At 41.6% G+C, this 120780-nt stretch overlaps 5 protein-coding genes and 1 long non-coding RNA gene across 12 annotated transcripts; 4 read left to right on the plus strand and 2 right to left on the minus strand.

The window, feature by feature from the left end:
* Positions 1-8210: 8210 nt before the first annotated feature.
* TMIGD1 (transmembrane and immunoglobulin domain containing 1) lies at positions 8211-11613 on the plus strand. Its single transcript, XM_009980284.2, has 5 exons — positions 8211-8292; positions 9303-9581; positions 10082-10360; positions 11212-11312; positions 11581-11613. Exons 1-5 carry the CDS (start codon positions 8214-8216, stop codon positions 11611-11613), a joined length of 771 nt encoding a protein of 256 aa, XP_009978586.1. The 5' UTR covers positions 8211-8213.
* Positions 11614-13557: 1944 nt separating this feature from the next.
* BLMH (bleomycin hydrolase) lies at positions 13558-33929 on the plus strand. The gene is made up of 12 exons (XM_086624635.1): positions 13558-13570; positions 13759-13956; positions 14389-14498; positions 15149-15290; positions 16556-16644; positions 17973-18065; positions 21964-22119; positions 22637-22795; positions 22894-22961; positions 23375-23492; positions 25900-25969; positions 32569-33929. The coding sequence occupies exons 1-12, from the start codon at positions 13558-13560 to the stop codon at positions 32718-32720; spliced, it is 1368 nt and encodes a 455-aa protein (XP_086480761.1). The 3' UTR covers positions 32721-33929.
* Positions 33930-38215: 4286 nt separating this feature from the next.
* Positions 38216-39476, plus strand: LOC147527249 (uncharacterized). Its single transcript, XR_015222756.1, has 3 exons — positions 38216-38326; positions 38799-38888; positions 39044-39476. It is a non-coding gene; the product is annotated as an uncharacterized LOC147527249 (long non-coding RNA).
* Positions 39477-39480: 4 nt separating this feature from the next.
* Positions 39481-60449, plus strand: SLC6A4 (solute carrier family 6 member 4). Of its 5 annotated transcripts, none has more exons than XM_086624361.1 (15): positions 39481-40112; positions 47251-47475; positions 47691-48307; positions 48989-49123; positions 49854-50073; positions 50507-50645; positions 51033-51167; positions 53024-53127; positions 53831-53958; positions 54322-54434; positions 55193-55324; positions 56449-56548; positions 56917-57017; positions 59008-59175; positions 59930-60449. In XM_086624361.1, exons 3-15 carry the CDS (start codon positions 47845-47847, stop codon positions 60002-60004), a joined length of 2013 nt encoding a protein of 670 aa, XP_086480487.1. In that variant the 5' UTR covers positions 39481-40112; positions 47251-47475; positions 47691-47844; the 3' UTR covers positions 60005-60449. The 5 variants fall into 5 exon arrangements, with proteins under 5 accessions (XP_086480487.1, XP_086480489.1, XP_086480488.1 ...); XM_086624362.1 differs by lacking the exon at positions 39481-40112 and adding an exon at positions 45505-45662; XM_086624363.1 differs by lacking the exon at positions 47251-47475.
* A 4103-nt stretch (positions 60450-64552) lies between these two features.
* Positions 64553-81865, minus strand: NSRP1 (nuclear speckle splicing regulatory protein 1). Of its 3 annotated transcripts, none has more exons than XM_086624498.1 (7): positions 81820-81865; positions 80553-80640; positions 71432-71488; positions 70020-70151; positions 69238-69445; positions 68562-68670; positions 64553-66213 (listed from the first exon to the last, which is right to left on the minus strand). In XM_086624498.1, the coding sequence occupies exons 1-7, from the start codon at positions 81837-81839 to the stop codon at positions 65172-65174; spliced, it is 1656 nt and encodes a 551-aa protein (XP_086480624.1). In that variant the 5' UTR covers positions 81840-81865; the 3' UTR covers positions 64553-65171. The 3 variants fall into 3 exon arrangements, with proteins under 3 accessions (XP_086480624.1, XP_009978811.2, XP_086480625.1); XM_009980509.2 differs by lacking the exon at positions 81820-81865 and adding an exon at positions 81254-81273; XM_086624499.1 differs by lacking the exons at positions 71432-71488; positions 80553-80640; positions 81820-81865 and having other exon boundaries at positions 70004-70085.
* Positions 81866-82917: 1052 nt separating this feature from the next.
* EFCAB5 (EF-hand calcium binding domain 5) lies at positions 82918-115694 on the minus strand. The gene is made up of 19 exons (XM_086624755.1): positions 115129-115694; positions 110628-110784; positions 109866-109929; positions 107974-108044; positions 104235-104390; positions 99435-99534; positions 98367-98718; positions 97846-98243; positions 95769-95983; positions 94420-94576; positions 90774-91063; positions 89741-89913; positions 88777-89005; positions 87893-88045; positions 86597-86700; positions 85608-85861; positions 84801-85030; positions 84533-84629; positions 82918-83069 (listed from the first exon to the last, which is right to left on the minus strand). Exons 1-19 carry the CDS (start codon positions 115692-115694, stop codon positions 82918-82920), a joined length of 3918 nt encoding a protein of 1305 aa, XP_086480881.1.
* Between the last annotated feature and the right edge of the window lie 5086 nt (positions 115695-120780).

The following is a 120780-nucleotide window of genomic DNA, read 5'->3' on the forward strand; positions in this document are numbered from 1 at the left end:
CGCCCCCTGCTGGCCGCGCCCCTGCAGTGCTCCGCGCTGCCCCCGGCCCGGCGCGGCCCCGCGGCGAGAACCGGCTGCCCCTCCCCGAAGAGGTGATTTTCTTCCTCCCTCGGGAGAAAGCGGCCTCTGGCTTTCTGCGCTGAGCACCTCCCCTTCCGAAAGCCCCCGCAGCAGCAGGGCGGGGGCCCGCGGGGGCCATCCACGGCGCCCACCGTTTCAGCAGACAAGAATCGTAATGCAAGACCGAGTTACTGCCCGCGAAGGGGCAAAGAACAGTGCATGGCTCCCGCTTTAAACTGAAATACGGGAAATTTCGATCAGATCTAAGGAAGAAGGTCTTCACTCTGAGGGTGGTGAGGCACTGGCACAGGTTGCCCAGAGAAGCTGTGGCTGCCCCATCCCTGGAAGTGTTCAAGGCCAGGTTGGATGAGGCTTTGGGCAACCTGGTGTAGTGGAGGGTGTCCCTGCCTGTGGCAGGGGGTTGGAACTAGACGACTTCCAAGGTCCCTTCCAACCCAAACCATTCTATGATTTTATGGCGATGCTCCCCGTTCCTAAGGGGGGTTTCACAACACACTTGCAGCAGAGTCCCCTCCAAAGGATGAAGCCTAAACACAAAACGCAAACGTGGCTGGCAGTGGAAGGAGCAGGGTGGACTCCTGCCTTGGCACGGTGACAAGCTGCAGTTTACAGGGGCCAAAGTGCCACTTGCAGTGCCCGTCCTGGAGAGAAGCACACATGGCCTGTCCTGACTGTGCTACCAGCTCAGACCGGACCTCCAGGGGATTAAAGACATTTTAACACCATTTGATGTCGTGTTGCACATTGCTGTATCGTGAGCTACTGCAGAACCACGTGCCTGAGAAGGTATATAAATAGCACTTCGGTGTTTCCTCCATTCAGGGCTTCGCTAATTCCTTTTTTGAGGCAGGTGAGATGATCAGGAATAACAAACAGAATAGCTTACTCCGCAAAAAACGCATTGCAGTCTATAAAACATTGAAAGTGGCCATCTCCGACAGCAAGTCTTGTCGATTCCTGTTTAGCTTCTCAGTAGTATCTCATGTACACATCTGCTTCCCAGCTCTGGCATTTCCTGTTGGACACAAGCTCCAAGCCTCACACATAAAACTGATTTTCAGGGGAACTGTCAGTGGTATGACTCTTTCACCTCACTGCATTCTGGGATCCTTTGCATCATCTGATCTCTCACGCAAACTTTTGCGTAAGCTAAGTGTGGTACACCATCAAAAGGGCTGCACAGAAAAGGACAGTAAATTGGCTTCTCTTTCTTGGGGCTCATCTGTGCTGCACAGTTATTAGGAGAGGGACAAGCAGGGAACAGGGATTTTCCATCAAAGAGATGCCCCAGATCTGATTAAACTGGAAAAGCCAAAAGACCCTTGTCATCAGGATGTCCTTAAACCAAAAGGGAGAAGGAAAGTCAAGAGGGAATTTGGCTGTCTCAAAAGTGATCACCATCACACAGGTTTAATGTCACTCCCCAGAAGGCAGCTTCAGGCTGCAGCTCTAAAGCAGGTTGTCACTTCTCCCACAGCCAGGAGGAAATGGCCCACCTTTTGTAGGAAGGGCCTTAACTTCAAGGTAATTGATTACAAATTCCACAATTCCTAGCAGCCACAATTCCTAGCAGCTGGATCTACCACTCCTCCTTTTTTGTTTACTAGTTTTTCAAACTTCATGGTGAGCAAAGACCCAGTTAAATAGAATTCTCTTCCCTCTTTCAAGTTAAGTAGAATTCTCACTTCCCTCTTTCAGGGTAGCTTTACCTTCTTTGTTGAAGGAATTTTCTCCCTCTGGCTCCAGCTCAGTCCCTTTCAGGGTCTCTTTACTATTACATCAGGGTCAACAGATGTCACTCACCAGAAGACTTCAGGCTGCAGCTCTAAAGCAGGTTGTTGCTTCTCCCACAGCCAGGAAGAAATGGCCAGCCTTTTGTAGGAAGGGCCTTAACTTCAAGGTAAATGATTACCAATTCCACAATTCCTAGCAGCCACAATTCCTAGCAGCTGGATCAGCTGGATCCACAGTTTAAGTCCTCAGTCTACAAATAAATTGCTCTGGATTTACACAGAGCCACTGAGCTCATTTCCCTTTTTAGCTGATAAAAGCCCAGTTGTCTGGAGTTTCAACAAACCAATTGTAAAAGCAGCATGTGGCAGAAGACTGATGAGTCATCCACTCATTTTCTCAGCAGCCAGTAGCAACAAAACCTTCTCATTTCCTTGGGCCAACCTAAGAGAGCTCGGCCTCCCAGATCCCTGGGTTAGTGAATCCATAGATGAGGGACACACCTGCAAGAAGCCGCCTCCTCCTCCTCCTCCTCCACTCTGCCCTGTGCTCATGCTGGCTGAGAGCTTCAGCCCTGGCACTCTGAGATGGTGGTTACTCAGGGGCTGTGGCTTTTGCCTTACTAAACTCTCTGCAGAGGTTCTAGCCATGGAGGAGGAATGAGGTTTCCTCCTGGAGATTGGCAGCAAATGGTTCCCCATGAATGGAAAGATGGAGCAGCTCAGTCTTTGCAGATTCCTCAGCAAAGGGACAAAGGATGACGCCACAGCAGGGAAATTTAAACTGCTAATGTCATTTGGCAGTGCTTCACAAGATCAAATCAGCACGTGGTTTTCCAGCAGAGCACTTCCAAGAAATGTCACTGGTGATTGCCCAGAGAAGCTGTGGATGTCCCATCCCTGGAAGTGTTCAAGGCCAAGTTGGATGAGGCAATCTGGTCTAGTGGAAGGTGTCCCTGCCCATGGCAGGGGGTTGGAACTAGGTGATCTTTAAGGTCCCTTCCAACCCAAACCATTCTATGATGAAAGTCCCTAGGTAGACAAAAATATCTGAGGTTCAGATGTAGAGCAGCCACAGCAGAATATAGTCTTGAAAGAGAAGCAAATCTGGAAATACTCCTAGGCAATGTCCCATACTGGCCATCAGAGGACATCTAAATCAGGCAAGAAACAAGTACCCAGCTCAGCATCATCCTCTGTCCTTTTTGTTTCCCAGAGGAAACAAAACCCCCTTGAAGTCCAGCCCGTCAGTGGCAGAGGCATGTTTTCTGCCCAGAAAAAGAAGAAAGTCATGGGAACCTGGCAGAAAAATCTCTGCTATGCTACAGTCTTACCCCATGGCTGAGGCAGGAGATCGCCTTGCAAGTTGGTTCAATCAGGTAGAAAATGGAATTTCATGAGTGGATGATGCAAAGCAAAGACAAATAGTATTAATTTCCCTGAGCGCTGTTAAGCGTGAAAGCCAAAAGCTACTAAACAGGATTCCCTAGATGGGAAACTACAAGGGCCAACATTTGAGTGGAATTTAAGACACATAAGTCACTTTTATCTCCTGCAGGGGACCTATATTGCTAACTTAATGCCAAGCTCTTTTCACATTTCCTTTCATTTGGGACCATATTTCTCAGAGTAGAACAGCAATGGCCACGCTAGTGTACTATCTTTAGTCTTCTAACTCAAGGCTGGTGACTGTAGGCACCCACCAGAGCTGGACATAACCCAGAGCAGCCAGGAAAGAGGACAACCAGTGCTGGTAACCACCAGCAGTACCTACTGCACTACAGCAACTTGGTGGGTCTTTCATGCACAGTCCTAAGAGTTTCTTCAGTCCCTGTCTGCTTTCTTCACTGCACAGGAAACATTGGCAAGTGTCTCGATGCTCTTGATTAAAGGTTAGACTTGCCCTCCTGGAACGTGGTTCCATTTCTTGCGCTCACTTCAAAGAGGGAGAGTTTAAAAGACGCAGGAGCAATTGTTTGAAGTGATGACTGAGGCTCACTAAGCCTGATTTACTCACACTTCTGAGAGAGAAATATGCATATAGCAATCAGTAAAGGCCCAGGATATGGTTCCTTGTTGCATCACTAGGAGCACAGACTCCTAGCCTCAGCTTACCACAGCGCAGATGAAAAACACGAGGGGAATTACCATCTCAGAAATGCATCTTCCTCCTCCTCTGAGCCCAAAGGTTTCAGCAGACCTGTCCATGAGCGTGGCATTGCTTTAGCCTTCCGCAGGGTTTACTGCCTCAAAGCTTCTGCAGTGGTGATCACAAGGATCCCAACCTGTTTCCAGGGCTCCCAAAAGGTGACTGTCCTCCCTCCAGGACACTCATTTGCAGAGCTGCCATCTCCTGTGGGTGGGTATCCAGCAGATGGCATCCACGTCCAACACTTGTGCTGGAGCTTCGCCTTCCTGAGGGTTTCTCTTGGGCTTTATTTCTCTCAGGGTCCGTTTCTTCATTAATGCCTACTTTTCATTTGAATGTTTACTGCCAAAATATTCACTGATTTAGTGCTCTTTTCACTGCTCTTGTTCTTTCCCAAGATTAAAAATCTCTTAATATTCCTCTGCTTTCAATGGCATAGTGTGGGACCTTTTATATCAGAAAATAGAATTATTTGAGATCTGTCCATCTCAACAGTGGAAAATATGTGGGGTCTGGGCTGGGAGTCTGAGAAATCAGGGCGCATCACATCTATATGATCTTTACACTTGGGGAAAAATAGGTTTTGTGGGAGGGAACAGGAGTGCTGAGTAAGTTCAATTAGCGTTCCCTGACAGCCTCGCTTTCCAGCCCAGATATCTGGCAAGCAGAGGCAGTGGGTTTGGGTGTTACAGTCATTCTCCAACAATGGAAGTGTTGCAAAATATGTAGCACCACATATTAAAAAGGGATTAGGAGCCGGGAACCACAATGAGTAGGAAGACAGGAGCAGCCTTTGAACAGAGCCTCAGGCACTGTTGCAGAAACATGTTTTCTGGAGCAGGATGACAGCCATGTAACAGGCATTGTTTGCCCGACAAACCAATCCATAGATATGATCCCCAGCTTCCACACGTCTGTGCAGACCCTGCTATGCCTCCGACTGCAAAAGCAACCTTCAGCCCTCGCCACGCTGCTGAATGTAAACCGAGCTCTCGTCTGCCAGTGAAAACACAGGGGACTACAAGTTGTGCCCCGACCCCTGTGGGCACTGAGGATAACCAAGTGGAACTCAAACCGCTGCGGAGTTTGGAGTCGGAGGTTAAGGGACTCAGCGGAAAAGAAACTTCTGCCCAATCTCTATCATGTTCTAAATCTTCTCAGGTTTCTAAGGCTTGGATTACACCCAGGAATAGACTGGTGTTTATTAATTAATTCCCTCTGGGGCTGTTCAGAGTCACATTTAGCAGCTGTCTTATTCTGGGTTTGTTGGTCCAGCATTACCATAAGGATGCCAAGCAGGAACTGGCGTGAAGGATTGCTCTGGCTCTAGCCCATGGTCTGTCCAATCCAGCCTTGACAGTGCTCCATCCAAATACCTCAAATGAGAGGGCTGGATCCTTTGCTGTGGAGAGTTACGGAGTATCTGCCTCACTGGAGAGGTTCCTCCCAGTCTGAGTCATTAGTGGCCACTTTACATTCTGGAACATGAGGTTTACACCCCTCCTAAACGTAATGGAAAGGCAGATAACGCAACCCACAAAGCTCTAGACCTCACTAATTAGACACCCACAAGATAATTACACCCAGTAAAAAAAGAAAAGTATAAAAAGTAATTGTGAAAGTAGTTCTTATCAGTTTAAAAACGCTGCCTTTCAGTGCCTCTAGCCAAGTAACACCTTGCTTTTCTAGTCTCTCTTCCTTCAGCAGATCTCAAAGCCCATTGCAAAACAGGATGCTGCCATTGCCTTCATTTAAAAGACACAAACCAGATGAACCCGAGCTCACCTCGCTGCCCGTCACACAGACCTGCCGCAAACCTGGGACAGGATTTTTCCCAGGTCCCACTTGATGCTATGGCCTTGCATCACAACAAACCCAGCACAGAACAGCTGTTGTCTGACAACCTTTTCCCTTACTCTCATTTCTAGACTAAGAAAAATAACAGAACTCATTCTTTACATCCTCACTTACTCTAAACACCTCCTTATTCTCCTGGATTATCATTGCAACGCAGTGACCAGAGGGAGCGCAGACCTCCCCACGCTCTCCTGCCTTTGGTCCGTGTCTTGGCAGGAGCATGAGCTGCTTCCCAGCATGTTCCTTTGCCTCTCTCTATTTCCACTCAGGTTAATACCAAACCACACAGATCACTTAACTCTTAGTATGAGCATTTTGACTGAAGCTTGTACTGGACCATGAGCCAATGTTCAGTCAAATGCTACAAGGACAGGACATATAACTTCCTAAAAATGGTGGAAGAAGCTAAATTTATTTCTCAAAATTTCTTAAATTGAGCTTGAAGGTAAAAAGTGAGTTAAAGGCTGGACATTAATTTCTAAAACAGCAGTTTTCTAGAAGGCAGGCCGAGTACTTTCTCTTTAAAGGACTTTTGTACACATGTATTTTTTCAACAGCAAATGATTCCCTGTTAGCTTTAAGTTTCAATGAACGCAGAAAAAGCCATATTAAGAAACACTCAAAGGTGACCCATGCTTACAACAGCCTCACAAATAAACCATGCTGTGTGCTCCCTGCCTACAGCCAGCCCCCACTGCCCACCTCTGCACCACTGAGCTGGGTCACCCTATCCACAGGCCACAAAAATCCCAAGGACATGTCCCAGGCTCCTCCTGTCCATGAAATGCACTTCATGGCTCTGCTGAGGCAGTTCCTAACAAGTGACATGCCCTGTGCCCACAGGGACACTGACAGCAGTGAGAAAACAGTCTGGAGGCTGCAAGGACCCCATCATTTGCAACTACAACACCATCACCTGTTGCTCACCAGCCTAGGCTACAGCTCCAAGGATGTGGTTGCATCTCCCACAGCCAGGAGATGGCCCACCTTTTGTAGGCAGGGTCTAAACCTTAATTAGGTGATTACCAATACAAACCAGCTGGGTGATATATCCATAATTCCCCCTTTTTGTTTTACAGTTTTTTGCTTTCAAGATGGCTTTACAGTGAGCAGAGACCCAATTCATCCATTCCAACTCCCATTCACTTCCCTCTTTTGGGGTAGCAGCTTTACCTTTTTTATCAAAGGACTTCTCACTCCAGTTCTGGCTGTTTTGGCTCAGGCATCAGGGTCAAGGTCTTCAGGGTCTCTCATGAGGATCACATCAGGGTCACCAGTTGTTGCTCACCAGCCTAGGCTGCAGCTCCAAAAACATGGTCACATCTCCCACAGCCAGGAGGAAATGGCCCACCTTTTGTAGGCAGGGTCTAAACCTTAATTAGGTGATTACCAATACAAGCCAGCTGGGTGATATGTCCGTAGTCACCCTGCTGAAGCATAGCCAGGCAATTTCAGACACTTTTTTTTTCCCCATAGCCCAGTGCTTCAGTTGTGTCCTCTGCAGACACGCAGCCCGTGCACACAGCTGTCCCAGCAGCGGGGGGACCCTCGCTCTATGTCGGGGGGTGCCCAGGGGCTGAGCTAACCACAGGAGCACCCTGGAGACACACACCGGTGAGCAGGGTAGTGTCTCTGCTCTCTCCTCTGCCAACAAGCAGTTCAAAGTCTGAATCGGTGCGTTTTCTCATTTTCTAGACAAAGGAGGAGCACAAAGCGACAGAGCTTTGGGCAGGAAGGGGCAAATCAGAGTCTACTGCTCTAGGATAATCTAGGATAAACTTCCTACAGCTTGGAACAGTGTCACGAACACCCAGAAAGCTGAGAGGGAAAAGGTATTATTTTTGGCTGAAGGTCTTTATAGCTGATGCAGGAACTCTCTTGTTAGTTACTCATTGCCTTGGCAAGTCTCATAAAACAGACAGCAGAGCCCAGCAAATAATTTTCTTCAGTATTCTGGGAGCTTGGAAATCCAGGAATTGAACGAGGCCTTGAACCCATTTTATGGACTCACTTCTTACTGAGCTACCATAAAACATTAAAATTCAGACCTTATAAATAAGGAGGGGAAAGAGCTGTGCATTTCTTAGCAGAAGCAGCCTCTCTGGAGACTCTTCCCAAGGTAAGTCCAGTGTTATGGATTCAGAGATGGGTTCTCCTGACAGACGGCTGATTGGCAACAACAAACTCACGCAGCAGATTAGAGACGTAAACCCCCTTGATTCTGCTCTGCACTGGAAAAGGTCCTGCAACAAACGGACTTAGTTTATTCCCTGGTGTCCCTGGTGACCTTGTCCCCGTCTTCGAGGGCAGCAAGGAATTAACCGTCTGCGAGCCCCGAGCAGAGGCAGCAACGCTGGGACGCTCTCTCCAACAGACACCAGCCGTGCTCCTCCGAGATGGTGCAGAGGAGCAGCCTCGCAGTCCCATACGGAGTGCCTGTCCTCGCCGTGTGCCTTCTGGCGTGCGCAGCCACAGGTAAGCCACGGAAAAAATCTGTCATGGCTTAGTCCAGGCCCCATCACGCTGACATGCGACACTGTCCGGGGTTGGGCAGCGCCCAGGGCGATGTGCCACGCGAGCATCCCAGCTTTCAGATGTTCTGGAGGTCATCCCCAGAGGATTATCTGAAAACTGGCCTCCGATTTTGAGAGTAGCAGAGAAGGAAATGGGGAAGCTTCAGTGTTTTCCAATGTTATTGCAGCAGCTGCACGGGGATGACAGGCGACCATTTTCAAACCTGCTCCAAGAAGTGAAAATTGTGATAGGTCTGGCCACCTGGGAACACCAGGGGAGAGACAGGGAGCTTCAGACTTTTTTATATTCACAGGGCTATACTGCCTTTATATTTTGAGCTATATTTTCAGTTCATTAATCTATGACATAGGCTACACTAGTGAATTTCAGCCCGTTTAAAAAATGTATTTCCCATACTGGTTCTTCATTTAATATGTCCTGAGGTTTGTACGTTAGACAAACTGCAACTCTCCAACAGCCGGACTCAGACTGACCAGGGTACAGCTGAGGGGCTGATTAAATACTTTATACTCTCAAGTGCATTCAGCTCCAACCAAAAACCAGCACATCAAACTGTGGGCACAAAACCTGAGGGCATGGGAATGCTGCAACGGTGATTTGCAGCAAGAGGATGAGAAAGACTGGAGGGATGCGGATGATCTTTTGCAGCATGTGCTACATGGTCACCGCTGGTCTTCAGACCTTCTCTTATTACGGGTCAGGCTTTGGTGTTCTTGCAGTCAGTGGCAGAAGCCTGACTTTTTAAAGCAACTGTGAAGGGAGCTTTGTGATGAAGACACTTCTTGTCTCGAAAACTAAAGTGCCAACTGAAAACAGCTGTCAGGCTGAAGCCTGAAACTCAGTCCCTCCTCCAAGGTCGAGAGCCTGGAGAAGCTAAAGCTACCAGGACAACTTTTGTGGGAAGGGTACAGGTTAGGATGCTCAGTGCCCTCGTTCTCCTTCTTTTGCAGGTTTGGAACTGTCTGTAAATAACCACACTGCTGACTTCTCCCTGACCACGCAGGCTGGCCCTTCTGTCTCCCTCTCCTGCCTAGTACAGAACAGCAGCCAGGATGAGGAGCTGCTCTGGTACCGAGAAGATGGGGAAGTGGATCTGAAAGATGGGAATAAAGTGAACATCAGTAACATCTGCATATCGCCAGTCGCCGAGTCTGACAATGGAGTCACCTTCACGTGCAAGCTGGTGCGGGACACATCCGTCCAGGTGTCTGTGATCCTGGATGTCCAGTGTGAGTTGCTGTGGTGGATACCTGTGCAGAATGGCTGGGGTGGGACGAGATCATGGGCTGAGCGCGTTGGTGTCTGGGCGCTAGCTGAAGGCAGGGTGTTTTGCACCCTTGTACGCTGTGTTCACCGAGAAAAAATGCGCTTAGGAGGAGATAACTCACGTGATGAGACACTCCCTCGCCACAGTGGTGCTTATGGCCTGATCTAATGCCTGTTTTATAGGGAGTGGGTGGGCCCTTAAGTAAGAAGACGTTCTGGATATGTCCCTGCCTCCACCTAGATTCTTTCTCAAGGATACAAGTCAGGGCAGAGGAGTCATGGGAGTGACGGTCTCTGCCACTGATTGCCCTGCTGATTCCCGGGGACAATGAAAGGCTGCACAACGTGGCGTGTTACACCACTGACCAAGGTGCACAACGGATGTGTAAAGGGAACTTGCTTCTTTGTGTTAAATGGTGAGCAACGTTATTAATGACCTGTTGAACTGCATTACTGTGCACAGTTCCTCCCCAGCTGACTGGAGAAGAGTCCCTGCAAGTTCAAGAAGACAAAGATGTCACTCTATCCTGCAATGCCAAATCCAACCCTCAAGCTGAAACAGCTTGGTATAAGAACAACACCACCTTGACCCTAGAGCAAGATCGTCACAAGGTGTACCTGACCAGTGAGGTCTTCCAGCTCTCTATCAAAAATGTAGAGAGTTCTGACAATGGGACCTACACCTGCGTGGTGAAATCTTCTTTGGGAGAGGGGAGGAAGGATTTCCACCTGATAGTTCAAGGTAACAAGGCTGCTGCTAAACAATAAGCTTTACAACTAACTCCCCATTCTCTTTTATAATGATAGCAATCCACTCACATTAAGAAGTGTAAATGGAATGTGGTTAAATTCCCCACGTTAACTTCTGAAGGCACTGCAACAGCAAGGAGCTCTCCTTGCACCTGTGCCTGGGACCACAGCACCAGAAAGGGCCTTTCCTGCTCCCCGTGTTGTTCAAAAGCATTTGGCAAGCATGACCTGAGGCAGGCTCATCCCTCTGTCTCACTTCCCATGCTGACAGGGCACGTTCAAGTGTGGTTTATAGCACCTTAGGTCTTACTGGAAGATTCTTACTCTGACCGTAGTATTCTGTCACGCCAAAAGAGCTGCTTAAGGCAAGAGAAGTTGTCCTCCAGAAGTGACTAGGGCCCTGTGGGCAACAGGGAGGTGGAGGCCCTGCGGGGGCTGGATGCTCAAGTCTCAGACAGGTGACACTAGGTGAGGTGACCCACCAGGCACCCATTTCTCACCCACTGTCCAGGTCTCTTTCACTTTTTCCCTCTTGGAAAAGGAAGGAAAGCAACGTTATCCGTGTCAGCAATACAGCTGGACACTCTTATTTCCATGCCTAAGAGTGCCTTGAGGATCTTCTTCAGAAATGGACATTTCAATTCTTCCTTCAGCTTGCTAAAACACAGGCTTGGCTCCTTTCTTTTCCACACAGTCAGAGTGCAGACAGCAGAGAGAGCAACAGCTCAAATCAGCAGTGACAGCCATGGGAAAAGAAATCTCTCTTTCCCCAGTTCTGCGAAACGCTGTGTTTTAGATGACGGTACTAATCTATCACATATTCAACCTCCTCTCTCTTGACAGATAGAAATGTTTTTCCCACGGAAGCCATTATTGCTGCTGGTGTGGTGGTTGCACTCACGGTATTTTTTGGAATTGTGGCTCGAAAGGACAAAATTTTTAAGGTACCGAAAGCTCTACTTTTTTAGGAAAAAAATAGTATTGTTTTGCTGCAATGCCCTGGGTTTTTTTAACCTTTTTTATGTTACTTTGTAGTGTTACTTTCCCCTGTTAGAGAACTTCTATGTACTACCTCCTGCTTTAGAATTACCAGTTGATAAACCAAATATTAGGTATTTTAAGGTGGAAGGCATTACGCACTTAAGAGACATTAGGAAAAATATTGCTGTGGCCAGGAAATACAAAAGGTAACAAGACTTTCTTTATTTTCAGTGCTTCAAAAGATCTAGTGAAACAGCTCTGTAAGTATTTGACTGCTTTTCATGCAGCTTCCAAATGAAACCCCTTCCTCAAGCCTTGGTAGAACCTGGGAAAGGAAAGAGCACTCAGCACGCTAAACACGGCCACGCTGAGTTACCGAGCTCTTGCTCTGGCTAACATGAGCCCACCCGTTGTCTCCCAGCGGAGAGGGGTCCCTGGGAACATGACAGGACAGATGCAGATCATGCCCCGGGCACGGCATGGCTCCTGCCCTTGTCCTGGCCATCCCAGGGTCCTGGCTATGCCTGTGTGGAGGCAGTGGGGAAATAACGTAACAGCATATTCCCAGCCTGCTGAAAGCTTTCTGGAGCTGAAGGCAGCCCAGGTGAATTCAACTCACTTATTTTTTTTTTCCATAGGTGACTTTTCATTTCTTCTTTTCATTTTGCTGCAGGTGACAACCACAAGATCCCTGTGCTTACCCAGGAAACGTTTCTAGTGGCGGAACATAAGCCCTTGTGGGAAATGATGAGATAAAGCACTGAAGGAAGTTTTCTGGGTCAAATTTATATGGTCTTTAAAAAATATAAGTAGTTCTTTGCATCTGTTTGTTCTAAACTACAGCTTAGAGCACCGCCATGGGGGGTGGGCTGCCCAAGCTGTTGCCAGATCTCACCCTCTATGCTTATTCCTAAAGGGAATGCACATACAGTCAGGCATGTGGGTTTTCAGCGGGTCCACAGAGGAATCCATACTGGGTTGCCACAGATGGCGACGTTGACGTACAAATAAAGCGAGGTGTTGAGCTGTCAGCTGCTCTCTTGGTTCTACAGTGCCATCCCACAGAGCATTAGGGGTGGTGGCCACCAGCTTGCTGCCCCTTCCCAGTAATCCTACGGGCATCCCAGCAATCCTACAGGCATCCCAGCTCCTGCTGGCTGGGGCGAAAGCTGCCTGGCACTGCGCTGCTGCTGCACTTCCTGCCTCCCTTGGCCGAGAGCAGACCTCAGGGCAGCCCCAAGCGCGTGACAATCCGCAGTGGCAATTTTGGTGCAAATGCTCCAGCACTGTGACGGCAGGAAAACCTCTCTATCCCCCCCCAAAAATACGCCACTCAAGCATTTTTCCTGAGCTTCCGGCAAGCTTTTAAGGTCTCATCGGAGCGGTACGGTACTAACACCATCAACAAACACCGTGTGCTGTCAATCAATTTGAGTCTGTGATGTGCAAACACTCTCCTGGGATGAGAACAGGTTGGATGAGGCTTTGGGCAACCTGGTGTAGTGGAGGGTGTCCCTGCCCATGGCGGGGGGGTTGGAACTGGATGATCTTGAAGGTCCCTTCCAACCCGAACCGTTCCATGATTGTATGGTTCTATGAGCAGGGCTGTTGCTCAACAGCAACCCTCTGCAGAACGACCCGGAGCGCGTCCTCGACTGAGACGTGCCGGTGCCCCGGGAATGCTGCCGCCGCGCCGATGCCAGCTCCCGCTCCCGGGCCACCTGCGGCAGAGCCCCGTTCCGCGCGCTGCCGTTCCACGCCCGCGGCAGCGGGACGGGGCTGCTCCAGCGGGGAGTCCCTCGCCGGGGGCAGCGCCGGCTGAGGGCACGCGGCTGCCCGAGCGGCCGGGCCGGGCCGGGCCACAGGCGGCCGCCGGCACCGGAGCGCCTCCGGGCGGAGAAGCCGCGCGGAACGTTCTGGAACGGGAACGGAGGCCCCGCCGTGAGGGGACGGAGCCCCCGGCGCCCCCGCGCGGCAGGAACGGCGCGCGCCCCCGCCGCGAGCTCGTCCCTCGCGACGCGCCGTCCGCCCCCTCCCGCCGCGCCGACCCACTCCCGCCCCCCCCCGGTCGGTGCGTGCGGCTCCACTTCCTGCTTCCGGTACCGGCGCTATAAGAGCCGCTTCCGCGCCGGCGCGCGACCCGCGGTGGGCCCGGCCGTGGAGCGGCGCGTTCCGTTGCGGGTGCTGGGAGCTCGCGCCGCCGGTGCCATGAACGCCCGCGGTGAGCGGCGGGGCCCGGAGGCGACGGGATGGAGCGGGGAGGGGCGGGAGACACACCGTTAGCTGAGCAGTGGGGCGGGAGCGGCTACCGGAGCGCTCGGGGGAGGGGGTTACCGGGGGGGGGGGGGGGGGGGGGGGTTGCCGGGGGGGCCGCGGGGCCGGCGCTGACGGCTGCCCCGCGGCCCCCAGGGCTGAGCACGGAGAAGGCCGCCGCCTTCACGCGGCGGCTGCGGGCCGAGCCCCGGTTCCTGCTGGCGCAGAACGTGGCGACGTGCAACGACCCGCTGGAGGTGTGCCTGCAGCGGCAGGTGGTGCAGGACACCGTGCAGGTCTTCCAGCACGCCGTGCCCGCCGAGGGCAAGCCGGTCACCAACCAGAAGAACTCCGGTAAGGGGCTCCGCGGGGGTCGGGGCGGGCGGTGGAGTCGGGGCGCGCCCCCTCGGCGGCCCTGCCGTTTGGGGCGGGTGATGTAATGCTGACGGCGCTCCCGGGAGCGATGGTCGCCGCTGGAGTCCTTCCGTCGGGCTCCGGAGAAAATGGGATGCCTGCAGCATCCTCTGGAGTTGGTAACAGTCTGCAGCGTTCGCTTCTCTTCTGTGAAGTGTGAGGTGAAACCAGCAGGAAGACCTGCGTTTGCAGGAAAAGGTTTCTGAACTGCTGATGAGCTTTTTTTTTTTCTCTGTATTTTGCAATCCTAGCCAGAACAGCCGGCCAAAGGCTTGAGGCGGAATGGTGTCATGAATTGTGTGTTTAAAAACCCAGAAGTCTTGCGCAGCTCTGAAACGTTTCGGTTTAATTCTTGTTCCTTTGATCTCTCAGGGCGATGTTGGATCTTTTCCTGCCTCAATGCAATGCGTCTTCCTTTCATGAAGAAGTACAACATTGAAGAGTTTGAATTCAGCCAGTCGTATCTCTTTTTCTGGGATAAGGTACCGTAGCACAGGCCGCAGGTTGTGTTAGGGCATTAGGAGTGGGACAGAATTTCTTTTAGGCTGAACTGTCTTAACAATCCAGGTGGAAAACGTACATGCAAAGAAACTCCAAAAGTTTTTTAAATTTGTATCTTAAATGTGAGTCGAGCAAAGTGGGACTTTTGGCTTGAGAAGTTAGTTGTGAAGATGTTGGTGTTTTGGGATAGTAAAAGTCTTGTTTCGAGTGTTGTGCGTATTTCAGGTTACTTGACGGAGGCCTAGGGGAAACATGACTGTGACTTTCCATTGAGCTTTCAGTCATTCTGGTCACCTGCTGATCTGTGAGCTGTGTGCCTGCTCTTATCCCTCTAAAGGAAACTGAGAAAATCTAGTACTATTTTGGGCCAGGCTTCATTGCACAACTTCTGTTTCACATTTCTTGTTCCCCTACCTTCAAGCTCTGTGCTAACTCACTCCTAAATACTCAGTCTGTGACAAAAATAAGTTTATAGGATAAGCCCTGGCACGCTAGTGGGGAAAATAACTTCTGTAGATGAGCAGAAGGCAACTTCATCTGGTTGGGACTTCTGAAGAACTGAATACTCAGGAGTGAATTAATGTGCAATGTTACACTTAAAATATCTATTTTTCCTGTCTGTCCATTCCAGGTTGAGCGTTGTTACTACTTCTTAAATGCCTTTGTGGAAACAGCTCAGAAAAAGGAGCCTGTGGAAGGAAGACTGGTACAGTACCTGCTCACCAACCCCACAAATGATGGTGGACAGTGGGATATGTTGGTTAACATTATTGGTAAGAGAATTGGTTGTTAGGAGCCCTTCCTGAAATTGCACACTGGTTTGAGAGATAAGGAATGAAATAGAAGAAGAAATTGAGTTTGAGACCTGGGAGTTTGCTAAGGAACGTGGTGCCATTAGCCACTACCTTTTTTGTAAACAAAGACCTCTTTCATGCTAGCTTATAAATATTAGCCTTAAATCTTATTTGGTATCTTCACTCTTGCATTTTGCTGCTGATGATAGAAGCTCAGAAGATCAACAGAAGCCATCAGATATCCTTGATTTTCCATTTAGTAAAAAGGTTCAATCTCTTTTTACTTTAGTCATCAGCTGGACGTGGTTTGTGTATATCCATGTATACAATTTTTAGGGTGCACGGTAAGGAAAAACACTTTGCTAGACCAGGGTATGTCTACAAGGCAGAAGCAAAACTATCTGAGAGTTGCAGCCTGGAGAAGGATGGTATAAAGATCAGCAAGAGGGAAATGATGTGGAATGTGGCCATGCTGGTCTTACAAAGATCCAGCATAAGTGGGATCTTCCTTACACTGCTTAAGGAGGTGCTTCTCTGTGTCTGAATTACACTGTCATTTGCTTTCATTTGTATTGCGAAATAATGAGACGCCTTTGTAAAGCAACAAGCCAATAATATAATTTTAGAATCACAAAAGGAATTTGTTTCTTTGAAGCCTGGAGGTTACTTTTTTCCATATCCTATTGTTATAAATATTTAATCAGGGCAGAGAACACTTTTGGATGCTGCTGTTACATCCAGAGCCTTCCATGATCTTTGATTGGTACAATAAAGTAGGAAGCAAGTTGAGCTGTTGCTGGTGTTTTAGAAATGTTGAGGAGGAAAGGAGACAGGGAAGTTAGTCACTTAACATTAGATAAAATACATGGAATAATTCAGAAGAGGACAAATTTTTCAGAAGCTATTTCAGGAGCTTAATTTTCAAGTAATCTTTTTTTCTGGTGAAAAGAATCTTGAAAAGCACTAATTGGTTTAGAACTTCTAAAAGTGTTGAATTAAACAATACTGAACTGTTCAGGCATTCCACCTTTTGGGATGTCTGGAATGCAGATCAGAGGTCAAGATTCAGTCAGAAATTAAAGTGTAAACTTTGAATACTTGTAATGTTTAAACAAGAGGCTTCCCTTTATAATCTGCACAAAACCCAACTCTATTTAGCTTTTATGTGGGTATAGGCAGAAGCACTAGAATCTGCTGTTGGAAAAGGCAATTGTTAACCCATAGTTTTATTATTTTCCTTTTAGAAAAGTATGGTGTTGTCCCCAAGAAATATTTCCCGGAGTCTCACACCACTGAGGCTACTAGAAGGATGAATGAGATCTTGAATCATAAGGTAAAACTGATTCAGATGATGCAGTTAAGGGGAGGGGATGGGAATGACTCTGCTCCAAGTGTTCCTACACTTCCAATTTTTTTTCGTTGACCCAAGTGCTAAGTGCACCTCAGCAAATTCACTTGCTTTTACTCAAAAAGCAGCCTAAAGTCCTAGCAAAGTCTGATGGTAGCCTTGAAACATGGATCAGGAAAGTGTGTTTATGGAAGATGGCCATTGCCAGGCTTCAATAACTTGAAAGTACCTCACATGTTTTTCGTCGCGATTGTTCCTAATCCTCAGATTTCCGAAAAGTTAATTCCTGATGTGTGGCTGATTAAGTCTGTTTCTGCAAAACTAGCACTTGGCATCTAGGTGACTCTCTTCTCCTCCCTCAGCATTTCATCAACCAGTATGCCAAGGTTTCCAGAGATTACTGCCAAATTTGATGGAAACAATTAAAAAAAAAGTATTTCCAAAGCACTGAATCTTAAAAAAATCAGCTTTCAGTATGGAAGTGTGCAGCTTTGCCTGAAGTAAGGTGTTAAGCGTGCTCCCTGAACTACATAAATGAATTAATCTGGGAAGGTGCTACTGTAGGTAGCTAGATGAGAGAGAATTAATTTTTTTTTTTCAGTGTGCTTCAATTATTTTTTTCCAGTTCATATGCTACCGGCTTAGGGAAAATTTCCAGCTGCAATCCACATAAAAGCTGTAAAATACGTGCTGAGATGAGCTGAGAGATAATGGACAGTGTTAATGTTACTCTAGTCTTGAACATTGCAAAGCAGCTGGTCTTGTGGGAGCCCCGCTCACTGCTCCTGGCCTTATGGATGGTGACAGTAATGGGAAGCACATGCTATTCTTACTGCAATTCCACATGCAGTGGGGAAAGGCTCCCTTCTTTTTATCAACCGAGAGATCAATTATGCATTAGAGTTGCAAAACAAATTTTACAGTATGAATACAGTCTGTTCCCTGTGAGTCACAGAGGTGGCAATGCGTAGGGATGTTGCATCATCAGTTACTGGGCCAAGAGAAGTCAAGCCTTAAGAAAAGCTACTGGCTGTAAGCTTCAAATCAGAGGTTGGAAAACAGTATTTGAGTTGCAATATTTGTTAATTTCTGATTTTTTTTTGTGATCTTTTAAATAATTCAGTTATCTTGGTGGTTTTTTTTTTAAAGAATCAGTATCTAACAAAGCCTTCTGAAAGGAAGTTTCTTTTCATTTTGCAAACATGTTATGAAGAGTAAAATAGGTGCCTGAAACAACCAGATAGGAAGTTGTGGAAACTGATTAGGTGGCACCTTCCATGCTCTTATAATAAAATTGCTTTCTCTTTAAACAGATGAGGGAATACTGTTTGCGGCTGAGAAATATGGTGGAAACTGGAACACTTAAAGGAGAACTTTGTGCTGCAATGGACACTATGATAGAAGAGGTAAATGTACTTGTGTGACATGGAGCTTGGAACGGGAGGCTAGAATGGATGAGATTCCTTGCTTACTCTTTTTCTGTAGGATCTTGTTCTCTCAGGATTGGACAAAACACGCGCCTTTTGCCTAACTACGAATGTTGTGTATGGCAGTGTGCTTGGAGGTATTCGAGTCAATTTTTTGAAGTGGCTTGTCGCTTATCTCATTCTGAGTTTTTATAATACTTCCAGAGAAATATCTTGAATTTATAGGTTCCAGAACGATGGCATTTTAGAGACATCTGCCCTTTTCTGTAGGAAAGCAACATTTTGTATCTTAAGAGATAAAAATAGTGGCCTATCAGGCTTTTATAAATAGTAGGAAAGAGGCAAGTTGAGAATTGCATTCTGATGGTTTTGAATGTAAAATCTTGCAGCACAAGTGTTGTTGCAGAAATTCCCCACAAGAGAGCAGAAAAGAACAACAAAAGGGATTTCTCTGCATTATGGAAAAGATGTGAGCTGAACATGAGGCTGAATCCAGCTGTGGTCTGACACTGGGGGGACAGCAGAGGAAGGAATCACAGCATCCGTTTCTGGCTGTAGGAATTAACTCAAAATCAAACTGATGAGCAAGTCTGTAGTATGGTGTGTGTGTGCAGTGGCTAGCCTTCCATCTGTTTATGCTGAATGTGAAACGGCAACGTGCCATTTTTCTTATTCAGTAGTCCTCATACTTGATTCTTAAATAGCCAAAGCTAATTTAAAAGTTCAGGCTGTTTTAATTTTACCAAGTGCGTCCATTTTAAAAAAGGATGTATTTCATTCATTTCTCAAACGTACAATGCAAAGTGACCCAGTGGTTTCAATGTCTGTCTTTAGATGACTCAAGAAATCAAATGTTTTGGTTATGAGTTTTAGTTTTTCTGCAATTCAATAAACATTAGTATTAGGCAGAACCTACCTTGGGATATTTCTGTAAAGCTTTAGGCAGTTCCACTACTGTGCAAGTATTAATGCATTGGTTTGGTTTTTGGAAATTCATCTTTGGACATCGTGTGAAAACCTGTAGCTTTTTATCTAATTTTAAGGTTAGATTAAAAAAGAAAATTGATTCATGTTCCATGGGTTATATTATTGAAACTAAAACTTCTATGAAATGTATGCCTTAAGATCAACAATAATTCTGTGCTTCAAGCCTACTCCAATATGTTGCCAGTCAGCACTTAGTTCAAAAGTGAATTAATGTAACTTCCAGTGTGCGTGTCCAAAAGCCCTTGAATGATTTTATAGCAGATATCAAAAGCTTCCTAGAGATGTTCACTTTCAGGGCAATGACATACAGTTCACTGCAAAATGTCTCTCTGTTTGTTTAGAGCCTCTTGCCCTCTGACAAGGGATCCTGGAACCAGCAATAAAGGCTCCTTAACTGATGGCAATTTGTACTGTAAAAATGTTGTGCTTAATTCTCTGAAGTTAACGCAGTATTTCATCTTGCAGCAGCAATAGTGGTTTGCAACTTAAGTAGTCACTTTCAGTAAACGTTGTAGTTGCAGTGCACAGTTGCACCTGTTTTGTACACCTTAGAAACACTTAGTTTTAAAGGTTTGAGACCATTGTTTTATTTCACGTGTTTGTATGTATATAAGTGGCATTGCATCTATTTTTGTGTGTAGGAAAGCAGAACTTGGGTTTGATCTGTGAAGTTGTATTTGCATAGCAAATCTTGGTTCACTCATGCTGGGAGGCAGTGCTCCAGATGAAATGGGGCAGTTGTACTGGAACACAAGATTAAATATTCACTCCAGAACTGTGTAAACATTTTTCTTATCAAACCAGTGCACAGCAGGTCAGAAGTTGAAATCGGCGCAGAGCATGTGACTGAATTTTTCTTCCTCTACTGTTCTCCTTTGTAGACTCTTCCTTATCAGTGTCCTTCTTTCCCCTCCTTGTTCATTTTGTTTTTTAGCACAAGCCACTATATCTTTGCCTTATCTTAGTTCTAGTTGTCAGTGATATAAGTCACCTTTTAGTTTAAATATGTCTCCTTATTTTATTTATTGATAGAGGAAGCTTGAGAGATACTAAGAGATGGCCTATGATGGGTGTGGTGGCAAAACAATTGAGGGAGGCCATTCCCAGGCTCCACTGCCTCTGTTAACTTGAGACTTCTGTCTCCATCACTTTCCTTCCTCTGGCTGGAGCCTGCTTGCTCCTTGCTCTCCTTTTAGGTGTTTTTCTTGCTTTTTGTTTTCATAGCCTCATCTTTCACCACTTGGTGTTATCTCAAGTAACGTGGGTGTATCCACAGCAAATGCCACCTTTTGTGCAGTCTGTAAAATTAAATATTTATAGTAGTTTAGGGATTTACATTTACTCTTTAATGTATTTATTGAGAAATAAATGTTTGAGTTCCTCCAGTAAAAACATTGAGCCCACACCCTTGTTTCAACTCATAATTAATCTCTTCTAATTTTATTAAATTCTTTGGAACAAGAACACCTTTATTTGTATCTTACACACAGCCAAATAATGTCACTTAGTGTGAACATGGCATTCCTTTTGCCATCAGCACAAGGTGCACACTAGCACAAAGCTAGTTCTTATGGAGCCTTAGGATCCATGTTAATCAGCTCAACTGGCTCCAGAAAGAGTAAGTCAGCTTTGGGAAAGGTGTTCTGTCTCCTCTCCTGCGAAGACTCAGTGAGAGGAAAGAGTGAAGACTGACAGCCCAGGAAAGCTGAGAGACTCCCTCTTCTCTTATTTTAAATAACCTGTTGGTTCCTTGCAAGAAAAAGACTTATCTCCTGCTCAAGACACGGACAGAGCTGAAGTAGACCCAGTGTCTGCTGAAGTAAAACAGATTCAAACCTGTTAAAATATGATTGAATTGTCTGGCCTCAGAGTACCTGTGGCAGGTCCTGTTAAATATCCCTAAAGACAGTCATCTGCTTACACTGCCTATGAGTTAGCACGTTTTACGATAAGCCCCGTGAGAAAGTGCAGTAGTGATTCTTAAGTGCTGTTTCATGTTCTGATTCACAGGGAGGCTGATAACTTGAAATCTGGTCAACTTTTCATGCTAAAAATCAATAGAAATCTGTCAGCTGCAAAGGATGGCACAGTCAGCAGGCAGGGATCTTGAAATAAATTACATAACCTGCCAGCTCAGCCCTAAACTGAGACACTGTTAAATGTATTAAAACAGATGAGAAGATTATTTGAGGCTTTTGAAAAGAAGTGAAGGCCCATCTTTGAAATCCAAATGGACATTACAGGAAAAAAGGGATTAGTACAGGGGAAACTCTGGGATAAAACGTTTTGCTGCATGCGTGTTAGGAGGGCTGGTTTTTCTCTGCATGGGGCAAACCACCTGGTGGAACAGGTGATGCTGAACGCTTAAGCCTTTCTAGAATCAGTTTGATTTCTTTTCAGAAATCAGTTTTCTGATCAGATTTCAGAAATCAGATTTCTTTTCAGAATCAGTTTCTCTTGCACTGGGAAAGTATTTTGTTGCAGGAGCTTCAGAGTTACTTATGAAATGTTGGAATGAGACTGGGCAGTGTGCTGGCTTTTGCTTGTGGCTGCTGCATTCCGAGGATAACCTGGAATATATGTGTTAAGCCTTAAGCTTCTATTTTGCCTGATGGTGTGCCTGAGAAGGTAAGAGTGTGAGAATGGAGAGAGATTCTGTTGATTTTCTGTGGCCTTTCAGATTGATGTTGAACTGTTGAAACCCCTGGATTTCCAGAGCTGAATGCAAATAATTCATATGTGTACATTTATTCATGTTCTTCAAAGGTGGCCGTTAAGATCTCCAGTTGGCTCTCACATGGAGAAGTCCATTCATCAATGGCATTGCTGTGGGAGGAGAGGCACACCTGCATGTTTCAGCAAGTTCACAGCTGTTTGCTTCTTTGTGCAGGTGTTCAGAATAGTGAGTACTTGCCTGGGCAGCCCTCCGGAGACCTTCTGCTGGGAGTTCCGGGATAAGGAGAAGAACTACCACAAATATGGCCCTATGACACCAGTGGAGTTCTACAATGAGCATGTGAAGCCTTACTTCAACATGGAGGACAAGGTTGGGGATGCTGAAAGGCAGTAGCTTCTCAAGACCTTTTTTTGCTGCTATGTGACTTATTTTCCACTGTTGAAAGGGTACTGTCCCCCCCTGTAACTGCACCATATGGATGGGTACTGCTTCCACAAGTCAAACATGGCCCTGTGTTTTTTTTCTCCCTATTCTCCTGTTTGCACTCTACCCTTCAATTAGCTCTGATCTTGCATTGCTGCAAGTCCATGATGATTTTGTAATGATAAAATATGGAATGATCTAATGAGTCAAAGTGCCATAAGACAGCCATTAGAGAGCAGGAATAACGTGCAAAGCTGCTATGCCACAGTTCTGAGGTGAACTTATAAAACAAAAAAAACCAAAAGCTTAAAAAAAAAAAGTGGTACTTCAGCCAAGTGGCTTGTTTGCTAATGGGATGACAGCGAGCTGGGACAAAAGCAATTCTCTAAAATCCATCTAGATTAATTTCTCAAAGATTTCAGGTAAGTTGCACTTTAATTTATGACATCTTGTTTTTTGGCAGATTTGCCTAGTGAATGATCCCCGACCTCAGAACCCGTACAACAGGCTGTACACAGTGGAGTACCTGGGCAACATGGCAGGAGGGAGGAAAACGCTCTATAACAACCAGCCTGTTGATGTCTTGAAAAAATTAGCTGCAGCGTCTATTAAGGATGGCGAGGTTTGTTTGGTTTCTCTTCATGGATGGCATGGTGCAGCTCTTGTCATGTAAAACTCACTGGGATATGGCCCAGACATGACTCTTCCTTCTATTTCTAGGCTGTGTGGTTTGGCTGCGATGTTGCAAAGCACTTCTATGGCAAGCTGGGAATCAATGACATGAATATGTAAGTAGAAAATCAAAACAGAATACCATTTGGGATACTTGGCTAGGACATAAAGAGTGCTTTGGCTGCTTAAGAAGCTAATTTGTCCATACTTTGGATTATATACCCAGAAAGAGTATATTTAAGTAATTCAGCAGCAGCAATGTTTTTTCACTTGTTAGCTAAGATCTGAATCCTTTAAAGATGCACTACAAGTGATCGTTAAATATTCTTACTCATTTGAATTGTCTAGTGATTGGTGAGAGAAACCCCTAAAGGGATCAGTCTTTTGCATTTATTCTGACACTAAAAATAGTTAAATTTATGTGCCTGTGCACTGGCTCCTGAGATAGCACAAGTCTACTGATACCCTGAGGTACCAGTGAGAATCCTCCCTGCATTCTTTTTGATATTGCTGCATGGCTTTCTGATAGATTTAATCATGAGCTGGTGTTCGGTGTCTCCGTCAAGAACATGAACAAAGCAGAGCGATTAATCTTTGGAGAATCACTGATGACCCATGCCATGGTCCTGACAGCTGTCACCGAGAAGGTAGAGTCTCCTTCCTGAAGTTCTGATGCTTGCACGGATGTATTTGAATATTCTGGGAGTTTATTTGTGTTCTGGGCTCATGCACAGCACGTAAGCTGTTCTGCTCGAGTTCAGCATGTGTGCAAGGCCCAGGTTGTCTGTTCTGCCTGTGTGGTTTGTGTTTGAGTGTTCAGAACTATAAATACTTAACAAGGAGGGAAGAATTTTTGGTAAGTCAAGGACTTCTTTCCTTCTGCCCGCAAAATTTATTGGACAAAGGGAAAAGAAAGTCAACTTATTTTAAGATCCCAGAAAACCTATCTTAACTGAATTTTAAATACAGATTCTGATGTATCTTGCTGAGCAAGAAACCTAGTACGACAGCAAGTATTTCCTAGCGTGTCCCACTGCCTGGGTTAGTCCCATCTACGTTTTACAGCGTGAAGCTCCTTCTGTTACAATGCCAGTAGGAGGCACTTTGCAACAGTCTTAACCTCCTGCAACTCACTGGCATGTGGCCTCTCTGACCTACTCATAATTAGGGAAGGAAAATGGTGTCCAAAATAGCTCTGTGGCAGAGATGAATTCACAACTAAATCTGCTCCTGGCAGCGTAACAAAGCACATATGAAGTAAAAAGACGCATGTGAAAATTTACAACTCAGGGTTATCTGTAGTGTTGATGTTTTCCATTTATTTCCAGTAGCTGTCATTATAAAAGTTTCTTTGAAGTGTTCTCTTCCTGTCCAGCGTGACCTTGGCTGAGAAATAACAGCTTGCATATAACTGCAAAAGTTTGCTTGAGCTCTGGAGTTTGAGGGCTTGAGATAGGACTGCTGAGTCATGCAAATTTTTGAGTTACTTTTTACAACTGAATATTTTTCCCGTTGTGTTCTGAGCTCTTAACGTTTGTTTTATGTATCAGATTGCATGAACACATCTTTTAAAAAAAAATCATTTTTCAGATAGAGATTGAAAATGATACTTTTCTAGTGTTCAAAACATACTTCTCTATACACAGCTGAAGTGTGTGTGTTTGTACTAATTGTCACCAGTTACGGGCTGCACTTTATTGGCAGCTGTAGTCTATGGTCTAGATTTTTAAACTCGTTCTTGTGCATGCCTAAATGCGTAGGTGCGTAAAATGTGATCAAACGTGACCTGATTTCCTTAAGGATGTGTATAAGATCAGTATGTGATGGATGGCATCTCTAAAATCAAAAGACTGTTTAAAAGAAATTATCCTAGAAGTTTGGCATTTATAGAGGCTTTTCCACATTCAAAATGGACGAAGTTATTTCTACTTTTTGTTTGAACATGTTGTCTTGTATTAAACCTTAACTTAATCTAAAGGAGCTTTGATAAACAGTTGTAAAACTGTAATACTTTGGATTTACCTACCTTTATAAAAAGGCTTTGAAGATTTAAAATGTCCTATTATGATTTTACAACGTGAAAAATTGATGTGGATTAAATGCACCTTTGGGTTAAAAACTTAATGCATGTAAACATGTTTATCCCAGTTTCTGTCCCATAGCATCAGGAGTTGACTTATCCTTAGTCTGGTACCTCTCGAGTGTCTTGTTTTAAGGACTGTCCTGTGTTTTGTAAGTGAGAATGGAAGCAATACAACAATATTCCATTGAATGTTAGAAATGGATTTGTGGGGTGTTTTTCAGGTTAGTTTTTTGTATTAAAAAAATAAATAAATTTCGTAGCAAAAGAATAACTATTCTTTGGTTCCTCAAGGGACCTGCTGTTTCCTTATGAGAGGCTGCTTGAAGGAAGCAGCAGTTCCAAGCCCAGGAAGCTGTCTTCAGTGCTTTTATGTACTTGACAGATTTGAACCAGGCTTCAGAGAGACCCAGTGCAGCTGGAATGCTGCATGCTTCTGCACATAAAGTCAGATGCACTTCATGCTCATTAGAAACCTCGTCTGTCATTCCAATCCCTGGCCTTAGAGCTGTATCCTTCAGCTGGATTTTTCCAGTGTTTGCACTTACTAATACTGTTCTAATTACAGTGACTTCATTGCCCTTGTTCCTTTCCTCTGATTCCTCATTCAAGGGAGTTGTGGGTTCTGCATTTCAGAAGACCCCTGTGCCCTATCAGGTGATAGGGAAGGCTGCTCAAATTCTTACAGTTAAAGTCCAAACTTAAATTTAAGTTTTCTGGTTAAAATAAATATTTATTGCAGGCTCTCGACCACATTTCCTCATACTTTATGTAAGCGGGTGGCCAAGTAGTTTAGAAAATTACATTTCTCCAACCAATTAACAAGAAGCCATTGTCTGAAACTTGCGAAAGCCTGTAGACTTTTGGGAGTGGAGCTCTGTGGTTTGATGCTGGATTTAAACTTGAAAGAGTTGGCTGCTATAAACTTGCATGGCCCTTCACTGCTGAACAGCCATTGACTTGTTTTGTCACAGGATGGACAAGAAGATGCATTTGAAAAATGGAGAGTGGAGAACTCCTGGGGTGAAGACCGTGGTAATAAAGGTAAGTAACTTCAAGTCATGGGAACAGAAGGCTGAACTTAGTGTTTGGAAATAAGGAGGTGGAAGGGGGAAAGTGGATGTGCTGTGTGTCCTTCACTGGGACGTGTGTGAAACAAGCCTGCAAACAGCGTGTGTATCACTGAGTTATGGCACTGTATTCCTGGAAGATAAACATTCTTCACTTAATTGTGATTTAAATCTAAGCAAATCAAATGTAAACATTGACTGGAGAAGCAGGAAATGTCACTGGATAAACTTGACAATGTGGTTGCAAGTTCAACTGTAGAGGCAACTGCATTTTTGGGAGATCGCCATAAGTGATTGACAGTTCTTGACAGACGGGGCATCTCGGTCCCAAGAGCAGGAGGACAGAGTTGACAGGAGCCCTTATGGAGGCTGAAACTGGAACTCTGCATATAGCTTAATGATACTGGGCATATATTCTCTCTTTTCACAATCTAAAACTGTCTTAGTGTATGCAGTGTAATGGGAAGATACTGGTAGACTTCTGTCACCAGATCAAATGGATTCAGACCATCTGACTTTTAAGTAATTTGGATAATAGTGGTTTCCTTCTCTCTTCACCTGTGAGAGCTTGAGTGACATCCTGTCAGGTCACATTAATATTAGTATTTGGAGAGTGTACCATGAAGAGTGCAGGTCCTGTTGGGAGTAGTAGGGCTTATCAAAGGAATTCTAGAAAAAATGTATCTGAAGTTCCTATAACGAAGTGTTTAAAGTCATAAACTTTGATAAAATAACTTTTTAAGGTTGATTAGTTTATTGCTGTAAAGCTGCTTATTTTCCTAAGCATTGTATAACAGTTTGCTGTTGATCACAAGTAAATTGCCAGCCATTATCCATGTCAAAAAGCCAGCAGCTGCATGAGTTTGACAAGCAGAACCTTTGCTATTTTGTTGTTCGTAATCCTTTGCTGTGGAACACAAGTCTGAGAAATCTGGTAGTATTAGTCTGAAAAATGTGGTAATACTTCTCTTCTGAAGTACAGAGAATTCTAGTGGGCATGTAAACCGATCCTTTAATAAAAGGACAATAGATAAGAAATGCTTTGCAGTAACAAATAGGATGGGATCACTTCCAAGTGCACTGTATAGAAGTGCTTTCTCCTTCTAGTATGAAAGCAGAAAAAAGGACTTCACTGCAATACTTTTAAGTGTAGCAAAGTTTTTGGTAACAGAGCTAAGTTTAAATCTGTAAACCACAGCTGACTCATCTTTGGGACCTTAGGCTGGCTGTGGCTGATAGTACTTCAGTGATTCATGTGTGAAACCGAAGTGGTTTATATTTTCTTTTAAAGCACTATTTATCAATCACTGCAAGCTTTTACTTACTGATTTTGTAAATGAGGAAAAGAGGGAATGGCTGCTTCCAGCTTGTGCTGTGAACAGCTGCAGTGTAAACTGCTCTAGCTCCAACACCTGTCTGTAAAATAAAATATTTGTTTAAATTGTAATTCTGGTTGCCTCTCTAAAGCAGTGCTGAAAACACGACCTGTGGCATCCTTGCAGTGTTCCCCTCTGGTGTGACAAGCACTAGCAACTACAAAACCCAGTGGCACGCAGCTCAGCTCGTGCCAGGTTTTCTGCATGAACTTGCTTTCCTGTTGATGACTCTCAGCCCGCACTATTGTTCCTTGAAAAAGGATTTGTAAGTGCCATAGTGGGGTGGATGCACCAGCCTGGCATGGCATGTGGGCAGGTGGTGTGGACAAAATGGTGAGTCACAGCCGAGTGGTGGTTTAGGAAATTGCTTCTAGTTGCTTCCCTACTGAGGCTGGGAATGACCAGAGGGTGCTTCTCTGCCTGGTCTGGGGGCCAGCTCTGACCTCCCCGGCATGAGGACAGTGGGGCTGATGGTGTGAGAGCATTTCTGCTTTGCTCTGCCAAGGCCTGCAGTCAGTCAGCTTTTCCTAAACCAAGTGGAGGGAAACTCCATGATTTTTGTCATCTCCTATCTGAGACAGGCCGGATGTGGCCTGGGCCGTGGCATGATAAGCCCACTGAGCGTGCCGAGCCAGACTTGGTGTGTCCCAGGGCATAACACAATAGTCATTGCTGACCACATTTTTCTGTTGCAGATTAATCACAAATGTTATGCTCACAAGATTTGGTATGGCTGAAATTTCCCAGGATGTTGGGGGTTTCTTCTGGGAGTAGACTATTTCCGGAAACACTGTTTTAGGATGTGGTCTTATTCATAAGCTTTTGATATCTTGTACATGAACAGCTAACAAAAACATAGAATATTCTTGGAACAGTTTCTGTTCTGGCCTCTTGGTCTTGCAGTAGTGTCTGTTCTGAGTTAGCTGTATATATTCACAACAAAGTATTCCAATAAAAATGTCAAAATAACAGAACTATGCTGATGTTCAGCCTTCAAGGCTCCTCAATGTGACAGGAGTAAAAGGTACTTTGGAATGTAAAGAAGCCAAATCAATACTAAAAAGTAACATCAAAACTTTTCTGGTCTCCAAATTCAAACTAATAACTACTTTGTTAAGAACATTTATGTATAATAGAGAATATAAAACATAAACTGCCTGGTTAGTTGTGCTCTTATTGCCAGAACACTTTGTTTTGAGACACTCTAGATACTTGGTTTGGGATGTTAGATGCTACTAGTGTTAGAGGAATGCTTCCAGGAAGGAAGCATCTTACTCGGCTTGCTCTGCCACTGCACAGTGGACTTTGGTTAGGACTCCATTCTGAAGTTAATGGCTGTCAGCAGCTTTGTGCTGGCCATGAGTGCTCCCTGGCCAAGGTTCAGAGTCGCTTTCTGTTACAACCGGAGAAAAACTGGGCTCAATTTCAGGATACTGGCTATGACTCCCAAACCACAGTGCAGTAGACTGAAGCCTGACACCACTAGTAAGTGTTGTACCTGTTGAGCTGTGACTGAGCAGTGGCAGTTCTGTGCTGGTGTTACTGGGCCGGAGTATCAGTGAATGCTCTTGACAGCTGTGGAGGCTCTGACTGTGAAGGGCCACATGCATTTTTGGCTTTCTTCACTTTGAGCATGTAATCCAAAATCAAAAAAACCTACAGCAGCTAGAATGAAAAGTGTAATGCCTCAGGCTTTAAGTTAGAAATAACACAAAATTAAACTCACACTAGTCGTCTGAGTGTTGCTTTCAACTTGTTTTCCAGCTTGCTAGGCTTAACTTGCTACTTGGTTTGCAGTAACAGTTTATCTTCCTTAGACTTTATCTCTCTTCCAAATATGGATTCACTTTCCAGAATGAGTTCTCCTAGAGCCATTTAAGAGGAGCTAGTTGTTCCTTTGAAATATAATAGGACCCCAGAGTGACTTGAATAAAGCCTGCCTGTACCTTGTATGCATGCCATCTCTGAACTGTTCTGGGTGAGTCACTGTCGTTTATCTGTTTTGTACTGGTAGGGACCACGGTCTCTGGAAAGTCTTGCTCACTGTCTGTATTTTGGTTAGGGAATTTCCTGGAAAAGTGCCTTGAGAGAAAATCCCATCAGAACTATGAAGCTTGACTTTTATTTCAGACTACTTTTTTTCAGGGAGGTGAATCCCTAAATGATTTTCTTGGGTATAACCACACAACGCACTGTTGAGCTAAAGGCAACTGGACATATCTGTCTTTCAGAGCTCATTCTCAAACATGACAAGTAACTTGCCAGGGTTTCTTCCCCTTCCTCCTGCCCTGCTTTTTGGCTCTGCAGTGTCCAGTACTTGCTGGTATAGGAGGGTGAGGATTTGTAGTCTGTCCTAGCTCTCTTGCTATGCCACTGAGTCTGTCTGGCAGTAATTTATTTTTTTTACTCTTATCTGCCTTGTTAAGGAATTGTGAAGCTGTGCTTGGATAAGTCTGGTGCAGAGAACCAGAGTCCACATCAGCAAGGAGGCAGCCAAGAATGATGTTAAACTTGGCACATCCCAGTTGAGGCCCAGCTGGGTGTGGGGGATACAGGCAAGCCCCAACTCTGTTATTTCTTGAACAGGGTGATAAAGGGTACAGCCTGCAACAAAACCCCAGAGACTAGACTTCGAGTCGTTAGAAAACAAACAAGTGACTTATTGTTGGTAGGAAATGGAAGTGTTTTTTCACATGGGGTCCCTCTTGCTTTTCCCTGGGTATCGTCTTTAAGGTGCCAGATAACACCTGTATCCCCAGACTTGCATGGTGAGGACTGGAAAGACTGTGACTCCCGATTTGGATATCGTGGGATGAAGTTATTTGTATGCCCATGCTCTGTGGAGTGGGCAGAACTGAATTCTTGTGGTGGTGTTTGTCTCAGAGAAAGGGAAGCCCTGGGAACAGCCTAGCATTGCCTCTCTAAATATTTAGTAATTAAATTCATATCTGTTGTATAAGTGTTTCTTGGAATACCGTCTGTTTTTCCTCAAGGAGCAAACACAGCTGCTGACAAACATTGCTTGTTTTTTGAGGTAAAAAAGTCACTTCCCAGTCAAATATTTCCTTTCTGTGTTTCACTGGCACTCTGTCAGCCATAAAGGCAAGTTTAATTATTCTGCGTACTCTTTTGTTCTAGAGACACAGTACGTTATTACCTAACTTTGAACCCAGCTTATCCCATCGGATATCTTTTTTTTTAAAGGCAAGCAAGAGGGGAACACTAAATCATGTTATCACATCCATTTGATAGGGGTCCATCTGCTTGTTTTGGCAGGAAAAGAACTTTCTTGTGGTACATCTTCAGCTAAAAGTCAGCTCCCTCTTGACTTTTTTAATCTCTTATACTGACTTGCATACTTAACTCTGCTGCATGAAGACATTTTAAGGATTTAACTGTAGACACTTAAGTGTCTGTGTTCATGTATGTGTATATATATCATCCCATAATTACAATATGACAGACTCTGTGAATGTGTTCTCCCTGTGGAGGAGTTAAGGCACAAGCACCCAGTGGCTTGTACTAGGTCCTTGGGGAACTATGCAGGGCCTTTATTTTGAGGTGCCCAAATCCTGGTTAGGCAGTAACTCACAGGCCATTCATCCTCGTCTGACCTCTCCCTGGCCAGCAGCTTGTCCGTTTTGAAATGCTACAGGTTCAGATTTTCCTTTGGGTAAGTCAGAGAAATGTGGACCAGCCTCATACACAGGTGTACACTTTTGTAGCCAGGTGCTGTGTTCTATTAGTGCAAGATGATGCTGTTCCCAGTTCTGTCCTATATCCTGACCGTAACATACAAATAGTTTGAGAAGAAGCAATAGCTTAATTACCTGAGGTAGAACTCCATTGTGTACCCTGCTCAGAAACGCAAGAAACTTTTCTGTTTCTTTCCTGCTTCTGCCCGTTACCTGGATGGAACACAGAGCTCAGGGTTGCCTTAGGCAGGCTCCGAGCTGTATGTATTGCTGCGTACGGATATGCGTCTCCTTTTAATGAAGAAATTGATAATGGCTTTCATCGTGACACTGGGCACAGGACTTCTCAAAGAGCGACCTTACTTATTTGCATGTTCTGAAGTTCTGCTTGGCGTTTCCTTCTTGTTCAGACGCTGCGATCCTAATCAGCACTGTCAAGCTTTGAGATACAGGATGTCAGAAGCAGAGTTCATTATCCTCTCAGGGTGCAATTACTTGTTGGCTCTTGGGAGTGAGAGGTTTTTGTGTGTCCCAAGAACTCATATCCTGAAGACAGAATAATCAAGGCAGCTCCCTTTGGCAGTGTTTCCAAAATGGCTGCTAGCTCGGATTACAATTGATAGGGGTTTTAATTTATGGGAATTATCTGATCTCTTGCTTTAGAAACAAGATGGTGTAGATAGATGCATTTATTGTCCATATTCTTTGGACATTTTCTTGTTTCATTTGATTGTGTGATGATACTGTATAAGGACATGAGGAACTTTATTACATAAAGCCTCCTCATCTGTCTTCTAAATGCTTGCTTTCTCCCAGCTGCTCTTATTTTCAGTTCACCTTGAATAGTTTGTTTCCAATGGTAGCTTTCTGCTAAAACGTGTGATACTCTAAATGTGACTTTTTTTCACCCCCAATTCAAAGGCAGTTCACTGAAATTCTCAGTAAGAATTGTATTAACAGAGAAAATTCAGATTTAGTTCAGCCAAACTAGATGGTTTTACATTTGAGGAAAGCAGATGACCTCGTTCTCTTACTGCAAAAACTAAACCAGCAAAGTTTTCTTAAGCCAAAGATGGTTTGGATATTCACTTGGAAAATTTCCCTTTTCTAAACCAAATCCTGTAAACTCCTAAAGCCAGATAATTCTAATAACTTCTAAATTCAGATAATTTCACATTCTGCCTTAAATACTAAGGGTTTTTTAAGGCTTTGTAATTCACTTGCATATTCTCAATGCCTATTTTAACAGAGGAAGCATGAATGATGAATACTTTGGGTCTTGCTTTTCCTAGTACGCTTCTTGCTTGGTCTTTCAGTGCACATGAAGTACATCGGGTTAGTCCGTATGTTAATTTCTTTGGGATTTTTTTTTTTACTTGAGAGGTACAAAGTATGATTAGGTGCTGTTTGTACTGCATCATTCATAGGTGAAACTTGTATATGTGACTGCTTCACTGCATTGGTAATGGTTCTCTGCAGTAACAAAGTGTTTTCATCTCCAGGTTACCTGATCATGACTGATGACTGGTTTTCTGAGTATGTGTACGAAGTTGTGGTGGATAAGAAGCATGTACCAGAAGACATCTTGGCAGTGATGCAGCAGGAACCAATTGTTTTGCCAGCTTGGGATCCTATGGGGGCTTTAGCCAAGTGAACTAAAGAATTTTTGCCTCTTAATGGTCAACCAGAAGTAGATGCAATAGCGAATTCCAGTGGTTGGAAGCCATAGCCAAATGATAATGTGACCAAGCACTCAGCATGGTCTGTATTCTTGAAATGTAAATTAAGGATCTTTGGAAAATAGCGCTTTACTGACCAGGCTGAATAAAGCTCTCAGACAAGCTACTCTGCAAAACTAAAATAGGAAAAGGAAAAACTCATAATGAAAATGTATTACCAGTGCTGTCAATGGCAGCTTGATTTTACCTTAAATTTTTAATAAAAAGTATAGTAACTTAGTAGAATCATTTTGACCAGTGTTTTCCTTAGAAAAGGCAGCTATAAAAGGCCCTTTAGAATTAACAGCTAGGTGACTGTTAGAAGAAATACATCAAGATACTTAGAAATTAACCATTCATGATCTGACTTGTACCATAAAAGAATGCCCAAAATATTTTATATACTTAGATTTTTAGTTTTGCTGATGTTATGGAGGGGACATAAGAATTGGAACTGCTAAAAATTACCTTTAGAAAATTTTCTCTTCAAACAGAATTGGAGGTGGGAGGAAACTGTTTCCTTGAGGTTTCCAGTTTCACTTGTTTCTATTCTTCCATTATCGAGGTAAGACTGGATAACCCACATCAAGGCCCAATGCTATGTCTGTGTGCACAGGAGCGCTATTTTTCAGTTTATTAGCAAGAACAACCATAAGTATGTTCACAGGTTGGAGTTAGTGTCATGCTCAACAGAAAAACCAATGTTTTAATTGCTGCATTTTATCTGGATGTTTTAAAAAACAAGATGGTGCTATGAAGCTTTTGAATAAACACTTTCTAAAGTGACTGGTACAGTTATATGTGTTTTTTTTTTAAATGAGCCTCATGTAACTAATGAAATGGAAAGATATTAGTGACCTGCAAACAAATCTAAGTTAGCCAGAATGTGAACATATCAGGAGAACATGCTACTTCATGTTCTCAATCATAGATGCTCCTCTCACTCAACAAAGATAAACCCAAATGTAGTATCTCGGCCCTACAGGCACTCAAATAGTTTGGTGATGATCACAGTACTAATCCTTTGATTTAATTGTGCCAAAATGGCAGGCTGTCTCTGTGTGCACCCTCACAGTTTTCCTGTTCTGTACTGGGTTTAGTCATAGGCAAATAAGAGGGTAAGTGAGGTTAAAGAGCCACACTGAATCACAACTGCCAGCTGTCATGAGTAGCAGATTGATGTTGCTTAAGGCAAGTGCAAGCAAAAAAAGGATATTTGGTATGGTTAAGGTACTCTACAATTTGGTTTGACTTTTCCATTCGGACTACAGAGGTAGAAAGTTATTTAATTATTTTAAAGAATATCTTCTGCTAGTTATACAAGCGTGTGTGTGTATATGTATGTACATATATTAAAAATGCCAAGCTGAATAATGTCTGCATGTTTCCTGCTAAACTAAATCCAGATTAGGGTTTGTCTAGGAGTCATCCGAGATTATTCAACCTGCTATGATTAATGTTTCCTGAAGTGGGCAGGAGTGCTGGTTAGAGAAGAGAATTTGGTGTGGAACAGCAGCAGGAGGTTATTGTTACTGTCCTTGAATGATGTGTTTTAAGAGTCTGTGCACTTTGCAGTATTTTCTGCAGAAGTAACAAAGCTGTTGTGGAGGTGCACAGAATGTATTTTGGCAGTACAGTGGTACTATAATTTGATTCCCTTCTAGGAAAACCCAGCTCATGTTATCCTGGGCTCATGTCAAAAGGTTTTCTGTCGTCTCAAGAGCTGTGAGGGTACAGGAGCAAATGGCTATTGCTCTCAGCTTGCCTTCTCTAGGAGTAACAGTCACTAGCCATAACAAAACTATACCTTTGCAGTAGATTTTCCTAATCTAGAAGACTCCAAGTTCTAATGCTCAGATCTTTTTCTGTGTCTTGGGACAGGCAGATGACCTTTCTTGCTTTCTACAGTGTTGACTGGCAGAAGCAGGCATCGCATGCAGTTATCTTTGTGGAAGCTTGGGCATACCTTCTAATTATCAGGATATTGTATTGTTGATTTGTCAAATATATTTAATTATTAGGTTATTGTCAAATATTTTGCTGCTGCTTCTGATTTATACTCTTAAGTTCATGAAAATGTCATCTCTATCAAACTATGTGTATTGTGTAAGGAACAGTGCCGAGCCAGGAGTAACTGGATATGCGAATACAGCATGGAGAACAAGTGTGAACTAAGTTTGAGTGATGTGGAAAGAAAAATGTAAAAATGTCATGGTTGATGACATATTCTTGTAGAAAAAAAGTAATGGAATACTGAGGTGTATAAGCAGAGAAATAGCCTCCAGTATATGTAAGGTTACTCAGCTTTGTCCAAGACTTGGAGAGTGAGCTGGAGTGCAGTATCTAGTTCAGGGCAAATGCAGACCAAAATGAGCGTAGAGAAGAGCAGTAAGAATTATCAGAGGACTTGAAACTGTGGCTAGTAAAAGGCTGAAAGAATCATGGAGTTTAGTCAGAGAAAAGGGGATACATCATGTTCATTTAATTTGTAAATGGATGCTTTAAAGAAGGGAATTTTGTTCCCACTGCTCATGATGAAGCCCATGACTTTTTGATAAATTTAACTGCAGCAAGATTTAGCGAGATTAGGAGAAGCTTTCTGGTGATAAAAATAGTGAAGAACTGGCATAGATTGCCTGAGGATGTGAGATGTCTCCATTGTTAGAGATCTTTAAGAACAGGTTGCAGAAGAACATGTCAGAAACAGCACTGGTAGCATTGATCCTGCTTTTTGGCAAAGGGATGGACCAGATGACCTTTTGAGGTCCCTTTTTGGCTTTACGGGTCTGCAATGCACAATCTCTCCCTCATGCTGTGTTACTTGCATCAAAGTGAGTAAACAGTCTTGTACTTGGTGCTGAACCCTGGTGGCTCTGAAACAAAGCCAAATCTCCTGGGAAGCTGTATTATGCACAATATTTTGATTATGACTAATGCATGTGTTGTTTTGGGGGCTTTTTTTCCTTCCAAAAGGTCAGTATTTTGGTCTTTCAAAAATCTTTCTGCTTATGACATTACACCAGTTCTTCTATTTCCTTTGTGCTGTCTATGAGGGGGGACAGCAGCCAAAGAGAATTAACTTTTTCTCTGGAGTTTAACTGACTAACATTTTTGTTGCCCATGGCAGCACTGATGAGAATTGAGTCTGACAAATTAAAAACTGTTTCCAAGCCAGTTTTTGTTAATTTGAGTGTTTAAAAGTATTGTCCAGCATGTGCTTATCTCTGCAGCTCTTGCCCAGATATTTCCCTGTACAGCTTATACAATAGTATGTTTTTTTTTCCGTTCCTTCAAATGAGCACAGAAAATCCACATGGCTAAAACACGTTATAGGAAATGAAGCCAATCTGGCAGAAAGTTTTGCCTTTATGCCCAGCAATTTTATAAGTTCTTTGTAAGAAGGAATGGGGAAGAGGAGAGGAAATACATATGTCAAAGCAAGAGCTGTATTTCTTCTACTTTGAGGACTCTAAGGGCAGTGAACAAACTGTTCTAAGCTTCATGCCGATGACACTCATTCAAGGCTGGCACAATATTAGGTGGGACATTCTCTGTTTTGCCACCTGTGTAATAACAACCCACGAAAACGAGTCTGTGCCTTTGGTAAAAATCAATAGCTGGGCACTCTTGCCAAGTAGCTGTCTGTTACCCATAAATCAGTGTCATACCTTACAGGCAAGTGAGCTTGTTTTTAAACAGTAGTTTGAAACGCGAATAAAACCAGTATGTATAAAATGATTTTCCATTACAGCTCCTGTTGATGTGATGTTTACTTGGATCACTCTACCCTTTAGTCCTAATGGAAAAATCACTGATGTGATCAGCAGCCCTCAACTGGGAGATAGCTGAGCAGATGATCCTGAGGCCCTACGCTCTGTACGGAGGCTGAGGAAGTTCTCGGTGTCCTGCATAGCATAAGGCACAGCTGGATCCAGAAGACCCTCAGTCTCTCCTCAAGTGCATGGAAGTCAGAGTACAGCCCAGAGATGACAGAACAAATTAGCAGACTTGGCCCAGCACCTCTCCAGCAGGGTAGTATGGGAGCATGTAAACGAGGAGCAGAATACTTAACTCCTGTCAGTTTGTAGGAAATGGTTCAGAGATGATCAAAAATTAAACTCTTTCCAACTGATGGAATGGAAATAATGTGGGAATAAGCCTAGCTTGCTACAGGTTTAGTCTCTCAGCAAAGAAAGTTCTATGCCCTATGAACTGTAAACCCAGATTACCAAAAAATTTAACATCCAGCTGGTAAAAAGATGCTTACGTTAGACTAAAAAAAACAAACCCACTGAATCCCTTCTGTGTTTCAGTGCTGTTTCTTCCTTCACTTTATATCCTTTGCAAATCTTTAAAGACTTTGGGATTGTTGAGGAACTGGACAACTAACAGGTAGTTTCCTGTTAGTACTGTCAACAAAACCATATAGTTTTCATGTGATAATTCAAAACCAATTCTTCTGACAGGTGGAAAATATTGACAGATAATATTATAAAACTCAACTATCTCAGATTCAATCAAAAGTTAGAAAATAACTACTGCTAAGAAAAGGAGGAGGCTGGAGGAGAGGTTACGTGTAGCGGTGGTTTCTAAGTTCTCAGAATCAGATTTCTCCATCCGAATGCTTTCTCAAAACAGTTGTAGTGGAAATAGCAAAACCTCTCCAAAACCCATCTAATTCCCAGATGTATATCCCGGCACAGTCAGCTTAGAAAATAGCAGGGAAGGGCAAGCAGAATTCCTTTTATCCCATAGCCAAGCTTAATAGCTTCTAAATGTAGTCTGATTCCTAACTAAGCAAAAGATGGGAACAAATAAATATTTTAGGATTTGTTTGTTTTGTGTTATTTGGAAGATTGTTCCTATCCTCTTACTGGCAGTGAATCAGAGACAGGCCTGCAGAATTATTGTTAATCTCGTAGTACAGCTGGTACTACTGTTAATAGGTAATTTGATGGATGCGTCCCATTCTTGTGCTGGCACTGGTAACTGGAATCTACAGCTGCTTTATCTGTGGAGATCTGTGGAAGTGTCTGAAGTTATGTCTTGTGTGAAGTCCTTTTTCTTCCTCTTGTTTTTTCATACTTTCCCTAAATCATGAGGATTTTGCCTACCAATGTGCAAAGGATTTCTTGACATTGTGATACTGACTCAGTACAGGACCCGAAAGTTTTTCACATATGGGGTAAATAAGTGTCATAAAATTGAAGGGTTTGCCTGAAATCTCATGTCTGTTATTTATATTATGCCCCAAAGGCTCCAGACTGTTTGGCAAGAAATTAAAAAAAAAAAAAAAAAAACACCAAAAAACCCATGCTGCTGCAGAAGACATTAATGGAAAAAAAAAAAAATCAACTGAATAAAAAAGCCAGGATGAATCATGAGAGGTAGTTTTATGTTCTTAACATGCTGTTTTTCACATCACAGCTTTGTATGCCCTACAAAAATAACTACTGGGGTGCCACTGATGTGAGCAGATGAAAGCGATTTAACTGCAAGTGTTGACCAAGACGAATGGTGTGCAACAGTGCTTCAGAACTTGGTGAAGAACCTACTCTAAGCAGAGACTTAGATGGAAAAAAAGCTTCAGACAAAGGTCATGATGCCCCTAAAACTTTTTTAAAAACCCATATAATTATGTAAAGAGCAGAGGGGCCCGAAGTAGAGAAAACTTATTTCTTGTAAGAGGATAGAAAAAATGAGTTTGGAAAATCCATTCCAGTCTCCCAGCAGTGGTGAGCTGGAAATCTGTATGAAAGAGAAGGCACAGATTCCTGGTACCATCTGTCCTCCCAAGAAAAAACCAGCCTGCTTCCAAAGCACTGGCTCTGACCCACAGATGGATACTTACACCTTAAAATATTGTACTTGGATATTCGTAAAGGTTTAGTGAGTGAGGTGCGATGATCTCTGTCCTTGCGAGCCCTTCGGAGTAGGACAAAATGGGGAAAGCTGTGAACGATTACAATATGCAAGGACACTAACTCGTGGGGTTTTTTTTTTCCTGTCTGCAGCTAAGCAGAGATTAACGTGACAAAAACTGTTTACTTTGGAAAGAAGAGTACAGCTGCGGAATTCAGCACGGCAGAGAGAAAACGAGTTAGGTGCTGCTATTTTCACTAAAAGAACAATGAATCTGTAATACAACTGAAGGCAACAAACTTAATTCGACAAAACGTTTTTAATATACTGCCCCCAAGAATTAATGGGGAAGCAAAAAAGATTTTAATACGTGTCTTTTTAATGTTTGTAATTGCAGTACCTGAGCGACCCTTGAGATGGTGCAAATGCCACGCTGCTGGCGGACCGCTGCTATCATTAAGGGACCAGAAGGCAGAAAAAGGAAAGTGCTAATTATAACGCTGCGCTTTTCAGTTTTCAGAGTTTGTTTTCTTTTCAATTGTTTGGAACAAGTCTCTCAAAACTGGCAAACACTTATAGAAAAACTGCTATTGCTCTAACAATTAACTATTCTTGTGTGTACCAGTTCTATTTTTCTACGTTTTTTCCTCCCCCCCAAATCCATCACCTAAACTATGGCACCTTTTCATTGCCCTATGATTTATAACTTTTTATTAAAAAACTGTAAAGTCTAGGAATGAAGAAATCCTGGATGACAATGCTGCAGAAAAAGTATGTGTCAGAGGTTGAGTGAGATATTTTGAGGACTCGTAGGAAAAAAGGAAATTACTTGTTGAAGCAAAACTCTTTTAAAGAATTTGTGCTTCATGCTTTAAAACAAAACTGAAACTTATTTCTTTATTAAAATAATGTAAATTTTCAGCAACAGAAATTATTCTTTCCAAACCCTTTTATTGTGGTAACATCCCAGTCCTTCCTATCTTTCTGGAATCTACACACCCAACCTGCAAACTTGTAATTTACTGACTCCCTCAAAACTTCCGTCCTGTTTGTTGTCTCCATCATCATCATCATCCTGTTATTTATAGCTGTAAAAACAGCCAGCAGAACTGTCCCTTACCAGAAGAGCTTCCCTCCTTCTCACTCTGCCTTCATTGGATCCTGCTCTTTGGAACCGATCAGAGCAGGCAAATGCAGCCACCCACCTCTAGGAGGAAAAATGAGCTGCAGCCCTGGTGAAACATAAAGTTTATTTGACTAAAGTGACGCAAAAATTCTTAAAGAGCTCTTTGGCAGCAGATTATCTGGAAATCAGACCATGTGAGGGGGACTGGTGTACAAAAACCTCACCAAGATGCTGAGTTGCCCACAGGCTGAGTTCCCAAGACTCCGAAGTAAATGTGGGTGAAGGTTACTCGAGCTTGGATAACTCCAAGGAAAGCGCTTCAAACCCATCCGAAAGACAGGTACTTTATAATTTTGTTTCTAACACACTGATATCTGAAGTGCTTTATGAAATTCAGACAGACTCCTAGACAGCTGTCTTCAGAGCCTACCTTCTGAAGGAAGCAGATGCTGGAGGTTTGTTAACTTTCACTCCTCATTGCTTCTTTCAACTTTGGTTATAAAATCTGAAATACTAATGACAGCCTAAAATATGTATACTATATTTTGTTTCATTTAAAATTAACATTTAAGATCTCAGAGTATTTTCTAAAACATTGGGAAAATGTACATCTAAAAGCTTGGGGGGAAAAGATACATTGATTTTTGGTGAAAGTTTGCTTTGACTTTTTGAAACTTCTAATGTTTTTTCTTGCTTTTCTGATGTTACATGCTCTCCTCCGTCTTGTTCAGGCAGTTGTCCAGCAATTAAGAATGTTGGGAGTCAAATGCCTGGAGCAGAACATGTTGTGACAACCTGAAATTAGAGTTTTGGCAGTTCACATAATTGCATTACAAACGTAAAGTTTATTTAAAATTTACAAAAAAGCATTAAATTGTAAGGAAAAATAAAGGAAAGAAGCAGAATCTGAAGCAAAAAAAAAAATCAATGCAAACTGTTATTTATTTTAAAAGGGTAAAGTAAGCTTTATTAACCATATTAAGTTATATTTTAAAAGGTAAAACTGTTCCAGCTCAGTAAATTATCTAGCTCAATGGGACAGATTTATTATAAGTAATAAATCTGAAGAGTATGTCGTATATATATATTTATAGTCAATCATGTTTACTGCTGAAACCAGCTGGCTTGCTGGATTAGTTTGCGAAATAATATGGAAGTTTAAGTGAGGAATGCAGTGTAACCGAACATATAGAGTCATGGAAAACATGTTTTGATATGTTAAGAAAGCCCGGGGAGAAAAGGATTGTGCATCTAATGGATCTGGATTCTTGGAAACGTGGAATTTTTTTAATGTGGGTTGTTAGCTGTCAGGCATCTTACCAGGGAGGTTCTCATATACTTAGTCTTTATCTTCTGGTGCTTTTGATGAGTGAATTCACCACTGTTTTCTTGGGGAGTACTTTGTAAACTTGATATATAGCAGATGACTTGTGGGTCCATTTTCTAGTTGGACAAGGTATGATGAATTTCAAATGGTTATATAAGTTAAGAAAAACTGCCCCCAAACTGGAATGTACTAAAACCTCTAAATTATTCCCATACAGGGAAAGATGCAGTGTATTTACACTCTTTCCTGCTTTCCTCCATGGACATGTAAACTGCTGAGTTTTCATTAGGAACAGTATTAAGAGCCTGAAGAAATGTTCATTCTGTATCCTGTTGTCTTTTCTGATGCTAATATTTTAACTCTTTTTCCAAAACTGCGCATTTGCAGCTCTGTTGATCTGGCAATCTGTATCTTACAGAGCTTATACAACATAATGAAGCCAGACTATTCATAAAGAACTTAAGTAAAACTTGGAGCCTGAATAAAGGGGCTGTAATTTGGAGATAGCCATTAACAAGTCTCCTTCAAAGAAATACCATCTGGAAACAATAGTGCCTGTTTCTTTACTTTCTTTAGATAAAAGCATTACAAACATTAAGTATATACATGCTGGCACATATGTGCAGCCAGTCTTTGAAGTGAGTTTGTAAACAGGTTTTTTACTTGGAACACCATGCCCATATTAAGGAACAGTGCCCTATTTATTTGGTGATACTTGCTGGGTTACGACTCTTCCTTCACATTTATATAAGTAATTTGAGGAAGAATACAAAAGGAATATAATTCCCTCTAAGCTTATCTATTTCCTTGCACTACATATGGATACTCTCAAGCTGTAAAATGCATTTCCCTCCCTGCCCACCCACCCCCCCGCTGCCGTTCTTCAAATGACTGTCATCAATTTGGCAGCATTCCCACTACATGAGAGTGTCTGTTTTCTCAATAATTTTTTTTAAGGTAAAATCTCTATTTCCTGCTTACACTTTAATTTCAGACTGAAACACAGATGAGATTATGACATAAAACTCACAGTACAGGTTTGTATTCCCTCGATGCTATTGCTTTCAGAAGCACTACTTTCACATCTTACCTACATTTACCCTTATCCGGGAATACATGAGTTAACTGGAGAGAGCTCACTACTTGTGCCGTTCTCACTTTGCTAAGTAGCCTTTTATTGTCCCAGAAGGGCCATTGTCCCAGTGGGGCTACTTGTTGAGTACAGTTTTACTCTGTTTTAGTAAGAATGTGAGCAAGCCCTTGGAGAGCTGCAAATATTCATATACAGGATCCATTTTGTCATGTACATACTGCAAGTTTCTCATAAAATACTCACGTATTACAGTGATGTGCAGAAGTTCCCAATCCAGTTACATTTGAAGTCACTGGTACTGGGATCAGACCTCCTATGTATGGAAATAATTCACTGGACCCATTAATTTCTTAATTTCAGTGGGTTTCGATTGCTCTTTATCGAAAGTCAGTTTTGATTCTCTTGAACTAGAGAAGCATAGCCAAAAAATCCCTCAAAGAAACCAATTTTGAGTTGTTGAGAGGTGGTCTAGATATCAGCATATATCTGCTTTGCACCTAAGACCTCTGATTCTGTGGTTATCTGCAGCCCTGCCAAAGCTGGGACTCTGTATCATCTGACTATGTATTTATGAGTATCAGTTTTTGAAATCTGAAACACAATCACACTTGCTATCATCTCGCCTAATGGAAACAAGCTAATAGAAAAGGACAGACTAGGTACTCATTTTTTAATGAAATCATTATATGTGAACGCATTCAAAAGCAAAAGGCAGTAATTTTTTGAGTTATGAACTCTAAATATGACTCATCTATGACAAACAGCAGGTAAAATTAAACATAATCTAGTGCAGTCTAGTTTCAAGACCTAACTGGCTGAAATGTTTATCTTCCAACAACTCCTCACAGCATGGGAGGGTCTGAGCTATCCTGTAATAATTTTGATTAAAGGGTTCCTCCTGGCTTGTGCAAAATCAGAGGAAAAATATGAAGCCTCTATACTCCTTCACACCGCACACGCAGTGGAACAGGAACTCACTAGCCCGCAAAAGCATGTCCAAGGGAATAATCTCTACGAGGTTCTCACTGCCATCCAGGTCACGTACCTCCCCTCCTGTGCAAAAAGGCAGACTAGGACTGTGCGAGGAGACACTGGTGAAGACCAGAAATGTTTACTGCTGTATTTATCAGAGTCCAGTACCTGGAAATGGTAGGGTTTGGAGGGTCGTGGTTGATGCTGTGGCTCAGAAGTGAGAACAGAACCTGCAGATAAACAACAGAGCCTTTTGCTGTGTGGGATGTGTGATTTCCATCTTGTCATACAAACTTCTTGATTTTCTAGATAAAAGTAATTTCCTTGGACTCTTTCAATTTCCATGCAACTGCCTGTGTGAACTGCATCTTTATTACAAGGTGTAATAAGCAGTCAAGCAGCTACATAATTTTAACAATCTTAAGTATTTTGTGATGAAAGTGAGATTTAGGTCAAGTAAACAGAAATCATCTTAATGTGTGATTCTGTTTGCCAACAGTGCAGGTTGACATTTTGGCTGAAGAGTTCGAAGTACTGTAATTCTTTGCAAGTGCTAGCATGTAAATGGACAGGTGTGAGGCAGACGGAGGAGCAGTTTGACTGATAACAATAACATGAATTTTGCTACAGGAACGCAGCTGTAACCCGGTGAGCAGCTGCTACTCCAGCAAGCGTTGGTTTATAAAATGGGCACATGAAAAAAGGACGTAATTTGTATGAAGAGAAATATATGCAAATACACAAATTTTGCAACTGAGCGAGTTAAAATCCATTTGAACATTTGTAGACAAGCAATGACTTCTGTAGCCATGCACAGTGAGGCTGAGCGAGCCTTGTGGTGAGGAATTCAGGAAGTCAGTGCTGCCCCACCTCAAATAAAGTATTCTCCAGGTGACTTCAGGCATTAAGGTTTGCCTCCCTTGAAGCATCTGGTATTTGCTGCATCTCAACCTAATTGTTTTCATCTCCTAGATACATTAAAAGTCAATTTTCTCCTTTAAAAAGATACAGAGAACAGGAAAATAATTTTGGTTTAAAGTGCTGGAAAGATTTGTTTTACGACATGGCAGAGCATTAAAGGAAAGGGATACCCACACTGCCACGAGAGGTCAGTGCGTGGCTCCAGAAATAAACGGGATGACGGTACATCAACAGTGCAGCTCCCCGCTGGGGAAGGAACCGGACCCCAGGACAGGGATGCTCCTTGAGGATTGCTTTGATAGAGGCAAAAGAGTTGGTTTTGCTCATCAAGGGATGTACAGGGCTTTTCCATCTACAATGCTGGTTCAAGCTTAGGTCTGTGCGGGAGCAGCCAAAAATTATAATTTAATTAATATTTGGCTTATGTGAACTGCGTTGGTGGCTTCAGCCAAGCTCGTAGAAACACATGTCTTCAATTACCCATCCTAGTGTTTTCCATGAACAAGCAAAGCAGGGAATAGCTGTGGAGAACACGCTGTTACAGGGTGCTTCTCTGGCGCAGAGCCGAGGGTCACTCCTCTTTAGTCGCGCTGCGTCAGGAGGAGTGCGATTTACGGGGCTGGCAGCACGGCACCTTCACGTGCTCCTGGACAGCACAGCATTCCGGAGAGGAAAACTGCCCTTTAGGATAATCTCTGCTCAGAGCTACCGGAGACAGAAACGGCGCAGACGCTTAGGGCCTCTCGAAGGAGCAAAGTCACATCTACACAACACCGAAACGAAAGGAAGGCACGGCTCGCTCTTTCTTTTTCGTCCTGTAGCGATAAGCTAATGTGTATTTATGTAAGAGCAACCTTTGCAACACGCAGAGTGAAAACAGGCAATAAACTGCCGTTTCTTGTATCAGTCACTATCGGCATTCTAGCACCTGTAACTATCTGTAACTTCATCACAGAGATGAAGTGGAGGCTGAGGTGGGCAAAATCCTGCACTATGAGCATAATTTTCCCCTGGATATCTTCCCTAGTCATCCTCCTCAACCCCCAGAGCTCTAGTTCTGCAGCTGTTTACACTTCCTAGCGGTTACAATTCCTTCAGATGTTTTTTTCCTTGAATTGTAACAAGAGGGGAGGAAAGTACATTCTCCCACAGTTTTTTACAGCGTAATGAAAATCTTCTAATTCTGTAACTGTTCTGTTTTCATGTGCCAGCTACGCCACTGTGAACACCACGGCATAGCTGCAGAGTCCGTCACTCCAGAGATTTCCCAGGGTAGCAGATGAGCTGTAATTCTCTTTCAGAAAGGAATAGTTCAAATTCCAGCTGAAGCCCCTGAAAGTTCACACATCATTTTGCATATTAGGGGCTCAAACTACTGAAAATTCTACAAAAATATTTCAAATAATCTGATATTTCTTTCCCATGGTCTGCAGAAGACCAGAAGGAGCTTAGATCTGGATAAGACTACTATCTTGATTGTCACAGATCCAAGAAATCAACAATACATTCCACGACCTCTCCTCAGTAAAGAAGTGCCAAGAAGTATCTATGGGCAGAAACAGTGTTTTACAAACACAGTAAGTGTTTAAGCCTCGGGTATGGGAAATTCAGTCTCATAAGATAATGCAGTTAAATCAACACCTTTTACTGCTTTCCCATGTATGAGTAAGAGGTGTAAAGTCCAGAAGGGCTCAGGTTACTTTTCCATATTCCTGCCTTATATTTAACATGCTCCATAGAAGGAAAGGACTGGCTGTGGCCTTTCCTAGGATTTTTATGTTGCCACCAGTGGTGGTAGGAGTGTTTTCATCTACACAAGCTCTTTTGGGACATTTGGAAGGTTTCGGACTCCAAAGACACTCTGTTTTTATAGTCTTGCAGGTAAAACAGAAACTACAGTTCTTTGCCATAGTATTTTTCTCTGGAACTCTGAAGATCTTTCGGTCTTTGTGGATTGTTAACTAATGGTAGCGAAGTACTGCTCTTGTAAGAATTCAGCATTAATGATGCGCTGCTTGCTATATGATGAAAAGAACATTATCTGGGTAAAGACAGAATATAAGCCTCCAGAACTAGAGATTTCTGAAAGTTATAAACAACACTTTCTAGAGACTTTTATCTCGAGAACATGTTTGCTCTGCAGCTCAGTAATTTTCCTTCTTTCTGCTTGCACTGATAAATGTTTAGGAAGAGGTTTAACAGTCTTTGCACAAGGCTGAAAACTGAGAAAAACTTCAGTTTTAATAGCTCTGGCAATGTGCAAATTCTAGCAATGAGCAAATAATATCCCCACTCTGCTTTAGTTTTTCCAACAGTTAAAAGTGAAATAATGCTTATTTTTCTGCTAGGATGTGACAATGATATTTACTGTGGTAAAATGCTTTGAAAAGGAAAAATTAGATGTAATTATAATAATCTAATCTGTGGTGGCGTTGCGTAGATGCATAACACTTTACTAGCTGTAAAGCAAGGTTACTACCCCAGGGAATTTACAGCAGCGATGATCAGCTCCTGTTTCAAGATTTTGTTGAGTAAAGGCAGCGGGGCATTTACGGTACCTGAACAAACAAGCAAAAAACAAAACATGACCCACTGAATCACAATTATTTTTCTGTTCTTTTTGTTCTGAAGGAAAAGTTAATTGCTTTATACTTTTTTTTCATTTCTCAATGGTTTATTTCCCCTGGGTTACTCTTCTAGCACATATGAAGAGGGCAGGTAAACCCCAGGATTCTCCCAGTACCTGTTTTTTTGCTGGTGGTGGACAGTAGCACAGGAGTAGTGCCCACTACCCTTCCCGGGGCTGGAACCACAGAGGTAGCAGATCCAAACAGAACAAAAGATGCCTTTATTTCTCCAAGGGGGCAAGTTTTGCCCTTTAGATCCACATGTTAGTTCTTACTGATTCAAAACAATCAAACTGAAGTTTCCTGATCTTTTTTCCTTGTTATTAGTGTTGACTGAGCCTCAAAAGTTGGTCAATGCAAAACTACTGAGATTTAAAATCTTTTCTAAACTTTCATTTAAGCCTTCTAGGTCTGCTGCTAGACATAGCAGACACTGTGGGATTTCTGAAGAAAGGTGGTCGTGAAATGTAATTTGTATATCCATTGTTATCCTATAGTTCTTAATTAATTCTTTTCCCTTCATACCGGGTGAATCTAGAAATTGCCAGTAGGAGTCACAGGATGAACTTATGAAAATGAAAATACAAGTCACGCTGAACTCTGCTCTCATTTTTGCAAACTGGGAGTCCCACAACCTCCCTGGGTGTGAAACCAGTGTTCAGAGGGAGAACATGGTACCAAAAGACAGCAGGACTGTGACTGCCTGTGAGCTGTTCAACAATGCACAAAGTCCAGCAAATCTGCCCGAGAGGTTATAAACCAGGTACACCGACTTCTGCTGTAGAAGAGGATGACTGCTTCCTTCCTTTCTCTGCACAAAATCCTGAATGGGTTATCTGCTAAGTGATTCACATTGCATGCTGTGATGGTTAATTACTTCCAAAAGTATTTTAATCACACAATCTGTCAGTTGTAACTTGAAATTTACCAGCACCAGTAAGCCCTGCAACGGATTTTTTACTGTTTTTTGTTTCTTAGATGGTGTTTGTGCCTTCAATCTGATGGATTTAAACATGGAAGAGGAATTCTAAAAGTGCTGGTAATACGCTGGAAATAAAAGCGTGGGAAGACAACTCACAAAGAGACTGTGCTGCTGCTCATCTGCAAGTGATCAGAACAAATCTTGGAAAAAATGGAAAAAAAGGCAACAAGCAATGAGACTGAGCCGTTGACTTCCAAGAAAGATGTCTCAAACTGTAATGAAGGAGAAGATTGTAAAGAGAATGGACTTTTGGTCAGGAACCCTAAATCTGCCCTACGGCTAGTGGAGGATGGCAATAAAGTCCATCCCAGCCAGGGAGATAAAGGGGAGGCAGCTCAGATTTCAAATGGTTATTCAGGAGTTCCGAGCTCTGTTCCCTGCAATGGAATGGGAGAGGTGGAAGATGCCCAGTGCACTGCCCCTGCAGCCACAACCACCACTACAACCACCACTTCTACCACCTGCGGAGCAGAAGGCCAGCAGCAGCTGATGGAGCTGGAAGATAGAGAGACGTGGAGTAAAAAAATTGACTTTCTACTCTCTGTCATTGGATATGCAGTGGATCTGGGAAACGTGTGGAGATTTCCTTATATATGCTATCAGAACGGAGGAGGTCAGTGACTAGTTCTGTATGCTGTTCCTTAATACTGCACCTCCTTGCTTATAAATGGATGAGTTTAGTGGCTTATTTTAATATCAAATATAACAAATGACTAAGAAGAAATTACTTACTTTTCAAGCAGACTGGAAAACCTGAATACTGAGACAGTATAACTAGACACATTAAGACAGAAGAAAAACTAATTAGTGAGATCTAAAAAATCGGTACAACTAGAAGCTGAGAGCCGGTTAAGCGCAGAACCACCTTCCAAGAGGCGAGGCTCAATCCCTGTTCCGCAAAGTATTTAAAATCAGATAAACCAACATGTCAAAACATTCATCAGGAATGCTAGGTCTTAGATTCACTGACATTTCCGCCAAAATATAAATCTAATCAAGGAGATCTTGGAAGAGACTTTTGTCTCCCATATGTAACAAAGGCATTTTATTGAAGAAATTCGTTATTTTATCTGTTACAGAAACGTGAGAAGTTCAGCCTGAGTGTTGCTTCTTATTCACACTGCTGAGTAGTTACTCTTAGAGAAATCTCATGGTAATTCAGTGTGGCACACTGGCTGGGGAGGGGATATGCATTTTCCCTGTGGGATAAAAGGAACTGTTGTTTATGGAGTGTTGGTACTGTTGGAAGAGAAATCCTATGAAGAGTTATAATCATCTGCTTTCCTTCTTGCAGGAGCATTCCTCATTCCTTACACAATTATGGCCATCTTTGGAGGGATTCCTCTCTTCTACATGGAACTAGCACTAGGACAGTACCACAGGAATGGGTGTATTTCAATTTGGAGAAAAATATGTCCTATATTCAAAGGTAAAGAAGGGAAACGGAAAATGACTAGGAACTTGCTGAATAACTGCAATATTTTCCTATAAAGGTGAAATTTCTGGAAAAAAAATCTGAAAATGTCATAAAAAAAAAGTCAGGCTTGTTCTACAAAAGATTTTGGCTTTACAAAGAAAGCTTTCATAAAGCTTCATGTACATTTGCAGAGGTGTGTGTGTACTCTCCTATACGTGTATGACGTGCAGCTCTCAAATTGATTAGATAGAGGCCAGTCCACTTCCTCTGACACAAGCCTGAAAATATCAAAAAAATAAACCAAATATGTTCTTAATAAAGTCAGTACATTACTGAATCCAAGGCAAAATTTAACCCAAAATTCCTATTGCAAAGATGTTACAAAGAAATGAGTCCCTATCTTCAGCCTGTCAATCCTGCTCCCAGTGCTACAGTTCTGGTCTTGTCTTTTTTATTTACTGAGAGTGCAAGATGCCTCTTTCTAAATTCCAGGAATTTAGAAACAGATGAAAAAAAACTGTATAAGCATGTTCTGTCTTAAGGATGCTTTTCTGGAACTGGAGCCTGGGTGTTTCTGAAGCCACAAGAAATTCCAGTGTTGTAAACACTTGAGAGGGTACGTGTACCCCCTGCAGAGCTGCCTTAGACAGTTACTAATTGTAGTTGGTGTGATAAATTCCTTCCTTTTCTTTTGGCCTAAAACTTAACACGCACTTCATGTAATTATTTCCTGCCTCGCTAGGAATTGGCTTTGCCATCTGTATAATAGATCTTTACGTAGCCTCCTACTACAACACCATCATGGCTTGGGCCTTTTACTACCTCGTCTCCTCCTTCACGGCGGAGCTGCCATGGACGAGCTGCACAAACGCCTGGAACACAGGCAACTGCACCAACTACTTCAGCAAGGACAACATCAGCTGGACCCTGCACTCCATTTCGCCCGCGGAAGAATTTTATACGTAAGTGCATGTAAGTGAGGACAGTAATATTAGACAGAACTGTGGAACATGTAGTAAGATTTTATTTGGAGGGGCAGCAGGGCTGTTTATTAATAGTACCCTTTTCTGAACTGTTCAAATAACTGAATACTTGTAGGTGTATGCAAGCTTTGGGTGTACGGGAGGGTGCTCTATATTTTAGATTAGAGGTTCCCAACCGTTGTCAGCTGTTATCACTTATCATCACTGGTGTACTATTAATATAAAACTTTTAATTAAAAAAAAAAATCCCAAATGACATGACTGAAGGCTACTTATCAAGGCCTCAAGAATACCTGTAACGCTCAGACCACAGTATGGTCTGTTGGGACAGTATGGGACTGTTCAAAGCATACTTAACATAAACATTTGTTAAAAAAAAAAATCTATACTGTGTTTTTCTTTCCTCTTTCAGCCGCCAAGTTCTACAGGTGCACAGGTCCAACGGGCTGGATGACCTGGGGGGCATTAGTTGGCAACTGACCCTCTGTTTATTGTTAATCTTCACCATTGTATACTTCAGCATCTGGAAAGGGGTCAAAACATCTGGCAAGGTGAATACAAAAGCAAGACAAATGACTTGGTACAGCATAGTCTAGCAGCAGTTCTAAAGTTGCTAATTAACTTGACCACAGAATTATCTCAGACTGTCTCAATGACCGGGATTATAGGCTCATGTATTTGGGAAGCACTTACTGCAGTGACGGCTACTGTTATCCAGGTAACATCTAACAACAGTAAGTTGTGACACTGTCCTCTGGACAAGGACAACCCTGCCAAGAGAAAGTGTGGGTATCGATGTGCAAGCTGCCTGTTTACAGACCTTCTGAGAAGTTCACATGAAGATGTTATAAATGCTAAGAGTTATTATTCATTTAACTCAGTATCACCTGTTAACTTTCTACCCATGGCAAACACAATCCTACTGTTTTCCCTCACAGGTGGTATGGGTGACTGCCACATTCCCTTACATCATACTCTTTATCCTGCTAGTGAGAGGTGCAACGTTGCCTGGAGCCTGGAGAGGTGTCCTCTACTACTTGAAACCTGACTGGCAGAAACTCCTGGCCACTGAGGTAAAAAAACATCATAAAAGGGCAAAGATTCACTCTTAGCCTATCCTCATGTACATACTTCAATGTCTATTTTCAGCACAGAGAGTGATCAAACAGATGTCTTAGCATGGACTTAAAAGCATGACTTCATGTTCTTCTTTAAACAGTCATGCTATTCTTTCCATTATTTTAAAGATTTTTTTTTTAAGATTAAATCTGTTTAGCTTGAATTAATAGTAGGGTTCCCATACAGTGGTTTAATAGAATTAGTGATATTGATTTGAAAGAAAACAAGAGACCAAACAATTTTAGCCAGGAAAATGGTGAACAGCCTGACACTGAGCGAGAAGCTATGATTGCTGCTACACTGCAACAAAATCCTTTACCCACGACAGTCACACTGAGCAAACTAAATTTACTAAGCCCTAACAACTGGTTTAGCTGCAGTTTTTTCGTCTGTGAGGGCATCATCACAAACTTGGGCAGACTTTTCCACAAGCCAAGGGTGTCCACAGTTGGCTGTATTTAACTAGTGCAGGTTACTGGAGATGAAACTTCAGATCTTCATCTGTGACAAGCTTTGGCAGATGAGCCCAAGCAGAGTATCTGTGGCTGCCAGCTAAAATATGACTGAGTAATGCATGCAGATGCATGTAGAGAAGGAACAGATCAGTTAGGGCTGCGTACACCACCAAGATTTGACGAGAAAGGAGGAATAAGGATAAAACTGAGCTAACCAACAAACGCCAAGCGTTCCAGTACCTGATTCAGCTTTGAACTCTGGATGACAAGCAGTCCACCAGGTTCAAGGCTGCACTTGCTTTACTGCCTGTGAAAGTGTCTAGTGAGGAGAGTGATGGAAAAACCCCAAGGCAATAAATACTACAAATACAAAGATTAAAAATTCTACTGTTTGCAAGTCTGCTGTTGCCCAGCTGATATGGAGAGTTTTGAATGAAGAGGAAATGAAAAGACACCAGTCTCTGATAAAGCAGCATCTCCAATAAGGGACCACATCTTCTGAAAAAGCAATAAAGGGCATTGATATTGTATTGGATGTATCTGAAGTGAGGACAGCAGATTGCAATCTGCGTGCTGGACGATGACAGAGCTCTGTCTGTGGATGATACGGGATGGCCTCACACGAGGGAAGAGAATATTAGAAATGAGGTGTAATGAACTCCATGTTTCAATTGAAAGAGGATAAATGAATGAGGACTTTCACCTTCAGAAGAACTGATATCGTACTTTAGGAACACTACTCATTAAGGCTGTGGCCACTTTTCAAGTACAACAGGCTTCTCATAACAAGATCATCACACTTGCATCTGTCATGGCTACAACAAGGCTGAATTGAGTCCTAAGGACTAGAACTGCATCCACACTCTATTTCCATAAGTCTATGAAAAATCTGGGCTGCTATCATCTACTACTTAGCCTGGAGAACACACAGCCAAACATGGGACTATTCCACAGCACATAGAGTCTGGGAGAGGATGGGCCAAGTCTATTGCAAAATCATGGACAGATGATTTCTATACATTGCAAAACTTGTGTTAAACTGATTAAAGGCAAATCACTATGAATTAATCTAAGACGCTGTCAGAAGTGAAACTGCCAGTGAGTACTTACCATAGTGTAAAGAGATACAATAAGCACAGCATAGGCACTAAAATTATAGTGGATATTTACAACTCTCACAGATCTACAGTAAATATTCATACTTCAACAGCTCTCTTAATAAAATGTTTGTTAGTCCAGGACTAGAATATAGGCAGACTAGGGAAACATGGTTTTGTAGGGCTGCGTGTTATTCTGAATATGCCAAACTCATTCAATCTGTTTCATGTAATTTTTTCTTCTTCAATATTTTTCAGGTTTGGGTGGATGCAGCAGCACAGATTTTTTTCTCCCTTGGTCCAGGTTTTGGAGTCCTATTGGCTTATGCCAGCTACAACAAATTCCATAACAACTGCTACCAGTGAGTTCTACCTTATTCTATACCTAAAATTGAGTTTAAAAGTAACCATGGGTATTTAAAAAAAGAAACAGAGTGCTGGTGAAAGGCACTGAATTGTCAGACATACGTCCGTACAAATCAGACAGAAGCGTAACAGAACATAAGTCCTTATGGAAAGAACCTGCAATCTAAAACATTTCTTCTCTGTTGTGCCTACCTTAAAGAGAGATTATTTCTATCAATTACAGGAAGGAGTCTAAGATGTAGAAACCTGCCACCACAAAATGCACTAAACCCCTGCCAAACAATCACATTATAATTATTTAATCTCATCAATCAGTTAGGAATATTTTAGAGTCTTGAGCTGAAAGTCAATTTATAGTTGTTTCCTTGTTATCTTAAAAAGTTCTATTTATAACTTGTAAAATAAAATCCTCAATTCTTTGCTATTCCTATAGTAATTCCTGTTTTTTTAAAACACCAGTATACACGCAGCATTCAATCCAGTGTCAGGCTAATGTTACAGCATCTGTTTGAAGCTGAAGAAGAAAAAGTAGTCATGTTTTTTTTTTTCTTTCTTTCAAATTGGCTGCTTGTTTTTTTCATTGTATTACTCTGTTTTTTGTAGGAGTCTATCCAGATCAGTACCTTAGTCCATCTGGTAGTAACCTATCCTTTCTAGCAGATGCTGATTCCCTGATATGAGTTAGGTCTTCTGTTGCAGAGATGCTCTGGTTACCAGTACCGTGAACTGTGTGACTAGTTTTGTGTCTGGGTTCGTCATTTTCACTGTGCTGGGATACATGGCTGAGATGAGGAACGAAGACGTATCAGAAGTTGCCAAAGACACTGGTAGGCTAACTTTTTGTACACATCTCTCAAACTGCTTCTAAACTAGAATATATTTGTATATTATCTGCTAGATTGAGAACAGCCCAAATTATGCAAAATATTGAGTATATAATTCGGGACACTGACTTTATGACAAGAGCACTGTTATAAATACACAGTGCAGCTAAAAAATTATTCTATAAAGACTGTATATAGAAGTCATATTGCATGCAGCTTTGCAGATGTGGTGGTAACTGTGCACTGTAAAATAGTGTGGGAGGAGAAGTCTTCCCCTGGAAGACAACATGGTACAGTGAAACAGCCTGTCCTCCTCGCAGCAGCACTGCACTAACAACTACCCCTAATTCTCCATTCCAATACCAGGACCCAGCCTTCTCTTCATTACGTATGCTGAGGCCATTGCAAACATGCCTGCTTCCACTTTCTTTGCCATCATCTTTTTCCTGATGTTACTCACGCTGGGATTAGACAGCACGGTGAGTAGACAGTATGCGAGACAGCAGACCTCTCAGATGTTTGGTGTATGGCCTTACCCCTGCAAACATCAGAAGAAACACAATTACAGATGTTGCACTGTCACTAAAGGATTTAAAGCAGGATTGGCATCTCGTGTGCCTTCTGTAAGACAGCAACTATTACTCCAATTTTGACCTAAAGGAAAGGAAATGAAATGAATTGTCTGAGTCATACCGTGACAATTAGTAACAGACCTGGAAATACAACAAAGCACTTGATTCATAAACACCTTCCAGGCTCCTTCCCTTTTGCACTTGTAAGCTTACAAAGCAGTTATTATTTTTTTCACACTAATCTTATTTAAACGGTGGGAACTGGAGCTGGCCTTCTCAACAGCACTGTGAAAAGGAGATGTTCTAAAAACTTGCCACATAAGCCTGTTTCTACAAATTGAGCATCAGCTCCTTCCAGGAAGGCTAAACTCAGCTGATTTCACAATCTTGGTTCCACTGAGCCACTTATCACCATCCTATTACTTGTAATATGGTACTTCCTCTGGATGACAGGCACTTCCTGCACATACCTGGAGACTAAATCCTCACCTTAAAAAATGTTAAAAGCTCTGAAGAAAGACTGTCTAAACAACAGTCACACCAACTCTACAGGCAGAATAAAGCGCGAGTGTTTCAATGCTTTAAAGCTCCTTTAAGCACTGAAACACACTTTAAAGCAAGTAAAACTGCCCTCTATTTTCCAGTGATTTTTCCATGCTTTTCAGTTTGCAGGACTTGAGGGAGTGATTACTGCAGTACTGGATGAATTCCCACATGTCTGGAGCAAACGCAGGGAATTGTTTGTCCTTGGTCTGACCATCGTTTGCTTTTTGGGGTCATTAGCAACCCTGACATTCGTAAGTATTTTACCCACTCCTCTGCTTTCCTTACTAGCACTTTCCTGCAAATGATGTGGTGGAGAGGGTAGTATTTTTTCAAGAGAGTTTCAAGAAATTGGATTAAATCTCCAGCCTGTTCTCTATGGATTAGAAATCTATATTTGGAATTAATGTGAACAGTATCTCTCACTAGGAACTGTGTTGCAAAATGATCCTATTGCAATTCAGCAAAACTCTAACGTGCTACACATCATCAATGATGTGGCTGCTGCTCCAACTGCTGAATCAGTAAGCAGACAACCTTCTACATTTTGTACGTGGTTTACTTGTTCTCAGAAGCTCCATGTTTAAAAATAATATGAATATTTTAATTTTCCCAATGTTTGAAATGTGTTTTGAATTAAAAAAAAAAAAAAAAAGAATGATCAAAAATTATTTGCTAGAAAATGCTGCAATTGACTGTTGCTCTTCTCCAAAAATTTCTAGCAATGAATTTCCTGGATCTTCCTCATCAAATCGGGTCAGAAATCAGGATCAGTCACACCAAATAGTCCCTATGGGGCTTGTGGGATTTTTCACAACACACAACATTTTTAATAATGAGTGTAATGATCGTAAGGGACAAGGAAAAAATACTTGGCTTTCCTGTCACATTTTACTCCACTTCCTCATTTATGTGCAACTTCCTTCTCATTTAAAGCATTTGCTGTAAAAGGAGACTTAGTTTCTCTCTGAAACACAATGCTCTCCTCCTTCATCTGATTCTAGATCCCAAACAGAAAGAAAGCAAAGTAACTCCCTATTTGTTTCCTACTCAGTAACTACGACTCAGGTTGAAGAAAGAAGATGCCATCACAGAAGGCATTCAAAAAGCCATCCCATCAAACCCCACCAAATCTCACTTGTTCATTAAAATCCACCTAGAACCACCAGCAGATTCAGCTTTAGCTTTTCTGAGTGGCACCAGAGAGCAGATCAGCAGCACGCTCAAGGATTTCATGGCAGGAACTGTCACAAAGCGACAGAACTGAATTACCCATCTGTGAATGCTCTGCTCCAGATGAAGGCAATAACAAACAACAGTATTACAGGATTCCTGTCACTGGATCTTTGGTCCACTGATCATACAATCTCCTTTCTAGGGAGGAGCATACGTGGTAAAGCTGTTTGAAGAATACGCCACTGGTCCAGCTGTCCTAACAGTCGTCCTTCTGGAAGCGGTTGCTGTGGCCTGGTTCTACGGTACGTCCACTGCCACACTGACAAACAACACTAACCCAAATTCCTGAGCTTCTGCAGCGTAGCATTTCCTCTGCTTCTGCAGACAAGATCGCTGACATCTCCACAAAAAAGTTTACCAAACCTTTTTACTAACTCACTGATTACGAAATCTGTGAGATTGTTCTCCAACAGAAATACAGTGACATCTAAAAGTAACGAGAGCTATAATTCAGAATAATTAAGAATTTAGTATCATTAGGAGTTATAAAAAAACCCCAGTCTTTCATGATGGATTCTGAATGTATTTGCTGTGCATACAAAATGCTGTGCATCTACTCACGAAAAATTTATATCTGCTGTCACCACTCTCCTCCCACCTGTCTCCACAGGCATCACCCAGTTTTGCAAGGATGTGAAAGAAATGCTAGGCTTCACCCCAGGCTGGTACTGGCGAGTTTGCTGGGTAGCAATTAGTCCCATCTTCCTTCTGGTGAGTTTTTCTTTATAGCTTTTTCTTTCCAGCACAAGAAAATTACTATCGAACAATGCAGTTACTTAAGACTTCTAAAAACTTAATTACAGATTTTTCTTGTGAAGTTCTTTAGTAACAATTCTCACTAAACCAAAAAGGCTCAATTACTGAAAAATCCAATACAAAGCTGCAAGATCTTGTTACTCAATCACTATTTGAAGGATTTTTGTAGATGAGCAGGATAAATAAGACTGGGTTCTGAATAACTCCCCTCCTTCCCTCTGCTCAACAAAGTTACTTTGTTTTGTTGCTTTATATTTACTCAGAAAAATGAAGCAATAAAAGATGATGATGAAACATACTGTCTGGGGAGGAAAACCAAGATAAGTAAATACACTGTCCCAGCAACCGCTGACTGACAACTTCAGAATATACCACTTAAAATTTACAGCAATTAATTGCACCCTTTACAAATCTATAATTCAGAATTGGAAATATTGTCCTAATGTTTGACTTGGCAGTATTATTGATAACATTTTAACATAAAGTGTTCATTTCCTGATCCAAAATTAGTTCACACTGTCTTTTATTGTTAGGAGCCTTAGTGGGAGCAGAGCAGGTCAAGATTGAGTTTATGAGGCACAGAATGTAGATTTATGACCTACAGCACGCATGAATTCAAAACACTTGTAATGATCAATGCACAATTAACAGATTTCATTTTATTACCCTTAGAAAAAGGGTAAAAAAAGCTGTTAGTGTGACACCACAAATAATTTTTATACTACTGTCCTCTTTGTGATCCTCAAACAGTAAAATAAAGAGAGAGGAATACAGCTCTGGTGATGTGGTTACTAGGCAGAGCTATTTGTGTTCTCTGTGGAAAGTAAACTAAAATAAGGAAAGCCCAGAAGGTGGTATGTTTTTTCTGTATGGAAATTTTGCTGGTAATCCTGATCTTCTGACGATACTCCGGAAAAAACAGAGTCAGAGATCATTCCAAGGATAGTCACAAATATTATTCCTGTAATATTCAACTAAAAGTATTTGTTTCACAAGAAGTTTTTCAATTATGAAGGATATTCAGAGGAAAATGATCTAACAGCATTGAGCTGACACCAGAATGCTATATCCAAACTAGTATTAACATTCATAAAAGCTACTGAAGAACTGAAATGCTATGGAGAAATGTCACAGAAAAGACAAACCTTGTAGAAAACAAGCAACAGTAAAAAAAATGGAATCCGTATAGCTTATCACAGAGAAAACTGAAAGCTGATGTGATCTCCACAGGTCAGTACTTTCACAGTAATTGAAAGAGTATTAAAAGGGTCTACAACCCAATAAAGAACAGCATAAAAAAATAACAGAGTGGCTGCGAGTTAAACTCGGACAACGCAGAACTGACACTGATCATGATTAAATACGAGACAAGTAGCTAAGGGAAACCGTGCACTTCCCATTTCTGGTGGCTTAAAAGCAAGATGATGCCCTTCTGGAAGGGATGCTTTAGCTGGAATCAAGTTATAGGGCTCAACACCAGGGTAACTGGATGAAATTCTGTGCACTGGAATCAATCAATCTGATTTTGTCCATCTAACATCTTTTTATCCTTCAAATGTACAAGCGTGGGCCTGAATTTTCTCTTTAATGCTTCTTACGCAAGAAACACTATCATGTGTATTCATGGAATAAGCAATCCATATGAGAATTTTTACCGAGGTCCTTTCAGTTGGTTACTGGTTGGGCTATATTCTAAAGCTCCTGAGCTGTTTTAAACTTCCTGAAGGAAAATCTGGATCTCCAAAAGTGGTTTTGTGAGTTTTTTGGTTTTGTTTTTAAAAATCCATACTAATGTCATTTAGAATTTCTTCACTGTCAACATGTTTAAATCTCCTTGAACCCTACTCATTTTTTCTTAGTTCAATGCTATGCTGGGACACAGAGTTCCCTAAAGTAAGCGTGTGCCATCAAAATACTTCATTCATGCTTTCCTCTTCTTTTTCAGTTCGTCACTTGCAGCTTTCTGTCCAATCCTCCTGAACTACGGCTTTTTGATTATAATTATCCCTACTGGACCACAGTAGTGGGTTACTGCATAGGAACCTCTTCTGTCATCTGTATTCCAATCTACATGGTTTATCGGTTGATCATCACTCCAGGAACACTTAAGGAGGTAACCACCATGCTCTGTTGCTTCCATTTGACTATTAGGAAGGAGGTGATTCCTGGAAACATTACGTGTAGATTTTTCTGGGGTCTGATGCCCTGGGACTGTTACTGTTGCTGTTCTATTTCTAGCCATAGCTAATTGTCTTCTGCCCATTCTGAGCAAGTGACTCACAAACCTCCCCAGGTCTTACTGAGGCTGTTGACATATGCATATAAAATAGTAAATCAAGTGTTGCCTTTTTTAAGCTCTGGTGAACTGAAGGCTTTTCCTAGATACCACACAAGACACAGTACCATGTGAATGCAGCAGTGAAAGATTGGTTCCCTTGGGTACATCTGTAAGAACAAGGGTTTTTTTTCTCTCCCACACTTATTAAGATTTCTCTGCCATAAATCTGTGGCAGCCTGTGATGACGTTTTGGGGATTTCTTGTAAGTTCATGTAAATACCAGTTCAGAAAGGCTATGTTCAGTTGGCTCAGGGTATCCAAGTAAACTGCAAAGTCATAAAGCATTAATACGATGTCTGTCAAACTGATTCAAATTCTAAGTTACAAATAATTAAAAAATAACACCGTGTACTTCCATAGCACCTTACGTCTTCATAGAGGTAACGGAAGACTGAAACATCCTTGTGTGGTTCAAGAGGTATAACTCAAACCAGTCATATTTTTATTATAAACTTCTTTCCAAACGGCTGTCATGTTTTATATTATCTCTAAAATGAATCCATTTCTAATACTGATTTCTTTCCAACAGCGTATTCTGAAAAGCATTACTCCAGAAACAGCTACAGAAATTCCTTTTGGAGACATCCGCATGAATGCAGTATAAGCAAACCTGTTTTCTGAGGGGAAAGAGGGGGAGCATAAAAAAGTAACTTTCCTCAGAGTCTCCCCCCCCAAAGAATTACATTTCCAGCTGAGACAACAAACGGAGGAGTTTTCTGCGGAGGCTGCGTCACTGACAACAGGCATTTGGAAACACGCCGCCTCCAGCACATTTATCCAAGCAATTCAATGAAATCTACTGTGCACTTACAACCAGACTGAACTGACTGAGAACCAATTCACTCTGGAAACACGAGGGTGTCTGTGTGCATGAGATACCACTACCCCGTGCGTGGGCACTGGGGCTGTGTGGAAGTGTGCGTGACTGCAGAAGCCGCTATAGGACGAGTGCCAGCGGGTAGGATTAGGTGTAGAATCCCAGGTCTGTGGCAGTACTCCTGTATCTTCCTCAATGTGATCATTCGTACTGGGCAATGTCGTATTCGCTTCTATGAATTGCTTAAACTACATTGAAAAATACCAAAATATTTCTGATAGCCATATATTACTCAAGTAACACAGGGTTTTATAAACTAGAAAAAAAATTAATAAATTCCTCAATCCCTAGGCAGTGGAGTTGACAGAGGAAGAGGAAACAATCCTGAGCAGCACTATATACAGCTCTGCATATGTTAGTACACGTTTGGTGGCATTTTCCTCCTTTTCATTTCCTGCATTTTGTAGATGGTAACAGTTTCTATTAATTGTTCCTTGCATAACAAATATTACAAAAGCATTTTTTTGTGATGTTGTAGGCTTCACTTTCCTTTAGACCCAATCAAGCCACAAAACCTCATCACTGGTTACTTCCGAAGTACCTAAGTTGCTACTGCTTACTCTGCTGTTTTCATAACTAAGCTAAATATTCACATTGTCCCGACAGACCTAACACATTCAAGGAAACTACAGACCAACAATGAATTTTTTTGAGTTCCGATGCCAAAAAGTAGAATCTTGAAAGATCTGCTTCTCTGCTTTGCCTTGCTTTACTTACTTACTTCATTTCACACCTAACATTTGCTGCAGCCTGTGGCTTTTTCTCTTCTTTCCTAGTACAGAACTAAGTTTAGAATAAACCTTCTGGCTGGCTGACAAAAGTATGTTTAACAAACTATAGAACCCTACTTTGAAGATTTATTAGCTCATATTCTAATGTGAATGCATTTGGTTTTCACCCTGAAGAAGGAAAGAAGAGGAACTCCTTCTCAACAGGAAGCTGAGTAGAGTTCAGCAGGATTGATTCTCATCAGAACTATTTATGTTCTGAGGCACTGATACACAAGTTAATTTCTATGCATACACCAACGTCTTTATACTACACACATACACGTGCTCTCCAAAAGTAACTGCCCCGCAGAGTGACTGCACCTGCCAAGTCAGTCCGAGGACAATAGTTTTGCTGCAGTTAGGTGGAAGTTTAGACAAACCGAAGTAGTCATCATTTATGTAAAATGTTACATTGCATTTTTACTCTACCACACAGATTATAACAAAAGTAAAATAAAATAGAGGCTAACAGTCTTTTTCGTATCTCATGGTCTACTGAGGTAACGTACTGCTAAAATTAACAAGGTGATACCTGCATTCATAGCAGCAGGCACTAAGAAACCTTCTGAAGAGTTTACAGCGGTACGCAGAACTTGCCACGGCAGAGGGAAGCTGTGATGGTGTGTTTGCCTTTTGAAAAGGTTTTCGTTGCTTCCACCAAGGTTTTTCCCCTTAAGTGTGCAGACACCTCCTGCAGGAAGGCCTCTTCAGCTAGTGACTTGAGTTCCCGTAACTTCAGGTCTCCAGCCCAGCTTCCAATAAGGAAATTACTTCAAGGGACAACGATTGTTCTTTTGGAACTACAATCAAAAGACTCCTAAACTGTTTTTAAAAAGGGAACACGTTCTTGCACTGCCACCAGAAAACCATAATAAATCTCTCACTGGACAGTCACTCATAAGAAATAGTTTTGTAGATTATCCCTCAAGTATCTTTGAAAAATACTTTCAAAACTGGCTTTTGAGGAAAAGAGGCACAGTTTGGGCATTCTTTTAGTATTGGAAAGCCATTCAGTTATCAAGTTACCAACCAGAAAATTACTGTTTGGTTGTTTTTGGTTTTGGTTTTTTTTTTTTTTAAATATTACCTGTTATGACTTTATTAATTGAAAAAAATACATATGAAATGTCAATGTAAGATGAATGAGGTCCTCGTATGTATCCACTATCAAGTGTGGGAAATAAAGGAGAAAACCCTACCCTGCTTCTCCATTTTTCAGACTGGTGATCAAATAATGCTAAGTATTTTTCCTCCTAAATAGATCAGTATTTAAATAGATATATCTTACAAACAGAAATTCTTGCTAGACTTGATTCTGTTTCATGCCAGGCTCATTAAAAAAACAACCCAAAACGTACCGCCCCAATTTTTAGTCATTTCCATATATGCAACTTGCAAAAGCCTCTTTAAACAGACATTCTGCTGCCTTTTATTGGGAAGAGTGAAAGTGGGGAAAGAAATGGTTAAGTCAAATATGAGCTTTATCTGCATCAAAGCCAAAGTTTCTCTTTCAGCCCTTGCAAACAAACTGAAACTGGGAACATTATTTCTAATGGAATAATTTGCAAAGTAATCATTGCAAAAAATCACTGCTATTTAGAGTGCAATACTACTGATGTTATTCTTTTATAACAACTTCTGAAATGGTGAAAGAAGCACCTTTAATTTGTATTTTTTAAGACACTAATCTGCAACAGGCACTGTCTCTCTGGGCAGTTTTAGCACAGAATGCTGAGCAACTTCCCAAGAAATACCAGTTTTTTGTGGACTGAAAGTCAGCCAAGAAGCCTTGACATTAATAAATACAAGCCCTGCAACAGTCACAGTGTAAAACAGGGCAAGGTCTCTCTTCTTGAATTTCTCAGTTGAAAAACGAGAATAATGCACTCTGAGAACAGATGTACTGAGAGAGGTGAAAGTTTTTAAAATCACTCAAAGATACAAAAAGCAACATGGACATGCAAAGTCACAGGAAAAATATTTTTAGAAATAGGCAGTCCAGAAGATCATTAGTGATGTTAGATCTAGTGATATTAGATCTTTGCTCTCTTTTCACCAGGGTAATCCCATCTGAGGTCTTTATGGGAACAAGGGGCAAGGAAGCCCTCCAGAAGTGGATTAAAAAGGCTTTCCTTTTTCTGAATAATACAAAGATACAATATATCCATGTTTTCATTCCATAAAAGCTGAACTTGCAAGGCAGTTTAGTTCTTTTGTTTGTTACATGGCATATTGGTTTGAAGTTCTCTAAATCTTTTTATGATAAATTCTTTTTTTTAGTATCTCTGTTTAGCTGACTGGTTGAAATACTGAGAAATTGATTTCATTTATTTTTATTGTTAATTCTTCTTTCTTCCTTTTATACATCCATCTGAAAACATTTGGAGTCACCAATATCTATCAGGTAGCTCAACAAGCAGCCGTACATTAAATATTGGTTTTGTACAAAAACTAGTTCTATCAACACCAAACGGGCTGCACTGCAATCAGAAGTGTTCTGAGGCAAACAATCCGATTTTTTCTCTTCAGCTCACCTTCTGCTTATTTATCAGACGAGTATATCCTACCCTCTGTTCTGAACCATGAAAAGGAAGTTATGAAACTGGTAAATTAGGACCATGTTTGCCTTTTAAGCAAAGAGAATTAAACTGGAGTTTTAGCTGTACAGAACTAAGTATTCCCTTCAACTTGTACATGATACACCTGTATTATTTTATGTGGCTGTTTAGTTACAAGTGTTGCAAGCTGATTGTAAATCATCAGTATGTGCCTTGTACTGTAAACTGTTATTGTAATAAATTTAATATTCGTAACCCATCTATAGACGTCTCTTGTGCCTCTCTTTAATGGGAAGAGCAAAGATAAAACTCAATTTCAAGAAAAAGCAGAATATCTAAATCCAGTTTACTATCCCAACAAGGCCTCTGTGACAAAAAGCAGAGGATTTCCTTCAGTGTTTAAACCCTGGCCCACTGCTAAATACTCTTTCAACAGAACCACCAATGCACACTACATTTGTTCAGACAGAACAGCAAAACCAAACTGATCTTTGCTTGGAGTAAGTGCTTAGCTACCTGATTAGCTTACGTATAAAACTCATGCCGCTGGCATTTAATTTTACTCACATTTTGTCTCATTACTAACTCTGATGAACAAAATATTAGAGAAACACCAATCTCAAAATCTTTTTTTTAGATTAGTTCATCTTACTGTAGCATAAAAGGGATAAATTTACTACAAAACCAAGTGAAAGAACAATTATGAAAAGCGTTGAAAATGTATTCTAAAAACTATGACCACTGCCTTACAGTTTGGAGATAACTTTATTCCTGATTACAAACCTTTATGAACAAACGGACAGACTGACAAATCTAACATATTACCTCCAGTAGAACAAGCAGATATGACTGTGATGTATGAAAAAAGACTGACATACCTTGTTTCACACAAAGAAGATGCAGTAAAATAACACAATGACTAAAAAAGACCCACACATTAGATCCAGTACGTATCTTACACTTTATTTGTTTCTGTACATCAGGTCCCCAAAAACCAAAGCCCACATATAAATAGAAAATTCATATCTCAATATGCATTTAGCTTACAAAACGACACACTACGTACAGAAATGTCCCAGATTATTGGATTATTGTTCAGGCTGTTTTTCTTGTTTTTTTTTCTAACTTCTACAGGTCTGCTTCTCATTTGTGAGAGCATCAATGGGCAACAATTACTCCTGCTATGGCCTGAGAACACCTTTGTTTCAACAGAGCTTATTGTTTCAGCTGGTGAAAGGAGTAAGGGCTGCCAGGGGAAGTATTCTCACCTTACGTTGTTTAACGCTCCTAGGTCTGTCCTACAATCCTCAGGCAACAACAGTACCGAAGGCGGGAGTGAACAGTCAGCCAAACGTAATATTTCAACTGTATAAACGACTAAGGGTGTGTATCAAACGATCCATTAATCCATTGCAAAAGTTGTTCTTCCATCATGGCACACAGTTTCTGAAACGAATGCCAGGCATAAAGAGCTAGGATACATTTTTACCTCTGTACAAGAGTCCATGCAGCAGTGGCTTCTCCTCTTGGTTGACAAACCAAGTGTCTTTGCCCACCACAGGGACATTAATCTTCCTCCTTCTCAATGTAGGATTTGGCGCTGACACGTGCCATCTGCCTTGCCAAGTAGCGGTCCCTCGCTGACATGACTGTCTCCTCATTGCTCCGTTTGGCAAATTTGCTCATGCTCTCAGACGGTTTCTGTGCTTGTTCGTTCTCCTCTTTCTCCCCTTCTTCTCCAGCTTTACGTTTCTGCTCAGACGAAACTCCAGAGCTGGATCTTCCCTTCTCATCCACCTCTTTCTCTTTTCCCTTTCTCTCTTTTTCCAGATCAGTCTCTTGATCTTTTTCCAAATATGTAGGAGTACTTCCCCTCCTCTCTCTGTATTTCTTTTCATCACTACCATATTTCTCTCCCCTCTCCTTCACATGATCTTCCTTTTCTCTGCATTTCTCTCCTCTCTCCTTCTCTCTCTCACTATATCTCTCTTTACCATTTCTTATTCTTTCTTTCTCTCGTTCCTTTTCTGAGCCCTTCTCTTCTCTTTCCTTTGCCTTCCTCCATTCTCTGCCATGTCCCTCCCTCTCTTTTCTTTCATTCCCCCTTTGTTTATCATCTTGCTCTTCTCTCCTTCTGTAGTTATCTTTATTAGTGTAATCCCCATATCTATGTCGCTCTTCCTTTTCCCTTTGGTGATCCTTTTCGTGGGTCCTATTTCTTTCATAACCTTTTTCCCTGTATTGTTCATTGCTTCCCCTTCTGCTTGGTCTGCTCTCTCCCCTCTTTGTAAGATGATTTGTCTCCGTTTTTGTGTGCAGCTCTTCCTCCACACTGGATGAGCTTGGTGACCTGGAATGCCTCTGGCTCTTGTGACGTTTCGCCTCCTCTTCACTGCTCACAGAGCTTTCTCTCTTTCTCGTCTTTTTCAAATTCACTTTACTTTTTTTGCGTCTCTCCTCATCATCACTACTATCAGTTTCTAAGTCGGTATCAGCGTCTGGATTATTCTCTTTCTTAGCAGAGGGCTTCAGTCTTTGTCCTTCATATGGGCATTTGTTCCTTCGGTTGGACTTGTCATAACAACTGTCAGATTTTTCTTCCTTTATCCTACATTTTTTGTGTTAAAAAAGAAAAAACAGCATTACACAGCCTGAAACCTCAGACTTTTCTACAAACTGACTTCTGGTCAGGACTTAAGCAGAAGATGCTGCTGAAAAGTCTAAGAAAGCAAATCTATCTGTGGCTCAGGTTCCAGGAATCCAGCATGAAAGATTTCTATTAAGTATCCGTACCTGGTTCATTGGTGAATGTGAGCTGACGAATTTGCCTCAAAGAAATACTATGGTTAAGTATCTGTAGCCTCCATCTATGTAAAGACATAGATTTGTATTCTTGTGTAAGCTTTTTGGCAAGCTACACGTTTTTTTCCTGTGTGTTTATTCCTCTATTTGCATCAAATAATTATCCAGAGAAGAAGCAGGTTGTATGTTTTGCTGACAGAGGTAGGAAAATAGCTTCCCTTAGAGTTGTAATAGATTTTTTAATCCAGTACTTCTGAAGATCTCTCTCTTGTGGCTAGATAGAAAGTTGTATCTTTTAACAGCTCATAGATTCTTAAATACAAAAAGCCGACCCACAGAGGACCATCTTGGGCAGCAGACAGAAAGGTTATGCTTTGTCACTCTTTTCTGACTGACAAGGAAATACATGTTCACTCACACAAGCCACACGTCTCTCCTTTTTAATGACACAGCTACAGTAACACTCTGTGGAACATTCTTATGAATCAGCAGACCAGCTAGTTAGGCTGAATGTTTGATGAATGCTTGAAAGCATGGCTAGTCTGTGAGCAGTGACTAAAAACTATGCTGAAAAGTTTGATAATTCATTTAGTAATCCAATTAATTAAAATCACAAGTCAAAGGTGGATCACTTCAGGGACAAGTGATGCAAATTCTGAGATCTAAACATTGAGCCATTTTCTCTCTGTATCTTATTCTATCACCATAAGAATGAATAAAGTTAAAATTTACACCTGATCTTATCTGAAAGCCCTGCTGGGAGCACCATCTACAGTACTACTTGTTTTCCCCTGAATTAATTTTACATACAAGTCACAAAAAAAAGAACATTTCCTTAATTTGCAGGATTAAGATACCATTATTTCAAATGATGTCTACACAGTACAAAACTACATCTTCCTGAAGAAGCTCTGCAAGAAGAACTATTGAAGCAAATGGGCAACCAAGCAGGCTGACCACTACTGCTACTGTTTTTATAGAGAGGTGCAACCGGGTAACTTTGATTTCATCAATAAAAAGAAGAAAGCATAAAATGCAAAATTAATTTAACCACCTCAGTAGCAATCTCTGTGCACCACTGAAACCAAGCAGGTATCTCTTTGGTGAAAGCCTGAGACAGGATGTTTTTCCAAACACACAGGTATGCTCATACTTGAAGTCTCAGATGACAAAACTGGAGCCTCAAATTTCACCTTTTCTGCTGAAATTCAGGAAGCTGTTCTGCTTATCTTCCGGTCACTAATTCTTACTTCCTATTTCTTTAACACCACTTTTCTCTATTTATGTCCAATAAGGTGACGTATCCTTATACTAAAGACATAATTGAGAATTCCCTTATTTCAGATAGCTGAGTATCTTCACCGCGATGGCATTCTTCATTTAAGCCAAGAATTTTCTCTAATCCAATCTCGATCTAGAAGATCTCTTGATGAAAGCTGCATTTTCTTCATGATGGCAAGCCCTTAACTAGTGACACCCAGTTTTAAGGCCTATCTCAAACGAAGTTTAACCTGAATTAACTGTTTCAAATGATCAGTTGTTGCACGTTAAGAAACATATCTCCATTACCACATTTATCCACAGGGTAGAATTCCACAATCTCCACTACATAAATAATTCAGCCTCACCTCATTACTTCACTTTGGGCTGTGCATATATTAAGATTTTAAAATATTCCCACTGGATTTCCTATATATTTGACTAATTTCCTTTTACCACAGCATCAACAATCAATTTACTTATTTTTTTTTTTTTTTACAAAACTGTAAATGTGGAATAGTACGAACATAATTTCCTGTGACTTACCTCTATGCTCATTATTTTACCTTCCGTATCCCTCATGATTCAAAATATGTAACAATGCAGATTGCCAAATATTATGTAAACCAAAGCAAATGTAGGTCAGAGGAATAACAAGCAGTATTACAAGTATGACTGTCCTCTTGATACTTTTTAAACTCTCCTGCTTGTTTCTATCTTATAGTCCATGCCACTGATGATCATTAGACATTTCCCAAACAATTCAGTTAACCAGCTTACCCTACCAGTGTTTTAGTGCTCTTTGTCTAATTCTCATGGTGTTTCAGTGAGTGTGGAATCACAAACAGCCAGAAGCTGGTTTATACCTAAAAGCCTTCTGGAATCACATCCTACCTGGCTTCACGGAAGCTGCAGTTCGGCATCTCTTCTTCCCCTACTCTCTGGTTTAAAAGATGTCTGTAAAATCCACTGAGATCCTTCTGTTTGGTCACATCCAGGTACGCTAAGAGAAAGGAAGTAAGGTTGGATTTACTGTCCCACAAATACTCATCAGATAACTCACAACTGGTAGACATCAGCAAGAATGCCATCTCCACTGTGGAGGTTTTCACATCCAGACTGGAAAAAGCTCAGTAGAACCTGATTTGACCTCATAGCAGACCATGTTTTGAGCAAAAGGTTGGAACAGACAACCTTCAGAGGTCCACTCCAACATGATTTACCTTATGATCCTATACCCTATTCTTTATACCTCTTCCTGGGACACTGTACAGGATGTCTGAAGTAAGGAGTGTAAGCATCATCATACCCCAGGCTTACGAGTCTTTCTTCAACACTGACCCTTCCCAACCCAAACAGTACTGACACACATCAAGGAGCTGCTTCTGTTCCTTCAGTAACATGTACAAAGGAAAATCACAGATGAAGTGGGATCCGATTCAGTATCTGTTATCTGGTCTTTTTGATCTTAATTGTGTTGCATCTCACAGAGAGACCAGTTAACAACGTTGCAAATGGTGTACAAGGCCACGCTTCTATTTAACTGGAATTATTTCAGTGAGAATCTTACCCTCGAGAGCAGCCTCTCTTCTTTCTCTTTCCTCCTCCTCAGCCCTTTCTTGCAGCTTCTTCTTATAGGCTGAAGTCACAAAAGCCTCTTTGTGAGCAAACTCTCCTCCTTCCATTTCACGCTCTTTCTGAATTTTTCTCTCCATTCTTTTTTCTTGCTCTTTCTTTCTAATCTCAGCTGCTTTGAGGATATTTTGGATGTATCTGGGCTAAAATAGGTGGAAAAAAGGTATAATGCTGAGAAATAATTAAGGTGACTGAAAAAACACAAATTGGGATTGCTGGAGATGAAACAAGGCATAAGGCTGTGGAAATCAGCTCACATTTCACCAATGAAAGTTAAATGCTTCAGTCAGAATTCTGACAGTCCTCCAGTAAGCACACTGGTGAGTGAGAAGGGACAATTTAGGCTCCTTGGCTTAATAACCAGAGACTTTTATTATCAGAAATAGCATCGTTACAGGGTCCACTAATCCTATTATCCCACTGTAACATTCTCTTCAGAAATACACAGAAAGATATGCTATATGTACATCATAAATTGGGTGGGAAACTTGTAGTCTGCTGCCTCCAGAAATCCACTGGATCAGGACTCTGAAGTACCTGATGAACTAACAGTTTTGCCAAAATTCTTGCAAATGCCTACCTTACCTAACAGGATTTGAGCACAGTACTTGTATGTCCCATGAGAAAATGCATTTGGCAAAGCTTGAAAGTTACGTAATCAGAGTTATTCCAAGCATACAGAGACAAGACAGACAGCATACATTTTCAGGTATCAACCTTTTTGTCATCTTTTCCAGATAACACTCTGGCATTACTTTCTTTCTTCTTCTGCTGCATTTCATCATAAATACTGTCATACTCGTACACTGTAGCATCTTCTTCCAAAGCCTTCTGAATCTCCAGTTTAGTCTAGAAGAAAAAAAGGGAGGAGGAGAAGACATCAAAAAACATGAAGCATGAATTTTTTTACTGTTTTCAAACACTTGATTCCTATATTGTAATTTAAACAGATCTACAGTATAAACCTATCCATTAGAACATTGAGCGTAAATTAAAAACAGTCTGATCCACAAAGTTCTTGAACTGTTTACCAGAATTGAGGAGACAACCAACCAAATCATCACCAGTATTTGCAGTTATAGGAAATATAGGAAGCAAAGCACAACAGTCAATACTGGAAACTTCTTCATGAGCAAACTGTTCCACCAAATCATGTAATTCATTTTTTAATAAACAGTAAACGAAGTTTCAATAAATTTCACTGTCTGTTTTCATCTATAGTTTATCTACCTTCCCCAAAGCTCCAAATAATAAACATGTACTAACATAATTCAGGACATGATTCCACATTTCAGTTCTATCTTGTTTGTACAGTCCAGTACTTTGAAAGTAAGAACTGTGAAACCGTTCAGTTTTTAAAAGCCCTATCAAAAAAAAAGCTACTACTAGGGGAGCCCTTGGGTCAGATCTCCTGACAACAGAAGAGGAATGCTGAACAGCAATCAGACAAGTTGCTCTCAAGCACATCTTACCTGCAGCAAAAACAAGCAATGTATTAAATGCATGATGCATAAATATCTTTTTCATCTAGCTATGCCTTTTATTGGTCTGAAACTTTTTTGTGCTTCCTCTGTATAATTTATTCCTCAATTACAATAAAACGGTCACTGTTGGTATAAAGAATATGTAAAAGCCCAGTACTTTGTAACACTACATTCTACCAACGAAACACATGGTTTGAGAAATTCTGAAAACATTGATGCATTCAATGCCACAAAACAAACTTCAACATCTTGTGTATTTAAGTGCCTGCAGCAAGTAATTAGAAATTTTATTGTGTTTTAAATTACAACCAGCTCTGTGTTAAACCTCACTCATGCAGCTTTCATTGGGCAGTTTTTCAGCTACTCTGACCGTGGCCATAACAATTTCAAAAAGAACACTCCCTCTCAGAAAAGTGAAACAAAATCTTTGCTAGAGGAAAGGCTCTGAGAATTTCAAGTTTTAAATAAAGTCTTGTGCTACAAAGAACAATGCACAAAATAAATAAAAAAAAATCCACGTAATTTTATAAAGTGTAATTCTAACTCCGAAGTTGCACAATTATGTTTCTGCAATTATTTACTAAAAGAGAATGGATGCAGTAATTTCCTAATTTGCCATGGGCATGAGTTCCCACCACATCTTACCTGTTTCATTGCTTGTTTTTTCAATGCTTCTTTCTGAAGACTTTCACCAACAGATGGCTATAAGAAGGAAACATTGCAGAAACAAAATTAATCACATTGACACAGCTCATATTATTTTTCTACCATTCTAACAAAAAACTACATAATAGTCCCATTACATAAGTCAGTCTCCCACTTCAACAGTGTTTCTGTAAGCAAAAAAACCAAAAAGTTCATTCACAAGCATACAATGAATCGTTTTTTCCTTGAACAAAGTATTGCAGTACCTCACATATATATATTTTTTTTTATTAAAATGACGATGAGTTTAAGAACACTATTTCAATGACGTATGTACCTCAAGAGCTACGTAAAATTTTATGCCATCTCACAAAACAAGCAATTTCTGTCCAAGAAATGCTCAGAGACACAGGAGGTCTGTGAAAACCATTTAATTGCAATGTCTTCCTCCAACCACCACCAAAAAACTGTTAGAAAAGACATACCCCTCCACTACAGCAAGGGTCAGTCCTGTTGGTGCAAGAAGCTAGAACATCAGCAGGCAAAATATCCAGCAAAGGACAGCTAAAGCCAGTACTGAAACAAATTCCTGAGAGAAGGATGCTTGTAATACACCTACTCGCTCATAAACACTACAATTCTTTCAGGTTTTGCCATTCAATAAAAAAGAAGAAAAAAAAAGAAAACACAGAAAATAATCCCCGCCACACCCCGAATCAACAGAAATTGGAATTATACCCTCCTACCAATTTATACATCAAAAACTTTTTAATGTTCTTGGGAATTATAAGTTTGTGAATAAAGAAGGATAAATGTTCAAGGATTTTTTAAATTATATTTCTAATAGTCTGTGACATAGATAGGTGCTACTCAGAACATACATACTCTTCTTCCAGCATGTAAATGTTACCAGAGATGTAGCAGTCACGAGCAGCCATTCTTACTGACAATCACATGAAAAAATGTATTCATAGTAAAAAAAAACATCCGAAAGGATTTGGCACTTATTTCAAGTTTGATCTGTATCACTAGTTCTGTATTTTTAGAAGCAAGAATACTGTTGATTTGAACAGCTCGTACTTCAAACATCAAATTTCTCAAGATTAACCTGTTAGAAAATTGCAATACTAGTCTTCCCGAAAAAAACCACATCCGTTACTGAAAACATGTTTTCTAATTATACTGCCCTTTAAAAAAAGCTTTATGCTTTGTTTAGTTTTGTCTTTTAATTAGTGTAGAACTAAAGTACGGTATCTATCTTTTCTCCACCAATAGATAATACTGTTTATTAAACAGATTCACTACAAATGACAGGACTCGTACCCTTGTTTATGCAATTAAACATCTCTTAATCTTAAAAAGCAGAAACAGGAAGGAAAAATCCTTTTGCATTTTGGCAGCTTCCCAAGCTTTGCAACTTTGACTAACACATGCTCTGTATTACATTTAGAAAGAAAAAGAGATTGTGTAATCGGCTCTTAATAAAATTAAAAAACGGAAACTGACTATCAGGGAGCTTGGCAGCAGGGACTAGGATCTTCTGAAATCCAACAGAATTAGCACCATGTAAATTCAAACAGATTCCCTGAACAAGAAGGTTTTTGATTTCATTTGATGTTTAAAATAAAATACTAACATGTCATGATCCCTCTTTTTCAGGCTATTAAAATTTTAGCAGATACATTAACAACAAAAAGAATCCAAGTGCTTTTCCACAATTTTCTAAATGACGGACTGTAAACAGTCCAAATATTTTTCACTGGTTAATTTCAGAAACAGGGAACAAGCTGTGCCAGAAGCAGCAGAATGAAGGGAGTTTCATTGTGTGTGCCTTTGTGTCGTGCCTCAATTTCCCCTACCACCCCTCAGCCACCCTGCCTGCTCGATTCGGCAGGCAGGCAACACTGAGTGGGACCAAAAGCCAGTGGTCCTCCTCCACACTGAGAAAGATGAAAAATCACAAATCTTCTATGTCTGCCCGTTTACCGAGCTGCCGATTTCCAGGAAGCCCACAGGAAGGCAGTATCCTTGGGACCTCTGCCTCCCACCACGGATGGTTCAGATTGCTAGTGACTTCACGAGTCATATGCAATGAAGAGGTACACACGGTGACCACCTCTAAGGGATTTTTTCCTGCTATGCAAACCATAAACAAAGACAAGACATGCAAGCTTCTGTGTAGTTTTTTAAAAAATAAAAGCCAACAAGGTATTATCTCAGAGGAGTATCAAGTAATTCTAAACTCAGCCAGAGATGCTGCCAAGGCAACACCGTCAATATTTGGAGAACTACATTTGGTATCACCTAACAGCATTCATTGGATTCTAAATACTCAGAACTTTGCTCACTTCCCACAAACACATGAGGACTTACTTTTATAGGTAATACTACAATGAGAAAAAACTGAGACACAGAACATTCCAAATACTCCTTCCTAGAGCTCTCCAAACGAGGGACTTGCAGACAAGTAAAAACAGGAACTTGAAAGGGCACATATTCCAGCTTTTCCTGGTGCTTTAACTGCTACATGCACACTCAGATAAAATCCATCTCTGCTCTCAAAATGTGCAACCTTGTGGTTAAACTACAGCAACAAAGGGGAAGCGTGACGTACATTTTCCGGGAAGAAAAGCCCTGCACGGATTCAGCTATGCCCCTCACCAGAAAGCAGCCTCTCTGCCTACCCCAGCTGCAGTTACCAGTAAGGAAGCAGAGCACGCTGCAGGCTTTAGGAAGTGGAGCTTGGCAGACGGTAGCAAATGCTCACAAAGAGTCCCCTGTGGTATCAGGGACTACACCCTGGATACTGCAGCTTGCTGATTATTTGGACTAGAATTGGATATAGTCTCTTATTTATTTATGTGGCTGGTTGACTGAGGGAAGTAGATAGCGGATTATTTAGTTTAAAACAATCTACAAGAATCCTGGCTTCATTCATCCAGTATTTACCTCTGGCTTTCAGGATTGATGAGCTCATGTTGAGAAGTATTTAAAATACTGTACTCGATTTTTATGTCATATGCTTTCTTCTAAAGAAATACTATAAATGAGTCAGTATAAATTTCTTTATATAAACTACTATTTTAAATTGGCAGTGGAACATACACCAGCTTTATACAGAAGATGCAGACTTCCTCCTGGCTCTTGGGGAAGAAGACGGTCCTCTGCTTGACATGTTAATGGTCATCACTGAACGATTCCTCTATTGGACACTTTCACACTGGTTTTACTTACAGTTCAAGTACCTTTCTGTATCTCCCCTGCATTATGCCCGAAAGCAAGGGCTCAGTAAGAGACAAAACAGATTCTGCAGTTCTATTTACAGAGCAAGCTTTTTATTCCACCAAAATGTTTGAATGCTTAGAATGCTCTCCTTGTCCACCTACATGGAATAAACGTGTTGATCTACAAAGATTACACAACCACAAGAGTGATATATAATCCTCTATGGTACACATAATTGTAAAGAAGTCCACCTGCCATTTGTTTGTCCAGAGTGGCAGTAAGTTTACAAAAAACAAACACCTTCCGTAATGGTTTATGGTTGACAATTTCCTGTTGTGCTACAGGCTCTGACAGATGAGAACTCCCCGTTCTTTTGTATCGTTTTTACTTATCAACTGCCCATTTATTAAAGGCCTATAAGCTCAGCAATCTGTCTCATACTTTCTCTTTCCCTGCAGTCAAGCTATTCTTCTGAAGCACAAAGCTTATAGTTAATATTTTCTGCAGAAGAAAATGTTTTAACCCTATCCTGTGAAACTACATAGAATCCATGCAAATCAAGGAACTCTTAGAAGTAATTCCACAGTCTACTAGCCCTATGAAACCATGGAAGATAGCTTGTGCACAATGGAAAAGGTTAAAAAAAAAAAAAGAGGGGGGAGTAATAAAAGAAATTACCTCAATCTACTGTTCTCTCTCATTTCTTATCTCCTTCAGGTATCTATAAACTTCCTTCAGGTTCCAGGCCAGCCAAAGAGAACCCAGAAGGGTTGAGACCCTCTTGTCTTTGTCCTCACCAGGGCATTAACAAGGTCATTGCTCTGCAGCTACAGACACCTAGTCTTGTCCAATTCTCTTGAAATTGGCCAGTACATTCAGAAACTTACTATGGGCAAATGTCAGACAATGAATCATATTAAGCTCTTCTTAGAAAACCTAAGAAAAACCAGGAGAGCAAATGATTTACCTGAAGGTGCCTTGTTTAAAGAATACTTGGAGTCTATTTACTCTTCTGAGTTGCTATTCATTTGACTCGTTTGCTCTTGGGAGAAAAAGCCAGTTGCTGATGTTGGGGTTTTGGAAGTAGCTCTGCCTAAAGTGCTGCTGTAAATGACAATTTCTGGAGCAGAGGGTGCAGCACCAGTTAAGCACAGTCTCAGAAAACAAGTCTTTGTCTGTGACTAGTCTCATTTTCAGTGTTGAAGATGGTTTCTAGGAAGTTACAACCTTAAATCTGAAGCTGAAGATGTCTTGTAAAAAACATCACAACTATTTTAACAAACGTTCTCAAACTATGTATGAGATGCCTAACTTGTTTTTCCCCACTGACTGCCACAAGAAGTACAAGATCAACAAATTCTGACATAACTTCAGCTATTACTATTACTATCTCATATTGGCTGCGTAGCCTGACTCCTAAGGAAGAGCATTTGTGGTTCCTACCAAAACCCCAGGCATGGTACTTACTGACAGACAATGTAAGACATCACTCCATTCCTTTTTTAAAACTGAAAGATGCTTCTGCACTAAATAATCTGTTATGAAAGACCCAGGAGGGGGCTTTGCCCTTTACCGTCGCCCTTTTGAATTCTCTACACACTGCTTTGCAGTAGAAACATAAAACAAATTACCTTTGTTTAAAGTGAAAGATATTTTAAAGGCAAATGAAAAGCTTCAATGATGTCAAGCAGATTATATGTAGTTTGATTTTAATCTCTCACTACAATCATCTAGTTTTAACTGGATGCGCACAAAAATATTTGACCAAACAGCAACAGCAGGATAATTTGGAGCTCTATTTGATCAGGAAGTAAAAGAAGCATAGTCAGTCAGTTCACAAAAGCAAAGCTTACATTTATGCTGAACTAGCCAGCCCAAGAGCACTTTATTGTTAAAGACTGAGAAATAAGACACTTTCACACCAAAATTCATCTCCTTGATTTTAGATGTCTGCTTTAGAATGAGGTAATTGTGCCCCAGAAGCACCTGCACCTCTACTGACTGTACAGGCAGCTCAGAGAACTCAGCTGTAGGTACCTGCATGTGCTTCCACAGATCCTGACCCAAGTCTGGCCCTGCATGGCTCAGTCTCTGGAAGGCTGAGATGTGGCTCTGCTCACTTCATTCTTCTCACATCAGATAAGGAACCTCAGCCTGTGAGATCTTGGGACTTATGACACTTTGTTATCAAAACATCTGAAAATGAGCTACTTCCACTCTCATGTGTACGTATCTAGCAGTGAGTCCTTGGGGCTTGCCCTCAGTATTAGCCAACTACGGCCTGCACACTCAATGTACATGAGACTCAAGCCTTCACGGAGAGAGAAAAAAATAAATTTCAGGTCAGGTAATAGATTGATCTCAATTCATACACTACAGGATCCATGGCTACTAGTAGAAGATTAAGAGAAAGAACATGAAAAACAAGTCATGTACAGAATAAGCTTTCCTTGGCATTCCCTCCCAGCTTCCAGCAACCAGGAGTTTAAGGACTTCCTGAACGGGAGGATGCACCTGGATCGTTGTTTGACACCAAGAGCATCCCTTAATTTGACTAATCATTTCTAATTTCATTTATATTTTTGGCCATGCCACAATATCCTGTTGCAATGAGTTCCACAACTTAATTATACATTGTATGAAGAAAAAAACTCAACTTCCTTTTGTTTAGATTAAACCAGTTACTTGGTAATTCCATAATATACCCTATTGCTCATATTATGAGAAATGGCAAAATCTCTTCATTTTCTCTGAATCATTCTTGATTTTACGTACATTCTCTCCAGTTATTCTTCTCCATATTCTTTTCAGTAATCTCTTTTCCAAGAGCCCCTTTAGTCTACTTAGTATTATTTTGCATGAAAACTGCTGCATAAACTCTGGTCATAATCAATACTCAATACTTTGCCCATGGATTTTTTTAGTCACACTGTATCCTTCACAAAGTTGTCAAGTGAATGGAAGGATCCGTAAGCAAAACCAAATATCTGAGTCTACCACAGGATACGGTTTTCTGCTTGTTTTCAGTTTCTTCCTTCGTGCCTGCTTAAACACTCCATTTATCTTTTAGACCATCACTAAAAAAAAGGTCAAATCAAGCTGATACATTCACAGAACTGCCCACACCGACTCCACAATCCCTCTCCTGAATTTAGTACCTATTGTGGTCTATGTATTTGCGTCTATTTTTTCAGCTCCACTTCACATCCTGTAGCAACAAATCAGTTTGGAAAGGCTGGTAAGGTACAAGAATGTATTTTGGGTAATTCTGATACAATTAAGAAAAAGAAATTTTATCTGCTGTACCACAGAGATATTTTCAACTAAATTCCAAAGATAAAATAGAACATGGAACAGTGCACGGGGAACACGGACAAGCTACCTCTGAAAATGCATTGCATGAATATTTTTGGAGAAAACTGATATATCACAAATAACAGTAAGCCAGAATGGAAATTTATTTCTAACATATCATAGTATATTGCTGTAACATCTACTCTCTACAACAGGCTTTCCTAGGGGTAACAACCTTCCCTCTAGTTTTCAAAGATAGCATCAACTCCTCATTACCAAGGCAAATAATTCAGAACTATATTGGCTAGAAGCAACTGTAACATCTGGTTTACTTTTTCCCAGTCAACATTGTATTTCAAGAAAATTTCCATCCCAGATGTTCTGCTTCTTATTAACTAATGCAAAGATTATCTTCATCAGCAACTACCACCCATTAATGTATTTAGCCACAGCAAAAAAGATCACCTTTCAAATTCCTTCAGCAAGGGCAGAGGCAAAATCTTAATGAAATATGCATAGTAACATTTAAAAAAAGGGAGCAAAAGTTTGGTATCTAATATATAATCACAGACCAAGTCAGGTGTGCAGGTTTCCCAGCACAAACTATATTAGAGTTCAGTTAAAAATACATAATCTCCAGACATTTGAGATGTAGTTCTGACTGATAAGGTAGCAGACAGGAAATGAAACCCCTCCCAAATGCTGCTCCTTATCTTGAAAAGCTCTGAAATTATTATTGAACTAATAAAGTAATTTTGTTTTTTTTAAAAAAATGATCTTCTTTGATAAAGGCAGTTATGAGATTATTACTTTTTGCTGGGTGTGTACCATACTGATGAGCATGACAACTTTTAAGATTCTTTATAGCAGACTCAGTAGTGAATCTGCCAGCCTTTCGGAAAGGCAGGATCCTTGATCTGTTAAGCCAAACATTAGTAGACAGCTTCATATCTATTATTATTAGAATTACTAGCATTTGTTATCTCGCTTTCATGTTTAGATATTAAGAGAAAATGGAGCCAAGTGAAGAAATGCAAGAGAGCCCCATACTCGGGAAGGTTCCCAGTCCCACCGTGTAATGTTTAATGACAATAGACTAATGCAAGCTCATTCTGGGAATCTGGAAATCACGGGGTGAGTCCCATTACGCAGGGAAAGACACCAAATCCCAAACTGACACGGAAAGTACTCCTGCCATTGAGGACAGCGGATCCACCGCTGTCTCCGTTAGCTGTATTTAAAGGAAAGCCTCTTTAGGGACATGGTGCCAGCTATCAGCTCAGGAGGAGGGACACACCTCCTGACAGCACTGAGGACAGCAGCTAAGTGACGGGATTTGAGACATGTTCCTGTCCTCTCTTGTTTCCTGCAGGTCCTATAAGCTGCACTGAGGCAGTTTCATGTTGAGGGTTGAGTGGATGTTACCAGGAAGACCCTCAGCACTTTCACACCCTGTATAAAAGGAACTCAGACACCTTCAACAGCAGCATTCTGGATTCTGCAATGGAACCAGGCACACAGCAATGCTAGGTTCAGGCTTTCTGTGACATAAGTTCATTTAAAAAAACATTAAAAAAAATAAAATGTTTTGATAACAGGAGTCAGAAACTGATGAAGACTATTAGCGTTGGCTTTTTCAACCTCACAAAAGAAAGAGCATTGAGCGAAGCTCTAGAGCAGTAAGAACATTTTTGTAAAACATGTTCTGTTTCTGTGGAAAGTTCATCTGAATTACTATTCTTTACCCATAAACTATGACACTACTGACTTTAAATTCTTCAAAAATTCTAGTTTAGAAGCCGGGTTTCTGTAAGGTATCCAAGACAGCCCATATACCACACCAGTTCTCAGAGGCCCCCTATACTCACAGCAGTATATCCAGAAGTATAATTTTTATAGCGTACAGCACCCTCTACTGGGACAGGCAGAAAGCTAATATTTTGAAGGTAATACATAAAAAAAAAAAAAAAAAAATTAAAGGAGACTATAGAACAGTCTCAACATCATGCAATATAGTCATACATCACAGATCATCAACAAGCTCTGATCATAGAAAAGCTTCATCTTGTCCAATCTAATATTACAAGTATTGTGAGTACTTCCAGACCTCCCAAGTAATTCTCATTACTTGACTTTTTTTTTTTTTTAAGAACTTCTGGATTCTACAGCTTTGCTTTTGTTTACAGTGAGTCTGAACATCATAAATCAGTTACATAAAATTTGGGTGGAACAAGCTAAAGGATAAAATACACTTAACAACCACACTTTAAAGTTAGTATCTGAGAAACGACTGTTGGTTACTACTGTCCCTCTGTTTGCAGACACCTTTACCAGTGACGGCAAACAATTTTTTCTAGGAGCTGGATACCATTAATTCTTGCAAACACGTGATGAACTTCTGGGAGAGCTGACAGAAAGTAACAGTCAAGTCATCACTTTCATGTAACTCGCACTAAAGAAAGGAGATCATATTTCACACCCAAATCCAAAATGATGACATGTATCTTGGTGACACTACCATAGCTGATGCAGGCATTAAGGGTTGTAAATAAATAATTTTCAGAATACGGGGCAAATTTCAGCAGAAAATTGTCGTACTGACCTCTTCATCAGAGTCATCTGCAAACACTGAGAGTTTACTCGAAACGAGATTTTTCTGCGGCAACTTTTTTGGCATAATGAGCCCATATCTAGGGAAAAAAGGAAAGTTATCTTTAATATTACTTACCACAAAACACACAGCATGTTCCAAACCACAAATCTACCATTCACAATTTCAGAAACAGACGACCAGCATCAACACCATATACCAAGCACAGATGTGAGCAGCATTTGCAGCAGCACGCTCAGCCTTGCCTCACTCTTGCCAGCTTCTCCCACAGCTACCGCTGTCTTTTTCCACACAGTTTGTGGATGCAATGATCTTCCTAAATTAGGCCACAAATCCCTCTTGTCCAGAGTTCTCCAAGTGATTTTTTTTTTTTTTCTCCTTTGGAGAAGTAAGAAATTACTGCTATTTAACCTGCAGAGATTTAATGTTGGTCTACATTAGACACTACTCTGTAGACACTACTCCATAACTACATTTGCTGGTCCAATAAGGAATTCATCTATTTTGCGTGGCAACGTAAGCCACCACAGACACAGCTACGGCAAAAAACACGATTTACTACCAGCCTACGTCACGCAGAGAGACTGATTAACAACACGCAGAACTCTTCTGCTGACACGGCCCATCTCTGTGCTCTGAAACATCTCCTCCGTTTTGGGTAACGATCTCTAAATCAGGAACTTCTCCCCCACCTGCGCGTCCCTGCGTCCATCACTGAGTAAACAGCCGGTACCAGCGCGGAGCTGGTGCAGCCCACCGCGCCGCGGCTACTGCGTCATCAATGTGACGAAGTGTTCGCTTCCGCGCGCTCCGAACCCGCCCGCACGGCTCCCTCTGACCCGGGGGGGAACCGAGCGACCCGCCGCCCCTCCCGGCCGGTGTTCGGGGCGCGGGGGGAGGCGGCAGGTGCGCAGCTGTTTGTGAGGGAATCCTGAGGAGATTCTACTTCCTAAGAGCGGGAACTACCCCCGGCATCACCGCAGCAGCCTCCGATGCCTTCCCGCCGGTTCGGGTTTTGTTTGTTTTTAATAAACAGGGCTTTGCGTTCAGGCCAACACAGCACGGCTACGCGGTGGACAGACGCCGACCGGGACGAGCGAGCCCGGCCGAGGGGTTCTGTCAGACCTCGCCCCGGCCCGAGGCAGGGCCCCGCCTGCGCCCGCCCTCAGCGGCGGCCCCCCGGGGAACCGGGTCGGACCCTCTCCCCGAGGAGCCCGGCGCGGCGCTGCCCCGCAGCCGCGGCTCCACCGTCACTCACTGCTTGCTCAGCGCCGCCATCTTGTCCCGGCCGCTGCCGCCGCCAAGTAGAGCCGCCCGTCGCGCTGCGGCCGCAGATTCCTCGCGGCCGAGCCGCCCCCTTTCCCGTTACCCTCGGAGACGCCCCGCGGCACCTCGCCACGGCCCCGCTCCCGAAGGGAGGCGGAGAGCGGGCGGAAAGGGCCGGATGTGGGGGACGAGTATTTTAACGGCCCGTTGGCGAGTGGCGAAAGTGCCGATAGGGGAAGGGTTGTTGCGGGCGGCCCGCGTCGCCCTGAGGGGAGCCGAGCGGGGCCGAGTCGAGCCGAGCGGGGCCGAGTCGAGCCGAGCCGGGCCGAGCGGGACCGCGCCGAGCCTGCGGCCGGGCACGAGGGACCTCGTGAGCCCGGCGGCGGGAAAGGCCCCGGCAGCGCCGGCGCCGCGGTAGCCCGTGGCCGCCGCTCGCCAGGGCGGGTGAGAAGCCACCCTGCCCCTGCCAGTCATCGCCTGCCTGGAGGCGTCGCTTGTTGCCGACTAAAGAAAGAAAGAGGAGTTTAATTTCCCAAAATGTTATTAAAAAAGTGATTCCGCCAAAAGAAGCGTTATTGGAAAGATGAAATCTTGCTGCAGGCAGCGCAGCTGGCGGCAATCTCAAGGTTTATCCCAATAAGAAAGCGGTTTTTGTTGTATTAAAAGTGTTGGGCTTTTCTGCAACACGTTTAGAACTTGACAAAATGCTGATTAAGAACCTTTAGTTAAAATTACTCCTAAAAAGTAATTTAAGGAGACGGAACCTTGAAGATTTTTGCTGTATCATTTATAAGCATTGTAGCTTGGTAGTAATAAACTGTTCCCTTCGTCTCTTTTCTTTCATGACAATTAATTAAAAAAAAAAAACTTTAATCAAGCTTTTAAAGTTTAGTAGATAAACTAGCAAAATGGTTTCCTTTAATGTTTTTATTGCTTATTCTTAATAATCCCTAACAGACATCTTACCGTCTTAACAAATACTTAGTAGCTATGCATAACAAATCAAAAAGCAACAGCTAATTTAATTAAAGATGTCAAATACCAGAATAACAACGGTTGATGAGGAATTAGAGATTTAATTGGAGGCATATTAGAACTGGATGCCAGAAGGGGCTGAAGATGGAGGGTTTTGGCTGTGTTGGCTCCGTGCGATCTGTGCCAGCGACAGGCAGGTGTGTATCCAGTGGCACAGGAGCTCGGCTGGCGCGGAGCGGTGCGGCCACACCGCCGCTCGAGGTACACCTGAAACAAAGAGAAGAGGTAACTCCAAAAGCCAAGTCAAAACTGCGACCAGTGTTGCCACAAGACTGAACAGAGAAGAGCATCCCGTCAGCGGAGCTTTCCTCGAGTCCAGTAATTCCACCCTGGAAAACGGCGATGCTCTGAAAAGCACACAGCGTTATCGTGACAGTGAATGGTCAAGCAGAGGAGTGCTGCCTTTTTATTATAATTTCTTTTGTATTGTGGTAGGTCCTCTGTTGTACAAAGCGCTCAGCTGTATTTTAATGGTAAATGTTTGATAATTAAAAATACAATGAGAAAAGTGCTTTTTTTTTTTTTTCCAAGCTTAGGTTTGATTTAAGAGTAATTGTCCTTCAAAGCTCTTTTACCAAATGCTACTAAAGGTCACCATGGAATCATACCATTGAAGGTTGTTCTGTCAATAGAATGTAGGCTGATATGTGCTCTGTTCTATATTACAGCACACATATGGAACATATGAACATTGTCCAACACACACCATGTGTGAACACTGATGTTTTAAAGGAATTCCTATAATTGTGAGCTATACCTGTATTCACACACCACTGATCTGTCACTGCTCTCTCTCAGTAAGTTCCATCCTGGGAAACTAACCTTTTGTAGCTTATTAGCAGTTTACCAAACCTGTATTATTTTAGCTACATCTGCATCCCTAACTGGAGGAAGACTGGATGCTCTAGGCCTGCTTTGTTCTTTCCAGTGAATTAGTTTAATATATATAAGGAGAACGCATGAAAAGGGACTATGACTGCGCTAAGTGTTTACTGTTCATCAGTAAGCAGGGTACTGTTGATAAATACCCTCAGCTAAATTAACAAGTCTTGTCTAGGTTTGATTTTTAACAGGCCTCTCATCTGGCATTAGATCATCAAGGGAGACATGTCAACAAGAACAACAGTCATTTCTCTTGCAGAGATATTACAAATAATTATAGCCTCTTGACTGCTCTGTCACCAAAAAAGCTCATATTAATTATAGGAGAGAAAGACAGACTGAAACCCAGCTTCTGTATGTGGCCAGTGAGTATGTGAAGTACCTGGCAGATGGTGTTTATAAAGAGGAGGGCTCACACTGTCCTCCCACAATTGTGTTGATGTTTGGAGCTGGGTCAGGGTGGTCCAGGGTAGATTACTTGCCAAAAGAACCATCATTCTTAATATGTTTATCTGGGTGTTTACAATGAGATCACTTGTTCTGGTAGGTTTCAAAGCTGATCTGCTCCTTTTTCTTTAAGGCAGTGAATTTTGATTCTAAATTTAACAGGTTGACCCTTATTGACCAAAATAGACTGCAGATATTTAGGACCCCTTATCTTTTGTTTAATCTATTGTGAAATCAAAGTTCATTTCTGAAGCAAGGACCTTAAAAGCACTCAGCTGAAGGTTGCCATTGACACTGTTTCATTGCTGAGCCGTATCTCCCAATTAGTTTATTATATTTACCAGCGATGCAGTCCAGCAGCAGCTCTGCTTGAACTTGCACAGATGCAGCAGTTGGATCAAAGCAATAGATCTCCTGAATCAAATTTTCATCAAGTTTCTGCAATGCAGAGAACAAAAAGAGAACTTCAGAGGGGGTTACAGAATTAAAGATGGCTAACTCAAGCACATAGGAAATCTTTAGGTAACAAATTATTTCAAATTTCAAAAATTCCACTATATCTTCTTGGGGAAGAAGAGCAGGAAAAGAGTCAACATTTTGAAGTCTCACCAGTATACACTGACTCCAGTTCTCAGTCTTCTCTGAGCCCTTCCAGTTTGGATGGAGTAGCAACAGCACAGCCTTAACTATGTTGTGTACCAGAGCTGGGGGTTCTACATAGCTCTTTATTTCAGCAAAGCTCTCAGCATCAAGTTTCTGGACACACTCTCGCAGGTCCTGCAGCATGAACCGGTGGAACAGAATCCCTGCATGCCTCAAATTTGCCACATGTTCCGCCTCTGGAATCAAAAGCAAATCTTTCAAGAAGTTTCTCAGAAACATCTGCTACTCAAGACTTATGTTATCAACTGAAAGGCTCTGCCCTCTTTATGATTAACTCTTTGTCTCCTTGACTGATCGATTTGTGTACAGCCCAAGTATCTTTTAAAAATGAGTGTGTGCTTGAGAAGGAGACAACACTTGCCTCAGGGGCAAGCAGAGGTCCTGAGACCATGAAGAGTTTAGGCATGCAGGTAATTAATGATGGAACTGTGACATTCAAATTATTTTGATCTTAGTTGGGGCAGTTCTGAGGAGAACATGCTAAATCCCTGAAGGCAACAGAGCACCTTGCTTCACACCTTTGATTTCAGTGGGACTTGGGCATAAAATATCCTGTAAACTGGAGTCAAAATCTAAACGTTCTGTTTAGCCATACTCTGCTAAACACTTAGGCTTGCTCAGGAGTAGTTTACATGTACCAAAGGTTTGTGTTTGTCTTTCCATATTTGTAGGAATGATACTTTAGATGTGGTTTTACTGTGATTCCTAAGTTTATCCCTAAAAAAAACTCCCTTGGCTCTGTATGCACAATACCCAGTACATAGGTTGGTTCTGTTTCCTCCACAGATATTTTCAGTATCTCAGAGCAGGCAGCTTGGGCCATCTTTAGCATTTTCTGCAGGTCTTTGTGTTCATGAGGTGGTAATTTCTGGTGGTGTCCAATGCTGATATCAAAGATCGCAAAAGCTTGTCCTGATAGGTCACGGAGAGGTACTGCAATGTGGTATTCTCCACGGACAGAAGTGCGAATGACCTCTGAACTATCTACACACTTAAATAGGTAATTTCTGAAATGAGAGTAAAGAGAGGAAAATATACTAGACTTTACCATTCTGGTTTCTCTTTTGTAATTTATTTAGCATATTTTAGTAAGATGCCGTTCATCTCTTGTTGTTAAAACAAAGGTATTACATTACTAAATCATTGTTTATTTCCTTGAACTGAAATACGCACAGCGCTAAGTATCATTCAAGCCATATACGAAAAGGAGAAAATAGTGTTGTGGAACATGATATTGCTTAGCCAAGGTGATTGCTGAAAATCATAAGAATTTAACAAACTTTGCTTTAAAAACTGTTTCCTGTTTATAACCGCGTTGACACTTGTTCTATAGAGTTTTATAAAAAGTAAGAACATCTGCTGGAACAGCAAATGGCTTCAACCAACTTTGACAACACAGATGATATGCTTAAAAGACAAGTCTGTGAGGATCTTGGCAGTGGAAGGAAACAGATAGTTGAAGGGAACGCGACTAATATGGCCAGGAGAAAGGACAGATTATTCTGAAGAGCAAAAAGCTTCAGCGTAGGCTCTAATCTTGCAAACCTTTCATAGCAGATGTAGAGCTTGCTCAGCAGCTCAGCTGGTATGGATTAAGTTGGAAGTTAAGTTTTTGCAGGCCTAAACTCAAAGAGAAAATACTCCTCACTCCTTCCTTCATAATTCAGTATCACATGCATACACACCAGAAACCTTGACAGTGAGAGAGCTACAGCCAGACACTGGCAGGTGCTGGAGCCTACCTTAAGAGGTTTTCTTTTCTGAGGAAAAGAGCAGGAGAGCTATGAATTTCTTTTTGTCCTGTATTATCTGTAGTAATCATCTTGCGCAGAGCGTAGTCACATGTCTGCCAGAGAGAAAAAGGAGGTTTGGCTGCATCCAAGAAAGGAACAGCCATTTTAAAGCTTGGAGAGGGAGGAAATTGTTTATTTCTTAAAGGAAACTCTTGTGTACGCTCAAGTGCAATGGAATGGTTTAAAGACATCTCCCAACAATGCTTGGTTTTATTCCCAGAGTGTGTTGCTCAAGATGCATGAAGAATGTGCCCTGAACCTCCCTCAGCCAGACTATTTAATCCATCTCCAGGCTCCACACTGAGGAACACCCGCAGGCCAAGAAGAGGTTTCCCTTCTTTTTCACATCCTCTTTCTCATGTCATGTTTGTGTCAGTGTGACATGTGAAAAGCACGGAGGGGAGCAAATGACCTGGCTATCGGGCAGCCAACAAGGGAACAGTGCAGAGCCTGGAATGACAACAGAGAGCTGCCAACATAAACCATGCTTATCAGAGGAAGCAGCTGAATTATGGCTACAGCAGATGTCATAGGGACTTGGTGATGACACAGGATCAGTCCTAAATATTGCATACACTTTTTGTCTTCTTAACTCACTTGTACATGAAGCGACAAGCTTCCCAGGACCTGAGTGCCTGCTAAGCAACTGGAATATGATCTGCAGGAATGGGGCTGCCTTTACAAGCGAGCTAATTGGGAGCAGCCACTTCCTGAGTTGTAGTTATGTCTTGGCTGCTGACATTAGTTCAGAATAAAAAGCTAATACATTAACTAGGACCTTCTTTTTTCCTATAAAATAGTGTAATTTTGATATATGCAGAATCTCCACAGAAAAGTAGCTCCTTTTGTGGAGGTCCCAAAAAGCAAAGCTTTAGCAGGGACTTGCAGTGTTGGCTAACCTATGGATGGATGGGATGGATGGATGGATGGATGGATGGATAGGAGTGAGGTTTTGCTCTATTGGTTGCTATGAGCATTGAAGTAGGACAATATTCCCTTTTCCCATGGAGAAACGCTAGCAGTGCTGTTGAATTATTTTACATGGGAGGATGAATGAAGAGTGGCCTCCTTTACAGAGGGAACCTTCCCTCTCTACCTTTGTAGCCCTTTTGTTGCACAGGCACAAGAATCTCAGGCAGGCTTTGGTTTTTATGATCAAACCACTGGGAAATGACAGGGAGCTAGAAATGGCACATCCTCACTGAAGTAGCCTTTCAAGCCTTTTCACTGCAGTAATCTGCGTACCTTGTCTTTGCCAGGCTCCACCAGGTACGTGATTACAGTGTGGATGCTGGGTGCCCTGGGATACAACCAGTCCAGAGCAGTAACAGCCATTTGTAGAAATTTTTCCTGTGTGCGGACATGGTGGTAGGCTTTGCTGAATGCATGAGAAACTCCCTGTGAAAGCAAAATCCTCCAAATGAGCCAGACAGTTCCATATGATTTGGGGAAAAAAACGGGGAAACGTTCATGCAGGAAAACGAAGCAAAATGGTTTTAACAAGATACTTTAATCAGAACTCGTAAAGCTGAAAAGTGACTGTGAAATGTCCCTTATTGAATAACACTCTACAGCTCTAGAGCCCCCGGGTCAGAGACAAGTCCTGAACCAGACAAAGTTGGTTTTTAGTGGAGATAGATAGCCAAATTGACCGGTAATGTTGGCTTGCTGCGCTCCCTGCTGCCCAGATGATGCATCCACAATGAGGCTGGTTCTAAAGAGCATCCCAAAGAAGTCCGGACTGCTGTTGCTTATAATTAGTCCACCATGTAAAATGTAAGGTTTCATTACAGAAACAAAACATAAATACGAGGTTCAGAGCTTCAGGAAATAAAAGCTACTATCTTTAGGCTCCACACAAAAGTACAATTAATTTACTAGTCAGGAGGAGCTTAAATATAAATTATTGATGTTGTGATACCTAATAATCAATTACAGATAAGATGCTAATCAGGAAGATACTGATAAGGTCTTCCATCACTTTCACCATATACAGTAAAAATGGGCCCAACAGTTCCTTTCTTAGTTGTAGACCTTCCATTTACTCAGAAGGAACACGTAAAACTCACGTGGTCCCTACACAGCTTTTTGAAGAGTGGTCTAACAAACTGCTTTCTGATGGTGCCCACCTGATAGAAACTGATCTCATGGGTCAGAAAGATGGTTGTCTCACACTGGTCCCGAAGAGTGTCAAGTCCTAGAATGCCAAAGACTCTCCAGCGAACATCGTGCAATGGCAGTACCAGGAGTGAACCTCTTCTCTCCTCCACTGGGCGGTCATAGTTCCAGAAGTGGATATTTCTGTGGAGCTGAACTCTTGGAACATGGATTGGCTTTCCTTCTTCAGCAGCTGCAAAGCTGAACAATAAACATACAAGGATGTTTGTTAACAGCAGCAGAAAACCTTTAGCAAAGCAATAAATGCTGCAGCTTTGAGCTCTCCCTGCTTTTTGGCATCAGAAAAGGAAGGTGTTAGCTCCTTACTGTGACCACACCCAGAAATACCACATTTGCCACTTGCATCCCAAAGACAGTGGTAATAAATAAAGCACTTTTCATCCTTAGGACATTTTAAAAACATCAACTAATGAATGTAATGAAAGGGAATACCGAAGTGAGCAGCAGTTGCATTTAATAGGTTAGAAGAACCGATAGATAAAGAAAGAGACAAACATGTCTAGCTTTTGGAAAAGAGAAATGAAGAGGCATGAAAGCTGTTTATAGTGTGGAAGGAAAGGCATTGTTCTCAACAAATATCCTGTGGATGTAAACTGGTGTAAGGGAATTAATTTTTAAAGAAGGAGATGTAGGCCCAATAAAACAGACTTTTGCTAAGGGATGAGATTTATTAGACTGTGAGCTAATCTCCCCAAGGAAAGGAGTGAAATCCCAAACAGAGCCATCCTAAGCGGGCCATGGAAAGTAGAAGGGCATGTATACAATAATGAATCATTCCACAACAGTCCCTGAGGGGATTTCCTCTCTGGAGTACTCTATCAACTTCTGTTTCCAGTGCACCCCAAGCACTGTCTGGTACCCCTACATTCCAAATATTTTTGAGAAAAAGGAACAGTTATTTGCAGCTTTTCTTACCTTACTCCTTTCATGTCTCTGTAAAGTATCTGGTTTAGAACATATGGAGCATCATCTGGGGTACATGCCACATAGCGCAGGAGAATCTGTCCCCGCTCTGGTGAGAGCTGGTTCTCTTCCAGAAGGGCAATATATGCACTGATCTTCTTGTTATTCCCATGGGCTTCTGCATCCTAGCAACCAAATGTTTCCCATTACATTATGTACATTAGCCATTGGCCATTACACTTATTTCATGTACTTAGCACTTGTCTCATTTTGCTGAGATGCTGTTCTGGGTCACTGAGTTTGTCTGTCAGGCACCAATTGCATGACATTTACGTGTCTGTGCTGTGATTGCGTCTGACCGCTATGCTCTGCTACAAGCAAAAACACTTGGTATTTTGATTGGCAAGGAGAATGGATTTTTTTTTCCTGCTGCTAATGGAGAGCAGTTCATATAACAATAATCCCTGATTATAACCTGTGCCTAAGTGAAACTCCTACAGATTTCTTCTCCAATAGGAGACTCCTTTGGAACAATCAAACAAGTGCCAAGAGTTGCTATTACAAATCTAGACAATATTGTAAGAACATCTCAGGTACCATGAGAGAAGTTTTGCTTTGAAGGGGCTTTAATGGTGAGGACAAATCTAAAGTTGCAGCTGCAAGTCAAAAATGAAATTATCTCTGCTACAAATGAACCATCTTTGTCCCAGACTGAGTCTGGTATGTTTCATTTCAGAAGGTCCAAAACTTGAACTACGGATTTCCAGATTTGATCTGAGTCACCCCTTCAAAAAGTGAGACATAAGTATCCATGAAACGTATTCTGTATTGGCAAGAAAATTCTTGTATTGCAGATCTGACCTGTGACTCCTTCTGTGCATAACCGTTGGCTCTCCTGAACACCAACCAAGTGCAGAAAAGCCCAAGGAACCAGCCTCAGACCAGCTTCCCATGCTACCTGTGAGTTCCGCTCAAATGCATCAGGATTTGAAGCCAGCGTCACAATCTCAACATAAACAATTCCTTTGCTCCCCAGAATGCGTACCTGGGAGAGGGCCTTAAACACTGCTTTGTAAACTGGTTCCATGCTTGTTCCGCTGGTCTCAGCTGCTTGCTGGATATTGTGCAGCCATTTCCTCCTGGTTAAGCTTTGCAGGCACTCCACGTGACTTCGTTCCACGCTTCTGGTCAGAAATTCCACCAAGTTATCAATAGCTTCATCCTCATCGCCAGTGAACTCGGAAGCAACTAACTCAAGGAAAATCTGGAATGCCTTTGGAGATAGCTTCCCCGCTCTGCTCAGCTGGGGGTAACGGGAGCAAAAGTGTTTCTTTGCTAGTAGAAGAAACAGAAAATAAGACAGGGACAGTCTATTTGAATAAAATGTTCTGGTTTTCTTGTGCAAAATATGAACAAAGCCCTAAACTGGCTTTGGGTGGAGTGCTCCAGTCCATCATTCTGGCTTTCTTCCAGCTGTCTCCTAAATGTAAGTCATCATCCCGACTGGTAACCTCCAGCTTGAAGACTAGATGCACCTTTTCCTCTAGATGCACCTTTTCCTCTAGATTCCTACTTTCTCACCTACGGAGAAAGAAACCTCCATGGTGTTGCTCCTGTGCCCCTTTTGTACCTCTGCAACATACCTAAGCAGTAAAGGTCAATGGAAAATAGGAAAGCTGCTTGGAGTTATCAAAAGTCAGAACTAAATTTTTTGGACACTTGAGGGACTGGGCTGCAGGTAGGCAATTCTGTGTACAGAAATAGTAGTTGAGACCTTCCAGAAAAACTATTCATCGCCATTAAAAATGTGAAGGGCAGAGTCTACAGATGATTTCACAAATCACTCATATTCCTGGATTTTCCATTATATACCATACTTGCAGACATTGTGTTTTTCTTTTGAAGCCTTCCAAAGTAACTATCATTCTTGATTACCCTGGTTTAGGTGCCTTTGATGAATTATTGAAATAACATTTGCATTGTCCTAAATCTCATAAACGAAGAGCAAAGAAAATGAAAACTCTATTGAAGTCGTACAGAGGTTGGGACAACAGTGCTCTGGAATCACCTGCACTGCACCAAGACATGTAGATGTGGAGCAAGACAGCTTTTATAAGAAATGCTGGGTTTAGAAGAATAAATTAGTATGAAAAACATCTAAAGCAGTGAACTGCTTCCTGTTAGCTCCCAGGGGAGCAAAGAAGTAAAGACGACTGCATGGAGGCTGCTCCTTCCCATCTTCCACAAGGCTGGGGAGCGGAACTGTGCCTCAGTCCCCTTTCTCGGGTGCCAGATATTGCAGCTGAGCTGCCCCACATATGGGCAAATACTATGCAGTAGGAAGGTCTGGCAGAGTTTTCTTTCGCTTGGAGGAAGGAGAACTGAGGAATGCCACAAAGGTCAAACTGTGATTCTCGAGAATCATTCCTGTATCTACTCACTCCAGTTCACAAACTTCCGACCTGCCCAGAGGTCCTGACGACAAACGGGACTCATCCCAGACTTGTAACCCCAACTGACTGATTACGAAAATGCCAATTTACCCCATCGGTTTCTATGGGAATGTTACTTAAATCAGCAGTCGGTCTAACCGCGTCGTTCGACCCTGTCCCGGTTCTCCCGGGCCGCGGTGCCGCCGCTGCCCGCACCGCCGCTCCGGGCTCACGGGGGTGCTCGTGCTCTTGCACAGCCGCTGGAAGCCGCCGGCAGCTTTCCTGGCCTCGGAAACCCGGGATTCACCGGCTGCTCTGCCCGAGCTGGGCTTGCCTGGTCACGCTCCTGGCAGTGCCTCTCTTGAGCGCCGCCGTGACGGACACTGCCATCATTTGTGCCGGCATCCTGGTTCCAAATCCTGTGGGACCCGAAGAAGGAATGAGAAGGAAAGAGAGCTGCTCCTCAGGCTGCTTCTCGCTGGCAAACTAAGCAAAGGCAGGGTCGGGGAGGGATCGCTGTTGAGCAGGGAGTGTTCTGTGATCGATACATGCAGCGGTCTATACGGAACCGTGTAATAGAAAATGCTTGGATTAACGATGCCCAGGAACAGGCAGGGAGCTGCCCGGATTGTGTCCCAGTGCACTCAAGACACTGACGTTTACGGGAGCTGAGAGCCTCCTCCTTCCCCCGCAGAAGTCAGGGGAAATTTTGTCACTGATTTGAGCTGTAGCAGTGGCAAGTACTACCTGGCCCCTGTCATGGTGGAGCTGACTGTTAATGCTGTCTTGTCCTGCCCATCACCTAAAGAACATTCAGTATTTTTTAATTTAATTTCTGATTTTCTGTCAGAAGTATGATGGAGAATTTCTTGACAGTATAAATATATTTGGATTTTCACCTCCACTTTTTTCTTTCTTTGAAGAAAGAGATGAAGAAATACACGTGAAGTTGAACATGGCATGATCAATGTCTTCATTACTGAGCCACAGCATAATGAATTATTTTCCCCATTATATCTGTAACGTTACGCTTTTCACTTAAAAGGAAAATCAAATAGTTCTACCCACTTTTCACTCTGTGTTTTCATCCAGGAGGACTGCAATGTCTGTGAACCCTTCCCCCAAACCTGCTCATTCCACGATGTCTTTGAGAGATGAGGTTGAAGCTGCTAGAAATAGTTTTATGTTGCGTGTAGGTGGTATTGATTTTGCTCTGCTATCTTTCTATTTATTTGTCCTTTGGTTTATGAGCCCTTCATGGAAGGGACTATGTCCTCCCATATTTCTGTAGTGTGTTCTGGCATGCTTTGAATACAAGGGAGCTGTAAACTGCCAGTTTCTTGTGTGGCTCTGCAGCCTGGAGAGAATTAACTGTAGCACACCGGTGCGCTCCTCACCCCACCAGCTGTCTTAAGTGAGCTAAAGAATAAAGAGATTTTGGCTGTTGCCAAAATGAGCCATTTTCAGTAACGTGTGGCAGAACAAGCAGTGTGAAGATATGCGTGGAGATGAATAAACCAGTGTCTCCACCCAAGCACACACGCAGATATGTTTTTAATTGCTAATACAGTATTTCAGAGCACCTAATGCCCACGTGTTAATATGTACGAGGCTGCCAGACAGGTCCAGGTGAACCTGCAGCACTTCTGTCAGACTCAAGTCTGCTCTGTCAAGGACCCAATTTGCTAAGCTTATTTGGAGAAATGAACCAACAGAGAAGTGAGACTCCAAGTTGCTATCTAATTCATGAGAGCTGTGCAACAGTGTGGATTATTAAAGGCTATTTGAGACCCATAAGGAAAGCTGATGTTCTCTCCTATGAGATACATTCCTACAGATAGTACAGTAAAATGTGTCTATTAAAAATACCTGGATAACACAGCCAGGCTAGACTAAAAGTGCAAAATGTGTCCTCAGGCTTTATGTGTGTTTTTCACTGCCAGATCACAACTATATGTTGCATGTTACAGCTGAAAGAATTTTTTCAACACATCACAATGTCATGAAAGCATTGGGCTACCTCTCTGACTGGGAATCTGTCGCAGAGGAGTCTCGCGCAGCAGGATGGAGCTGCGCATTAACAAGTAGGTCTGGGTAACTGTTCCTTTCCATTTTATACATCATACCTTGTATGCTTATGACTCTTTGCAAAAACAAAAAACGACCGGTGCTTGCCAACGACTTCATTAGTACTGTTGTTGAATGGTTCAAGGCCTACTGTGTTGACATTGTTCGCTCAGAGCAGAGCTCTTTCCTTACCCTTCCTCAAGGCCTCTTTTTCCATCCCTTCTTTGAATGTGCTTAGAACAGCATCCACCTCTTCCAGGTCCAGAAACCCAGACGCATTATTGTCCCACTTTTCGAAAAGTGCCTCCAGAAGCAGTTTCCGTTGGGCCAAGCGAGAGATGCGGTGAACCTACAACAGAGAAACAGCCAGTCTTTGATAATTCCTGGACACCGATGCTCAATGTCTACACAAATATGGAAAATACAGTTTCCTATGGGTCAGGCCAAATCCGTAAATACACAGCTCAGACCTGCAGATAAATCATTAAACCTGGGAGATACTTGGAAACACTGAATACAGCCAACAATTCAGTTTTACCAGGCAGAATCAGCACTGGGTTATTTCCCAGTGAACAAACGGAGCCTGTGCTGAATCTAAGGTGAGATCAGCTCAGGTAAGTGCAGTATCTTCCCAGCAAGAACTAACCACAGATTGTTTGTAACACCCAAACAGGTGACAGTTTGTATTTCCATACATTGTTATTTTGCTGGTGCTGCCCTGAAGTATGTGGGCTCCAAGCAAATGCATGTACAATTTGTCCTTTAAACTCAGTCTTTGCACAGCATACAGTGATAAATGGCTGGAGTGGAATTCTCTCAAAGGCCAAAATACTGGCAGTGTGCATCGCGTTCAGCGTGAGGACAGTAGAGCCGTCAGATCCAATATCTCATCCAAATTAGGTCAGCAGCACAGAGGGAAACTAGAAAGAGGTCTGAGGAAAATGCAGCTACAGAGGCTACTATGGACAGACCCACCACAAATGTATCTCTACTCTGAGGTGATACGGGGCACCCTGATGTTGTGCATGAGGATATTACTGAAGGGGGAATATGTTTTTCAACGCATAGCAGGAGCACTTTGTAACAAACAAGCGTGTGCACATTCACATACAGCCATGCACAGAGCAAAACCAAACACACTTGTTTTAAAATCCTCCCCCAAACATCCACAACCTCATAAGTACATGCCAGTGCAGTAGGTCAGAGAGCAGGTTCTTGGCTATTATAAAGGTGAATAAGCAGAATGGAATGTTTTGAGCTCTTTCACAATTAACTGTCAACCTGCTGTCTCACTGAGTCCAGCTCTAGAACAGACAGCCAACCTCTTACAGGATGAGTCTGTCATCACTTCTAGAGCTAAGGGCTAGGGAGGGGGGACAGGAAAACAAAGGGGTAGAAGGTCTCTTGAAGAACTAGAGAATGCAAGGCTGCAAGTGAATAGCTCTGCCAGCCTGAGATTAAAAGTTGACTTTGTCAGTGTCTGTAGGCATTTGCTTGTTTTTTGTTTGGACATAGGATCAGCAAAAGTTATCAATATTTACTTTTTCTAGTTGTTGTATTTTTTCCTCTTCTGTCTGTTTGTATTCTTCTTTGATAAATGCAATAAGCCTCTTCACAGTGGGCAGAGAAATGTCCTCGCCAACAAATGTCTCCATGAGCTGTACAAACTGTGGCAGGTTGAGGCAGCTTTCATCAAAGGCTCTCCTGGTACGAGAAGCCCAACGGTTCTGAATCTCTGCCATGATGGGATGTAAGTCTGAAAGACAGAAAGCGCAGTGTGTCACAGGAAGCCAAATGCTGCCCTAAAGCCGGCCACGTGGAGGATATCAACGCAGTCCTGAACCCTGCACTTCTTATCCAGTGAAAGTATGGCTGAATACGGACTGACTCCATGCTGACTAAGGGCCTTAATCTGCTTATACTTTTCTAATAGTATCTCTTCAGATTTATGCTCCAGTCTAGCATGGATGCTATCATACAACCAGGTCAAATCACTGAATACAGGTGAGCTGAAATTACTGTTGTGCAGCAAGTGGCCTTCCGACACAAAGACTACACTGCTCTTATCTTGAGTCAGCTTCGGGAATTAGCATTTGTATTCTTATCCAAACTTTCAGCTCACAGCAGTACTGGCATGTCTGCAGACACTACCAGCCACTATGTGCCCAAGTGAACACACAACTTTGTGACCAAATACCTGGAAATCTAGTGTTCTCACACTTCCAGTCCTCTGGAATTCTCACTCCATAGTTGCTAAACCTGCAACTTAGGTCACAAGTCAGAAGGTCACCTGATGAAAGATAAAATACACCTTGTAATGACACAGGCTTTAAAAAAAGACACAAGATACAGTTTTTCTAAAAGCCTTTATATACATATATCCAAGTTATAGTTTCTAGAGTGGATGAAAAGAGCTGATGTGAGCAGTCACCTGACCAGGGTACTTCAAACTCCTGGTTAGCTTCAGCTGGAGAACCCTGTCTGTCTGAGCGTGCTGGACTTGCAATTTTAAAAAGGAAATCTTCTGTGAACCACAGCTTACTAGTCTGAGCACCCTGGTGATTAATATGTAAAATCTACCTCTGTGTCTCTGGAGTTACCCTTGTTATCAGTAACTATTTATTTTTACTGTCTGGAAATCCTGCTTCCTGAAATTCACCAGGTGAGTGTTACATTTCTTAAGCCCAGCTACAAATATCCATTCTAGCAAGTGCAATAATATAACTTTTTTCCAAGATAGATATTTCCATTCACCTTTCTCTCAAAGAGCATCGTACCACTACACCATTGCTTCTGTGAGAACAGGGTGGGAACCTGCTCTGAAGCTGAAAGTACTTCATGCCCTAAAGAATGTGGGATGCGCATCCAGGGACTGGCTGAATGACAGGTTAGTGCTGAGTACTGGAAGTTAACCACAGAAAGCTGTAAGTACCAGTGGGCTGTACCATCAGCTTTACAGCCCTTTATGTAATCAGTCTGTCACTGGACCGCTCTGGCAATGCAGACCCAGTTCCTGCAGCGTTTTACATTGTGAGACGCAAGAGTGTATTCACAGAGTGCAAGCAAGGAAGTTGGTCCTTCACAGCCTTCCTAGAATGAGGGCGTTTGTACACAATTAAGAAGTATGATATTCCTTTGGAAACACAGTGAGAGATTAAAATACAAGGTTCCTGGCATGTGATCCAATAATATATCTCCCTATGGGCAATCAGAGTCTAAAAATTATTAAAAGTCATTTCTATATTTAACGTCCACAGGCTCCTGTCTTGCTATACTAATACCAAAGAGCGAAACAGAAAATAAAGTTTCTCCTTATTATAAAAATGCTGCTGCTTCAGGAAGTCCCTACTTGAATTAAAGTGTCTGCTCAGTGCCTGGAATACAGATCACCAGCAAAGTGACTCACCTGCCATCCTGTGAGAGGAACACACTCTGAAACCTGGGCAGAAAACACCATGCTGAGAAGATATCAAAGCTTATGGTCTTCTGCCTTCAGAAACCACTCACATGCTTTCAATAGTTTTGAAACGCATTAAAACCACACCTATAGTTAAACCAGTCCACATGTGTATGTTGAAAAAAGACTAAGGTCAGCCAGAACAAAAGAGAATGCTTTACCTTTACCCTGGTCTCGCAGAAAGTCCTCATCCTGCAGTCTTGTCTCTGAGCTTGTCTCTTGGCCAAACCGGCTGCCATGCTGCCTAGAAAAACTCTCTTTTCTTGCAGGAGTTTCTTTCGCAACATTTGCAACTGGAGCATCCTGTTTTGAAGCAACGATGTCCGTGTCTGCCGCAGCTCTGTCTTCCGAGGTCCTGGTTGTAGCTTCAGGTGCGGGTCCTGAAACTGTGTTCATTACCTCTGCAATGCAATTGTCCTTCTCCTGACTAACTTGCCCTTCTGAGGTGGGTTCTCTGTCTGAGATATGATAATCTTCTTCCCTCTTTGTTTCTGTATCAGGCTGTCTACTCAGCCTAAATTCCTCTTCCTTCATGCATTTTTCAGATCCGGGTTCTCCACCTCTGCTGAGACTGTACCCAGTAGAGGCTTCCTCCTGTCTGTCCACACTTGCAGACTCCGTTTGCCTCTCCGTTTTGATATCTTCCTGGAAACTGGCTTTTTCACTATGTATTCTATCTCCCTCCAAATCACTAGCTTCAAAATCAGTGCTTTTCACTGCTGACACAGTGTCCTCCCATTCCTTTCTCAACTCAGAATCACTTGATTCTGCTGCTTGGTTTTCTTCCTTAGAAATTCCTCCAGTCTCAGCTTCACTCATGCCCATTTGTTCAAAAAGACCTTCTCTGACGCTAGTTCTCATTCTATACATACGTTGTCTGTTATCACCTACAGGTTGATGTGCTAAAATCTCTCCCTCAGAAATTCCTGTTTGAGACAAGACTAACTTTTCATTGAGTTCCTCACAAACTTCCGGGTCATCAAGACCTCCCCATAAATCCACAAGCTCAATCTCTTGCAGCTCTATTATTGGCCCTAAAATAGAAAAAAATATTGATAAGTTGATAGTTTGCATTGGGTTTAATGTTCTCTAGTATTGCATAAAAAACATTTTTTAAAAATGTGTTTTAAAAAACTATCAGAAAGTACCTTCTGCAAACACACATCTCAGAAACACAAAACTTCAGAATAATGCCTTTGCCTGCAGAGAACCGCATTTGTTATTGTCTATTGCACCATATTTCTTTTGAAATAAATGTTTCATAATTCTCCACACTACGAAGGAAAGCTGTAATTTGCCTTGCATTTGATCTTAGCATTTAATTAATGTCCAATATCTTAAAGATATTTTACTTTCATGTAGACGAGTCTCTGTGGTTTTTCTTTATCTTTTTTCCTTCCATGTTCCTGGAGAAATTTTAGTGTAAACATAAAATTAACCTCTAATATTGCCCAGTAAGAAAGAACAATTATTTCAGGAAAAGCAGTCTCTCTTTAATCCTACTTCCAAAAAGTACTTCTGAATTTTGTAGGAAGGAAAAGTTTTGGATGCTGTAGTAGCTCTGAACATTGCATCACCGTTTGCAAAACACTTTTGCAAATTATGGTGTATAGGTAGGTCACAGCATTCGTTTGGGTCCTTTTTTAGGCTCTGTCCATTTCGGGTAACAATTATAAACCGTCGATTAACTGTACAGCCCCACGTGTCCTCCTAATGCCTTGACCACAGTTGAAACATTCCGTATACTTACACTGTCTTGGGTTGCAGAATCCCCCCTTAGCCATCGTCGGGCTTCTGTCATAGAAGCCTGCCAGAAGGGCAAGTATTTTTTGTCTCCCTAAGCGACCAACCTAGACAAAAAGATTACAATTATTGTATTTTGTCTCTGGTTCTTGGGACTTACATCAACATTTGCAGCACTACAAAGGCACCATTAGCTAAGAATTACCTGTGACTGAAAATTATCCATTACCGGAACATCAATACAAATTTCAAAGAAGTGAATTTATTTCATAGGGCTTCGCTGGAACTCCTTATACATATTACTTTGCAGGCGCATCCTCTTGCATATTCTTGACAAATTACAGTTGGATGATTGTAACCACTTCTGCCAAAGGAGTTCTTCATGTAAAGATCAAAGCTTCAACATTTCACACTTTCAGGACAGATATTGATTGCCTGACAGTGCTAGGGAAGAATTTCCACATATTATGGGCTGTGCTGTATTATGTTAGTGACTGCACATTGTAGATTGGTTTTGTGCCCCATCATTTCCTTTGAAGCATTATGTATTGGCAAGTGCCTGGGAAAATTATTAGTCCAAAAATCTGAGCTAATATGACAACCTCCCTACTTTCCTTTAAAAATCCATCCACATTTGACCACAGAGGTGAAAGAGGTATCCGTAGTTCCAGTGCAAAGGAACACACAGTGGTTTAAGTCCTTGTTGCTCAGGGTGAGTGCACGCAGACAATGAAACTAGGAAAAGACAATGAGATGGGTCATTTCCAATGCGGAAATTGTGAGTACGAAAAGTAAAGCAAATCTAAGTGAATGCAAGTTTTCCATTTAATGCTGAATTCCTGTTGTCATTATTTCAGTCCTGCCACCTTTGTAATCTCCCTCCCATTAGTGAAATGCAGTAGTTAATTAGAGAATGGTTTTACTTAAGTTCATTATTTGTAGTAAGTAGCTTTCCAACTGACTCATTGATTTCCTTTTCACATTTTGCTTTCAGAGTAAAGACTGCAAAATGTAAAATTCATCGAGCTTTTAATTCCTTGTGAAATTTTCTTGCCTTTAGACTGAAGAAATAAAGGAAGAAGTTTGCTGCTCTTTTCTAGAAATGAGCTCAAGATGACTGCATTGTTTATAATCTAAAACTGTAATTAATGACATTGATTTTCAGGAACAGAGGATTGGAAAACAACTGAGAGATACCCATCACTTAGTGGAGAAGTGCCTCCCAAGGAAGCTAAAACTGAAAACTAAGTGAATAAGTCACATTTTCTGTTACTGCAACACCTTTCCTCTAGAGGGAATTGAAAGCTTTTTGCAAATTCTGAGAAAAGGATTGGAACTGAAGTGTAACATGTTGTCCAGTCCGGTTTTAGTGTTTCAGATTCCTGTAACTTAATTCCTGCTGATAAAAAAGTGCTGGAAATTACAATTGAATTTCAGCCGCGCGTGGGTTTGGAACAACAAATGTAATCACACAATTCTGTCCCTAAACTTACAAGATGTAGGCCCTGATTCCCAGTGTCTTCATCTTCTTGACATAAATATACAAATATCTTGAATGCTCCCGTGCAAATATTTCTTTGTGCTGTTTGTTTTTCAGTTGAATATATCAGATTGGATTCTGCGTCCATTTAGTAGATATACAAACACAGAACATGTTTTTGAAGATGTTACCAGATCACTGCGTAATATTCGGATTCTCCATTCAGTATTTCCATTGCACACACTTAATTTTCCCTTTAAATTTCCTCAGCTGTGACAATCATCTACTGATTGCCTTGAAGCTGGCAGCACTAATGCAAAGCTTTGTTTTATTAAAAAGGTAAACCAATGAACGGAGTATTATTAACAAAAATGTTGGTTTGGGATTCGGGTACTTTTTTGTTGTGTTAAAACAATATGCTTGGAGGATTTAGATAAGTCAGATTCTAGAAGAGTATTTTTGTGAGGTAGATGAAATAATTGTATTTTTATATATTGTTAAAAATAGTAAATTCCTGTTAAAAAATTACTGAATATGAATTGGGAGTATATTTTCCACCTTGGTTTAACATTTACAATTTCTATAGATTTGCCATTCTACCAGAGGTCTCTTATTTCAGGACACATTTCCTTACAATTTATTCCGGGAAGAACATGTCACAGTAAAGCTATCTATCCAAGAGAGAAGCATTACAAGAGAAAAAACAGTTCCCAGGTCCTATATCCAGTTACGTTATCTTTCTGGGTTCCTAAATTTACTAGAAAAGGTCATGTTTCTCTGTCCTTGGTGTATGACTGGGGAGGCTGATGAAAGATTCCTGCCCATTGGCTTTTCATACTGAGTCTGGTTGGCAGAGCAGGTACAGAATCCACTATAAATACTGAGAGGCCATCTGTGTCTGTACCACCGCCCAAAACTTGTCTCCACTTTTAACAGGTGCCAACTTTAGTGGCTGGAGAGTTGAAACATGTTGACCCAATTTTCTTGTCACCCAGATATTGGCAGGTGATGATTCTCGGTTGTTTTCAGCAACGTTCTGTGCTCTATGAGTAATTCCTTTAGCAACACAGACTGAACCAGACTTGCCATTTAATCAGTGATAGGTCAGTGTTTAACTGCTTGATTGTTTTTCTGGAAATGAGATATGTGTATCTCGAGCACCACAATAGGCTTGTTAGTGAGCAAGATGGGAAGAACAGACACTCAGAAAAGGTCATGAGAAAGCAGACTTCGTTGTTGCTGTACTGCAAGAAAGGTAATCAGAAGTGTCTCAAACTTCATTAGTTTGAAAACTAATCTCTGACTAAATTCAGTTACTTTTAAAGATCCTAAAGAAATTATACTTGATATACATGAGCACAGAGAGACAATAAGCTTAAAATTCACAGAGCTATTGCCTTTTTGGGCACTAGAGCAGTGATTCAACTGTGTTCTGGTATTGTCTTGGAAAATTTCTGCTCCACTGTATAGTCCAGGCTGTTCTTGCTGAGCTGCCATCCTTCTGGATGCATGCATTTGAAATCATAATAATGATCATGTGGATCCCTTCTAATTTGACTGTAATTTAAACACTGCTTTCTCAGCTCCCTGGCCCTAATTGCAGCTCACTGAGGCAGCCAGCCACACTCACCATGCAGACTGGAATAACTGCCTGCTACCAAACAAATGTAAATTAGGCACTGAAACAACTGCTTCGCTGGGCTTTGCAGAATGAGTACTACAGGTAATGGATCACATTCAAACGGTGGAAGTCCTTGGGTTAGTTTGCATCTTTTATCTTCCCTGTGGGTACAGTAGGGCAGGACTTATTAGAACTATACCATAGAAACCATTCAGGTTTAAAAGAACTGCATGGTCCACACTATGGTTTAGTGAACCCAGTTTGCAGAGCAGGGCTACCTCAGAGGCTACAAACAGCAACCATATTCGTGCTCTGATCATTTTTTTCTGGGCAGCGATGGCCAGAGTGCTGATAGCTGCTCCCTCTTGTTATGTGGTGCTAGCAGTTTTGGCTCTTTGCCTCTGAGATTCCAGTGGGATTAGTAGCATGATTACTGCCCCAGAAATCATAGGAAGAAAGTGACATTAAAAAATGAAAGGGGAAGAAGGGATCCTTTCAAAATGCATGCAAAGATAGAACTTAGCTTTACATGTTACACTGCCCAGGAGGATCCGTCATAGCTCTTCTTGACTGAGCAACAGGAAAAATGAAATGTCTTCTAACTGAGAGGTAGACATATTTTTTTCCTCATCCCTGAAACAGCAGCTTGCTTGCTATTCTCTAAAACACACCATTGGTGTTGAAACATGCTCTATAATTCCATTCTCTTAGAAGTAATGACATTATTATCATAATATTGTAGAGTACAGCTCATTCTGGGTAGGTGTGCTGTAAACATCACTCAGGAGTGCTGGATGGAATATGTAATTTATGTAGGGGAGAAAACTGTAAGATTATGGCAACCATTTGCTGTGTAGTAGCCAGCAACTGGCTAACTGAGGCTACTCATAATAAGTACCATACCTTTTGGATGAAGACCAAGTGTTTAGCAATAGCTTATGCCATTGATTCTTCAGCTCCTACTATTTACTGGTTTCCTCGTAAGTCTACCCTTTTTTTTTTTTCTATTATTTAATGGGGATGCAGGTGTATTCAGAGGATGATAGTTTAGAGCTGCTGAAAACCAAATTATGGCTTTTGAGTTCCAGTTCCAGCTCTGTAACTGACTCATTGTATTTTAATTTCCTGCCCATAAACGGTGGCTCAAGTTCAGAGTACTTTTCTCAGAGAGGTTGTAAAGATAGATTATTTTGCATTTTAAATTTAAACTATTATGAGATTTATTGATAGAAGCCCTAAAGGCGTATAAATTAATGCAACATGATTAACACAATATATGATCCTATTGTAGTAATGTGCACATTTATTAAGGTCAATCTATATCACGTTATCTTTTCTGAAGTACGGCTGAACAGACAAATTAGCACCCAAACATTCTGAACATGCTGTGGGAACAGGTAATGACCACAAGTAGCAAAGTTTGTGGTTAGTTTCTTCTCCAGAATCATCAAACTTCAGCCCCCAGTCATCACACTAGGTCATTCCGTTTCTAATTAGCCATCAGCTTATAGGCTGTTGGCTATTTCTGTGTCTAAGAACCAAGAATTTGAAGACAATGCAGCAGCTATTGTCCTCTAAAATAATGCTGAGTAAGCACAAAGAGAGTATGTGGAGTCATGAAGAATAAAAAGCAGGCAGTGACCCAGAGAAATACCAAACTGGAAGCATCACCATATTGAAATTAGGTTGAGAGCTGCTTTGCCTACCTTTCCATAATCACAGTCCAGGAAAAGACCAGTAAACATTTGCCTGCACATATCATGCCTTATTGCTTCTTGGAAGTCATCAGCACACTGACAGAGATGCTTCAGGATTTCTTGGAATGCGTCATTTGAAAAATGTTCAGTGTAGGAATGGACATACTACGGAGAGAAAACAGTAGTGTAAATGGTTAGCTTTCCTCAAGTATTTTCACCTTTATTTTCCCTCTTAAAAATCTATTGCATGCAATGAAATACATGTGAATTTGTAGTTTAATTTGCTAATGTAAAGCAACCTTGGTGCATGGATGCTATGGTGCCTACTTTGTTCCTTCAGAAGCAGCAATATTCTCCAAGCAAGCCTGGGATGCTGCTGCACTAGGCGCTGCTCAAACGCACATCCAACAGTTCCTTTCCAGGCCCAGAGGTCACTTATCATGTTCAGTGGTTCAGAGATGCTGGATCAAAATCCATCCTAGTTTATCTCAGGGAGGAGAGAAGTTCTCCTTGGCTTTCTGCAGCATTTAGTATTCCTGGCTTTACTCCCAAGCAGGCATGTTCAGCCATTAGTTTTTGCAGAACTGACAGTCACTCAACTCTCTAATGCCACAAAATGACCATTGCCCATAACTTCTGTGTTTAGAGAACCAGTCTGGATGCAATAAAAAAAGGAAAGAACCTTTTGAAAATGAGCCTGCTGTCACCTAAGTCCTCTGACACTGGAAATACTACTGACTCGAGATTTATTTTAAGTTCTAGCCTTGGAGACACTTTAACACTTTGGATTTATAGCCATGTGGTTTTTATGAGCAAAAGCAATATGGTTCTAAAAATGTGGTGTGCATGACATAAATAATAATGGCCATCAGAGCAAACCACAATCTCAAAGCCCGTGCTGAATTATTACAGCAGGTTTCTGGAGCCAGCCACTGTAAACAAGGAGCCCAACAGTTAAAAAGAGGAATTTGCAAAACACAGAATGTTTCCCATTATCCCATTTTTGGAGTATGGATACCTGACATAAGTGCTAGAACATCTTGGACTTGTTGAAATGCCACACAGGCATTAATGAACTGAATTATTAATACATGTTATTATTATTCATGTTTGTATTGCATAATTTCCCAGTATATGGGACAAGTGGAGAAGAGAGGAAGAGCAGAAAAGCAGCAGCCAGTGGCCTGAGGAGTGGGAAAGAAGAACTCCTAATGCAATGTATGTTTTTTCTGCACTTCAGCATAAAAAGAGAGGATGTAGGTAGGTTGGAGAGAAGGTGCCAGATCTGGGGCTACATGTACCTACTAGCTTTTCAGAGTTATTACAGCCTGGAGCCCTGTGACAGATGAACCTTAAAGATGACAGCAGCTGGGAGGAGGCAGGTTGGACAAGCAGCTTGGTATTTTGTGTGTCATCTCGATGACACATCCAAAGGCTTGTGTGTTCATACTGCTGTCTAACAGCTCCACAGAAAAATTTTTAGAAGCGTATGTTCGAGTGTGTGGGCAGGAGGAACTCTCGTAGAGTCACAAGCTTTTCTTAGCCGATGTGTGTAAAGCACTCTGCTGTGTAAAGTGCTGCACACATAATAAGAATACATTTATTTATTATTAACCAAGAGATTTTGACACCCATCAGAAGAAAGCTGGCACACCTCCTTGTTGCTATCCTGTGTGAGACCTCACTGTAGTTTGTGAACACATTATCATCAATAACAGTGGATCTTTGCTTTTTGTTCCTGCTGATCTCAACAGAAATCAAGGAAGCCACACGCAATCATGAAAAATAATCTCACCTTTAAAGCCTGATTCTGACCCTACAAAGGCAATGTGAGTATTTCCCTTGTGTCAACAGCTTTGTGTCAGACTGCTGGGGGTCCTGCATGTTAGAGCACAAAGCCTGTGAAATAAACTATTACGAACAGGTCTCTGGGATTTAAAAGCTTTTAATATAAACAACCCCACGAGCTTGTCACGAAGGATGTAAAAATACAACAGCCACTGTTTTGCATGTCCAGAAAACCCCCCTGAAACCCAACAGCAACAACACGTGAGGTGTCTCCACTGAGTTTCCAACAGCCTTTAAGTAACCCAAAGCTGCACTGGAAGAAAAAAAATAAAGCGCCATTGAATTTTAAGGTCCATTAAAAAGCAATGCTTTCCACATGTGAAAGGGCCTAGATCAGTGTGGAGGAAGGTCATCTCTCTTTCTGGTTTTGGTGGATGATGCAAACTGATGAACAAAGGCAAATTGTAGCTGAAGATTAGAAGTAGCCCTGTCCTGAGAGCAAGGCTTGTGATTATGGAACAGTTCCCAAGGGAAGTGATGAAAGCCTCATCATTTGATTCAATTAAAACCGAACTGGAAAAAGCATCAGAGAATATATTCCAAGAACAACATGGCACTGGCTGGTAAATCAGACAGCTCGACAGCCCATATCTTTTGTACTGCTGATCTCTGTTGTCATATCTTTAATTGAGTTAAAATAAAGAGTACACAAAATATATTTTAAAACATTTTTCTCATGCAAATGGAGCATGAATTCATTCAGTGCTTATACATGTACCACAGGGGTTATGGATTGATGCTTCATTTCAGTGACAGAAGCAATTCTCTGGGCTCTCATTATCCACAACAGTTTTCTTAATTAAATGCAGTTATTCTGAGGTTAAATTTAAAAATGCCTCATTTCACGCTTAAAAAAGCCTTCAACAAGTTATCATAAAAATGCATCTCTGTGCAAAATACCAAACATGTGCGTCTCCTGAGAGGGAAGAAGGCACAAAAATCACACATGGTTGCTTGAAATTAGTCTCTGCACAGCTGCTTTATACTCTGGTTTTAATTATTGCAACAGCACCCACTAGCACTGCTGCAACTGAGGGTCTGTCATTATTTCTCTTCTAAACATCCCTTCCCACAGGTTTAATTACTCGGCCATAAAACTCAGCTCTGTCGCAGGCAGAAGTGGTTGCAGAGTCTTGGCCTGGAGAGTTTTTCAGTAAATTTAGTCTGAACTGATTTGGTTGTTTTCAAATTGATGAAGAGTAGAGTAATGGGGTGAGAGTTCCAGCTACGTTTCTTGATCTTGATGAGTTAAAATCACACTTCTGATGTTTCTCAAGGCAGCTTTTGGTTTTAAAACTGCATACTTTTTAGCCTGGTTATGCTTCGCACACATTTATGACACTTGTTGCAGTTTGGGGTTCAGGCCAGTAATAGTTCATGGGAAAAATGGTAAAGCTGCTCATTCCAGTTCATCACTTGCTAGGTTTTTCTATGGTTAACAGAACTTCATCCAAAATAACAACACTTTGAGGACAGTATTAATTACCTCAGGCTAATGGTTATACTGGGACACTGAAGCTCCTTTGAGCAGCCGACACGAAATCTGAATTGACAGGTGATTCCAGGTTTGTCTCCTTTCAACGTATCAGTGACAGAGGGCTTTGGCATTCCAGAAAGGGACAAGAGGGATGTCCTAAAAACCACTACTTCTAGAGTACCTTCCCGGAGAGCGGCACAGCCTGCAGCTCTGAGGAAAGCAAAATACTTGCTGGCCAGAATGGAAGCATTGTGACAGCAGAGGATGGATACAGAGATGGAACATGAAACGTCCTGATACACCCAGTTACCTGGGATGCTGGAGAAGTGTAGCCCTTCACTTACTCAGCTGTCCCCAGGGAATTGCTATTACGTTGTGATAAACATCGTATTCTGAATCAGATGCTCTTATTTCATTTCTCACCTCTGTGAATTCATCTACATTTACTTTTCTTTCCAATGTGTCTACGATTTCCAGCTTCCTGTCATAGATTGCTAGTAAAAAATGAAGGGATATTGGTTTAGAAAGCGAGCAGATGTGGTTTTACATATTATACACATTTTTTTGCACACTGTATTTTACATTAACTTTCTTCTCATATTGGATTACATTTATTGAGGTTATCCTACACAGTAGCTGAAGCATCTGACTGTATAGAGGCTATCTAAATCTGATTCTCACATATTTTTCTTGCTGAGAATCTGCACTTATTTATTCAGAACTGTCCGGTCATATTTATTCTTGACATATATTGGTGCAAATTGCAATGATTTTAACAGTACTTACAACTAATTATATGATGGAATAAATTATTTTTGATTTAACAAACAGATGAAACAGCCTTAAAATTCTGGGGACATGGATTCTGCTTTGCAAGAGAGGAATCTGAAAATCATAGTAATTTTCCCAAGAAGTTTTGTGGGAGTATTTTTACTGATGATGATATTCAAAACCATCTTTTGGTCAGCGTCTGGGCTGCTATAATGGAACTGAGAAGATATGTCAAATATCTATATAAATTTCTGAATACAGTCTTTAAGAACCGATATTCTATTTCTGTTGAGATTATTTTTCTGTTCTTTCTTGTACAACATATCAGGAATAATGAGAAAATTCACCATATAATGCATTTATGTCTTGTTGATTAACATGTTCCTAAACTATACATTATCTTTATTAAACTATAAAACAAAGCTTAATGTTCCATTAATGTACATTGGATGCTGTTAAATGAAACACATGAAGAAAAGGAGCCACACTCTTAGTCAAATACAACATAAAGCACCTCCAGCATCTGGAGAGCAAGCATCTGGACAGCAACTTCCTTCACAATCTCATGTCCCAGTATCTGTTCACACTGGAGAACCACAGCCACCACAGCAGGAGCACAAGGGCTGCGTTTGGCATTCGCACAACGCACCGCCAGTAGGAGGATTACTCAGAGGAGCAATTCTAATACAGAGAGCACTGAGCAAGGGCAAACTCTAGACAGAGGCGACTTCAGCAGCACGCAGAAATGCACTCTGGAGGTTCCCTGCTTATCATCTCGTCTTCCAGCAAAGGCAGATTTGTTATTACTGGTGGTCATTACAGGCTCTTAAAGCAAAGGGCTGGCAGCAGGCTGTATGTTGCCACTTCAATGTTTCTGGCTCTATTCAATTATCAATATTCAGGGAGGTCAAGTGTAAGCTATGTAAAATGGACAAGAATTATGGAGATCTTTCTGTGCAAAGGGCTCCGATACAGAGGCCCTTGTGCTGTGTGTCACTGGCGTGTCTGGGACTGGCAAAGGGAATGGCTAGACAAGATTTGGTGGAGTGTTAGGTAAGCTTCAGCATTTTCCATGAAACCATAAAAGGTAACAACACTGTCAGACTTTAATTTTTTCAATCCTACTTTCCCTCCATACCTCCCAGAGTGCCTAGCTGTCCATTGGATTTTCCAAGACCTCCCATGAGACAAGGAACACCATGGGATGGAGTGGATGAAGGAGATTGTTACAGTGATTCTGAAAAATCATGATAAGCAATGTCTGGCTAATGCAGGATCTAAGCAGAAAGAGCCTACATCTGATCTTTCTAGCTCTTTGAAAGACTTTTTAAGCCTCTTCCCATACTTTTCAAGATCATATTAACGAACTACATGGTGGTTCAGTCTGTATCCAATCTGTCTAAAGATCTGTGGTTAATATCCTAGCTGGTATAACTGCCCTTAGAGATTCTTTCTCCATTGTCAAATCCATTCACTGTTTGCTCACAGTTTGCATCAGAATTCACACCACAGAAATAAAAATAAAGGACACATAAAAAACTTACCTTTTCTCACATCTATGGGAGTAGAAGCACTGACATCTGGAAAAGACCTCAGGGCACTCTGAACCTACAAATCAAGGCAATAGTCAAAAACCTGTTCCATGCAGACAACTGTAGGCAATTACTAAAATAAATCACCTAGAATAATGAGTCCTATGGGCCAGCAAGGCTTCTTACCACACCTAGGTGGGCCCTGTTAAATGTAGACTTTGTCTATGTCGTGCTGTGTGTAACTGTAGGACAACTTCCCAGGGGCCTTGGGTGGCTTGTAAGAAAGATGCTTGTACAAAGAGATGTACCGTGATTACTACAAATCTCATCTTTTATGAGATGAGACAGTGTCAATTTGTATGAGCGACAAGAGTAGAAAGGAGATTTAATGGAGGCCATAGCAGAGCAAGAGTGGCTGCCCTGGACCTTTTTAAGGGGATTCTGAGGGACAACCAGCTGCAGAGAAGGACGTGCAGTGATGAGGTATGTATCCAACAACCTCAGAGTGTCTGAGTACACTACAGGGCATTTAGCTTCCCAGGTTCTCTGTGGACAATGCATCACAATCCTTCCATGTGCTCATGAAGAATCAGGGCTTGGTGAGGCTAAGCGGTAGACAGCGACCTGCACCCTGACCCCAAGGGATGTCAGAGCCATTACCCATCCTTGTGCTCCATGCTGCCATGCCAGAGCAGATGGCACTATCACAAACGTCCTTCTCCTCCTGTCTGGAACAATCACAGCAGTGTGTTAACAAGGATCACCCCTAGTTACCAGTGCAATCGGTATTCTGCCACTGACATCCACTGTCCACTCTTTGAACTGAGTTGCCAGCACCTCCTTTCTCATCTCTTTCACCTGAGACTTCATATTGTCCACCTGCTCTCTTTCCTTACGCTTGTTCTTCGCCTCAGCCTTCATCTTGACCAGCCTGTAGGACATGGGAATATAGTTTAGAAACATACCATCATAAACATATTTAAGATAGATTAAGCCTACCCTGAAGAGCAAAATGAAAGGAAATAACTTTTTACTGAAATTCTTGTCCTTTTAGTACAAACAGATTTTTCTCCAAATAAATACTTAATGTTTGGTGCACAAAATGACTAATGTGACTATTGGACTAGATATTAATAATCTGTATTTTCAGATGGCAACTCCAAGGAGGTGAGAGTATTTATATTCTGACATGTATCATCTCCTGAAATCTCGTGTAACTGTGAATCTGAAGAAATAACCTCTGAGTGTCAGACACGTGCATGTGGAGAGAGCCTCTTGTAGAGTATATGGTAGACACTTAACAGAAAATCATCTGTACAGCTCTCCTAGTTTGTGTAGTTTCAACAGTGATAGATGTTACCTTCACATTTATAATGGCATTAATCATTTATTGTGTAGATGTCTTTCAATTTTCTTTCAATTTGAGCAGGAATAGAGGTGCTTAATTTTGCTACACTTGATTTACCAACAAAATTGCGTCAGTATGCATTTGTCTCGGAGCCTAAGTACCATTTCACATGAGCACTTCACTGGCAAAGAACACCCTTGGATGAAATTTCTTACGCAGTCTCACGCAGTAAAGTCCTTACTGCCGTACGACAGGGGTAATACACCGACCTCTCCATCATTTTGAACACAGAGAGTTTGCAAGCTTCAACTAAAAGTATCTGCCTTTCCTCTTCCTTCCATTTTCTTTGCTTTTCTAATCACCCAGCCAGGTTTTTCCCAATCCTCCATTTTGTACAACAAAAGAACTGAAAAAAAATGGATCCTGTAGAATTCATCTGCTTTGGTTTTGAATTTTTCCATTTAAGAAATGGAAAAAAAAGCCTTCAGGAAGTTCAAAATGCTTAAAGCCAAAGGATCAGCTCATATGGGGAGAAGAGTTCCTGCTCATGGAGGCTGCTGGACTCTCTCTGCACTGAGACAGCCGCCCTGCTCAGCTCCGTGGCTCTCCCTTACACCCTCTGTAACTACTCAGAGCAAGGGGAATTGCTCCTCTTTTGCACCTGAGAACACACTAGTCCAGAAACTTATTTTAACTAATGATTTCTGCTCCCTTCCTCCTGCTGTGTTTCACAGATTGGAAAGATGAGTTGATCCTGCCCCTGCTCTCTTCTGTTGCTACGGGGTCATCCTAAACATTATAAACCAATGATTTTTTTTAATGAATGGAAAGGCCTGTTGAACGTGTTACAGCAATACACTTTACTCACAGCCAGTTTTATCACCAGGTACTTGTTCTTCGTGGCCACTTAGCACAGAGGTTTCTTAACGAATAACTGGGTCCCTTAATCAGTCGTGGGCATTGCACAAGTGCAAGCTGGGGCAGCTCAACCCCTGACATTTTGATGCCAAGGGAAGGGTAAAACAATTTCCTATCATCTTCTGACTCTGTCACGGACGCAGCAAAGAGGACGTAGGTAGCAGGCACCAAGCTGCATGGACTAACAGATCTTTCTCCAATGTGTACTACAGGCAGAAAGAGAAAACCAGACAATTTCTAGCTGCAGCTCCTCCTCAGGAGCGGTCTGCAAGCTGAAAGCAGAGCTAAGGCTGTGTTAGGAGTTGCCAAGTTGCTCTGGGGATTAATTTGGGCAGTGCCCAGCATGAGTTACATTGCATGCTGCACCTGCGCTGTGCTGCAGTTCTGCATTTATTTCTAGGGTCCTAAAACATGGAAGAGCTGTATCCTCTGCCAGGTGTCCCTGGCGTGGGACAAAGTGTTCCCTCCTAGACAATAAAGGCAAAACAGGCTATAACAGTGCTGGCCACTCGTTTCAGAGTGAGCACATTTCAGTACTAGACATTTCCAGAAAAGATGAGATGGCAGCGAGGGTGACTTCTCCCTGCAGAACAGAACATGTTTCTTCAGGAAGACAGCCGCCTAACTCCCACACAAGGATGGGTGACTCAGGCTGAAGGACTACCATCCCTGGACAAATCAAGTCTCTGTTTCAGGTATCAGTCCATTGGGATAAGGAATTTCTCCCATCTGTTCTCCTGCATGCCTTGGCTCCCACTCAGGTGGCAGTTAAGGAGAGACCAGAGGAAGCCCGAGAGAGCTCCTGGAGGACCAGTAAGCTTTAGATAGGGACCTGTGCTGAAATCCTGCCTTTCCTGAAGGTAATGTCAAGCCTCCCAGGAGCTTCATTTGGGCCAGAATTTCATTCCTTATCTTTCTGGCGCTTATGTGAGAGATTTTGAGCATAGACTGGCATTTCTCTTGTAACATTTTTTTCCTCTTTAGAAAGCCAGGGACTCACATTAGGAGTCTCAGAGCAACACAGTGTCAGTAAAATCCTCTGTGCTGCTGTGGTTTAAGAATCCTATGCAAATCCCACAATACAGCCATCACAAATATGTAAATCCTGAGCTGCTGTGAATGCAAATCCCATGATACTACTACCAGCCGATACGCAAAACCTGCTACAGCTATGGCTACACAAACCCCCATGGCAGTGCTGTCTACGGAGAGAGTGATTGCTACAAGTCTTGATAGTCACTTGCTTTGCATCAGTTCTGATAGATAGAAATTGAGAACCTGTCTCCAAATGTAAACATGGACTTAACAGCCAAAGCCAAGATAACATGTCACTGGTAGCCAACACTTCGCATTCCGTAGGAAAATCTGACCTCTCCAGAGATAATCTCTGGTTCACAATGAAAGCTAAAAGTATTTTAGCAGGAAAGAAATCCCAACCCAAACCTAAACAAAAAACCAGCCCAAAACCCCGGGAAATTTTATGTATTTTAATTCAATTGCTTTTGCAAAATAAAAATGAGATATATTTCTGAACTTCCTGCATCCAAGTCACCCTCTGTGAAGCAATATGAATGGTGAAACAGTCCCCAAAACAAAAGTGTGGCAAGACTGGCATCCTAAACATCCCCCCAGAACAGCCTGTGCTTGAGTGAAAGCTCTCTGGAAAAGAACATGATCCCAGATCCCCAGATCATTTGTTTCAATGGAAGGCATCTAAAAAATGAAAAATAAAATTGAAAATCTTTTACCAGCTCTGGTTGTGCTATGAAGAAAAAACCAAAAAGCTCAGCTCTTACATGCTGACAATGATCAGTCAGTTATAATTATTATTTTTTTTTTTTATTATATTTTATTATCTGTGGGGAAAAAGGAGGTAAGTGACTGCATGAAATTCACGTATCACACTGCCTTAGTTGTACTCACACAAGGCATGTTCCTATGAACTGTAACAGTATGTGGACTAGAAATGTAGAGAGACAGAAACTCAGAGCAGTAGAGAGAGATTTAACATATTCTTTTATTCATTTTAATACTGGGAACTTCAATTATCTTCATTTAGAGTTTATGCATAACACATGTCAACATTTTACTTCCCTAATTCCTGACACTGAAACCCTGAAACCAATTTTCAAGCTGGATGTACTACTTATGCAAATAGAAGACACAGCCATTCAAATAGAATTCATTATTCTACAAACACAGATATGGAATAAAGTGATCTAGTAGTGAATGAGTAATTTTGACATCATTCACAATCACCTCTGGGTCATTTGTGTAAACACAAATGTTCACTTCTATATTTTTCTGAATAGAGCAACGAAAAAAAAAGCATTACTGTTCACCTAATGCACTCACATTCTAACCTTAGCGTACTGTAAGACGCCATGGAACCCCCTTCCAACACTCATTAAATATTATGCTAAAGCAAGCAGCCTAGAATACACCCCAGAAATAAGCAACATAATAAAACACAAAAGAGTTTCTACTTTAAAGGGAAAAAAGAATCTGAAAGGAAAGCCTAAGTAAAAATCCCAGGAGAAGGAGTTTCTACAATGTGTCAGGACAACATTTTTGTTGGTTTGGTCAAGAGAAATCCTCCTGAAGGAGGTAAAAAAGGTTCTCTTTTTAATAAGTTTGGAAGAATGTAGGAGAAATGATCTGAAGAGTCCATAGACCTTCGATAGTAACACCTGTCCTAAAGAACTGCTGTCACTAACCTAAACTGGTTTGAAAGCAGTTTGCATTCCACATACGTAATTAAGATACAGTCTAAAGAGGAATTATATACTTGTGAAGGGCAGAATGTTGCCTTAAACAGAAATGACCAGTGTTTCGATTTGTGCGACATGTTCTGGCATTTGTCCTGCTTCTCAAGTTGTTATGAGAGACAACTACCATCTCTGGCACCGTACTCCACAAGGTTCACTTTGTTCAACGCTTGGCCAGCCAGGCTGCAGTCACACCACTCCTTTTGTAAAACAGAGATCGAGACACTTTCAATTCTCTCACCTCTCTGATGCTGTACTTGGCATCTCAGTTTTTAGCTCCTCTGTGACCATCTTCATTCCTCTCAGGTACGGGCCCGGTTTTGTAGAAATACCATACTGAGGGTTATGTGTCATCAGATACTCCCCAAGAAAATTGATGGGGTTAAATTTGGTTGGTTCTTTGCCTGGTACAAGCACTTTCTTTCTTTCCACTTCCATTAACAGTTTTTCCACTCCTGGGATTAATGTAGGTAGGAGTTTGTCAAGCAAATAGATGCGAGTATCTAGTGACTCTTTCTCTTCGCTGAACCACTCTTTGGACAGCCAGTCACAGGGTTCTCTCTTCTTTACCTTTTCTTCTTTTGCCTTTTGCGTGCGAATCGTCTTCACCTTTGTCTCCTGCAGGCTCAGACATCTCTGCTGTACCTTTTCATAAAAACGCTCTTTCCATGGAGCATAATTACTAAGACATGGCAGCTCATCATTGTCCTGATTTCTTTTCATTTCTGCGGCAGTCATATTCTTACCTCCAAGTTTGGGATGTTCTAGACCTGCAGTTTGGGCTGCCTCTTCAGGCTGAGCAGCCATACTCCAATCACTGTGACACAGAACAAAAGCAGCACATTATATAATGCCAAAAGATGCAGCAGTGTCCTAGCAGATGACACAGGAAGAAAGTCTATTGTTAGAAATTAACTAATATTCTTTTTCTAGTTCCTTTTTGATTCTGTTACTGCTGCTTTGTACTCTTAAATAAATACAGCCTCTTTACTTCAAAGATGAGTAAATGATTTATAAAGATTAATTATGTATCACAACAGCCCTTGGAGACAGCAACTAAATAAGTGTGTTTCTTTCTTATGGGAGAAGAAACTGAGACACAGAAGACAAGTGATTAATTCCAGGTCACTTAGAGACCCGGAAACCAAGTGGTGAACAGTGCTCGGAAGTCTCGGCCCACAGTTCTAACCAGTGGATGCCTCTCACCCCCAGTATCATTATTTCTGTTTAGATCCCATTCCATGCCTCCAGGAAATCCAGTGGATATGAGACAAAGGAAGCAAGTATTGGAAAATACCAGATGCCTAGGAGCAAGATTTCTCTACATGCCTTCTTCTGTTTCATCTTTTCTGTAGCTGTGAAAAACTGTGAAGAAGCTTGTCCCATAGACTACTTAATTTCAACTTTGGCAACTGTTTTTTCCTCTGGACATTTTGTTAAGGTAACAAGGACACAGGTGTATGGGTCAGCAGAGCTCCTACAGAGAGGGAAACTCTATGCGAGGAACTCTGTAATTAAGCTGTTCACAAGCACTTAATCTTGTAGATTATTCTGTAAAAGACAGACCTATAGAGAGTTGCAGATAACTCCCTTTACGATTTCCCAAACTCATTTGTTTTCATCTCAAAAAATGTTAATTCTGTGAAATATCAGGAAGAAACCGAGTTGCTCACAAGGCACAATTTAAAAACTCTTGCAAAACGTCTCCACACATAACTGTCTGCATCTGTAATGGGACTTACACATACAGAATGGAGCAGAATGTTGCCTAAGTAACTTCTTGATTCAAAGCATGAAAATTCACCAGCATGCTGCGAAAAAACCCAGCTCGGTGTTCAACAACAGCAAGGGAAGGGTGATATTAACAGAGCGAGCCTAACGCCTTTCCAAATTAAAGACGAAACTCCACTTTGAACTTGCTGCCACACCATCCTTTCCAAGCTCGTATTTAAAAGTGCTTTTCATTAAGGCCTTTCAGTATCCATAGCAATACTGTTCCTTTTGATGTGTTTTGCTCTTCATTTTTAAGCATCTGTAGCTGTTCTGAATAGAGTTCAGCTTTCCAGGAAATGCATAAATGTGATCTACAGCCCTCCTGGCACACAAATGTAATTACTAATATGTTGACCTTCTGGTTCATAACCATTGTTTGAGTCCAAATATTGCTTGGATAGATAGGATGCTTCCTAACACTAAATTTCTATGTCTGTTTTCTCGATGGGCTTGTTGGCATCTTCCAGTAATTTCTTTTCAAAGATGATTACCTGCTGGGAGTGGATTTATGGACCAAGCTGCCTGCCTGACAGACACAGAGGGTTTTAAGATGGTGGCTGGTTTTGCCACTGAAGGACATGAGCTGTAAAGGAGTTCAGATTTATGATGGTAGAAAGGGAAACCTGTCAACCCTGTCAAATTGTTCCTTGCTTAGGTGAGTTTCTTTCAATAAGCTGTAAAACCAGACTCTTTCTGGTTCAAAGCAGGGTGTTATCCAAATGTTCTGCTCACATTCCAAATCAGCCGCTTTTCTTGTGCCAAAATAAACTGTTCTTGCAGTTTCAAATACTTACATTATTTTTTAACATCTTTTATGAAACCGCTCTGCAGTTTCTGTGCAATGTTAAAGTGACAACTGCACTCTGCTTTATGAGGTGGCTGGTTCTGAATGATGACGAATATATTTTCGACACTGTTCTCAACCATTTGTTAGGATAATTTTGAGAATTAGTAAATGTTTATAAAGTATCTCTATGTCTCTGAACAAAACAAAACAAAACAAAACAGCCACTGGAATAGGCTGCCCAGGGAGGTGGTTGAATCCCCATCCCTGGATGTGTTTAAGAATAGGGTGGATGATCTACTTAGCGATATGGTTTAATGGGGATTAGGGATGGTTGGACTCGATGATCTCTAAGGTCTTTTCCAACCTAGAAATCTGTGAATCTATGAATCTATGAAAACACAAATGAGTGCGACTGTTCCACTTCAATCCCACGGCATTCGCATAACTCCAAGACTGTAGGCAGGTCACAGAGAACTATGCCCGCTGTTTTAACGCCCAACGGACAAAGCAGACTAAGAGAGTACAGAAGAGCATACGAACTGCATATAACTGTTAAAAAAAAAAACAAAGGAGTGCCAGAATCAGGCCCTGAAACTTGGAATTTGTCGAGCATTATGGGGACACACCTCGAGTTTGTACAAGACACCATTGACCCATAAACTTCAGCGCTGATTTACATCAGTTGAGAACTTGGCCCATAACACAGAGAGCTCTCAAGGCCTATGACATTCCCAATTGGAGGCTCGATTGTCCAAGTAAGAGTAAGCATGGCGCACAGAGACCAGCTTTAGAAACACCCAGGAAATTTGAAATGTGATATAAAGTTTCCTGTAAGCCTCTGCTCAAGCTGAAGGCAAGATAAGCTTTTCATTATTTAGTAGGATGCCACTTTCCTGGCTCCTTTCCTATGAGAGAAATATTCCTGCTGGAATCCCTGCAGGTACAAAAAGATTATCTCTCTGCTTTCTGTACAAAACCCAAATATGCTCATAAATAAGATTTTTATTGCTTCATTGTTATTCTGTTAGGGGATTTTGATGGGTGGGACAGGGCCAGGAAAGACTAAAGTTTGTCCAGGTAAATATTTTGGAGGTGTTTGGGTTACAAAAGTATTTTCAAAAACGGAATCTTTGACATGCTATTGCTCAGAATAGTTTTGCTTTTCCCTAACGTGCTTCACAGAGCATGTTTATCTCACCAATCACAAAGAGCCCAATACCCTTTTCATACATGATTTTCTTTTCAATACAATTAAAATTTAAAAAGACTTTCTCTTTTGCTTTCTGAAGCTTTGAAGAATTGTTTTTCTTACCTTTGGAGCAGGTATGAAAATAGATCTTATTCCTCCTGCTTTCAAAGTGGCTTTGCAAATGAACAGGAATTTAATATATGCCCATCTGTTCTCAGCCATTAAAAATCTTGAAGTGAATTAGGGATTTCTCAAACCTGCCGTGGAGCCGGGCTGTGAGTTTTACTCCTCTGTGTTTGCAGTTGCTAAGCGATAATCCCAAAGGCTGCTATGTCTCTTCCACCACTCGGAATTGCTGTAGGTTGTCTTTTGGCTTTGGCAGCCCAACAGACTCTTCTGTGCTGAACTTGGATCACTGCATCACAGGACTGAAAATAAAATCAAAAAGACTATGAATAGCAACAGGCAACATTAAGGTCACAAATAGGCAGAAAATCAGCAGGTGCCCAGTGACAGGTTCACCTTCAGATTCGAGGTTCACAAAGTCCAGAACTGTTGTGAGTTCATTACAAACCGAACCGAGGACTGTATTAACCAGATGTGAGGATCTGAAAGATAACACAAAATCAATTACAAACTCAATTTAAACATTTTCAGGCTGTCTTTTTCGTAAAGAACTGTGTAATTTTGAAGCAGCTTGGCAGGAAAGGCACATACAGTGCTAATAAGGAGGGAGTTTACAGTGCCATTTTGTTAGACTGCCTTTAAACCTGAATCTAAAGGAATCTGATTAATTACCTTTCATAATCTCTCCTATATTCTTGAAGAATAATATGTAACACAGGGAAAGGAGAAGGGGAAAGACAAAAACATCTACGACAGCCATTCTGCACTCATTTATACTAATGTAAATCAGGTGCCTGTTCAGTGATTTCCTTCATGTTATGCAGGACTCCCAACTAAGAAATTGATGGCAATTTCTGCCAGGAAAGAAGGTTTATCTAATGCTGTTTCTTTCTTTGTATTTTGCACTGGAAGAGGCACGATCTTTGGATTGTCTATCTGCAGGAAAACTGAACTGTGGCTTTATCTATGGTATTTGTCACTGGAACAGCTGCACGGAACCCTACCCTCTGGCAGAGTATTAGTCTCCATTTTATGGGACAGCTGAGCTTGTTACAAAACTTGAAATAGCAGAGGTTTTATATAAATAACTCTGTTTTTTTGAAAAACAGAAAACAGAGTTTTTCCAAAATCTGATACAGTTACTGTCAGTCACATTTGTTCTCTAGTTTAGGAACTCTGGAGTTTTAAACGTGAACTCAAAAATGATGTTCTCTGTCATCCTCATCAAGTCACTTGTTATTTACTACAGCATCCACAACACCAAGGTAAATAATAATCTGTAAAACTCGGGAACTGGAAATAGCTCTAAGTGACACGCACCCAGAGTTCCAACATAAACCCAGTACAGCATTTACGCTGCCCTTAAAAAAAAGGTTTAGTTTTCTTCTTAAGACCTGCCATAGAAGTTAGAAAGCACGCATGCTGCGTGCAGGTTTTTTACAAGGAGGAAATTTGCGCAGAAATTACAGTAACGATTGTACTTTAGTGGACAGTCAAAAGCCTCAATTTTATTTTATGTTTATATTGTCTTTTCTGCAAAGTAGGACACTATAGAAATTCGTGGTGTTTGTACCCAGCAACATTTATTTTCCTCTATGTACTCCTACACGTATTTCAGAAAAATTAGTGTGGTTGTAACTTCTACAGACACCTTTGGCCTTCTGTGTTAAGTGTCTCTCTGAAAAAATGTTTCTTCTGGACACTCTCAAATACCACCGGAATGTCAAGCGTTCCAGTGTAGTAACATGCCATAGACACCAAAATACTGACTTGATTTTAGAATTCAGTATGTGCTTGCAGAGAGGAAACATAGCACCAAAAAACCCACAAAAAACATGTAAGTCAACATTCATGTGAAAAATATGCTGCAATAAATTATCATTTCTTTGCTATTTATTTGAAAAAACGTGTCAGAAGGAAATATGCTCCCTGCAGTGTATTTCCAAGATGCGCTGAAGTATAGCATCAATTATGTCAATAAAATGAAGCAGAAAATTAGTGCACAGGAATAATTTAAA

The sequence above is a fragment of the Tauraco erythrolophus genome, chromosome 21, assembly GCF_009769465.1.
Source record: "Tauraco erythrolophus isolate bTauEry1 chromosome 21, bTauEry1.pri, whole genome shotgun sequence".
Lineage (NCBI taxonomy): Eukaryota > Metazoa > Chordata > Aves > Musophagiformes > Musophagidae > Tauraco > Tauraco erythrolophus.

Excerpts from the sequence above, each read along its gene's own strand:
- TMIGD1 (XM_009980284.2), top strand. The coding sequence starts at position 8,214 with ATGGTGCAGAGGAGCAGCCTCGCAGTCCCATACGGAGTGCCTGTCCTC. Across the intron at positions 8,293-9,302 it reads TCTGGCGTGCGCAGCCACAG|GTTTGGAACTGTCTGTAAAT; the intron begins GTAAGCCACGGA and ends CTTCTTTTGCAG. Across the intron at positions 10,361-11,211 it reads TTTCCACCTGATAGTTCAAG|ATAGAAATGTTTTTCCCACG; the intron begins GTAACAAGGCTG and ends CTCTCTTGACAG.
- BLMH (XM_086624635.1), top strand. Across the intron at positions 22,796-22,893 it reads CGTCTATTAAGGATGGCGAG|GCTGTGTGGTTTGGCTGCGA; the intron begins GTTTGTTTGGTT and ends TTCTATTTCTAG. Across the intron at positions 25,970-32,568 it reads TGAAGACCGTGGTAATAAAG|GTTACCTGATCATGACTGAT; the intron begins GTAAGTAACTTC and ends TTTCATCTCCAG.
- SLC6A4 (XM_086624361.1), top strand. The coding sequence starts at position 47,845 with ATGGAAAAAAAGGCAACAAGCAATGAGACTGAGCCGTTGACTTCCAAG. Across the intron at positions 48,308-48,988 it reads ATGCTATCAGAACGGAGGAG|GAGCATTCCTCATTCCTTAC; the intron begins GTCAGTGACTAG and ends TCCTTCTTGCAG. Across the intron at positions 56,549-56,916 it reads TGCTGTGGCCTGGTTCTACG|GCATCACCCAGTTTTGCAAG; the intron begins GTACGTCCACTG and ends CTGTCTCCACAG.
- NSRP1 (XM_086624498.1), bottom strand. The coding sequence starts at position 81,839 with ATGGCGGCGCTGAGCAAGCA. Across the intron at positions 71,489-80,552 it reads CAGATGACTCTGATGAAGAG|CCATCTGTTGGTGAAAGTCT; the intron begins GTCAGTACGACA and ends TCCTTCTTATAG. Across the intron at positions 66,214-68,561 it reads TGCAGCTTCCGTGAAGCCAG|GATAAAGGAAGAAAAATCTG; the intron begins GTAGGATGTGAT and ends CAAAAAATGTAG.
- EFCAB5 (XM_086624755.1), bottom strand. The coding sequence starts at position 115,694 with ATGGCTGCTCAGCCTGAAGAGGCAGCCCAAACTGCAGGTCTAGAACAT. Across the intron at positions 104,391-107,973 it reads ATGTAGATGAATTCACAGAG|TATGTCCATTCCTACACTGA; the intron begins GTGAGAAATGAA and ends TTCTCTCCGTAG. Across the intron at positions 86,701-87,892 it reads TGGAGCCTGGCAAAGACAAG|ACATGTGACTACGCTCTGCG; the intron begins GTACGCAGATTA and ends TCTCTCTGGCAG.